This window comes from Miscanthus floridulus, chromosome 8 (assembly GCF_019320115.1).
Source record: "Miscanthus floridulus cultivar M001 chromosome 8, ASM1932011v1, whole genome shotgun sequence".
Lineage (NCBI taxonomy): Eukaryota > Viridiplantae > Streptophyta > Magnoliopsida > Poales > Poaceae > Miscanthus > Miscanthus floridulus.
In genome coordinates this window covers 6371480-6498731 of record NC_089587.1, presented here as the reverse complement: position 1 = coordinate 6498731, position 127252 = coordinate 6371480, and the positions used below count along the sequence as shown (strand labels likewise).

The following is a 127252-nucleotide window of genomic DNA, read 5'->3' as shown; positions in this document are numbered from 1 at the left end:
ATCAGGGCGTATGATGAACAAGGAGCTAAGGCATCCCTCGAGGATGCCATGGACTAGCTAGATGAAGCGTGTGATGTTGCCCTCCTCTGCTCGGCCAAGTACCAGCAAGCATTATACCAGTACCATAGCCGTCGAGTGTGGGGTCGGGCATTTAATGTCGGGGACCTTGTGCTCCACCTCATCTAGAGCAACAAGAACCACCACAAGCTCTCTCTGCCATGGGAGGGACTATACGTCATTGCGGAGGTGCTCTGACCAGGCACCTACAAGCTCAAGACCATCGACGGCGAAGTCTTCATCAATGCCTTGAACATCGAACAGCTACGTTGTTTTACCCTTAATATATGCATACTTTCTCTTATCTGTTTTGCTACCAACACCCGACCCCTGCAATGGTAGGGGGTCAGGCCTCACTCAGGGGCTGATATAAGCATATCTATCCGATAGACATTCTCTATGCCTGACCCTTTCTCATGTTAAGACCTAGAAGCAAGGGCTGCGGAAATAGATGCCGAGTAAAACTGGTCGGACTGTAAGAAACCTAAGCCCCAGCGGCTACAGTGTTTTTGCTCACCAACGTGATTAGTGTTTTTCCGCACCCCAAGCTTTCTAGCCTTAACTACGAAAAGAGTCAGTACGCGTCTAAGAGTATATCCACCTATCAAACATTCTCTATGTCCGACCCCCTCTCACGTTAAGACCTAGAAGCAAGGGTTATGGAAATGAACGCTGAGTAAAATTGGTCGGACTGCAAGAAACCTATGCCCTAGCGACTACAGCATTTTTGCTCACCAGCATAATCAGAGTTTGTTCACCCACACCCCAGGCTTTATAGCCTTAACGACAAAAAGGGTCAGAACGCATTAACCTTTTTATACAAAAAGGGGAGAAGGGATAAAAATTTGTTTGACCATAACAAAATTTAAGAGCTTGTTCACCTGTGACGAGTTCATCGCCTGGCTTATCTATCTAACTAATTTTTTGGGGAGGATGATCTCATCCTCTATCTCCATAGGAAAGTCCTATGCCAGCGGGTCACCTAGGTTAGCCAGATGGCTTGGGCTGTTGTCGAGAGATGGGCAAGGAGCAGTAGGATGCCCCATGCAAGTTATGCTGACCCCATCACGAACGACGGACTCGGATTCCACTCGAACATATCCGGTAAAAGCTCCCCGAACCTATCACTCTAGCCATCAAGGTAAGTCCTATGCCAGCGGGTCACCCAAGTCGATCGGATGGCTCAGGCCATGCTGAGAGACAGGTCACCCTTAATTTACGCATGTCTTCTCCGATTGGTTTCGCTATCGACTCGACGATCTCTAAGTGACGCTCGACCCAACAATAGCTAGGGGTCAGTACTCACTTAGGGGCTGATAAGAGTATGTCTATTCGGTAGACATTCTCCATGCCCAACCCTTTTTCATGTTAAAAAACTAGAGGCAAGGTTTGCGGAGACAAACGCTGAGTAAAACTGGTCGGACCACAAGAAACCTATGCCCCAGCGGCTATGGCATTTTTGCTCACCAGCATGATCAGAGTTAGTTCCCCACACTCCAAGCTTTAGCCTCCACCTTCCTAGGAAGGGTTTGGAGGGGCCTACCTATGGAATCTCCATCGAGGAGAGGCTACCATGTCACCCAAGTCAATCGGACGGCTTGGGCCGCTGCCAAGAGATGGGTAAGGAGCAGTGGGAGGCCCCATGTGGGTTATGCCAACTCTATCATGAACGACGGACCCAGATTCCACTCAGACATATCCAATAAGAGCTCCCCGAACCTATCACTCGAGCCATCAAGGTAACTTTACCAACCCCCGTTCTGCTTTTCCAGTGCATGATCATTCATTCATCCATTCACATGCATGCTTTCATACATTCATTCATACATTCATCCATACATTCATCCCATACATCCAAGCATTGCATACACAATTATTGCATCACAACGCTTCGCATCATGTCACGAAGTGGTAGTCGTCTCATTCGATATGAGCAGCAACCGACCGAGGTTTGAAGGCTGGCCCACGAAGGGCTCGAGGCCGCCTTGTGTCAAATAGAGCCAGGAGAGAAAACGCAGATGAGCCCCAACGACCTTTGCCTGACCCGCTTAGAAGCAGACAGGGTCATCTCAACCTTTTGATCCTAACCTCGAGCCATGCCCACAGAATCTCCATCAAGGGGAGGCCAACAGACCACCTGAGTCGGTCTCCAAAATGACTCGGGCATCTACCGAAAGGTGGGTTAAGGAACATTGGAATGCCACATGAGGGCTATGCCAGCCCCATCACGAACAATGGACCCAGATTCCACTCGGACATGCCCGTTAGTGAGCTCATCGAGCATGTCACTCAAGCCATCGAGGCAAGTGACGTTAGCTCAACCCCTCCGGTTGCAGAAACCATGGACGGGGTAATGATCGCAAAGACGAGGCAACCCTCGACCGGACCCTACTATGTGCGGGGGCTCGAGGAAAGTTGGACTCGCAAGGAGACCGAATGCACGGTCGTAGAACGATGGCTCAAATCCTAGGGAGGGGATACGTGCAAAAAACTAAGGATAACATTTCTAAAACAAAACACGCTTTCTCCTACTAGTTTCACTATTGTCTCTCTTGATCTTTAGTGAAACCTAACCCCGACAATGACAAGGGGTCAGGCCTCACTCGGGGGCTGATAAGGGTATATATATACCATTTCTGAAACAGTCGTCGTGCTCGACCCCTTCCTCATGTTAAAAACCTAGAGGCAAGGTTTACGAAAATGAACGACTGAGTAAGGCTGGTAGGACTGCAAGAAACCTACATCCTAGCGGATACAACACTCTTGCTTACCAACGTAATCAGAGTTTCTCGCTTACACCTCGAGCTCTACGGTCTTAACAACAGGAAGGGTCAGAACGCATTAACCCCTTTTTACACACAAAAAGGTAGAAAGAACAAATTTGTGCAAACAAAATAACAAGTTTGTTCAAATAAAGCACAAGGGTTGGAACTTGTCTACTTATTACAAGAACGACCGCCTGACCAATTTAACTAACTAGCCCCTCAGGGGGAGAACTATGCCTTCTATCCTATCTACTAGGTCCTATGAAAGGGGAGCCACCACCGTTTCTATCTCCTCCAGCTCATGGACTTCATAACCAGGTGCATAGCCGTGGCTCATCTTCTCCAGATCGATGATGTCCCCATAATGAGCATGAGCAATCGCAAAGGACTGATTGACCCTGGCATGAAGGGCATTCCTCTCGAGCTGGCGCACCCGGACAGTGATCTTGATGGCACGAGCCACAAGTGAGATGGTCCCCTCCAACCGCACCACCTTAAGGTCATCATAGACCACACCGAGGGTGACGCTTAGGATACCAAGCTCGTCACTCTCTGCCTAAAGTTTTCTCCTTTCCTCGGCGAGATCCACAGCCAGACCGATAGAAACGCTCTTGGCCTTTAGCTTATGGGTTGTCTCCCTTTCGAGCTTGGACTAGAGGGATCTGACTTTCTGCTGCGTGTCGTCGCGCTCTTGACAGGCCTAGTCACACTCTCGAAAAGCTTGGTCGTGCTCCTAGCGAGCCGTGCCATGTTTTGAGCGGAGCCTCTACGCAGTTTGGATCAGCTCATCCTGCTCCTTACATAGCCGAGCAACCACCATGACATCCAGGCTCACCCTTTTCTCTAGGGCCGCGAGCTTCTCCTCAGCCCCCAGCCTCAGATCCCTTTCTTTCTCAACCTTGCTCAGAAGGTCAAGGATCCACTGGCGGGTTTCAGCGTCCTTCTAGAGCAACTCATCTCGCTCCTTCCTGACCTGGCTGCTTCTTCATCATCCTTCTGCAACCTCACCGATAGGGCCTCGAACGCCTTCTCAACCTTATCAGCATCCTGATGGGCCTCGTCCACCCGCGACCGAAGATTGGTCACCTCCTCAGCAAGGGGAGCCAGCTCGACCACCATCTGCTAGGCGATGGTGAGCTGAGCTGTCACCTCCCCATGTAGTCATGCCTCCTTGATGAGGCAGTCCCAGGTTTCCTTCTATTGACAAAGTAACTAAGATTTCCCCCTGCTGTGAGCTATAAGGGACTGCAAGGAGACAATGGTTAGGATACAAAAAGTATATAGAGGAAGAAAAGGGCAAGAAGCAGGACCAAACCATACCTAGCCAAAGGGAATAACAACATCACACAATGCGCCCATGGCGTGGTCCAAGGCCTCGAGCACAGACGTGATCCCTACGTCGAGGCTCTCCCACTCTATGCTCTCTGTGGAGTCGTCAAGGGTAAAAAGCATCAATGATGGATCCTATGGATCTGTCCACTAGAGCAGGGGCTTGCCTCGCGTGGGTGAGCCGCTGCCCACCGATGTCAGGGTCAGGGACGACTCCCCGCTGGCCCCAAGTGCCATCGACCCCTCTCACCGTGATGTTCCCATCGGGGCCCCCCTTCAGTGATGGAAGGGGCCAGTGGTGCAGGCACAAACCTCTCTCCTAGCACCATGACTCCTGGGGACCCCTCGGCCACGTCCCCCTCCGTCTGACCCGCTCTAGGCGCCATCGGTTGGGCCACTGATGGCACGGGTCGCGCCAATGCCTCGAGCAATGTTACGGTCGTGCCTGGCTATGACCCATTTGTCACAGCCACCATCACCTCCACCTACATTGGTGGGGTCACAGCCGCCACGGTCGACACCACGAGCGCGGTCGGCAGCCCCGTCCACCCCAGCATCGGCAGCGGTATCACGGACATCACTAGCTGCTCCGCGACATCTAAAGGTGACCCTTGAATGCCCACGTCTGCCCGTCCCACCGAGGGCTCAGGTGCCACCATGGGCGGTGCCTGATCGGCCGGCGACGCGGTCACACTAGCGCTGCTCCTGCCTGAAATGGGGGCGACACCAGCCGATGGCCGCCGCCCTGATTAGAGGCCGATGCTCTTCTTTGGCGCCAGCGCTAAGGGATTCTACTACCTACCGATGTAGCAAAGGACAAAAAACAAAAGTCACGATGAAATCTGACTAAAACAAGAAAAAACAGAGGAATTGATAACACACCTCGGTGTCGTCGGGCGGTAGATGCATTTGGGGGATGAACCCCCCGACCGTTGCTCTGCCTCATCGAAACGAGGCTGCTTCGAGCCTGCCCCCTCCTCTTGGGCAGAGGGGCTCACCCTAGGTAGCTCCTAGGGCACATTGGCAGAATGCCCCGCTCCCCTTGGCTCTTGGGGCGTGACGACGGGGCCACCCGCCTCTGCTGGCACCTTAGGCGCGATGGCAGAGTCGCCCACCTCTATTGGTTCCTAGGATAGGCCGACGGTATGTCCTACCTCTGTCGGCTCCCTAGACGTACCCTCCCCTCCATGGGATGGGAAGGGTCCTGACGCCTGCAAGGACGAACCAATGCCTATCAGCGCATCCTTGTTCTCCAGGTTGTCCCACTCGATATCGTCGGCTACCATTTCTGCTTCCTCCATCACCTCATTGTCATCACCATCATCATCGTCATCATCATTGTTGGTGTCCTCCCCTCGTTCCCACGCCCACAACTTCTGCTGCTTCTTCCTCTTCTTGTCCTCCTTTGCCTTTCTCAGCCGCTCGGCCTCGGTGTGATTCACTGCCTAAAAGCATCTAGGCCCCTAGTTGGGTTCGGTGACTAATGACAATACGTGATTACTATGACTAACGTGTGTTTTACAAAGGCAATTAAGTTAGGTCATGGTAATGGAGATCGATTGGGCTATCATGGTGGTCATGCCCCTACGATGGAAATCATTTCAGTTTTCAAAGGATGGACGACAAGGTTAAGGATGGACTAGTTCTAAGTGTCGTTTGATGTTGAAGAGACACTTAGAGTAGTTTAGGACTTTGTTTTTCCTTTGGTCGTACTATTAAGGAGGGTATGGACGGGTAGCTTAACCTAGGTGAGTCTAGTGGGTTAGGTGTGGTGCACACTTACTAAACCTAGCACTAGGTAGCTCCTAAAAAGCCCTTAGATCCATTGGAGTAAACTTCATTCACGTACGTTCGAAAGTTGGAAGTGAATGGAGGGTCAAATACTAATCGGACGCTGGCTTCGGTGTGACCGGATGCTGGCGTAGAGTCTGGTTAGTTCATTTGATCAAGGTGAAGTCATCTAGAAGTGACCGGACGTTAAGAGGCGAAGTGACCGGACGCTAAGGGCCAGCGTCCGGTCGACTCCAGTAAGGTTCCAGAGAGGGAAAATCACAATCGGACATTGTCCAGCATCTGGTCACTATTTGATCAATGGAATTCAGGGTGAACTGACCGGCGCATCCGGTCAACATGACCGGAGCATCCGGTCACCCCGCAGAGGCACATAACGGTTTGTTTTTTAGCCCATGTTATAAATACTTCCTCCATTTGTGTGTGGGGGTACTTTTGCTCATTTCAACAGCTGAGAAACATCTTTGAGAGTGCCAAAAAGTGCAAGGTCCTAGTGAAGTGATTGAGATTTGAGAATCCTAAAGAGAACCCTCATTAGTGAGATCAAGAGTAGCAAAGTGTGCGTCTATCCTTCTCATTAGGCTTGTTGTGGTCAAGTGAGAGTTTGTGCTTGTTACTCTTGGTGATCGCCATCACCTAGATGGCTTGGTGGTGATTGGGAGCTTGGTGATCATCCGGCAGAGCTTGTGGATGACCCAACTCAGGTTGTGAGCGGTTGTGGGTGATTCACCGTGATGGAGTGTCAAAGAATCAACCCGTAGAGAGCACTTGATCCTTGCGTGGATCAAGGAGGAGCTACACCCTTGCGTGGGTGCTCCAACGAGGACTAGTGGGGAGTGGCGACTCTCCAATACCTCAGCAAAACATCGCCGCGTTCCTCCTTCTCTCTTTACTTTGAGCATTTACTTTGAGCAATTCAATACTTGTCTTTACATTCATAGAATTGCCATGCTAGAGTAGGATTAAAACTTAGGTTGCAAGACTCTTTATGCGGTAGAATATTAGAAACACTTTCTAGGCATAAGGGGTTAAATGGGCTAACCGTTGGATTTAATTATTGCAAAGAAATTTAGAATTAGCCCAATTCACCCCCCCTCTTGGGCATCTTGATCCTTTCAATTGGTATCAGAGCCTCATGCTCACATATTTAGGCTTAACCGCCTAGAGAAAGATATCTCATGGGGATGGACCTCCTCCTATCTTTGAGGGGGATGATTTTCCATATTGGAAAATTCGCATGGAGGCGTACTTAGAAGCTCTAGATGTTGGAATACTTAGAGCCGCCTCACAAGGCTTCCCAAAACCTTAGGATGCTACTAACCTACAAGGCGATGAGATGAATTATGAGAAATGGAATACAAAGGCTCGAAACACCATCTTTAGAGGCCTTTGCAAAGATGTGTTTAACTGGGTAAGGAACCACAAAGACGCCCATGCACTATGGTCGGACATTTGTGCGCTCTATGAGGGAACGAAGAGTGAGCGTGAGAAATGCTATCATCTTGTCATGAAAAAGCTTAACTCCTTTGAGATGCTTCCTAAAGAATGTGCTAATAAAATGTATTCACACTTGAATGTTCTTATAGAGGAAGTCAATGGGCTTGGACTCACTCAAATGCAACCATCTGATGTTGTAAGAAAGATCTTGAGTGTTCTCCCCATTGACAAATATGGGCATATTGTGATTGTGCTTCATCAAGGTGATCTTTCCACTGCTACACCGACACAAATCTTAGGAAAGATCAATGCTCATGAGATGTACATGCACATCACACCTCAAGATGGCTCATCCTCTATAAAGAAGAAAGAAAAGGACTTAGCATTCAAAGCTAGCCAAGAGAAGGGCAAAGCAAGACTTGAGTATGAGTGCTCAAGTGATGATGCAAGTCTTGCTCTCATGGTGAGAAAAACCACCAAGATGCTAAAGAAGCTCAACAAGAGTGGTATCAAGTTCGATGGCAAGAAGAAGAAGTTCTTCACTAGCTCTAGAAGGAAGCCAATCTCCAAGATGGATTGCTACAATTGTGGAGAACTTGGTCATCTAGCACACCAATGCACCAAGCCCAAGAAAGACAAGTTCAAGAATAAGTACAAGGGCAAGAAAGATGACTCAAGTAATGAAGAAGAAGATGAGAAGAAGAAAAACAAGCCATACAAGAAGAGAGATGGCAAGAAGAAAGACTTCCACAAGAAGAAGAAGAGTGAAAAGGCATACATCGTCGGTGATTGGCTCATGGACATTGAGTCATCTAGTGGCTCATCTGATGATGATAGTGACAACGAGAAGGTGGCCGCAATTGTTATTGACTCTTCATCATCTTCACCGCCACCACCACCATCATCCTCTACACACCTATGCCTTATGGCCAAGGGTGAATGCAAGGTATCAAATGATGATGATAGTAGTGGTGATGAACATGCTAGTAATGATGATAGCGATAGTGATGATGATGAATATGAATCATCTTCTTATGATGATCTTGCTAGATTGCTAAAACAATACACTAAGATCATTATAAAGACTAGAGCTAAGAATGAAAAGCTAGAAGCTAAGAATGATTCACTTTTAGCAAAATGTGATATGGCAGAAAAGGCTAGTATTAAGCTTAGAGAAGCAAATGATGCTATATCATCCAAACTCAAGGAGCTCAAATCTTCTAAGAAAGAGCTTAGAGATAAATATGATAAACTTGAGAGGATACACAATGAGCTCATCACTAGCCATAACAAGCTAAAAGAAGAATATACAACTCTAAAGATCAATCATGATAATCTTGTTATTGCTCAAGAATTCTTATCCAATGAGCCACATGATGCTACTAATGATGTTGTTAAGATTGATATAGCTACATCATGTGATGATTTGATCATTGAGAGCATTGAGCAAAGTTCTAGTAGCAAGGGCAAGCAAGTGGTTGAGGCCGATGATTATGATGAGTTTGTCAAGCTCAAGAATGACAATGAAAAACTCAAGAAAGATCTTGAAGAGATCAAAAGCCACAACACTAGTGTGCAAGAAACTCTTGATCATGATGGTGACTTGATCCTTGAGAATGAGAAGCTCAAAGAAGAGAACAAGAAGCTCAAGAAAGAGAAAAACAATGATGCTCTCAAGGAAGAAAACAAGAAGCTCAAATTAGAGAAAGAGCATCTCAAGATTGGATTGAGCAAGTTCACAAGAGGCAAGTATCTACAAAGTGAGCTACTTATGAACACTGTCATAAAGATGGATAGAAGTGGCATTGGGTATTTATCAAACTAAGAGAAGAAGGCTCAAACTCAACAACAACACAAGTCAAAGCCAAAGCCAAAGAGATGTTTTGAGTATGGACAAGAAGGTCACTTTGCCCATGAGTGCCAAACTCTACCACCACAACCCTTGCCCAAGCATGCTAGACCTTTTACCTTCAATGCTCACTACATACTTAGAAAGGATTCTAGTGGGAAAATGAAAGTCGTGTTCTTAGGACCTCCCAACAAGAATAGGCCTAAGAAAATTTGGGTTGCAAAGTCACTTGTTGAGAAGGTGAAGGGCCATCAACAAGTTTGGGTTCCTAAAGCTTGATCTCTTGTGTGTAGGTGAACTACAAGACCGGTGGAAGTCATTAGGTTATTGATAGTAGTTGCACACAACATATGACCGGTGATCCTCGTATGTTCACCTCACTAGATGAAGAAGTAGATGGATAAGAAAGAATCACATTTGGAGATAATTCAAAGGGCAAGGTTAAAGGATTGGGCAAAGTGGCAATATCAAATGATCATTCTATCTCAAATGTGCTATATGTTGCTTCATTGAGCTTCAACTTGCTATCCATTGGACAATTGTGTGATCTTGGCTTCCAATGCTTGTTGATCGAGAAGGAAGTTGTTGTATCTAAGAAGGATGATGATCAAGTTATATTCAAAGGATTTAGATACAACAACCTATATCTAATGGATTTCACCTCCGAAGATGTAAATTTGAAGACTTACCTATTCACCAAAATAACACTTGGGTGGCTATGGCATAGAAGACTTGCTCATGTTGGGATGAGCTCACTCAAGAAGCTAATGAAGAATGATTTGGTGAGAGGGTTGAAGGATGTGAAGTTTGAGAAGGACAAGCTTTGTAGTGCATGTCAAGCCGGCAAGCAAGTTGCAAATACTTATCCAACCAAAGCTTTCATGTCAACCACAAGAGTGCTAGAACTCCTTCACATGGATTTATTTGGACCAACAACATACAAGAGTTTGGGAGGAAATCTTTATTGTCTTGTGATTATTGATGACTATTCAAGATATGCATGGGTATTCTTCCTTCATGACAAATCCAAAGTTACATCTTGTTTCAAGAAGTTTGCCAAGAGAGCACAAAATGAAATTGAAGTGAAGCTCAAGAAGATTAGAAGTGTCAATGGGAAGGAATTTGACAACACAAACATAGAAGCCTATTGTGATGAAGTTGGGATCAAGCATGAGATCTCCGCAACATATACTCCTCAACAAAATGGTGTAGTTGAGAGAAAGAACCGGACATTGATCACTCTTGCAAGAACAATGCTAGATGAGTACAACACTCTCGAAGCTCTATGGGTAGAAGCTATCAACACCGCATGCTATGCATCCAACCGCCTATTCCTTCAAAAGTTCCTTGGCAAGACACCTTATGAGTTGCTCAATGGGAAGAAGCCGGACGTCTCTTTCTTTAGGGTGTTTGGTTGCAAATGCTACATCTACAAGAAGCGGCAACACCTAGGGAAGTTTCAAAGACGTTGTGATATTGGTTTTCTTATTGGTTACTCATCAAAGTCCAAAGCATATAGAGTATTTAATCATGCCACCGACTTGGTTGAAGAAACATATGATGTGGAATTTGATGAATCTAACGGCTCCCAAGGAGCACATGAGAATCTTGATGATGTAGGTGATGAACCATTGAGGGAGGCTATGAAGAACATTCCAGTTGGAGACGTCAAGCCTAAAGATGATGAAGATGATGTACAAGTGATTAATCCGCCTTCTTCATCAAGTGTGCCACAAGATTGTGATAAAGATGGGAGAGTAGAAAATGAAGATACGCATGTCTCCCATGATCAAATGGTGGTACAAGCACAAGATGTTGATGCTCCACAACCTCCTCCTCAAGTGGTCAATAGAAGAAATACACCTCTACTACAAGATCATCCACAAGATCTCATCATAGGGAGTCCATCAAAGGGTGTAATGACTCGCTCACAAAAACTTGCTTCATTTATTGCTCATCACTCTTTTGTCTCTTGCTATGAGCCTACCAAGGTAGAAGCTCTTCAAGATCTGGATTGGATAAATGTCATGCATGAAGAGTTGAATAACTTCACCCGCAATGAAGTTTGGACTCTTGAAGAGCGGCCAAAAGGTGCAAGAGTCATTGGAACAGAGTGGGTGTTCCGCAACAAGCAAGATGATCAAGGTGTAGTTGTGAGGAACAAGGCAAGACTAGTTGCAAAGGGGTTATCTCAAGTTGAAGGATTAGATTTTGGAGAGACCTTTGCACCGGTTATAAGACTAGAAGCCATTCGTATCCTCCTTGCATATGCATCACATCATGAAATGAAATTATATCAAATGGATGTGAAAAGTGCTTTTTTAAATGGCTTTATTAATGAACTAGTCTATGTTGATTAACCTCCTGGGTTTGAAGACCCTAGATATCCTAATCATGTTTATAGGTTGTCCAAGGCATTATATGGGCTTAAGCAAGCCCCAAGAGCTTGGTATGAGTGCCTTCGGGATTCCCTCATTGAGATGGGCTTCACCATCAGGAAGGTCGACACCACACTATTCACCAAGAAGCTTGATGGGCACATCTTCATTTGTTAAGTGTATGTTGATGATATCATCTTTGGATCATCAAATGAAGATTCTTGCAAAGAGTTTGGTGAATTGATGTCAAAGGAGTTCGAGATGTCAATAATTGGAGAGTTTATATTCTTTCTTGGTTTTCAAGTCAAGCAAATGAGAGAAGGGATTTTCATCTCTCAAGAGAAATATACAAATGATCTTCTCAAGAGATTCAAGATGGATGAATGTAAGCCAATCAAGACACCAATGCCAACTAATGGACATCTCGACCTAGATGAGGGAGGTAACATGGTTGATCAAACTATCTACCGCTCTATGATTGGTAGCTTGTTATATTTAACCGCATCTAGGCCTAACATCATGTTTAGTGTGTGTATGTGTGCTAGATTTCAAGCTAATCCTAAGGAAACTCATTTGATTATCGTTAAAAGAATCCTTAGGTATCTTAAGCACACACCAAGCATTGGCCTTTAGTACCCTAAAGGAGCTATATTTGAATTAGTTGGCTATTTCGATTCGGATTATGCCAGTTGCAAAGTTGATAGAAAAAGCACATCCGAAGGGTGCCATTTGCTTAGTAGATCACTTGTGTCTTGGTCCTCCAAGAAACAAAATAGTGTGGCCTTGTCCACCGCCGAAGCGGAATACATTGCCGCGGGTGCTTGTTGTGCACAAATACTTTACATGAAGCAAACTTTGCTAGACTATGGTGTAGTTCAAAAAAATACCTCTTTTGTGCGACAATGAAAGTGTCGTAAAACTTGCAAATTATCTGGTTCAACACTCTCGCACCAAGCACATAGATATCTGCCATCAATTTCTTAGAGATCATGTTGCTAAAAATGATATATCATTAGAAGGTGTAAGGACCAGGGATTAATTGGTGGATATCTTCACTAAACCGCTAGATGAGGTGACTTTTTGTTGATTGCGGAATGAGCTCAATGTTCTTGATTTTAGTAACTTCACTAAAAAATAAGCTTGTGTTGTCCCTTGCATTGCATTGTAATATACAACATGTTTAATTTTTGGTAATGCATATAGGGCTTGTCTAACATGGTTAAGATAACCACCGTAAAGTGTGTGAAGAAGCTTAACCTTGGATCAAACTTGACAAGCAACTAGATTTATCTTTAAGTATTGCATTGCATATGCATGAATGTTGCTTTGTCATTTATCTTCAATTGCCCTCTTGTTTCCTATTTTCTTAAAAAGAATTATAGCCTAAGGCAAAATATTTTGAAAATTTTGAGGGTTTGAGAGAGGTCACTCACATCAGTCCCAATTGGTGTTTATTTGGATCTTATTGGAGTTGGGACTTGATTGGGAACAGGCAGCATGAAGGACTTTGAAGATTTGCTGGAAAAAGGGTGACCGGATGCTGCACCAGACTCTGATGTCCAGCGTCCGGTCAGTTCATAGGAGGTGAACTACTACTGAGAAGGAGTGACCGGACACTGAAACAGTGATCTCCCAGCATCCGGTCAGATGGCGATCCAGTGTCCGGTCGATCGAAGACGATGAAGGCAGCTTGCACCGGACTCTGGCTGTGTCCGGTTAGTGTTCACCAGATGTGTCTGGTCGTGATTCTAGGGGATTTGAACACATCGGGGGACCCCATATAACCCCAATCGCCATGCGCGCTTTTGACCTAACCCACCGACTTCGTCGTGCCGCCATGCTTCCTTGCCCGCGCTGCACTGGCCAAACCACTGCCTCTAGTGCCACCATTGCGCTCAGCCACGCCCACGCCGCCGCTCCCTGTGCCGTGCATGCACTGTCGCTCACAGCTCCACGCTCGTGCCACCACTCCCACTCAGCCGCCTCACCGCCGTGCCCTGCCCGTGCACTAGCACCGTTGAGCTCTTGCCCTAGCCCACGCTCGTGCCTCTACTTCACGTGCCCGAGCCACATTGTAGTGCCCTGCATCCTCTATCACCGATCCACGCCACTGCAAACCCTAATCACCAGTTGCCGACCCGATGGTCCCCCGATCCGTTCCTCTTCTCGTTGTTTCGCCGGTTCGTTAGGTAGCAAGCCATCGGTTCTAATTTCGCATCCAATTGCTTGCTTTCCTAGGGTTTCTTATCTCTAGATGAATAATTAAAATTATTTGTATACCCTCTATTCTATTGTACAGCGAGTCAGTGTCGTTGTGGTCCTATTTGTAGTTGTCAATCAACTCAGGGCCAAGCTCGTGAGTATGGATCGAGGCCAAGCCTCGGAAGTGACAGTTGGCAGTTGATCTTCGTCAGCGATAGTTGTTCTTTTTAGATCCATTAGATGGTTCATGTCAAGAATGTTGGAGGAGGTCACGGTGATGAGGATCTAAGACACACGCCTCGCTTGCCTATAGATCCAAAAGGCAAGGCAACGAAGAAGCTTGCCACAAAGAAGCAAAAGTATCCAGATACAGATACAGCTAGAGTAGCCGCAGCAGCAGCAGAGCGTGCAGAGGCAGGAGGTGCTAGGAGTGGAGTCTAGATCGTAGATCAACTCTCTCCATCTACTAGAGCTGCACTAGAGCAGGTTGAGCATTATCATGGTGGTCCAGCTGGGACTGTCATGGTTGTGGGATGGCGAGTTGTCTTGGATGAGAGTTAGCCTTAGGGGGGTCACAGCAGGAGCCATAGCTAGCAGTGCAAACTCAGGAGGGAGAGCTAGCCATGGAGACAGAGCAGGCACCTCAACCATAGCTTCACCGCTCTGGTCATACCAGTGTGTCAGTCACTCTGAGGTCAGAGCCTAGCAGAGGGGTTCACGTTCACCGCCTAGACCACAGGGTCCGCCTCCAGTGACCCACTTGGATTTGAGAGCCGCCACGGCCAAACAGGTTTAGTAGCTCAGATTTGTAGATTTTGAGCAGTGGTTTCCACCGAGGCGGGATGAGCGTGCTTCAGAGGGTTTCTACATACCTCTGCAGGAAGATTTCTATAATGCATATATTAACAGTGGGGCTATATTCAGATCTCAGAGGGTGTGTAACATTGAGGCCATTGTAGCAGCAACTAGAGAGCACATTCGCCCCTACCTATCTTACATGCCAGGGCTGACAGACTTACTTAGATGGACAGGCTTATATGTTCCATCTTGGGTCCATCAGTTCTATGCTTCTCTCTGGATTGACCCGTAGCACAGATTTATACACTGCATTTAGTGGCAGAGATTATAGGCTAACGAGCACTAGGGTTAGAGAGATACTCATGCTTTAGGAGCAGCCTGTCCGGCTACATGAGGTTTGCTATGGACAGATAGCGCCCCCCAGACACCCTCATGGCGGTATGGTGCCCCCTACAGATCTAGTCCGCCATTGCTTCATAGAGCCATTCGGTGAGGGGTCTAGAAGGACACCCAGTGATCTCACTCCCACTGCTAGAGTGCTTGATGCCATTATGAGGAGGACACTGCTTCTGAGGATGGGGTATCGTGAGGGCTTGACTCACATACAGCTGTGGTTACTAAACTCTCTGATGCAGCAAATAGTGTTTGATATTTAGAATCTCCTTCTATCAGAGATGGAAGATACTATTGCAGAGGGGTTCAGGGGTCATAGGCAGCTACCGTATGCTCGCTGGATTACATTCTTGATCCATAGGGCAGTTACTGTGAGACCACCAGAGATACTGGCAGAGTATAGTGGTGCCACTATAGAGTTCCCTGCATACAACATGACTTAGATGATCAGACATAGTGCAGTGAGGACACCCAGCCAGCCGAGCCAACGTCTAGAGGTGCCAAAGACTGCACCTCAGTAGGATGAGACTATCAAGGGCATAGTAGCTATAGAGGAGGAGCAGCTTGATGCTTAGCAGGAGGGGATGGTCAAGAGTGACCCTAGTGATAGCTCAGATGAGGACTACCAGGACATTCCTCAGATACCTCCACGTCGACATGACCATGAGGCCGGTAGCTCTAGTTCAGCTCCACCTACACCATAGATAGACCCCGCTCTACTTGCCATACTTGAGCGGATGAGGCAGGATTAGGCTTGCCAGGCTCAGGAGACCACTGCCACTTTTTGCACAGTTTCAGACTCGGCAGGATAAGTTTTAGCGGTAGCAGCAGGCCATACAGCAGCAGCAGCAGGCCATGCATCAGTAGCAGCTCCTCATGCAGCAGCAGCTCCTTGGATTTATGCAGCATGTAGTGACAGCTATTGGGGTACCACCGCCACAGCCTTCACCCTAGCTTGGTCAGCCTGCCACCACTTTTATGACTCTAGCTTTATAGCCTAGTGGGCTTTAGAGTCAGGGACAACCACCAGCATAGTTTGCTTCACCTATAGAGCAGGTGTCCTAGTGGTTTGCTTCGCCAGTGTTAGCCCCGCAGTTCACACCTCTTTAGACAGGCTTCACACCGGCTCAGACTTCCTCGCTACTAGTGCCAGATACCTCAGTCTCTAGGAGTCTTGGAGCGACTTTTAGTGAGTTGACAGGGCAGCCTACTCTGCCATATTTGCATGTCTCAGGTCCTTCTATAGTTGCACCTATTACCAGGACTATAGAGATGCTCCCTTCCTCAGTGGCATCATCAGAGCCAGCTGCTCTAGTCATACCTACATAGTCTATAGCAGCTCTAGTTGTTGATCTGACCCAGACCGCTTCAGCATCGCTTCTAGCTATAGAGGGTCAGACTGCTCAGAGCTCTAGTTCAGATGATGATGGCACTCAGTTCTAGCTTGCTCCGCGTACCTCAGTGCCCAACTTGTCCGCTGTAGCCTCGCTGACCGACCCTTAGGTTTTGGTGTTTGACGCCAAAGGGGGAGAGGGATCGAGTATGTTAGTCTTAGGGGGAGTGACATATCTAGGGGGAGCTTAGTTTATCTATTAGATTATCTATTACATTTGGAGTTTTATGTGTGATACACTATTATGCATTCGTGTGTTTACTTTTATGCATCAAACTATATTTATGTGATAGTGATATCTATGCGACCGTGATATATGACATGTGTGCTCTCTACTTTGAATTATTTATATGTCATATCACTTGTGCTATGTTCATTTGCTTTGCTTCTGTGTTTTACTCCAATGCAAATGAGCTTTATTACTTGTACTCATGCTTATTTCATATCTTTTGAGTACATCATGTTGGCTTGGGTCACATAAGCTTGCCTAACTCTTTTATTCTTATTATCAAAAGCTTATACGAACCAAGCATGTTAAAAACCTCAACTCTTTCACATACTCGAGGTACTATTGTCATCAATCACCAAAAAGGGGGAGATTAAAAGCATCTAGGCATCTAGTTGGGTTTTGGTGATTAATGACAATACGTGATTACTATGATTAACGTGTGTTTTGTAGAGGCAATTAAGTTATGTCATGGTAATGGAGATCAATTGGGCTATCATGGTGGTCATGCCCCTACGATAGAAATTGTTTCGGTTTTCAAATGATGGACGACAAGGTTAAGGATGGACTAGTTCTAAGTGTCGTTTGGTGTTGAAGAGACACTTAGAGTAGTTTAGGACTTTGTTTTTTCTTTGGTCGTACTATTAAGGGGGGTATGGACGGGTAGCTTGACCTAGGTAAGTCTAGTGGGTTAGGTGTGGTGCACACTTGCTAAACCTAGCACTAGGTAGCTCCTAAAAAGCCCTTAGATCCATTGGAGCAAACTTCATTCATGTGCGTTCAAAAGTTAGAAGTGAATGGAGGGTCAAATATTGACCGAATGCTGGCTTCGATGTGACCGGATGCTGGCGCAGAGTCCGGTCAGTTCATTTGATCAAGGTGAAGTCATTTGGAAGTGACCGGACGCTGAGAGGTGAAGTGACCGGACGCTGAGGGTCAGCGTCCAGTTGACTCTAGTAAGGTTCCAAAGAGGGAAAATCACGACCGGACGTGTCCGGTCAGTGCTGACCGGACGCTGTCCAGCGTCCAGTCACTATTTGATCACTGGAATTCGGGGTGAACTGATCGGCGTGTCTGATCAACATGACCGGAGCGTCCGGTCACCCCATAGAGGCACATAACGGTTCGTTGTTTAGCCCATGTTATAAATACTTTCTCCATTCGTGTGTGGGGGGTACTTTTGCTCATTTCAACATCTGAGAAACACCTTTGAGAGTGCCAAGAAGAGCAAGGTCCTAGTGAGGTGATTGAGATTTGAGAATCCTAAAGAGAGCCCTCATTAGTGAGATCAAGAGTAGCAAAGTGTGCATCCATCCTTCTCATTAGGCTTGTTGTGGTCAAGTAAGAGTTCATGCTTGTTACTCTTGGTGATCGCCATTACCTAGACGGCTTGGTGGTGATTGGGAGCTTAGTGATCATCCGGCGGAGCTTGTGGATGACCCAACTCAAGTTGTGAGCGGTTGTAGGTGATTCACCGCGATGGAGTGTCAAAGAATCAACCCATAGAGAGCACTTGATCCTTGCGCGGATCAAGAGAGAGCTACACCCTTGCGCAGGTGCTCCAACAAGGACTAGTGGGGAGTGGCGACTCTCCGATACCTCGGCAAAACATCGCCGTATTCCTCTTTCTCTCTTTATTTTAAGCATTTACTTTGAGCAATTCAATACTTGTCTTTACATTCATAGAATTGCCATGCTAGAGTAGGATTGGAACTTAGGTTGCAAGACTCTTTGTGTGGTAGAACATTAGAAACACTTTCTAGGCACAAGGGGTTAATTGGGCTAACCATTGGATTTAATTATTGCAAAGAAATTTAGAATTAGCCCAATTCACCCCCCTCTTGGGCATCTTGATCCTTTCATTGTCCCCACAGCCAAATCCCTCGGCAGCGGAGCCAGGTGATCCATGAGGATGAGGTCCCTCGACTGGTCCCACCCCTCTCAAAGCTAGTCCCATGGGGCTGAGAAATCAATTGAAGAGAAGGCAGGAGAAAAAGAAACTTACGAAGATGACGTAGCCTGACTTCGGCCCCATCGGAGGATGCCCTGGCATCGGGTCGACAAAGTCGAGGGCGACACCCGTGTCGTCCCACAAAGGCTCCATCGCCTCCTTGAAGCGTTGCACAATCTTGAAGTTGGGGAGCGTTCCCTCGGCGAGCGTTGTTCTGTCAAACGACGTCTCAGGCTCCATCGCGTATAGCGGGAGCACGCGTGTCATCAACGGCGCCACCCTCCTCGCGTGGTAGGCCCCAATGACGCCCGACCCTTTCAGGTCATTCTCCTTTAGGATGTGAATGGCGGCGATGTGGTCTCAGATCTTCTTCTTGTCCTTCTCTAGGATGACCCACTTCCTCCACTGCTCCATGGCCTCTTCGATCAGGCACCCAGTGAACTCTGATAGAGGGGCGACGGCGTCATTCTTGAGGTAGAACCACTGCGAGTGCCACCCCTTGTTGGACGTCGAGAGCCGCATGGATGGGTACTCGCTGACCCAATTGTTCCAAAGTTGGATGCCAACGCACCCCATCGCCATGTGTAGCTCCTGCCTGCCGCCCTTCTCCCTCTTCCTCTGGAGGCTGATGGCGAAGAAATACCTCCACAAGTTGAAGTGGGGCTGATCACTAGGAATCCTTCACATAGCGCAACGAATGCCGCCATGTGTTGGATCCCATTGGGATTGAGATGTTGCAGCTCAATCTTGTAGAAGTGCAGCAGCCCCTAGAGGAATTTGTGGGCGGGGGTCGCAAGCCCACGCTCGTGGAAGTGGGCGAACGACACCACATTGCCATCAGGCGGCGACAGCGAACCCTCGTCACCGGGCAGCAACCATTCCTTGGTCGAGGTCCACGCACGGAGAAGACCGTGACGGACGAGGCCCTCCATGCGCTGGAAGGTGATGTCGGAATAGCACCATGGATCCATTGGAGGTGGGAGTGGATGGATGCGAGCTCAATAGCGGCGGAGATGCAGAGGCAGGAAACCTAAGCGTTGGCGTGGCTGCAGAGGGAAGGATGTAGGCGTGCGTATGAAACCCGGAGGGCTAACCCTTTGGTTTTATAGGGGCGACGGGTGTGACGAAACCAACTGCCTGCCTAGATCTCTGCGCCTACCATGACCTATCACCACATCTCATCATGGGGCATGCGCACGCAACCTATGGCCGTCCCCTCAAAAAATGCACCGGACATTTCGCCTCCCCAAATGGGCCATGACCCACCATAGGTAAGAGAGATACGGAGCTAAAAACGCTCCTACGGCCCGTCTAAGCCTAGGAGTTCGAAGGTTGTCCCACCGACGGGTTCGACAACTACTCTGGGCACTTTTAAAGTGAGGGGTGGAATGGGATGGGCCCGCTAGCGGCCAGTACCTAGGCGCACGAGCGTTGCGGGCGTCCCGGACGGATATGATCCATGGTTTTTCCTCGAAGAAAGGCAGAGAGCCCTCGGGACTAATCGAACGGACCTAAGAACTATATGGATTGACCGCTGAGAATCTAGAGTCGGTCACCAGTTGACCCAAGTCGGACCCCCATGAACAGGATGCCAGGGCCCCACTCAGACTAGCTCGTTAACAACTCATCGAGCACCATGGCTCGTCCATAGAGGAAAATCATGACATGGCTCAGCCCCTCCATTTTTATCAGAAAAAAAACGCTTGAGGGAAGACGAGCCAACCCTCGACCGGACCCCTGCTACGTGCGGGGGCTCGAGGAAAGTTGTACTCGCAAGGAGACTGAGCGCACGGTCGTAGAACGACAGACCCCCATAGGGGTCGAAATCAAGAAAGACCTTTTCCGACCCACCAAATCTCACGGCTATACCCCTAAGAGGCCCGATCACGACGAAAGGGAATCGCCGTCCCCAGGACACGCCGTGGGTGACAAGAAAAGACCAAGGCCCTCAGAGTCCTCCTGTTCGAAAAAGCCTCTGAAGGAGTATTCTACTCCTCCATAGGCTCGGGGGCTACTATCGGGGACCAATACTAGTGTACTCAAAGAGGAGGAGCTAATGGTCATCAACATTGATTCAACCGAGCAGTCAAGAGCGCGCCTACAGCTCCAACCGACCCCCAGGTGCGTGGGTTCTGCCTCGCCCAACCTTCGGGGGCGGGCTCCGCCTCGCTCGACCCCGATGCCACGATCTCCGCCTCACCTGACCTCTGGGGCGGGCTCCGCCTCACCCGACCCTAAGGCCACGGGGTCTGCCTCGCCCAACTCCGAGGCTGCGATCTCCGCCTAGCCCGACGCTTGGGTTTGTGCTCCGCCTCGCCAGACCCCTTGGGTGCAGGCTCTGTCACACCCGACAGGGACCCATACCGCCGCCAACCATTCTAGGTCTAAGTGTGTGGGCCTGGGTCAAAACTCTGACACCAAGGAAGAGACCGGCACGCCCCGATGTAACCCGCGGTCACGACGGGCCATACCTGAGGATTCACATCAAGAACAGCATCGGGCATACCGATGCTGTTCTGCCTAACCCTCGTACGAACAATGACAGGCGCGTCAGTTTACCATGACGTCCGCTAAGACGGAGTGGAGCGCCATGACCGGCGGATGACGTCTGCGCATGGCGCTAGTGACGGACAGGACCGCGACGTGGAGCAGTCCCTGTTGACATCTACAGGGTCGGCGGGACCCGCATGAAGGAGAAGAAGGACCTGACGATCCTAGAGGCCTTCCTCTCTCTCTCGTTCTTCTCCTTTTTCTCCGCTATAACCCGCACTTTCCCTTAGCCTATAAAAGGAAAAGCAAGGCGACCCGTGAAGGGGATCCCGAACCGATCGACCCATCAAGATCCGATACAGATCCGCACAATAGCACGACACGAACGCACAGCTAAGCAGTGATCGAGCTCTCAGCACCCACTCACTCCTTTCACCAGAGACTTGGGATCATTTTCCTCTCTCGCCCATTTGTAACCCCTACTACAAACTTTCGGTGCTAGTAATACGAGCAACAGCGACGAACTGGACGTAGGGACTTTCTGCCCGAACCAATATAAATCTCGTGTCCTCTAAGCACATCATCTGAGCCAGACGTACAATAATACAAATTTACTCGTCGGTGGTAACTCGAAACACCGACAATTAGCCCGAGCTAGAGCTAATTTGGGTTAAAAATTAGCTAGCTAACAATTAGCTATGTGCATCCAAATAGAACATTAATTTGTTGGCGGCATAGGTGTTAGAGATGCTCTTATGGTAGCTTAATCAATACAAATATACATTTTTAATCATTTAGTTTATAACTTTATATTGTGTACATGTCATAGTCCATGCTTACGCATGTTCATTCAACTGAGTTTAGAGTGATATTCTAGAACCATTATTTAATTTTTTTTGGGGGGGGGGGGGTAAAAGATAGTTTGTCCAATGATGAGATTGGAATAAAGAGAAGTTCTACCAAAAATAAATAAAACATTGTTCACAATCAGGGCATGCAACCATTCAGGGGGCTAAACTAGTCCATATAGGCTTAGTAAGCTGGTATGGCCCAGCTTCTGTGAGTTTTAGTTTAATGGGTGATGTACTAGAGAAAAAAAAAACTGAAAAATGTACGATTTGACTTTTGATTTCAACTTATTTTAGTCATAAGCGGCTTATAAGCGGTATCATACAGTTCTACGGCTCTCAAGCGAAGGCTCCAACAAAACAAGCCCAAAGTGCAGATGTAGATCTGGCTCTTTGAGCAGAGGGTGTAGTGAATTTGAGCACTTTCTGATGTGAATTTGAGGCTGTAGTGAATTTATCTTTCTCCTTTGTGCACATATAAACCTGCCTAAGTGCCTCTGTATATAACTTGTCGATCAGCCAGGAATGATAGAATTTATGAAGTGAAGTGTTGTCCAAGACATGGATTGATCTTTGATTTGCAATCGGGTTGGGCTACCTTTGCTATTCTGCAAGGTATCTCAACTGTCTCTTGCTTCAACCCATAATAACTTGTCAGCTTTTGCCAGCCAGAACATGCATGTCGCTCAAAACACTCGTGTTAATGACGACACAAGCAGAAGGAACATAAAATATGTATAATTAACGCCCAACTTTACATTTTGTACCCATGAGATAGATCCATTATTTATGCTGCTGTGCACCATAAAAATGCTTCATCAAACAATAAATAAATCCCTTGGCTATTGATGAGTGAGTGGGTGATGATCAGTCATCCATGCATGCATGTTATTTTCAAGCGCATTAAGAGATCATATACATATACATAAACAAGTCAAGGCGCCTTGCTTTGCTCCTTCTGCTGCTCCGCCGCGCGCTTACTGGTCTTCTTCTCCTCCTCGTTCGCCTCCTCGTCTTCCTTGGCGGCAGCGCTCTTGTTGCCCATCTGCCACGCGGTGGCGCCGACGATGCCGAGCAGCGTCACGAACGGCACGAACACGACGTTGGGGACCAGGTCCAGCCTCACGCTCTTCACGTAGGGGATGTGCCCGCTGGCCCTCTTGCCCACGACGGCCGCCACCGGCACCGCCAGCCCGGCCGCGATGAAGAAGCTGTCGTTCACCTTCGCTTGCCTCACGTTCTTCCTCATGAACTCGAGGAACAGTTTCTTCCTCTCTTCCTCGTTCTTCTCCGGCTTCCACACGTCGTCAAAAAATTTCTGCGTTGCAACGCATGCATGCCATGTGCGTTGAGATGCTAGTCTAGCTACTATATGCATTCCATGCTGGACGTTTACACATGGGACTACTACTCTGTATATATATACATAATATTCCCCACAGAAACGTATGGACTTTGGATTGATTATTACCTGAATCTCCGTAGTTGATGGAGTGTCGAAATCCTGACCGGGCATTACCGTGTTGAAATACCTGCAGGGAGCGAGGAAGTCTTTTAATTTTGTGATGAAGTGCTAGGGCAGGAGTGGAAAACCACAGAACAGCAAGGACACCCACTTGCAGAACTCGACGTAAGCAATATGGAAATCTTTAAACTCCTTAGTGTCCTTGTTTGCGAAATGCCGTTCATAAACTTGCTTGGTAGTTGCCGCGCTCAGCCCTGGGACTCCTGAGAACGAGAGCACAAACTGTCAATTCTCCTTCTAAAATGAAACATAGTCCCCAACTTCTTTAGGTAGATCCCTCGGGCATATTGCATCATACCACAAACAAATAAAGGAATGATTGAGGGAAAATTACCGAATTTGTTCAAGACACTGAAGTTAAGACCCATCTTTGGTCCAACAGCAGGGTGATTGATCAGGGCGTGCGTGCGTGTGCTCACAAGAAGCAAGGGTACCTGAGACTGAGTGCTTATATAGTCCCACAGAACAAAAGGAGTGCAAGCTTGGAATGCATTCCTTTCCTTGTTATCATACCAAGGTTGTTTCTGCTCCCTCCAATTCGATTCCTGTCCTGGAAGTGAAGTTAGGGTTGGCCTGCTTCTGAAGCTGTAGGTATCATTTCGGGGAAGGTTGCCAGCCTGGCCTTTTCTGGGTTTCCTGCAAGCAACAGTGAGAACGTTATCCACAAATTTTTCCAGCATAGTAAAAATATGGTCCAACTGAGTGTCTCTCCTCAGCGCAAGGAAGGTGAATAGCTGATTTCTGGAAAATTGCAAGGTTCCCAAATAGAACTGGACTCATTTAACAGTGATCTAAAGTTCTAAACCTCACTTTAGAGTCATAATTGACATGCTTTGGCACATGCATATGCTTTCTTGCTTGCGCAAGACGAATTGAATAACCATGCTTTATCTGCCAAAAGAGAGATTCCTGGTGCTGCTTCTTTCTTGTCTCTTGGGTATCAATATTTTCAGATCCATGGAACACGAGTTGCTAAGTATAGCATTAGTAGCCGGACAGTGCATCCACATAAATTCAGTTCTGATATATGCCAGAGTTATGGTTGTCTCTCTTCCATTGCCAAAATTTTAACTATATCGATTGTTAGAAAAAGAATAACCCTTCCAGGAACACCTGATGGTAGAGCAAGAGAGAGCTTGCAAAGGTCATCGGTTCAAGTTGACACTGCTTAAAATCAAAGATACTCAATTCCATATGTGTCTGCTCATTTCTTTCTCAAAAGAATAGTAATTCATTTTAATCATTCAGGCTGGGTGGCCGACTTTTGGTACTAGTATCGTCTAGGTGATTCAGTACAATTTTAATGCATCTAAAAGAAAAGGTTTTGGTTACTGTAGCAATCACCAGTTTTTCAGTTTTGATGTGGTGGGACTAATCTATGGAATGTAAGAGCCATGGACGGACCTACCGTTGTGCCCGGGTATTCCCGGGCATACCCTGCTTTTTTGGAAAAAATTTTAATAGGTATCTGAGGTATATACATGTATAAAATAATCAAGGTGTTAAAATTACGTTTCTTTGCCATTTTATGGCTGCAATTCGCGTCCAACTTGAAACCAGCCCACAGGCCATGCCAATCCGAACGGCCCATGGCCCATCTAGCCTTCCAACACACCTCCCTACTCCCCCCAATCCATCAGACGGTCAGACCACCGCCAGCAGGCATCGCTTCGAGTCTTCGACCTAGGCTTCTTCCGATTTCGCCGCCGCTGCTCGCCACGCCACTGCGCTCGCCGCGTCGCCGCCAGGCGCCAGGCCGCCCGCCACCCCGCCCACGCCTCCCCTGTCGCCCGCGCGGACGCTCGTGTCGCCGGCGCGCCCCACGTGGCGTCGCGGCCAGGCCAAGCCGCGCCCCATTCCCCGCGCGGCCACGCCGCCCCAGTGCCCCACCCGATTGGCCGATTGGAGTTCTTTGCTTCAACTCAGAGCAGAGGTGATTAGAAATCAAATCCCTCCCTTTGTAATTTTGCAAGTCAAAGATCATGACATCATCGGTTGCTATCAAGCAATGAGGGATCGAAGAGTTAAAATTTAATTGTAATTTTCTTCCGATATTTTGTAATCTCAATTTGTTATGAAACAAATTTAGTTTGAACTATATGTATCTTTTATCTAAGCTCATCTGAATGTTTTGTATTGTTCATCCAAATATTTTCTTGCCATGGGCATACCCTGCTCTCAATTTCTGGGTCCGCCACTGGTAAGAGCCACTTCAAAGATAAAAATTGCAGGTAGGAGCACACAGATTAGGAACAAACATGTTCCAGTATGAGCACACATAGCAGCAACCATGCTAACCTTAGATTCACTTTATTACAAATATAAAACTATCAGACCAGGGCATCATGTTCCAGTCAGAAAAAAATCACGGCAATGTGTCAAAAATCAAAATGCATAGCATTATGTCTATTTGTCACAGCGCAATGATGATATCTTATTTACACGAAACAATGCAGTTGGCAACTTGTTATGATTGTAAGTGCATTGTTGCACAGTGAGTCAGTGATACATCTCAATTTACCTCAGACATGAAGAAAATGTGGCAACTGTTGATCTCACTTACAATTCCTCCATGGCTATCTTAATTTCGACTGCAAAGAAAGATTGTGCTTCCAATTTTTGTCCCAGAAAAGGTTGGTTTCTATGGATGTGGCAGGTTATCCAAACATGAAATAGCCTCCCACAACTCCAATCATAATGGTTGGATCATGTTAGGATTGATCTCCCACCAGTTAGGCCCAACGGCCTAACTGGGCCTTGTCCTCGCGCCCTGATCGGGGGCGCCCAACCCTACATGGTTGGTGGGCCCCCGTCGCACAGCACTATAAAGGAAAGGTGGGGGCCGGGGCTCAGGTAACGAGGTTCACCGCGCCGCCAGTCACCCCACCGACATCCTAACCCTAGACCCGATCGAAAGTAGGGGCGCTGCCAGCGACGGGAAGCACCACCGACGCCGGCAACGCCACCCGACGCACACGCCACCGCCGAGGACGCCACAGCGCCGACTCCCTCTCCACCGACCGTCGCTGCCGGCGCGCAGATGGCGTCCGTCAACGAAACCCCGGCCGGAGCTTCAACAACTACGGCATTCGATGGTTTGCGACCTATCACCCCTCTCTCTCTCTCTCTGTGAAATCCGAATACTCTATTCCTATGCAATACATCCCAATCTGATGAATATGCCTAAGAACTCTAACCTAACAATGGTACCGGAGCCACGGTTCGACAAGAAATCAGATCGGCTAAGTGAAACCGACCGATCTGATGCGGATCGGGAAAGAAAGTAGAAAACCGAACCCTAAGACCTAACCCTAATTCCCAAAATCAAAACTGAACAAGGGATTGAAGAAGGGGAAAAGGGAGGGTCAGATTCCGAGAACCCTAGACGCAAATCCGAAAGAGAGAAAAAGGGGAAGAAGAAAGAAGAAGGGTCGAACCCTAACCTTAATCCCATTTTTTTCCATTCGGATGAACGAAAAGAAAGAAATAAAAGGCAAACAAAACGAATCGGCAAGAACAAACCCTAACCCGAATCGGCAAGAACAAACCCTAAACCTAACCCTAGTTTTTTCCCCATTCGGATAAACCCGAAAAGAACAACTCAAAGAAAGAAAGGGGAAAGAAGGGGTAGGGTTAGGGTGCGTCGGATGAACCGCCATCGGCGCGGGAGAAGAAGAGCCGAACCGGCTCATCGCCGGCGCGGGAGAAGAAGCGCCGATTCGGCTCGCTGCTCGCTGGGCTCGGCCAAGGGGCGCCGCGGCCAGGCCGCTCGACGGCGGCGTGCTCACCCGGGGGGGGAGCACGCGCGCCGGCGAGGGGGCCGACGACGGCGCCAAGGCTCGCCATGGCTGCCCGCTCCGCTCGTCGTCGCTCGGTTGCGGCTGCGCTGCGCTGAAGGAGAAGAGAGAGAGAGCAGTGAGGCGAAGAGAGAGAGAGACCGAATTAAATGGCTAGGGTTTTTTTCTAGGGCGCCGGCCGCGGCGAGCCTTTTGATCCGCGCGAAACGGCCGCTCGGCCGTCGGATCAGATTGAACGCCCGAGATGCGCTGGGCCAAGTCGAGGCCCAGGCGGGCGCGACGCACTTGCCGGCCCAGGCCCAGGTTGCGGCCTGGGTATGGCCTAGGCACGTGGGACAGCGCGTGCGCGCGGGCGTTGGGCCGTGTTGGGCCGCTGCAGCGCACACTGCTGGCCAGGCCGCGCTGTTGGGCGAGCTGGGCCGCGCTGGGCTGAAAATGAAAGATAGTACGATCAGGCCGAGGTGGAGAGTACTATGGGCGACATACCCCATATGGCCAAATTCCTGGACCATTCGTAAGGTTCCTACAGAAAAATGGCATAGTTGCTCAGTACTCCACACCGGGGGAGCCTCAGCAGAATGGAGTGGCTGAACGACGTAACCGTACCTTAATGGATATGGTAAGAAGCATGATGAGTTACTCCACATTACCGATTAGTTTATGGATGGAGGCACTGAAAACCGCCATTCACATACTTAATCGAGTACCAAGTAAATCGGTGCCTAAAACACCGTATGAATTATGGACAGGAAGGGAACCCTCACTTAACCATTTGCGTGTGTGGGGCTGTCCAGCTGAGGCAAAAGTGTTTAACCCAAACATAGGAAAGTTAGACTCCAAGACAGTCAGCTGCCATTTTATTGGCTATCCAGAAAGATCGAAAGGATATCGCTTCTATTGTCCTGACAGACATACGAAGATTGTAGAAACAAGACACACTATGTTCTTGGAGGATAACATGATCAGGGGGAGCATGGTAGCACGAGAAATCAGCCTACAGGAGAAGCGGGTACATGTACCCACTCCGATGGTTGAAGAACCATTCTTCACGCTACCTGTTGCTATTGCACAGACAGTGCAGGACACTGTAGTGCCAACACCTGTTGCAAGTTCTCCCATGGCGACAATGAATGAACATGAGGAACCTGTCCTTGAGGAACCTATCCTTGAGGAAACTATAGAACCAAATGTTGCACATGAGGAAGAACAACAATAGCCCAATGTGGAACAAGTGCCGGAGGCACCTAGAAGGTCTCAAAGAATAAGACGATCAGCTATTACTGATGACTATGAAGTTTATGAAACAGAAGAATGTCAGATGGGGGATGATCCCACCTCATTTGAAGAAGCCATGAGAAGCGACCACTCATCAAAGTGGCTTAAGGCCATGGAAGATGAATTAAAATCAATGAGTACCAATAAAGTTTGAGACTTAGAAAATATTCCTAAAGGAGCCAAAACAGTAGGCTATAAATGGGTCTACAAAACGAAATATGACTCCCAAGGGAATATAGAAAGATTTAAAGCGCGACTCGTGGCGAAAGGCTTCATGCAAAGAGAAGGGATTGATTACAATGAGACGTTTTCTCCAGTCTCATGTAAAGATTCCTTCAGAATTATAATGGCACTTGTAGCCCACTATGATTTAGAGTTACATCAAATGGATGTAAACACGGCTTTCCTGAATGGGGATTTGGAAGAAAATGTTTATATGGCATAACCGAAAGGTTTTGTCGTAAAAGGAAAGGAAAATATGGGATGCCGCCTGAAGAAATCAATCTACGGATTGAAGCAAGCTTCAAGACAGTGGTATTTGAAGTTTGATAGAACGATAAAAGGTTTTGGGTTTGAAGAAAATATTGAGGACAATTGCGTTTATGCAAAGTTCAGGAATGGAAAGTACATATTCCTAATTTTGTATGTGGATGATATCTTGCTTGCTAGCAGTGATATCAATCTACTAATGGAAACGAAGAAATTCTTGTCCTCAAACTTTGATATGAAAGATCTCGGTGAGGCCTCGTTCGTTTTGGGAATAGAGATTCACCAAGACAGGAGAAAAGGAATTCTAGGATTATCGCAAAAGGCATACATAGAAAAGGTCCTGAAGAAATTTAGTATGCATGCGTGCAGTCCTTCACCTGCTCCTATAGTCAAGGGCGATAGATTTGGGGAACATCAGTGTCCCAAGAACCAATATGAAATTGACCGAATGAAAGCGGTACCGTATGCTTCAGCTGTTGGAAGTTTACAATATGCTTAAGTGTGTACACGCCCTGACTTAGCTTTTGTTACCGGGTTACTTGGCAGACATCAAAAGAATCCAGGAATTGAACATTGGAAATTAGTGAAGAAAGTCCTACGTTATTTGCAGGGTACGAAAGGCCTCATGCTTACGTATAGAAGATCTGATTCCCTGCAGATAGAGGGGTATTCAGATTCTGATTATGCGGGAGATGAAAGAAAATCCACGTCGGGATATGTATTTACTCTCACAGGAGGGGCTATATCGTGGAAAAGCTCCAAACAAACCGTGACTACATCCTCGACAATGTATGCCGAGTTTGTAGCATGCTATGAGGCAACGGGGCAGGTGAATTGGCTGAAGAAATTCATACCTGGATTGAAAGTGATTGATGATATAAATGAACCACTGAGATTGTATTGTGATAACAATCCAGCGGTACAGTACGCTCACAACAATAGGTCAAGTGGTGCTGCCAAACACATTGACATAAAGTACTATGTTGTGAAAGATAAAGTTCGGGATCATATAATAAATCTTGAGCATATAAGCACAGAGAAAATGCTCGCGGATCCGCTCACAAAGGGCTTACCACCCAACGTGTTCAGAGAACACGTAGCCGGCATAGGTTTAAGGGAAAGCCTATGATACCCGAACATATGAAGGGCCCAAAGAAAGTTTACATTTCAAAACGGAGAAGTGTATTGTGGCCGTTAGTCTAACGGCACTAATTGTTGTGACGATGGGACAGTTCTATGCACTAATCTGTAATGAAATAGGATGGAAGCAAGAAAAATATGAATTGAAAATTTTGAGTATGAAATTAAAGAACGAAGAATAGATGAGAGATCAAGGGGGAGAATGTTAGGATTGATCTCCCACCAGTTAGGCCCAACGGCCTAACTGGGCCTTGTCCTCGCGCCCTGATCGGGGGCGCCCAACCCTATATGGTTAGTGGGCCCCCGTCGCACAGCGCTATAAAGGAAAGGTGGGGGCCGGGGCTCGGGTAACGAGGTTCACCACGCCGCCAGTCACCCCACCGACATCCTAACCCTAGACCCGATTGAAAGTAGGGGCGCTGCCAGCGACGGAAAGCACCACCGACGCCGGCAACGCCACCCGACGCACACGCCGCCGCCGAGGACGCCACAACGCCGACTCCCTCTCCACCGACCGTCGCTGCCGGCGCGCAGATGGCGTCCGTCAACGAAACCCCGGCCGGAGCTTCAACAACTACGGCATTCGATGGTTTGCGACCTATCACCCCTCTCTCTCTCTCTCTGTGAAATCCGAATACTCTATTCCTATGCAATACATCCCGATCTGATGAATATGCCTAAGAACTCTAACCTAACAGATCATACATCAACATGAAGCATTTTCAAGTTCTTTCATGAACCAAGCTCAACCCAAGTACATCCAACATCCTTTTCCAACCCTTTCTCCATCATCACCTCACGCAGCTGGCCCATATCGTCCCACAAGCAAGCCCTTGCATACAAATTTGACAGCTCAATGTAAATCCCAACATTGGTAGGGTCCAATTCGATTGCCTTCTGAGCTGCCATTCTCCCGACCTCAACATTTAAACACGCCTGGCAAGCACTGAGCAGTGCCCCCCATGTTGACACGCTGATTGCACGATCACAGCCATCCTTGGTGGCAATTTCCCACGCCTTGGTCACTTCCCCTGCCTGGCACAGCATGTTGACCACACAACCGTAGTGCCCTGGTGTGGGCACCAACCCATAATCTGTGTGCATGGATTCAAAGTAGTTGAGCCCCTTGACCACCTCCCCAGCGTGCTGGCAGGCTGAGAGCACAGCTAACATGGCCAATTCATCCGGATAGACACCAGAAGCCACCATCAGGTCATACATCTGGATAACCTCCTTGCACTGTCCATGCCGTGCATAGGCAGTCAACATGGCCGTCCACAGCACAACGTCACCTCTGCCACCACTCTCCTGCTGTGCAAGGCCAAACACAAGCTCCGCTTGGCTGATAAGCCCGCACTTGGCATACATGTCCACAAACGCGCTGACCAAGAACACGTCCACCTCTATACCTCCCAACCTCCTGATCGCAAGCCCGTGAGCCTCGACGCCAAGATCAGCGTTTGCCACCTCACCGCATGCCCGCACAACAGCCGTCATCGTGTACCCGTCGACAGGCAGCCGTAGCTCTGAGAACCTCCTCGCGAACCCCAGCACGGGCGCCCACTTGGCCGCGCCCACGTAAGCAGAGAGAACGGCGTTCCCGAAGACGCCGTTCTTGGCGGGACTTTCGTCGAACAGCCTCCGGGCGTCCAGGTACCGGCCGGACCCGCCGTAGGACGCGGCGAGCGCGCATGACACGAAGACGCTGCCGAACCAGCCGGACTTGGCCGCGAGCGCGTGGAGCGTCTCCGCGGCGGTGGGCGTGGAGCGGAGCGCGGAGCAGAGGGCGTACGAGTCGAGGGGCACGCGGCCGGAGGCGTGGGCGAGCGCGAGGGCCGGGAGCGCGAGCGCGCGGAGGCGCGTGTCAGGGGAGGACGCGGCGGCCGCGAGCAGGGAGTTGAAGGAGATGCGGGGAGGCAGGCGGCAGGCGGCAGAGGAGGAGGCCCTGAGGAGCGCCGCGTGGACGACGGCGGCGGGGTTTCGCGCCAACCGCGGCGGCGGCGGCGGCGTCGGCATCCAGCCTGCCAAGGAGAAGCCCGCGCGCGCTTTTTCGAACTGCCAGTCTGCTATACTATAGTGCTATCCTAGTACTCCAGCACATTTGCTAATGGCAGCAACCAGCAATGAAATTGCAAATGAAATCTGTCATAACTTTTTATGCTGAAACTGTGTTGTGATCTGTTTGAAAACGCATAAATTCACCAGGATTTTGTACGAATTCTCAGGAAAAGTGGAAATACAACTGCGGATGCATTACTGGATTTTGTTCTAACCTGCCAAAAAAAAAAGAATTTGGCAACAATTTGGAACACAGGAATCTTGAAAAGCTTCCGTGTTCCTAAAAAAATGTGTCGTAAGTTTGTCACGAACCAACAGTTACTGTACAGATCATACTAATTTATAAATAGGATTTCATTTAACAGTTTGAAATCACACCATTTCAGATTATGTTGCAAGTTTGTCACAAACCAGCATATCCTCACTGCTTCAGCCAACTTTATTGCGACCAACAGTATAATAAAATCATACGTATTTAGTAATACTGTACAGTGTACAGGAAAAGAAGAAGGCGAGTCTTGTTTACCATTTTGACCTCCACCTCTCATACTTTTCCGTAAAAAAACACTAAATATTTACTTGAAACTTACTCATTGCTGCACACATAACCTGGATGCTAAAATCAGAAACATCACATGGCACGCTAAAGAAACCAAAAAAGAACACATGACTGGTATCTTCCTAAATTTGCTCCTCCCTAATGTAATGGCTGAGCCGCAATTCACAGAGCTTGAGGATTTGGAACCCCCCTTGGGCTGGGAACGTTGCTCATGCTTGCAGTTCGTAGGAGCTTGCGGAATTCGGACAGGCTTATCTTCCCATCTTTATCGATGTCGGCCTCCTCCAGCAGCGGCTCAATAGATCCCTTTAAGCCAGTGTGCTGCATCTTGAAAGAAAATCTCAATGAGAATACTGCCGATTCGGGTTTCCATGGTGCAATTCTCAATATTTGTATAGGTGGTTTTCTCGGTAGAAACCCTAACATGTTTTTATCTTTGTCAAATCTAAATGCTGAAGAGGCAAAAAAAAAAAAATCTAAATGCTGAAATTGTCACAGAAGTAAGATGGTATAGGAATGATATGTGTCCATCCCTGGTGCGTGCAGATCGATTGATAAATTATTACAGCGCTTCCATTGATAAATTACTTTTTTGTTGATTAAAATATTACAGTGCTCCATTGTTAAATTACTTCATTCGCTGAAAACAGAAAATTAGCAAGTGGAACTAAACCAAACGCGCAATACGCAACTACAGCATCTCATGATAGTCAGGCCAGCTAGTTATTCATAGGAGCAGTGATGATAAGGACTGTTGCATTCATTGATGAAGCAACATGAAAACAAAATACGAATAGAAAATTACCATTCTAAGTTCCTCCGGTGTGATATATCCGTCACCATCCAGATCAAATTTACTGAAAGCAGCTTGGCAGCGTATACCCCATCTTTCAGAGTCAAGCTCCGCCATCTGGTGTATATGGAGAGTTGCTGCAACGAACTCTTTGAAGTCCACAAGCCCATCGGTGTTGCTGTCAATCTACCACAAAATAAGATCACAGTTTTAGTTATATCCTCAAAACAAGGCCAGCTATTTGCTTGGAAACAAAGGGGGTAACAAAAAAAATGGATCCAGCCCAAACTTACTGCTTGAATAATCTCGAGCACACGGGGACCCTTCAATCTCCAGGGAAGATCCTTTGCAAGGGCCTATTGAAACATGCACAGATAATCAGCACCTCAAAGTAATTCAGGATCTAAGGCATTTTCATCAACAAATACTAACAAAACCTACATGGCGCATTTCCTCGATACTAATTGATCCACTTTTATCAATATCAATTGCATCAAACTGATCCTTCAAATCTGCTAGCTCTTCCTCATTAAGTGTACTCGCCAAAGCCTGACCATGCCACAAAGAAATATTGTAAGGAAAAATAAATGTAGTGTTAAAATTATTTTTTGTAATCACTATAATTACCCGAAGTGCGAATTGCTTAAAACGGCTGTACTTGACAAACTGACGCATGTTTGATAACACAGATATGTCAACAGGGATATCGGATGCTTCTCCTCCTTCTCTTACCCACGGATGTGCTGAACATATCAAGAACAATCAGGATCAGTAAACATGGTAGTCATTCACAATACAAACATAGGGGTGGTGGGCAGCAAACCTCCAATGACTTAATAGTTCATCATAAGGACATATGAGAACTAGCAAACCTCAGTGGTATATGCTTATTTCATGTGACTTCTCAAATCAGATTTAATGTTCTAAAATGGTGCAGGATAGAAAATCATCGGTCTTTTCATATTCACATTGTTATAACTGATTGAAACTTGAAAGGCATACTGCAAGATGTATATGTGTTCTCAGTTCTCGCATAGAAAAGGAGGTGAATCTGAGCATCATGCCTTGGCTAGTAAATTAATAATAAGTATACCAAAACTTACAGAGAGCTTGAGCAGCTGTTAGCCTTGCCCTTGGGTTCTTCACTAGTAACCTTTTAACAAAATCTTTAGCACCTGAACTGATGCTTGACCAAGGCCTCTTACGAAAATCAGGTTTGTTCCTTAGAACCTATTTATGAGAAGTGAAAAGATGTAGAATATCACATATACCATCGCATCATGTCCTTGCTGATTAAAATGCATAAAGATATTTAAATAGCAAGAAAAAGGTGAAGGTAATAATGAAAATGGAAACCATATTGCTTAGCAGCTTTTACAGGTAGAGTATTAGAGTTTAAGACAGTAAAAAAAGAGACCGCAACATATTTTGGCTGAGACAATGATCTCAAAGGCAAATATCCTATAAAGTTGAATCAGATGTCCAAAACTAAGACAGATAGCCATATCTGAAGCTCATTCAAGCATTCAAATTAGCTATGCCAATGGCAATGCCTTGGTTTCTTGAGGCCATAGGTACCACAAGTCATCTTCAGACTTCAAGTTAACTAGAAGTGCAAGTCAGTTTTACTACTTATTATAACCATCTTAAGGTGCATCTTAATGAAGTTTGTGTAACACTGAACATTACAAATCTGAAAGATGGTGGGTATTATTAAACTGAACACCAGAATAAAGTGGGTTTCTGGTAGCTAGTACAGAAACCACTGAAGGATAACCTGGCCAAATAGGTTTACAGTGTTCAAAATAGTAAAATTATATTGCTGAGTGCTGACACTGACAAATAGTTTGACACTGAAATAGTTAACAAGGTAACACTGCTATATGATGTAGAAACAAATTGTAGAAAACCGTATCAGAACACTGAAAACGCTGGTCCCTGGTACGACACTCACAGTCTAACCAAGCATATTTTACATGTAAGCACATGTTATGCAAAAGCCATCCACTTACCTCCTTGAATATACCGTCTTCAGTTTTATCCCAAAAAGGCCGCCTCCCACAGAGCAAAATGTAGGTTATAACTCCTATGCTCCAAACATCTGACTCAGGACCAGACCGTCGTTTTAGTACTTCTGGTGCGACATAGTAAGCACTTCCAACAATGTCATGGAACTTCTTCCCTAAAGCATGCATTAGACAACAAAATAGTCAGCTAAACTGCAGCCCTATCAGGTTCCAGACAGATTCATATGGCCCCAAGTAGCTACCTGGCTTAATGAAATCTGACAAACCAAAATCTGTTGCCTTCAGTGGTGAGTCCTCCTTATTTGATTTGAAAAGGAAGTTCTGGGAAGGAAAATAGGTACAGTCTTACATGACCTGAGGAAGTAGTGAAATATCACCAAATGCTTACTGTGTGAAAAGAGATTGAAAGTATTTGATTTCTACCTCAGGCTTCATATCTCGGTGAACTAACCCACGCAGATGACACTCAGCAGCTACTTTGAGCATTTGGCGGACTACCACTGCAGCATCTTTCTCACTATAACGGCTATTCTTTCTGTCCAAACGAACACAACATTAAGTAAAGGACCTTGAAGGAGCAACTAGAAATCAAATAAAGCACACAAACAAAATAAAACAATCTGATTTTACAGCACAACTCTATGTTTGAATAGGAGTACTTGGAAAGCAGCTATTGAAGTGCCTGAACTGTGACTTGGGGCTCTTGGTGGGTTTCAACTCTAGCCTACCCCAACTTGCTTGGGACTGAAAGGCTATGTTGTTGTTGTTGTTGTTGTTGTTGATTTTACAGCACAAAAATCTAGAAATTCAATGACAAAGACTGAGGTACAGGAAACAAAGAGATGGAGATCTTGTCTACTTACTTCGCCAAAATCCGGTCCAATAGTTCACCACCCTCACATAGCCTGCAAAAACAGAAGGTAAGACTTAAGATTTGGTTCTGGCATATATGAACATCTACCTGAAATCACATGATCATGTCTGACATTCTTAGCTACATTTTGGAACCAGGAAGATCCTAGGTCCTGACTAATGGTGAGTGGTGACCAATGTTTTCAGGTCGTCTAGTCGAACCTAGTCGCTATAGGACCGACCAGGCGACTAATCGTGATTAGTCGTCGACTAGGCCGATTAGTCGAGCCTAGTCGACCCTGGTCGTCCATATAATCGTCCTATGCATCAGGACATATACATACTATATATATACCTATATGTACTATATAGTGTACACAATATAGCAAGCATCAAGACTACATTAGTGTTAGCAGCATTACTAGCAGAGCCAGAGAGGATGCAGCCATGTAGGTCAGGAGAGCAGATGGGGAGGGAAAATGGACATACAGTCGTCAGAGCAGCTCATCACCAACGAGCAGAGGGCCGGCACCTTCAGGCCTTCAAATCAGAGGAATGCAGCTCTAACTCTGAGCCCCTGACCCCTGAGAGAACATGAAGCATCCAAATCAGAGGAGTAGAGATGAGAGGGCAGAGGAGCAGGGGATGAGGGAAGGACCTGAACGGTAGGGAGGCAGCTGCGGCGGGAATAGATCAGCAGAGGGCCGGCCACCTGCTGGAGCAGAGGGCGGCGGGAGGAGATGGCAGGCGGCGGAAGCAGACACCTGAGCAGAGGGCTGAGCGACCAGGCACCTGCAGGAACAGAGGGCGGGCGGGCGCAGAGCCGCAGATGGCCAGCCACCGCGGAGCAGAGGGCGAGCGGACTGGCGCAGATGGCCGCCGGCGGGAGCAGGATGCAGAGGGCTGGGCGGCTGGCCACTGCGGGAGCAGAGGGCTGGGCGGCTGGCCACCGCGGGAGCAGAGGGCGGGCGGAACCGCCGGAGCAGAGGGCCGCCGGCAGGAGCAGGCTGTAGGGGCGCCGGCCACCGGCGGAGCAGAGGGCGGGCGCGACTCGCGAGTCGCGAGCACAGGGCCGGCGGCGGCTGTTAATTTCCCGTGAAATTTTTGTCGCTACCAGCCAAAACCCCTTATCCCTCCCACGCTCGCGCGCGCCCGTGACCCGCGCGCCCGTGACCCCGCGCGCGCGCTCACGCAACTGCGTTTTCGCGCTCTGGCGCGCTCGCCCAGTGGCCCGCGCGCGGCAGCAAAAAAAAAACAGCCAAAACTAGTCGTCCCACCCCTAATCGGACGACTAATCGCGATTAGGCGACGATTAGTCGGACGACCAGGCCCCTAATCGAGCTAATCGGGTCGAGGTCCCTAATCGAGCACCCAGGACCGATTAGGACGATTAATCGCGATTAATCGCGATTAATCGGACGACTTGAAATCATTGGTGGTGACTGTGGAAGATGATGTTATATTATCTAAGAAGTGCATCAAGTTGACAAACATAGAACAATGCAAGGAACAGTCCCATATATCCATATGTTATGAAAAATGAATCAAGAATGCATCTGGTATAGCTATAGAATGATTTATATTTAGGAGGAAACAAGATAAATACTATTGGCGTTAAAACTTTAGAAGAAAAAAAGTCATAGCAAAATTGATATGCTCTATTAGCAGTAGGTATGGGCCTACTTACTCCATCACAATATATACGTATGAATCATCCTCAAATGCGTTGTAGAAGTGAACAATATTCTGATGTCCTTTAAGTGCTTTAAGAATCTTCACTTCTCTTTTCACATCCTCCACAGCAACAGGACGGGTCATCTGTTATATAAAATTATAATCTTAATTGCCATAAATCACATGTTCTAACTTCTAAAGATGATGTGGAGTAGAAAATATGTGAAGGCAATAAGGCATAACAGTACATGGCAATCATCTAATGCTTCAACTGCCTATTTGGACGAATAAAGCTGGAATGACAAAACACCTGGGCGGGTGAAAGCTCTAGTTTGGTTTTGGTGAATTGATGAAACCCTAAGTGCTAACCTAGTTTATCAAAGTGATTATGAGATAGGTATCACATTCCAAGTGGTGAAACAAATGAAGATCATGACATGATGATGGTGATGCCATGGTGATGATCAAGTGCTTGGACTTGAAAAGAAGAAAAAGAAAAATGAAAGGCTCAAGGCAAAGGTATAAGTGGTAGGAGCCATTTCATTTCGGTGATCAAGACACTTAGCGAGTGTGATCACATTTAGGTTCGATAGCCGTACTATTAAGAGGGGTAAAACTTGTATCGAAATACGGTTATCAAAGTACCACTAGATGCTCTAACTCATTGCATATGCATTTAGGATCTAGTGGAGTGCTAACACCCTTGAAAACATTTGTGAAAATATGCTAACACATGTGCACAAGGTGATACACTTGGTGGTTGGCACATTTGAGTAAGGGTAAAGAAGATAGAGTTGAAAATGAGTTAGTCGCGCTGGTCACAGAGTGACCGGACGCGTCCGGTGTGGCTACCGGACGTGTCCGGTATTTTATCCAGATTTCGGGTAGTCTGACTGGAGTGACCGGACGCGTCCGGTGTGTCTACCGGACGCGTCCGATATGTGAACCCGAAGTGAGCGACTAAGTGAAAGTGACCGGACTCTGGCTCAGTGGAGTGACCGGACGCTGACAAGTTACTGTTTAGCATCCGGTCAAAGTGATATAGCCCGATACAGGTTTTTGCAGATAGCGACCGGACGCATCCGGTCGCCACACCAGACGCGTCTGGTGTGAACCAGCAAGTGTCGGTGTTCAGAGTAATAGTTGATCGGACGCTGGGAGCGCCCGGTCCGGTGTGACCAGACGCGTCCGGTCGGCCCAGAGCGGCTCTGGGAGCTCTCTGGACTCGACCGGACGCTGCGTCTCCTGCGTCCGGTCGGGCCAGGGCGGCTCTGGGAGCTCTCTGGACTCGACCAGACGCTGCGTCTCCCGCGTCCGGTCGTTTCTAACAGCGCGTCCGGTCGCAGTTGAACATGGGACTCGTGGCAGCAACGGCTACTTCGTTTGAATGGGACACGTGGCGGTCATGCAGTGACCGGACGCAGCGACCGGACGCGACGCAGCGACCGGACGCGTCCGGTCGACACACCAAACGCATCCGGTATACACGACCGGTGCGTCCGGTGCACACGACCTGCGCGTCCGGTCGACACGCAATCAGCCCAATAATTGAACCAACGGCTCTATTGTTTGGGGTGTCTATAAGTACCGTTTGGCCGGCTCTAGCTCACTCTCTTAGCCATTTGCATTGACATAGCAACCTTGTGAGCTTAGCCAAAGCCCTTCCACTCATCTCCATAATTAATTCATCATCTTTGTGAGATTGGGAGTGAATCTAAGTGCATTGCTTGAGTGTTTGCATCTAGAGGCACTTGGTGTTCGTGTTTCGCTGCGGGAGTCGCTTGTTACTCTTGGTGGTTGCCGCCACCTAGACGGCTTGGAGCAGCGAGAATCGTCGAGCGGAGGTTGGTGATTGTCTCCGGCTCCGATCGTGGTGATTGTGAGGGGTTCTTGACCTTTCCCCGACAGAGAGTCAAAAGGTACTCTAGTAAATTGCTCGTGGCTTGTGTGATTCTCATCTTGTGTTGGTTGTACGGCACCCTATTAAGGGTTTGGCGTGTGATGCTAATTAGCTCGTGAACCTCCAAGTGAGTGAATCGCCACAACGAGGACTAGTTTGCCGACAAGCAAGTGAACCTCGGTAAAAATTATTGTGTCATCATTTGATTCCGAGGTGATTGGTCTTCATTGGTATTCATTCTTGTGATCGATTGGTTCATTCATCGACACGGCGGTATAACTATCTTGCCCTCTATCTTTACATTACCGCAAACTAGTTATCAAACTCTTTAGTGTAGTTAGTTGTGAGAGCTTGTTAGTTTGGTTAGTGTGGCTCTTTAGTTAACCTTTGAGAGCACACTAACTTAGTGTAGTGACATAGCCATTGTGTGGATAGAGACTATAGAAATTAGAATTGTGGTAGGCGGCTTGCATTTTTAGTAGGCTAGCGCAACACTCGCTTCGCCTTATATTTGTCTAACCGGTTTGTTAAGTGTTGTTGTAGAAATTTTTAAATAGGCTATTCACCCCCCTCTAGCCATTAGGACCTTTCCGCGGGGTTATGATTTGTCGAATCACACATGTTTATACTCTGTTTTGATTCCTTACCTTACCATCTCATTGTATTCTGATGTAAATTAATCCAAACTGATTATAATCACTAATTATGCAAATTCATTGATGGCACATTGGTTACTTTTGGCATATTCCACAAATACTAATGACCATTTGGTGACGATATTATTGACAGACGTGTGCAACTTGAGGTCATGATCTCCAGGAGGCATACTAGATTAACCTATCAATGCAAGCCTTGAGGTATATAAGGCTATGTTATAAATAATGATCAAAAGAGGGATCCTACTTATCTGTCTCAAAAGTTGAAAACTTAAGTCCTATAAACATAAATAGTCAACAATATCACCAGAGTCTATATTCCTATCAGCACTGATGCTCAGACTCCTTCCCTTACCAATAGCAGGGCCTAATTTCCAGACTCGCATTTAGTGCCTTTTTGACAAGGACGTCACCTATTCAGCTTTCTAGTAACACATTCTGTCACAGACACATGAACGATATTTCCAATGACGCTAACACTAATTTTCCAAAAGATACTATCAAAGGTTCCACAAAATTTGACATTTTATTCCAGAGGTTCAAATTTCCAAAAGACAAAGTAACTTTGACAGTTCAACAGAAAGTCCAAAATATTTGATGAAATCAAAACCGTGTTGATTAGTATATATTTGTTTCAAGGTCAAATTAATAATACCTAGGAAAATGCTGTCCACCTATAGTATGGAAGACATGGAAGTGTTGTCCACTGCAAGTGGGCAATGGTTAGCTTTCCTGACTTTTTCTTCGACAGGAACCTTCCAAGTCGCAACCATGCAAGGAGACAATCTTAATGATCCTAAATAAATAAATAACCTATTTGGACGCGTCTGTAAACATTGAAATTGAAATTGTCTCCTCGCACTCCCCCCCTTGGAAAAAAAAAACAAAGGTTCAAGAAATGAAGCAAAGACAAGTAGACAACAGAAGCAATTACACAAAAACCACAGCTCCATATGAATTGTGTGCTGCATAAATCAACCTTAGTTCCAAATAAGAAACATTAAGGAGTATCGCAGTAAACCCAGCACCGTCTTATCAAAATTAGTAGGACAACTGAACAAAGCGTTTCCATGAATATCCAGAGGAAAAACACCTTTCCCGTTCTACAAATGAGTGATTTTGCCATTTCCATGAATGAGGTGGCGTACTGAGCTGGAGAGCAACACCTCGTTCCGAAAATAACAAAGCTGTAGTGCCAAACTAAGAGGCCACCGAGATGCCCGAATGTCAAAACCACCTCAAATCCCGCAACTCAGAACCACCAGCAACCAACGGCAAAAGCTTGGAACAAATGAAGCGGTAAAACAGCTGGAAATGAGAGCAATTACCTACTCGTTGAACTAGACGCCTGCCAAAGCTACCGGAAACATCTGGCACCAATCGCATCCCAACTGAAAGAACCTAAACCTCAGAAAGCAACAAAAGAAAAATCCCTAATTTCCTCGGATAAATTGCACGAAATCCCTCTCGAAATGCACCCAGCGCAAGGAGGCACAGAGCACAGTGGTTCGATGGACCAAAGGCACGCTCGGAATCGCCACCTCTAGACTGCTACTCCTAGGAGAGACAGAGACAGCGCGGCGACTTGGGGGCGGCAGCGGCAGGCGGCAGCTCACCTTGGCCTTGTCGATGCGCTTGACGGCGACGCGGTCCCCGGAGCCACGGTCGGTGGCGGCAAAGGTGTAGCCGAACTGTCCGTGGCCGAGCAGGCGGCCGACCTCGTAGCGCGCCTCGAAGTCCCTCTCGTAGCCGAACTCCACCCGCACGGGGGCCGCCGCCGGCGCGGCCGCGCCTTCCGGCGAGGTTCCGGCGGCGCGGCGCCTCCTCTTGCCGTCATCCTCCTTGGACGGGCGGCGCTCGTCGGCGGCGCCGGCGGGGGCAGCGGAGGCGGAGGAGAAGCAGGCGCCCATGGGTGGCCGGGGTCCGGGGCCCGGGGATGAGGGGAGCTGAGCATATGGATGTGCTCGTGGGGGGGGGCGCGAGGGGAGGAAGTATATAGGCGGCAGGCTGGGACGCCGTGTTGGTTGGTTGGCGCGGTGGGGCGAGCGCGGAGGGGAGGAAGGTGGAGAGGAAGGTGAGGGGGAGGAGACGAGAGGAGGTAAGGGAGGGGAAGAGAAGCCACACGCAGTCGACGACAGACGAGACGATGCCGCTGGTCAAGCGGTCAAACTGCCAATTCAAACACCTCTCGGCTCTCACCAGTCACTCCTTCACACCTCTCTCTGATCTTGTTTATTTACATTTGCTACCTTTATTATGTATGATATACATATGTGTACCTTTTTATATACACTTAATTAAATTTTATATGGATTGACTTAGTATTAGTCTAGAATTATAACCATTTTGGGATAGAGGGGCATCTATAATTTCTCTTCTAGCTTGGTGTCTATGATAATGATATTTAGGCTAGTTTGAAGAGAGTATTTTGAGATCGTAGAAGGTACCATAATTTTAGGGGAAAATGTAGTTGATTTCCGAAAGACACAATAACTCCAAAACCATGACGAGTGCGCGCTCTGCGGCCAAGAGCAGGAAACGGTGGCGCATCTTCTGCTTGGATGTGCTCTTGCTCGACAGCTGTGGTTCATGCTGCTGGAACCCATTGGCCTGGTCTCCTTGGTACCCGAACGGCCTGTCGACCTAGGTGATTGGTGGCTGCAACAAAGGGTGTTGTTGCACCACGATGCGCGACTAGCTTTTGACAGCCTGTTGCTCCTCATCTCCTGGACGCTGTGGAAGGAAAGAAACGAGCGTACGTTCAATGGAGTAGCTTCGCGTGTGGAGATCATCTACAAGGCAGCGTTTGATGAAGCTGAGGAATGGACTCAGGCGGGGTTCACCTGGTTAGCGGCTCTTTGCCCTCTCTTGTCGCGACAACACTTTGTTATGTAATCGCACTTTGTAAGCCTGGTAGTTTAGGGCTTCCCCTGGTGGTTGTGTGCTGGCCCCTCGCCCGCGCACGCGTTCCAGGTTTGTTCGTGTGTTTGAACTTCCAAATCTTCCTCTTAATGAAATACGGGCAAATTATCCGATCGAGAAAAAAATAAACCTTGTAATTTCGAAAACCATGGCATAGTAATGCAAAAAAACCGTTGTCATTTGGAAGTTCTGATAGAAACATTGCTCTAGAACTCTTCTTTGCTAATTTTATAAGTGGTGGTTTTGTGCGTTGTTGAGTTATACATCTATAGTTTCTTAATAGCGAGATTTCTCACCACTGCGACAACCAAACATGGCCTTAAGAACCAAGTTAGTTGCATTCGTTGGCGTAAGTTTGTTACGGGCTAATTTTTTAATAGAAAAAAGGATTGATATTGCCTTTAACATCACATGCAACCATGTAACGTAACAAACTATATGACTGGTTGTTCAAAAGGATTATACACTGCATATCTCCTCTCAAAACATCCCATCAATTGCAAAAAAAAATATCTTTGATACAAGTATATAAAAATGTTCGGGTCGAAGTCCGAATAATTACTCATTTTGGTGCTCTGTTTAGCCTATGACTTTCTTTGGTGGGACCAATCCTGATGGCTCCTTAGGGCCTCCCGAATGCAACACGTAGACGTGCTGCCCCGACTTCCACCTGTGCATCTGGTTCCATGTCACAAAAATAGTGGTCTCGCGATGGTCTGTGCATGGTGACACATACACGAATACTACTCCATAATCTGTCTGCATGACAGCGCTATGTTGGTCAACTCTAGCTCCACTGCCACCTCCTTTTAGTTAGCTACACACAAGATGCACGTGATGACTGCCGGCTTAGCTAACCAAATTAATAGCCTGATTTATTTCGTCATGTTATTGTCATCGATCTTATAATTAGTCATCAGTCACTGACTCACTGTAGCTTGTGACTCCCGGCCGGTCCCGGGCCTCCTTCCTTGCACCTGGATTATATTCCTCCTTGGAAGCAGTCTTGGTCAAGACCACGTCCCTGTGATAACATTTGTACCTTTTTTCAAACTTTCCACACATGCAGAATGTCGTTGTCCTATCATGGTTACCCTCAGGCCTCAGCTTCATGAATTGTCACCAAGGCTTTGAATTACAATATTGCCCGTCTTATTTATACCTCCAACTCTAATACTTTCTCCATTCACAGATAAGTAGTATGTGTAATGTGTTAAGATTGTATAAAGTCTACTATTTTGAACTTTGACTATTATTTTTTAGTATATAGTACTCTCTTTTATTTTTAAATTGTAAGTCGTCATGATTTTTTAGGTCGGTACTTAACTTTTACTTTGCATCTAGGTACGTAACAAAAGTTATATATCTAGAAAAGTTAGAACGACTTACAATTTGTAATAGAAAGAGTATATCTTTAAAATGTAGCACATTTATAGTACTTTTATGAAAGTATCTTTCAAGATAAATCTACTTGAGAGGCTATCTTGTGCTCCCACACATTTAGGTGAGTGAATGAGATATGCATCTGAAAAAAAATCCAACAAAGACATGGATGAATAGAGCATCAATCATTTATGTTCATACGAACATTGAGCTTCGACAAAAATGTGTACAAGGAGAAACAAAAAAGAGAAATTAGAATGTCAATTGGTGCTGGTGCAACTATTCACGTGTGATCCGCAACCTGCATCAATTAACATGTTGAGTTGTCTTTTCTTTTTTCTCCTTGCAAAAACTTTTTGTTTAAGCTCAAATTCTGCACTAACATAGTTGATCGCATGATCTATCCATTTTTACTAGACTCTTTATCCAGAACTCTTTATGCACTTTTTAGAAGTTTTTTTTTTGTTCATGAGAGGGAGCACTGGATATTCTCTACTCATGTCACTTCCAAACATTCAACTTTGATACCTAAGGAATATTTTATCATCAGAGTTTTTGGAATGACTAGTTAATTAAGACAAGCCCCAATAAAAACATCACACATGTTTATCACTGGAATCTTGAGAGAGTAACAGGATGCCACCTTAGCCATATTTCTTCCTCTTTTTACAATTCAAGAAAACAGCGAATTGTTTATTTATTTATTTATTTGGAAACCCAACACAGTGTCTCAAAAAGGGGGTCTCGTCCTACTCCAGAGCAGTGGGGCACTGGGAAGTAGGCACGTAGCTGCTATGGGGCCCGGCGGAAGGGTGTTGCCCGTGATGCCCAAAAGTGAGCTCTCTTAAGACCGTGAAAAGTATATTTTTTTTCATGACCGGGTCAGGTCAACAAACAATCAATTATGTATAAGTATGCCTTGCTTGCTTTCTTCTTGATGGTCCCCTTTCCATGCTTCCCACTGGCGTCCTCCCTGGAAAGTATCCTCACAGCATTATCATATACACACACGATCCTGTTCGCTTGGCTAATAAGCCATGACTGAAAGTACTGTTAGCTGCTTTGTTAGGAGAGAAAAATATTGTTCGTTGGTTGAAAAAGTATAGCTTATAAGCCAAACAAACATGACGCATATTCTTCCAGCCTAATAGCCTCGTGGTTAGTACTAATGCACCATCTCAGTGGTTATATTAGTAGTAGTTCAATGGTGTGTTCTAGCACAACCATTAGGCTAAATATAATAGCCATAATTAATTATTCTATGTTGCCGTCAGAGAGTTCAACCCTTTTTCGGCGGCTAAGCCAGAATTCAACTTACTGCCAGAATTTTATGGATTGACATTGACAAAACTATATTAACCTGTCATATGACAAAAGTTAATAGATATAGCGCTTGTTTCATTATTTTCTAAAACATTCCTTTTATTTATGTAGGACGTATTTTAGAATGAAATTCTTCAAAAATAAACCTTTGTTTGACCATTAATTTCTACTAGAATATATTGTCAATTGTTAAGTAATATCATATTAAAAGAAGTTTGAAAATACAAATCTACTAGTGAAACTTTAAGATATACATTAATTTTATCAATTGTTTGCCAAAATTTACAAAGTTTGATCTTTTAAACCACAGAAATTAAATTTATGTTGAGTATCCCAAAATAATAAATAAACATATCTGAAAATCATGCAAGACGTATTTTTGACTGAAGGTGTATGTAGGGTTCCTGTCTTCCTAAGTTATACTACATCTGTGGCCCACACTCCTGTACTATACAGGCAGCCCCACCTTTATCAAGTCTTTCTTTTTCTTATCAGAACAGGGACCCACCTGTACACATTATGTTGGTGATAGATTTCCCATTAATTCATTTTTGCTTGGATATATATTATGACGGTACAATTATTGTGGTATTATTGATGCCGACCAATGGCAAATTAAAAATTAGGTATATATATCGACAATGTCTGTTTTTCTTCAGATATATACACATCCATGAAGTTAGAAATGATGATATCTGAGTTTACCAAATGCATGACACCTGTAGCATTACCTTACGACCGGCTCATAAATCAGCCACGCTAAAAGTACAAATCATTAAGTTACATGCTATAGTTAAGGTGCTGCATTTTAACTACTTTCTTAGAAAAAGTTAAGGCGCTGCAGTTTTATCTACTTCTTCCTGCAGTCGAAAGATCTTTATTTTTTATTTTGTTTTCTTAGATCAACCCGAAGACACTCTTAATATCCTTCCTAATAATCTATAGGAATAGAGATTTTGGTAAAAAAAAAACCTCCAACAACCTCTTTATTAAGTGGATCTCTAAATATACATATTATCTATTCCGAATTTCTCGCTAGCCAAAGATGGAGAATGAGAATGGCTCTCTAGAGTGCTCACAAGATGTAGAAAAGCTGTCGGATAATACAATGATGTAGAAAGCGGTTTCTAATCAAATGCCTTTGCAAATGATAATTTGGAGAGTAAATTTTAGAAAGACTCTTGGTGATGTTCTGCCTTGTCTCATTCTTCTATTAAAATGTATTTGCGTAATAATAAATTTGATAGAGTATGGAATTATTTTGCTCTTGACATACATACATATTGTTTTTATCTTTTTACGCTAGATATTTATTAGCATCTGTTTACAGTCATTTTTTCCTTTTAAAAGAGGGACCAAATAATGAAATAAACTGAAGAAACACCAAATATGGACAGCTGGAGGGACGATAGTAGGTTTATTTAGGCGCACGGGCAGAGAGGTAATAAGTACAGTAAGTAATTTTTAAGACGACTGGAAATTGGTTAGGCTGAACTTGATTAAATCGTGTGCCCGGCCTGTGACATAAAAAGCTGGACACGCTAGCAGCAAAAATTAAATAAAATCTGAAAAGTGGCGAGAGCTATATAATTTGGCGTAATATATAGTATGAGATATAGCTAGACTAGATAGGTAGCGAGAGTGCGTGTACATAGATAGGTCAGCATGCATTTCAGCAATATATAATCAGCCTGTTCGGCTGGGGCTGAAACGATCGTATACGATCGTGGATTATTACTGCTGATTGGTTTGGTGTGAGAGAAAAATATTGTTCTGACTACAAATTTATGATCATTTACGACCAAACGAACAGGCTGAATAAACGTCATGTACGTGTGTACACGTGTATGTACATAGATAGGTCAAACTACCGCGTGTGTGTACACATACTCTCTCTCTCTCGCCGTGCTAGCTAGCAGTAGTTTGAATTCAACGACGACGACGTCTTGCTCGATCGATCCAGCTCTCTGTTGGTCGATCGGGCGGCTGTGGTTCATTTGACCAGTGCATGCATGCAGATCAGCAGACCATGCAGCGTCCGTACCTGGCTGCGACGAAGCTTCTCGTCATCACCGTCGACGTCACGTCGCCGATAATCTCGAGCTTGCCTGTCGCCGTCGCCGTCGCCGTCTGCATCATCTCAGCTCACATGAGCTCCTTGATCGATTCGTCATTACTACGACGACTAGCTGCTAGCTAGCCAGCAGACGGCGACTCGAGTCCAACACCGCGTCGAGAAATCGAGGCACACGCACGCGGCCGCCGTCCGGCCGTCCGACGACGACGACGCGCGACGCTGGCCCGCGCGGCCCGGGTCTCCGGCCGGGTCGGAGACTGAGAGACAGAGGTGCCACGACGACAAAGAAACTACTTATCCCTGATGACCATTATTGCTGATTGCATGGATTACAAATACAACATGTGTGTGCCTCGTCAACACAGCGGCGGCTAACTTTGAGCTTGTTTAGGAAGGGACGACGACTCGATACGTGCGGTGGAGACTTGAGAGAGATGATTTTTGGGCCCACCAGTCATTTACATGTTGATGGCATATACAAAAATATATATTAGAATTATCGATCGCGCCGTAGGAATTATATTATATAACTAGATAAATGTCCGAGCTTGTTGCACGGGTACAAAACAACATCTAAAACAACCTCACTACGGGCTGTGTGGCAACCAAAATCGAGTTCCATGGATAGTGCAGAGACCGGTGTGTATTAGGATTTGGATTTAGTAACTAATACTCATGGATTGGCCATTGCGTAGGCCACAAGAACGAAGCTTACAAAACAAGGGTGAATGAACTCAATTTTCCTTCCATTAGTATTTAGGAGAATGTACCTCTGCATGATATATCCTATTAGATATTAGACTTGTATATTGAGATTCATGCTCATCTCCACCTACTGCCCCTCCCCTTCCCTTCGCTCCCTTGCCCCAAGCACTGCTACCAGTACTAGTACTAGCATCGCTTCAGGTCTCCGCCGAGCGCAGACACCGCAGTAGCAGCACGAACTGGCGATCTCCGCCGCGTCCAACCTCCTCCTCCGGTGATCGCCGGACGGGCGGGGTTGGAACCAGCGGAGCGAAGCCCACCTCCTTCCGCTGCTGCAGATTCTCGATGGATATGGATGGGGTTCTGCAAGCCGCGGATGCCAAGGACTGGGTTTACAAGGGGGAAGGCGCCGCGAATCTCATCCTCAGCTACACCGGCTCGTCCCCTTCCATGGTATGCGCCGAGTAGGTTCTTACTTCTTAGTGTGACCGCATCGATCACTTGGCTTGCTGTGGGTTTAGGGGCTCCATGTGATTCACGAGTGGGCCATTCCAGCCCCAGATCTAGTACCCTGTCTAGCAAGTGATGAAACATGGATCAGCTACTCCGCCGCGGGACAGCTGGCCGCCGCGCCCCTGCCCGCTGAGGCGGCCGCCGCCGGATCTCGGCTCCCCCCCTGCAGATCCACTGCTTGCCATGGAGCCTGGGTCCTCTTCACGGTGCTCTTGGGCAGATGAGGTGGAAGAAGAGGGGCCCGCCGCCGCGGCCGGCCTCAACCCCAACGCGACGCCCTTCTTTGGCAGCATCGCGTGGACCGATCCCAACTTCCCCGGCATCAACCCCAACGCTGTGCCCTTCTCCCCTGCCTCTGGGAGCTACGGCGCGAGGTTCTCCTTCACCGACTTTGAGGCCTCTGACGGATCTGAGCCGGACTCGCCGCCGTCGGCGGGCAAGGGAAAGGAGCCCGCGCCGGCCGGGGGGCGCCGCCGTCGCCCGCGCCACCGACGCCGGCGTCGATTCGCTGGCGAGTTCATGGCCGCCGCCCGCCGCGCCCACCCCCCAATGGAAGGTCCCCCGCGTGACCTCTCGGGGCCAACGTGGCATGGATGACGCCCGCTGCCGAACTCGCTCAACGGCCGCCCACCCGCCGCGCGCCTCCGGGGCTCCGGACGCTGATGGCTACTTCCAGGTCTAGAGCCGCCGACGATGGCGCCGGCGCACACCACCACGCCAACCGAGACTGGTGCCAACCCACCTCAACGGCAAATGCTTCAACTGCGGAAGCAGGCATCACCTCAGAGCAGCCTGCTCTTCGCCCACCAGGTGCCTCAATTGCGGCAGCGAATGCCACCGGCAGCATGACTGCCCCTTCCCTCCAATGACGGGCACCAAATCATCCGGAAGACGCTCCACGGAAGAGGCTGTGACTCCCAAATGCCGCAACTGTGGCAGCGCGTGCCATGGGTTGCGGGACTATCCGTCCCCCCCTTGGGTGCCTGGAAGCGACGCCGGTCCTCCGACGGTGCTCCCCGCCGTGGCACGGCGAGGCGCCGGCCGACTAGGCAAGAACGGCCGGCGGGCTCCGACGACACGATCTCCACCCGGTCGGTTTCCACCGACAGGTCAACATCGGTCCCCCACTGCTGCGCTCCGCCGACTCCGGACACTTCAGTGCCAGAGCCGCCCCTGCCCAGGAACCCATCACTGATGACAGTATTCCAGGACAATCAGCAAGTGATGGAAGACGCCACTCCGACCTCGTCGTCGTGCCTCGCTCCACGGAGCTGGAGGCCGCAGAGCGTGACCTCGGCCTGGCTCTGGTCACCATCATTGCCGGCACCAGGCCGCAAGTGTCCCCTACGATGATGCGCGGCTATCTTGCAACTTACCTCGGAATCGTTGACGCCACGGTGCGGATTCATGAACCGGAGGACTTCATCGTCAGATTCTCACGTCTCCAGGATTTGGAGGCGGTGCTGTACACCAGGGTGCCCAACCCCCCCTTCCGCCTCATCTGGCACCGGTGGAGGCGGACCTCGCTCGCGTCCGCCAGCTCCTTCCGCTACAGAGTTCTGGTGGGCATGACGCACATTCCCCTTCACGCTCGCTCTGCCGCGGTGGCACAGACAATCCTGGGCTGGGGGTGCGCCCAGATTGTGCCCGCACCACCGGAGGTGGCCCCAGTGGACGACGACCACGAGTTCTTTGTTGCTGCCTGGTGCCTACACCCGCGGCTTATCTCAGACAAGGAGTCCATCTTCATCCCGGAGCCTGGGGCTCGCGTCCCTGGTGATGCGCTCGACCTCCGCGCGGACGAGTTCGTCCTCCATAGCTTTCCGGGGCAACGCTATCGGGTACGCCTTCGCATCGTCGAATCCCAAGACTGGAACACGCCGCCAGCCTCTTCGGAGGGGGGGCTCGCTGGCGGCGACCCGGACGACGATGACTCGGATGACAGCAACTTCAACCGACGGCACCCCGGCATGGACCGAGGCGGTGACTATACGCGCGGACCTCGTTTACGCAGGTTCGTCGACGCCAATGATGATGCTCCACGTCTTGGTGGGCGACGCGAGACCACCTTCATGCCGCGACAGTGCATCACCGTCGGCTCCGTCAGATGTCCGCTTGTCTCCTTTGAACGGGTTGTGGTCGGACCCCGCTCGCTGGTCCGACCCCCCTCACCACAGACGCAACCGTCCCTATCCGCAGCACACACTGCCGGTTACTCGGCCGACCAGGAGCCCGTGCCACTCCTGCTGGACCACGCAGAGCACTCTCGGACACCGGCGGCCAATATCTCCTCCAACCCGTTGCTTCAGGACTTCTGTGATGACGCCCATCTCCTCGGCGGTGGCCCTACGGTTGAGCCGCAACACGGCTTCCTGGGCTCCCTTTTGGGCTCAGACCTGTCTCTTCTCGAGGCCCCACGGTCGGTGCAGCTGGTGACGCTAGCTGAGACGACCCCTTCCTCACCGCCAGCGGACCTCTGCTTGCTCCCGGACAGGAGCCCCTCTGTATTTCGACCACCTACTTCACCCTCAGTCGTTGATGAAATCTTCGAATTGTAGCTTCAGCAGAACTGGGTTTGCACAGGTGCTGCTTACTCTCCTACGAGAGCACTGGCTGCGGACATGCTCAACGATGCCCTGCATGCCCAGACTCCCTAGCTAGCGGTATGCTCCTCACCTGGGAACCACTAGGGCGATGACACCACCGCCCCGTCGACGCCTATGGCCGATGTGCCTGCTGTGCAGCCTGCCACGGTATGCGCCTCACCTGGGAACCACCAGGGTGGTGACACCTCCGCCCCGCTGACGCCTGTGGCAGATGTGCCTGTTGTGCAGCCTACCGCACGCACTGCAACCTCGGTTGTCTCCTTCATCGACTCGCTGAAGCTGCCACTGGAGGAGCCCCTGGTCTGCACCCCACCGCGTGCCCGGACAGCCAAGAACGTCGACGATGACTGGATTCCGCGTCGCAGTGACCGATTGGCTGCCAAGTCGGCCTTCCGTGACCCGCAGCCAGAGAAGCAGGCGCGCCACGTCCTGCTCAACAAATGGGACGGGCGTCCGGACAACACGGCGACGGGAACGCCGGACGACTCGATTGCATCCCAATTCCACGAAGCTTTCGATGGGCCCTTCTCTACCTCAAAAAGGGCGGCCATGCGCGAGATCTTCCCCATGCGCGGCGCACGCTGGGCGAGGACCGTGGCGAGGCTAGAGCTATAGCGCGGTTGGCCGAGCACCGCGGTATACGTCGCAACAGCGTTCTACCATGTGTACGAACCACCTGTTAGTCTGGAATGCACGCGGCCTGAACAACCGCGCGCGCCGCAACGTAGTGCGTGACGTCGCCGAGCAACAGCGAGCTTCCATCGTTTGTCTTCAGGAAACCAAAGTCGCCAACTTGTCTGCCTCCATGAACGCTGATCTTACTGGAGCCGGTTTTGATTTTGCTTGTTTGCCTGCGATCGGTGTGGCCGGAGGGGCAGTAACCTCCTGGCGTCGAGACCTCTGGAGTGTCTCCAGCTCCTGCGTTCGCCACTTCTCCGTCACTGTGAAGCTGTCACCTGCTGATGGCCACGCTGAACCTTGGTGGCTCACTAATGTTTATGGGCCAGCCACGAGAGCTGGGAAGCCGGATTTCTTCCAGGAGCTACGTGATATCCATGCAAGCTGCCCCGACGCCTGGCTTGTTTGTGGAGACTTCAACGTCATCTACTTGGCATCTGACAAAAATAGTGGAAGGCTACACCGGGGACTCATGCGCCGCTTCCGGAGCCTTATTGACGACTTGCAGCTTGAGGAGCTCACCCTCTCGGGCCGCCTGTTCACTTGGTCTAACGGCCGGGATCAACCGGTGCTTGTTTCTTGGGAGGTTTGGAAGAAACGCAATAGAAGGACCTTCGACTCCTCCTGCAAGACGCCGACCGACCTCGTATCTCTTATCCGTCACGAAGCCAACGACTGGATAGCGGCCAGCCTCCGGAGCTTCGCGCCGCTCTTCACGCCTGCTGCCTAGCATGCTTCCCCTAGCTCTCTGTCGCACAATTAGTCTAGCCAGCACTACGACCTTGCTGCTCCACCGTTCGAGCCGGTGATCTTTGTATGTGTTCTACCCGTCGCGCCTATGGCAACTCGCCAACCGGGCCTTCGGGTTGTGTACCTTGATTCCCACTTCCCTTAATGAAGCACGTGCTAAGCATGCTTTCCAAAAAAGATTCATGCTCATGCACATCATTCTTCCCGACTCGTCGTGATCCTATTTTGGGCCACCATAGCTCGTGGCCTCACACGCACGCACGCAGCTTTCTCTCTCTGCATGCATGCATGAATAATCTTTTATTTAGCGATACTCCCCCCTCAATTTCCCCCCTTTCCGCTCGCATTCTTCTGTCCGATCCGCGGGCGGAATAATCCCGTGCAATAATCGCAGTCGTCGTCGTCTGCGCCGGCCGGCCATGATCCACCTTCCACGCCGTCAACCTCGTCGGCCGTGGTGTCGTTAATTAGTTGCAGTTGTCGTTGTTGTTCAGGTAGCGTTAATTACTCCGTCGGCCAGATCTGCCGCCATTGCCGCGCGCGTTGTCCTCGAGCTGGTCGATCAGATCGGAGCCGGAGGAGGAGAGGAGGGAGCTAGAAGGAAGGGGAGAAATTGAAGCTAGCATGGGGCGAGGAGCGCGCGACGACGGAGCCCAATGCTCTCCCTGAAGCTGAGAGCCATCCTGTTCCCCTTCCAGATGGAGCCCCGGCGCGAGGAGCTGCTGCATGAGCTAGGGGTCCGTCCGTCCATTCGTCCGTCGTCGTCTCCGTTCGTTCGACCTCCTCCTGTCCTCTCATGGATGCACGCACGAACGCATGCAGGACATGTGGGATGAGATCGGGGAAGCGGAGGAGGACAGGCGGGGGACGCTGCAGGCGCTGGAGGAGGATTGCCTCAACGTGTACCGCACCAAGGTGGATCAGGTCCGGCAGCACCGAGCGCAGCTCAAGCGGGAGATCGCCGACTCCGTCGCCGAGGTCGCCGCCATCTGCGCCACCATCGGCGAGCCGCCCTCCACCGTGCACACGGCCTGCTCCTCGCTCCAGGTACGCGCGCACAGTCCGGCCGATGGGCAATGGTGATGTCGGTCGTGACGGAGGATTGGGACCAGGGCACAGGGAGCCTGAAGGAGGAGCTGGGCTTTATCGTGCCGGAGCTGGCGGAGATGCGGCGGCGGAGGGAGGAGAGGCGGCGCCAGTTCGCGGATGTCACCCAGCGGGTCAACAGGATCCAGGAGGAGATGAACCTTCAGCTAGGCGGCGGCCAGGGCCAACCGAAGGCTCATGCCGCCGCCCTCGTCGACGGCTCCGACCTGACGACGACCAAGCTCGACGAGCTCAGAGCCTACCTGCACCACCTGCAGCAGGAAAAGGTCAGATCACCCTAATTAAAGAAACTGATCGGTCCTGATCGACTCCTGACGGGTGCATTGCATGCATGCTTAGCGTTTGTTCTTGCTTTGGATCGAGATCTTGACACATGTACACGCAGGAAAGTCGCACCAAGAAGGTGGCGGAGCTCCTGGCTCTGCTGCACTCGTCATCCTTGGTTCTCGGCATGGATCCCAGAGAGACAAACAATGTCGTCAATGGAGGCGGCGTGCAGGTGCAGGCCGGCGACATCAGCGACGGCGCCATCGCGGGGCTGGCTGCGGGCATCGAGAGGCTGAGAGAGATCAAACGGAGTCGGATGGAGAAGGTACGGTAGCCCTCGCCGCCAATGAATGGAGATTCGTGAGCCTTCTCCAACTGAATGAAACAACCTGTTTCCTTTGGCAATGCAATGGCATGCATGGCAGCTGCAAGACCTGCTGGGCAGCATGCTGGAGCTGTGGAACTTGATGGACACGCCGGCGGAGGAGCAGCGGCGGTTCCAGGGCGTGGCCTGCAACATCGCCGCGTCGGAGGACGAGATCACGGAGCCCGGCGCCCTCTCCATGGCCTTCATACGCAACGTGGAGGCGGAGGTGGTGAGGCTGGAGACCCTCAAGGAGTGCCGGATGAAAGACCTGGTCGTGAAGAAGCACGAAGAGCTCATGGAGATCCGCCGCCGCGCGCGCCTCCCGGAGGACGACGACGCTGCCGTCATGGTGCTGGACGCCATCGACAGCGGTATCTGTCAATTGTCAACACGCCTGAACTTTTGTTCTTGCTTGAGAAATGCATGCGTGTATAATACGACTGACTGCGATCGACTACTGCAGACGCCGAACGGGCTGTGATCCTGGAGCGGCTGGAGGTGCAGATCTCGGAGGCCAAGGACCTGGAGTTCAGCCGGAAGGACGTGCTGGAGAAGATGGACAGGTGGCAGGCCGCGCTGGAGGAGGAGTCGTGGCTCGAGGAGTACAGCAGAGTGCGTCTCGGTCGTCGTCAGACTCTCTGTGAACAATTCCCCGTCTGATCATCTCCATCTCCAGGACTCACTGAGCTTTTCCTTGCTTTCGTTCTTGCAGAACGAGAACAGATACAACGTCGGCAAAGGGACGCATCTCGTTCTCAAACGCGCCGAGAAAGCCCGCTCCTTGGTCAGCAAAATGCCGGGTAACATAGCCTTTGTTCTGCTTCAGCCATGGCGTTTCTGAATCTGAACATACATAATAATCCTTCTGATAAGGAATTGACGTGTGAGGTGCAGCAATGGCGGAAGCTCTGATGGCGAAGGTGGTTGCGTGGGAGAAGGAGAGAGGCGCCAAGTTCGAGTACGACGGTGTACGCCTGCCTTGCAAAAACCTCCATCACCTACGGGCCATGGCGACGGCCGCACTGCACTGCACTGCACCTCAATGCAATTAATTAACAACGTTGATGCGCGCATGCAGGAGGTGCTGCTGGACATGCTGGAGGACTACGGCAACACGAGGAAGGAGAAGGAGCAGGAGCGGAAGCGGCAGCGGGACCAGCGGCGGCTGCTGCAGCAGGTGCAGGGCGCGGCAGCGGCCGGCGTGGCGCTGCCGGACCGGGACGTGTCGTCGCCGGTGGCCCGACCGCCGCCCAAGAACATCAAGAACGTCACCAGGACGCTGTCCATGGGGGGAAACGCCGGCGGCGGCGGAGGTGGCAGCGCCAGGAAGGTGGCGCCGGCGTCGTCCAGGCCCGGCACGCCCAGCTTCCTCAAGTCGCCCATGTCGGCGCGCCGCGGCGGGAGCGACGAGGGGCAGATGATGTCGTCGGACTCCTTCGAGTGATTTAGTTGTAGTCAAAGCTGGAATGGCCATGGATATCGATCTGCATTCTGCCACGCCCGAAATCTGAAGGCAACGCCCACAATCTGTTTGAAATCTGAATGAATCCTCCGTTGAATTGAAACCGTTTGCTGTAAAAGTTCTCTGATTTTTCGGGGGCTGAGAGTTGATACCGTTGGTCAAAATCCAATGTGCGTCACCTGCATGCAGAGCTAATGCTTTATAGAATGAAAAAAATTGGAAGGTATACAGATTTCATTTTTAAAATGAACAGAACCAAATTTGAAACACAAGTTCGGTAATAATAAAAAAAAATAAAAATGTCATTCAAGCAGGCACCAAAAGACAACCAGCTGTTACAAAATTTTAAGAAAGCACGGGCCTAGTTCAGGCCCAAAACAGTTAAGCCCAAGTACACAAGATTGGACCAGGCCCACGTAAAGTCCAGGAGACCAGGCCTCACCCACAGGCCACAGCTTCTCGAGCACGAGCATTCGAGGCGCTCCTCAACCGCGGCAACTGCCACCGCCAGCGCCGCCGCCCCAGCACCCCCGCCGGCGCCTCGGAGCATTGGATTGGCTGGGCGCGCGACCCGCGCCGCGGGCCCGCGAGCACCAACGACCCTCTCTCCGGCCATGACCTCCGCTCACTCCAAGCTCTACTCCGGTGAGCCACGCGCCACTCTCACATCCCCCTTACTCCACGACGACCTGGTTCTAACACACAAGCGCGCTCATCCTATCTGGCGCAACCCGCCGGCGCGTACAGATGACGTCAGCCTCGTCGTGGTGGTCGTCGACACGAACCCCTTCTTCTGGGCCGCGGCCGCCGCCGCGCTCCCCTTTGCCGACTTCTTCGCGCACATATGCAACCCTAACCCTCCCTTTGCCTGCCACCTTGCTCGATATTCAATGATAATTTTGTGGATTAGATGACTCGTTGCTAGCTGTGCCCTGATCCGTTGATTGGGCTTTGGCTTTCCCCCTTGGACTCGATGTATGTAATATCCGTGTCTGTGCAGCTGATTCACTTCGTCAACTCGATTCTGCTGCTGAACCACCTCAACCGTGTGGTCGTCATTGCTGCGGGAGTCAGCTCATGTGCCTACATCCTGGATTCCAGCGATGTTAGCCCCTCCGGCGGCGTGGGCATCTCGGACACCTTCGACAGGGCAAGCCGCAAGGCTGAGGAGTTCATTGCACAAGACGCCCGTGCCACTGCAGGCAACGGTTCCGTTGCTTCTGCCAATGCCGCGTCGCTGCTCTCTGGGGCGCTGTCCCTCGCTTTGTGCTGTATCCAATCGTTTGAATTCCTTGCTTCTTGTGCATTTGCCCTATCTTATTTTGTGCTTTTGTTGCTTAACATGGAGGGTATTTAGATATACAGAGGATTTTCCGGTCTGGGACTCGGCATCCGCAACCTCGGGTGAGTGGCTACATGCTGTCATGTAGGATTGTGAGTAACGTTTGGTTTTCATCATTTGTGATAAAAAATAATGATTTGATTCGCCCATAAATTGTTGTAGTCAGTATTCTTATTATAATGCCACGGCAGTTGATACTAACATGAGATACAGATTTTGTGCCTGCAGGGCTCTCCAGATGGACCTGAACAGTATGCGTACACCTTCATCAATGCAATTTCTAAATTTTTTCAGGACCTAGTTTTCACTTGATCAAATGAACTTGCAGATATGTGGCAGTGATGAATTCAATATTTTCTGCTCAACGTTCCATGGTATTGCATCAGTTGCTTAATCCATTTTAGTCCCATTGAGATTTATTGACCCTTCAATTTCACCGGCCAGTCGCTATGTTGTTACTTATTACTTACTATCCAAGTGTGGCACATGTAGTGGATTGAGAAGTAGCAAGACATTTAAATGTGCCTATATAGATATGCATCCATAATTGTTCCAAAGCTTTTAATTACTAGGGTGGCATAATGACCGTAACATTTTACAAATCTCTTAGGTACCAATTGATTCTTGTATTGTGGGAACCCAAGATTCTGCTTTCTTGCAGCAGGTAATGCTGTTTAGTACGCTCTTGAATTCTACTGATCAAATTCATCCACATGTTATACTGTCACAACATCCTCTTGCTGACTAGTTACTGGTGTTTCATCACATAGGCTTCGTACATAACAGGAGGAGTTTATTTTAAGCCCCAAGAACTAAATGGTCTGTTTCAATACCTTGCCGTAAGTTATCCGGCCTCCCGCTGCTGATATTAATATATCTTCTCATATAGTCCTATTTCCTTTGGGGGCCTCTTGAGAATGTATTTATATACTGGTCGTTATGATCCTTTTGACAGAATAATCCTTTTATGGTTGTATTGTGCTCTATAGTTTCACATAATAGCGAAAACGGATTAGCCTAGGAACATCGAGCACACTATGCTGAATCTACTACCCTCTAAAAGGGTGATGACATTACTACCATTTTTGTTATCATACCAGTTGAAAATTTCTTTGCATTCATTTTTCCTCATGTAGTTGGTTTGCTATTATAGTTAGTAAATTAGGGAAGTCTTTTGTGCTTTCCTTAACTGTGAATTACTGAATTGGCATTAAGAGCAATAAAAGTTTATTGGTCACTTCTGTATGCTTTGTGTTCAGATCTTTGTTTGTTTTTTGTTGTTTCACATTAGGTGTTGCGAACATTTATCTAATGATACCTTCCTCACAAAATTTTGGATTTTACTTATAATATATCTAAGTAAGAGATTAGCCATGTCTGATGGACAGAACTGGGATCTACTTGTGCAGATGTCTTCACTTTAGTCTGGCAATACCTGTCTACTAGAGAATTTGTTATTTGTATATCATATTATTTGATATCCTCTTCCTTTGTTTGTGTGAATAATTTTGTGTGGGTTTATTTCTCTTGTAGTTGCTTAAGCTCATTGACACATTTCAACAATAACGCAGGCTGTATTTGCAACTGATTTACACTCTAGAGCATTTCTGCGCCTTCCAAAAACTCTTGGAGTGGACTTTCGTGCTTCGTATGTGCTTCTAAATTTCCTTTATTAAGCATCAGTACTAGACCTATCCTCCTTTTGTGAAAATTTACAATCAGGGCAAAAGCTGGTCCACATTAGCAAATCTGGTTCCGTTTTATTTCTTTCCAAAAAAGCTTCAACAACAACAACAACAACAACAACAAAGCCTTAAGTCCCAAACAAGTTGGGGTAGGCTAGAGTTGAAACCCAGCAGAAGCAATCAAAGTTCAGGCACGCTTTCGGGTTTCATCTCCATTAGAATGGCTAGATTTAACGTTGGCTCACCACGCCTATCACAACCCTCCTCCTTTACCAGGGCTTGGGACCTGCTATGTTGAGACAACATAGGCGGAGTTCTTTCCAAAAAAAGATTGCATTCATCTAATATTGGTGACACCTCAATGCACTCAATATTTTTTTACTGATTTTGCAGGTGTTTCTGCCATAAGAAGACTATCGACATGGGATATGTTTGTTCAGTTTGTTTGTCAATATTCTGCAAGAATCAGAAGAAGTGTTCAACCTGCGGGTAAGTTTTATTTTCAATTGTGTTCCTCTGATGAGACCCTTTTTTGGGTACCTTTTGATGATAACAAATTTATGTTCTGTTCTTGTTTCTAGACGCAAGTCCACAGTTTTATGAATTAGAAATTATTGGTTTCTTTGCTACAACCACCTTATTACCTTCTCTCCATTCAATTCTTTGTTCCTGTAATTTCTTTTTAGCCAGCATCAAATTTGGTCATGCAAGAAGCAATCAGTTACTCTTAATTTTGCGTTCCTTCCTGAATAGTTTTACTTTGACATGCACTTCCATTTTTCGCTCTAATTTCAACCAACCTTATGCAAAATTGAAATCATCTCAAGGTTTAGTTGGCTTTGCAGTTTATATAAGCCTACCACAAAAGTATGTCTTTTTTTTAGCAGTACCACAAAAGTATGTCTTGCCAAGCAGTTTGTACATCTAATTTAGTTTTCGGTAGCTGTTAGCATTTGTCTTTATACTAGTGATTTATCTTGCTGCTTGCAAAATGATTGTATAAAGATACTTGCTAAGTTATTGTTTTCCTCTGGTACCATAAATCTGGACATTGAATTTAATTTGTTTGCTCTGGCTGCAGGTCAGAATTCAGTCGTGTCATGCCTGATTTGAATTCCATGCCAGATCAAAGCAAGTAGTCAGAAAAGTTAACCACCAACAGACATGCTTCTCTCTCTCTGTCTCACAGGTTTGTTTCAGATTAATCTTTGCTTTGTTTCAGACTAATCTTTGAGGAGCACCTCGACATGCGTACATGACATTTCTTTGATCGATATGTAAATGAATTCCATGTCTGATAGTCAGAATATCTGTGAATTGCCCAGGACGGACCATGCACCAGTTTACCCATGTATATCCGAAGGGATGGTGATTTAACCGAAGGCGATAAGCAGTGTAGATTAGGCTGTGACAATTTTTGTTAAGGAAACGAGTTTAAGGCAAACACTATTGCTTTTGAACATTAGTTCTTGTGGCGAGTAGAAATTGCAAACCTGGTGACAGTGATCTTCTGTTATGATTTGTTGTCAAAAAATGAGAACATGCCACTGAATGAAAATATCATGGCATAGTTGCCCTTACTGCTTGGATGAGAAATGCTCTGAGATGGCAAACCATATAAACCATTAAAACTGCACGTAATTATCTCTAGCACAGAAAGTGAGTCCATACTATTTTACAAGATGACGTATATTATTGACGTTTGTCAAAATGTTCCTCCAAGCCTCACTAGACGGGGAAACAAAAAAGGCCGACGAAAGAGACAAAAACGCATCACAAGAACCATTCTGCATTTGTATCCCAAAGCTGAACCTGAACTAATTCTTTGGCCCCCCGGTGGAATCATCTTCCCAGGTTGCCTGCCATTGCTTGTCATAGAACGTAGTCTCGTCGATAAGCTTCTTCAGTGATTCAATGTCCTCATTCTTCCTGATTAGCAGTACACCAGCGACGGCAACAAATAGCAGCGTTTTGCAGAAGAAGTTGCCCATTTGGTCGACAAGGCCCACGCCCGTCAAGCTATCCACAAAGTATGCCATGAAGAAGCCAACCATGGCAGCGCGACCTGCATTGGACGAGAAGAATCGGTTCTGAATGCACAATCCCTGGACATAAACGGCCTGTTCGCTGGTTGGTTTCTGGGCTGATAAGCCCGGCTGGTGCTGGTTTGTTGTGAGAGGAAAACACTGTTGGCTGACTGATAAACCCTGGCTGAAACCAACAAGCGAACAGGCTAAAAATGTCATTTGCACCCGGGGTTTGATTTGAAATAGAACACATCATATTCAACTGTTTTTTCAAAGCAATTTATCATATTCAGCAGTTTAATAAATGACAAAAGAGAAGGGCTTGGTGATAACCATTTAGCTTCTCGGCTTCAGGAAGGTGGAATCGCTTCATCCATGCCCACCATGGAATAATTGAAGTGTCGAAGACGACGGCCTCATCTGTGCTAGTCGCCTCTGGATAATCTTCAAGCCATTTCCTCCTCCTGGCCTCTGGAATCAAACAAAGATGACTGGCATCAGTTAGCTGTGGCAGTTCCCTAGGAGCTACAATGTCCGGGAAGATGCGGTAAAAATCGTAAGCTAGCCATGCTTGCTTGCCCCACTCATTGTATGTAGCAAGCCAACAAATGTCTGAGTTTACACAAGCATGTCCTGCATATGCATGATTCTTTTCCTTGTCAGTTCACGTGAGCTACAGCAGAATCGCAGGGACACAACTTATGAAAAGCAAGCCTCCCTAGTTCAGAAAATGTGTGGTAAATGAATTCAAGACCAGCTGAGACTCAGTGGGACTGATGCATCTTCCTCCCCTCGCTTCCCCAGTCCTAACCAACTAACATCGTCTTCAACCATCAGCTGCTGCTAAGTCGCTATTCTACAACTATAAGGAAAATCCAGATTCCAACTCTCAAATCTTTCAACTCTACAACCACAAGAAAAAACAGAAGTTCAGACAGAGACTGCAGCCACGCCTTGTTCAATCAGCAAGCATGCCTTGTTCAATCAGCAAGCATGCCATTTGTCTGAGCACACCGGGTTGCGAAAGGATGTAAGATTTGCACATTACGTTCACAGGGACGGCAAAGCCATACCGCTGGACACCATAGCTCAAACATCAACTTTCCTTGTCCTGATGCTAAACATTCAGCAAATTAAAGACACTAGAGCACACTTGTGATGATTACTCATGAAGCACAGAACGAACTCGCCACAACCTACAGGTTAGAATCGCAATGGCAGACAGGCAGCAATTCCCGCTCCAGCATGTGAATCCAATCCAGGGTTCCACATCAAGTTGTACCATATCTTCGCACACTCTCCGTGACTTCGGTGCTTGCTTAGCAACCTTTTCGCTCGCCCACACTAGCAATCTAGCACGACAGCAGAGAGAGACTAAGACTAGAAAGGAGGAGTCAGAGCCCTCACCGGCGTCGATGACGGCGTCCCAGTCGACGCCGCCGCCCTTGTCGAACTTGGTGAGGTCCCAGGTGCCGTTGACCCACCTGGACGTCGCGGAAGGCCGGGACCGGCGGGGGCTCGGTTTTCGCGGCGGGCGCCTCGGCCTTGACGGCGGCCCCGTTGGAGGCCGCGGAGGGGGCCGGCTCCGCCTCGTCCCGCTGCTCGACCTCGACGGGCGGCGCCTCCCCGGCGGCGGTGGCGCAGACGAGGCGGCCGGCGCGGAGGTGCGGGAAGGGGATGAGGTGGAGCTGGATGCCCGCCCGCAGGGGCTTGTTGAGGGTGGCGGGGCGCGGGGAGAAGGTGGAGGTCGCCATGGCCATGGCGAAGAGCGAAGCGAAGGGGAGGGGAGGTTGGCAGTGGCAGTGTGGGGGAGGGGAGACGGAGAGCAGTGGAGAGGAAAAGGATAGAGAGGAGAGGATAGTGTGCGGCCAGGGCCAGGCCTGGCCGCCAGTTGGGCTTGGGCCATGGCCCTGTCGAGCTCTCTTTTCTGGTGACGTGGCATGGCCGCGCTGACGTGTCCGCGCCTGTGGATGGGGTGCCGTCCTGGCTGCGCTGCCATTGGTTTGCCGCCGGGTACAACGTTGAAAAATCTGTGGTTGTGGATGCCGAGAGGGAGGGCTTGGAGTATCCGATCAAATAGAGACGGACGCTGAGAGCTCAACGGAAAATCCATAGAGCTGCATGACAGTCTTGTGAAGTACCAGCATAGTCCATAGGAGACGCCATAATTTTGTTGTTGATATGACGAATACATTGTTCCTAGTCTTAAAATGATATACTCGTCAACTTTCCCTTCAGATGGTCCAACACCTCAACAAATAACCTCTCCATAACTAGTGGGGGATAGAGACCACCCCAGCATAGAACGAAAGTAAGTCCAAAGAAAGGAAGCAACTGGGGCATTGGAACATAATCTGATTAGTTGCCTCACCTTGCCCACAAGTTTTACGCAGAACAGAAGCAGACCAATTCCTCCTTTTCAGTAGTACACCACACTCGTGGTAGACCATCCATAGAAAGATCTGATCTGAACCTTAAAAGTCGAAGTATCTGTGAAGGGACTTAGTGGTATATTTGCCTGAGACTGAGACCTCCAATTCCCAAGCCACCTCATTCCAACGGCTCTTGGGCAAGGAAGCAGCAACAACCCCGACGACGTCGACCTACTTGTCTCCATCCTCTTCATCTTTCACTTCACAGAAATTTTGCTCCTCAGCTCCCATACTGCATAGAACTGAGACGACATCTGCTGGAATTTATCACAGAAAGACAATAGAATAAATTGATAATCAGCTGTCGTCGGAGTTAAAACTCATCAAGAGCTTACGCCTGGCACTGACGCCCTCGGGCTGCCTTTGCTTGCTTGGCAGATACAAAAGCAATAAACAACCATAAAAGACAGGACACATGGTTTCTGTCCATGGCAGGAAGAACCAAGGAACATATGCATACAAGCATCATATCACGAGGAAATCATGATCCGTATCAAAGCTAAAGTAGATTACAGGGATAAGCTCAATTAGTAAACCAATGGTCTCCCTGCCTAGGCATTAAATATCATCAAATGAAATCTGTCCACAAGGACACGAAGAAAACGTGATGAGCATTTAGCAACAACAACAGTTACCAACATCTACTCCAACCTGTAAATTTAGTTTCCACCAGCTGAGTACTGCATCCGGAGTCCGATCGAATGTCTGACCTACCAAAATATACATCTAGAGAACATGTGTGCATGGATACAGCAACAGAACTATGAGTGCCTACATAATCATCGTATGTCCTCTAGGTAGCTCTAGCTTGGAGGGATGTGAAAATTATCTACCTGGAATGCTCAGCAGTGCTGTCTTTTCATAGCTTTATCTGAATCCTGTCTTAGTAGCACTGCATCAGGACCGCATGAGAACAACAAAAACAACCATCAGGTCTAAGAAATAGTAGATCACCACATGCAATTTTTACATTTCCTGGCAATACGAAGATGCTAAAAGGCCATGAATGTAAGCAGGAAATGAGGCAGTGAGCTGCAAACCTGGTGCTTGTTGCAATCAGTAAATATCGTGATGCTTTTCTCATCAAATTCTTGTTGCCTGCATTATGAAATTGAAAATTTTCAGGTTTTAGTGGAACTTCTGTCGTAGCAACATCAAAGAAACGCAAGTCTTCAATGGAATCCATCCATGACTCTATAATGCCAAGTCCAATCTAGATATGAAGAAAGCTGGCATAACCTTAGACCAAGAAGCTCCAATTTCACATTTAACCAAAGACTGAATTTTCCTTGCTCTACTCTTCGAACTCATTGATTACTACACAAAATCATTGTTTTCAGTATCAGATCTCAGCAAATAAACAGAGGGGAAAAACTGCACACAACATCAACTTAAAACTACATTGGCTGAGCAACACAAAAAATGCAAGGAGATTTACCAAAGATTATTTGGCATGCAAAAACGAGATCAGAGTAAAAGCAAAGCAAGATATTTGGCAGAGGGCATGCGGATGGTAAAACCAATCAACCCAGACGTACGCTAATAACCACTCCAACAGATGGTTCTGAGCTTCAGCATGCATCCAGACGCAACGACATGCCTGATCCACCAAAATCTCCACCAGTTTAGTAGCATTTGGCATTCTGGCCAACTGGGAGACACCGTTCCTCCTGCTTGCAACGCAGTGCGCACAGCTTCATTCGGTTTCTTTAGCTGCAGGCCAACTGGGTAGAATCTCCAATCGTGAGCGTTTCACCACACCACTACAATCTTCACCAGGGAAAAAATGGGAGGCCGCAGCCAGTAGGATGGAACTGTCCTTATGCTCCACTTCATCAGTATGAGGTACAATTTTGCTGCTCCCAGCGATTTGAGCAGACCAATTTTGACCAAAAAAGATCCAAGATGTGATTAATTGCTTAGAAAGCTCCTTAGCAGTGAGCCCAAACAAGTTAATCAAAACAAAATTCCAAAAATGAAACAATAACTTTCAAGAAAACCCTCCAGAAATGATTTGGAAAAGAAATTAATCTACCACTTCATAACATATATGGTTCAAAGGGAAATAAAAGGTACAGCATGTGACATTCAGACATAGTCGTAGCATAAAAAAGAAGAATAACAAGCTGATTTTTCCTCTCAGAAACACACATGCTTCATCGGCAGGCTACGCACTGATCCGAACAAGACTTTCTGTATACAGATGAACGTCGAAGACGAAGATATTCTTCCATGTCCGTGCCCTACGACCCTGGTATTTCATGCGATCTAGCTGGCACACAGCTGGTCAGCTTTGCGGTAGACATGTCGTAGAGGCAAACTTTGCAATGTGTATACAGCAACATTCGGTCAGCCAGGAAGAAAAGCCAATGGACGGTACACACAGGTGAGGTGGACAGTGTAACGCTGATCCCAGGTCTGACCCTGCCCCCCATCTTCTTGTATGGGCAAGATCCACATGGTGACGGTGTCCTTACAGATACATGCCGACATGCAGAGCTCCCCGTGCAGCACATCCAATTTTAAGCCATGGGGGAGCACAGGACCCACAGCATCCGGCAGCCTGGTGATACCAAATGTCTCATCAGCCAGGCTGAGCCGGAGAAGACCCCAGTGGACGTTGCTGGTCACGGTGCTTATAGGCGAGGCGCCAGAACAAGAATCCATTGACTGCTGTAACGGTATTCTAGTTTTCAGCAGGGTACGGAAGATCATCCTTGATCTCCCTCCAAGCACTGCCGCCGCCATTGCTGTTGCCTGAGACCGTAAACACTTCCATCCCCATGTCTGCCCCCAAGCCTGTGTCATGATCTATCGACCCGTAGAAGGCCCAGACAACCTTGTGCTTGCCTGTGCGCGGATCAAGGCCCAGGCCAGCACAGCTGCAGCAGTCCCAGATACTGCTGTGGTGCCGGTTACTATCTCTATCTGGCAGTGTAATGGTTTCCCTCGTGGCTGGGTTGAAAAGGTAGAGCCTGGTGTCTGTGGGGACGAGCACCAGGCCATCGCATTGCACAAAGCAGTGAGTGGATCTGAATTCACTGCCAAAGTCCTTGTCGTGCATCAGAGTAGCCATGGAAGCACCTTGCTGCCACTGGTAGAAGCGGATGTGGTTGGAGAACGTAGTTGGCCAGGGCTCCGCTAGGTCTGGGACGAAATGGTGGCCTACAGTGTGCGGGGTGATGAGGAGGCATGGATCCTGCTCACATCAGGATGCCGAGCGCTGGAGGTGTGCGCGGAAAAAGAAGGCGTCGGTGATGATGGCTCGGCAGCCCTTGCGACGAGGACACGACCTCTATACATATGATCATGTTTGGAGAATTATATGGAGACCAAGGAGATCAGCGAGGGTGTCCTAAGTAAGAAGGAGGTCCGAGGCTAATTCGGTTCGAGTCCCCGAGGTGGAGGCCAAAAGCAACTCAAGTTCGAATCTGTCTCGGGTTTTAGGACTAGTCTGTCTTAAACTGGTCACCTAGGACGTATCCGGACTCCGTTTTCGACGATCCACATATGGATGGAAAGCTAATTGGATAAGGAAACCAACCCAATTGGTTTCACATCAAAAGGTCTTCAGAATCAACGGGAATCGTTGAAACAAGTCAGCATCCAGAATCTGTCACGGTGCTGCGACACCGTCTTTTGGTCCGTTGGACCGTGTATCGTGTTTGGGCCCATTAGGGGCCGCGTCCAGGGGGGTGACGCCCAAGACTCTATAAATACCAGCCGTCGCTCTCCTTATGGTTTGGGTTTTGTTTAGTTCTTAATTTCCTCGTGAAACAGACGTCGTTTTGCTGCAACTGTCGCCGCCAAGGCCGCTTGCTGTGAACCAGAGCCCCAGTTCTTGATCTTGTTCGCCTGTGGCGATTAGTCATTTCGAATAAAGACTAGAACTCCTTATTTTCATAAGCCTCATATTTATTTGTAATTTCAGATTGCGTTTATCTCGTTCTTGCTTGTGTTCTCGATTCGCTTGCAGGAAAGCCTTCTCGACGAGGTCAATCGCGTTCGCGTGGTTGATAACCAACGGAGCAGTGGTGTAACGGTTGTGGGGGTCCGAATCAGTCTTGGTTCGAAGCCTAGATCGTGAACGTCGAGTCTCCATCAATCGACGCTATCATACCTTTCGGAAGATCGGGCCTAATCTACATCACCTTGCAGACCGACTTGCACCGCGGGATGGATGACATGGAGCCGAACTAGAATATCCAGAACAATCTCGTCGGACAGCTCTGGGATAGGTTCTGCTGGTGGTGTGTCTGTGTTCATACTCCTCTTCCTCTTCCGGCACGTCTCCTTCCTCTTCTGGTTCATAGCGTCTATGCAGAGCAAACAAAGAAAGATTGAAGATTAGTGACGAGTCAGCATACGTGCGTACAGATCGATATATCTCAGATCAGACGTGACAATGTTCCATTTCGATTCGAATGTATCGGTCTCGGAGCAGACAAGATAAATAGGAGTATGTAGTTTTAAATAAAAACAGTTTTTCCTTCGATTCCTTCAACATAATAGCTGAGATTAAACTACCAAAGAGTAACAACATAATAAAAGTAATATTCTACTCCATGCCTTGTCACTAATCTTTTACTTTTATTACTTTTAACAGCCATCCTCCGTTATACTCTGATGCACCTTAAAGTATATAGTCCTATTTATCTTCTACTAACATGTTGAGGCAATATTCTTCTAATACTGTTGATTAAACTACCAAAGAGTAATAATAACACAATAAAGCAATATGTTGAAGTCATATTCGAGCTATCCTCATCAGTCGCCACAATGAAACTAATCTTTTACTTCAACATAACAGCTGATATCAAACTACCAAAGAGTACCTGATTAACAGGTGATTCGGAGCATACGCCATTGTTAAGGGGATGCCCTTCCTCCAGAGTGATGCCGCGGACGAGAGCGCGCTACACCGAGCGGAGCAAGAGCAGCCATCGAGGTGTCCCCCTCCCCAGCGTGCACCTCCGTGGTGGACAGGTCCACCAGATCCGGCGAACTCCGGCCGGCCCCGGTAAGGGGATGCGACGCGTCCCCACCGACGGCTGCCGGCTCACCGAGGGGCGGTGCGCTCTAACTTTTGGTCACCGCCTCCGTGCGCTCATGCGGTCGCCGGGCCTCCCTGTGCCTGGGCCCTGGAGCGGCCAGCTGCACGTAGATCTATGCGGTGTTAGCAACAACTCTCCGGCGGGGCAGGGGTGGACCGGTCACCGGTGGGGTGGGGGAATGGAAGGAAGACGACTCTCGTTCTCGTATGGGGCGGAGCTGGGGGATGGGGAGGCGGAGGGGGGAAGGAAGACGAGAGGAATCCCCTCGCCGGCGTGTGTGTGTGTTTTTATATATTGCTACTCACTAGACCCAGCTAAATCGCTGGTCACCACATTCTCAATCTCTCAGTTTTTAAAGTTTTCAACAAATTTGGTTCCTACTGGTAAATGAAAACAGATCTGTTTAGAAAAATTTGATAATCATGCATTTCAGTTTTCCAGTTCTGATTAAACTAACCAACTTTTTTTTTCCAGCAGAGACTAAAACAACAAAAGCAATAAATAATTCTAAAGCAAATTTTAGCAACACTACATCTATTTTAAATTATAATAATTGATAAGAAAACAAAAGCATTATAGTAACACACATATATATATCACTTCAAATATGAGACATCACACATAGACCAAACATAGATATAAAATGCAAGTAAATGCATTTCAGTTCTTTCAGTTAACTGAGAGTAGGAATCAAACTTTCTTCAGTTATCTATCTAATCAAACATGTAATCAATCTTTTCAATTCTGGTTCTTTGGTTCTTCGGCTTCAGTTAATTATGCCTACCTTGATAGCGGGCTTGGCCGGCGCGCCAGGTAGTGGGCTCAGCGATGGGCTTTTGCTTTGTTTATGTTTTTTAATCTATTTTCACACACAATCATTATATATATAACTACCTTTGAAAACACCAATTAATAGTGACCTTGGCCTAGAGGTGGATGCCCCTCCCGTTTATGGAAACCAGTTTCAGCCGACTTTGAAAAATCTTTTTCGTGGTAGTGGCACTCACAAGTCACAATCTTTTTTTGGAACATAGGTAACGATAATATCAAGTAGCTCATGTCTTGGCTAAGCAAGTCTCAGATGATGTCAGGATGAGTGAGTGGCTAATAGCCCTAGCCTGTATCTCTCATCTGTTGACTAAAGATTGTAATTCGGGTGCCATACAATCAATGAAAGCTCTTGTCGCAAAAAGAAAACATAGGTAACGATGAATCTATACCAGCAATGTGCACATCCTGACATGAGTGCAACTTACATAACTACATAAGCGATTGCTGGTATAAACCAAAGTAAATTATATTGGCCATAAGGGAGCTGCCTATATATTGCGAAATTGCCGCCGCATGATATTTGCAATGTTCAGCTACAGCGTTAACATTCCAATAGTGAACTCCTCCTCTCGCATAAGGATAGCTGGTGTGCTAAAACCAGACTATACAGTGATCTGAACCAGACTTTCACCGTGCCCGACCCTGGTACGCTGGTGCGGAGTAGGAAGGATTTCCAGAACAATCTCGTCGGCCAGCTCGGGGGTTGGTTCTGCTGCTGGGGGTCTGTGTGTTTGTGCTCATCCTCCTCTTCCTCTTCTGCTGGCACGTTTTCTTTGCTGATGGTTCATAGCGTCCATGCAGCGAACAAGGAAAGATTGAAGATTAGTGACGAGTCGGCATGCGTGCGTACAGATCGATATATACAGACATGCTGATGTTCCATTTCGAGCGTGCGTACAGATCGATATATACAGACATGATGATGTTCCATTTCGAATCGAACACGAACGCCGTATCAGTCTCGGAGCAGAGAAAATAAAAAGGAGAAAACAAAACAGTTTTTTTCTTCGGTCCCTTCAACATAATAAAGCTCCACCAGATGTTTTTTTTTTGAAAAATATCCAGCAGATGGTTCAGAGTTCCGCATCCGGACGCAACGCTAGCCCGACCTACCAAAATCTCCACCAGTTTAGTGATCTGGCGAACGGATAGTAGTAGTACCTACATACTCTCGGTATCCTGTCATCATCATCCTCTTCGTAGCATGCTAGAAGACATCACTACTAATGTAAGAAGAATGCACTGCACCGCGTGGTAATTCAGAACGAAACTCTGTCTGTACTCATAGTCTCGGTGTGAGCAAAAAGGGCGTGGCATGCGGCGCGGCCTGGGGTCATGGGCACGAGTTGGAGCGCTTGAGGAAGGGAGCCTGGGAGTGGCTGTCGTCCTCCAGCGCCACGATCCGCAGGTGGGAGGGGTCGTCCAGGAGCATCTTGGCCACCAGGTAGCCGGCCACCGACCATGTCTGGAACTTGCGCGCCTGCTTCCCCACGTACCGCCCTGCCTTGCCGTCGTAGTACTCGGGGAAGTCATCCTTTGCCAGCCGCTGCTCCATCAGCTCCACGGCTCTCCGCGCCAGGTGCGGGCGCCCCAGCTTCACGCTCACCGCCACCAGCAGCCACAGCAGCACTGCACGAGCAACACATATTTGCACCAGGGATCAAACAGATTAGATAAACAATGCCACTGGCCACATAACTAAAATGGATGCTGATGCAGAGCGAACGATGCACAGATATAACAATTCAATTTGTCAAGTAGAATGACCATTGATAAATATATTCGCTTCTGATTTACAACACAGCCTTCAGTCACATTTGCATTTGCGCCCAAAGATGAAATTTCAATAAAGAAACTAAGGTCATTTTGTTAAAATGGAGTTCAGATCATCAGCAGCCAGAGCAAAAGGGCTCATGCCATTAAAAGGGATGCTAATGCAGGGTGAAGATTGTATGGATATCAATTCACCAAACAAAAAGACTGTTTGCAAACCCAGATTGCTTTGTTCCAACTGAGGACAGCTTTCAGTATTCATATATATTATCTTCTCTAACAGAAGTTGCATGGTCAGTAGATTATGCAAGTGCAGCATCGCTAAACCCAAATACCGACAAACGATGTTCATAGTGTTATCAATTTTTCAAACCCAAAAGATGAGGTTCAGATCAGCAAATAACCAATCTCATTTGTTTACTCAATTTGAAAATGTAACTGCTCACTTCCTAAACCATAAAATGCAAAAGAAAAAGAACACATAATTGGCAAGAATGTTTAACAACATAATGCAGTGCTAAATATCAAGTTTCTCAAGCGCTCTCACCTGGCCACGAGCCTCCGTTATGGTAGCTCCATCTGGTGTTCTTCGGGTCGCATCCAGTGACTATCTGCCACTCCTGATTTTCCATTGCAGGGTAACAGATCTTGAGTGGCATCTCACCAATGAGTTCTTGCCAGCGCTCCTCCACAAGATCCAGTATTGCTTCAGCCTGCTCTCCGGTCGCCAATGATGACAGTATCGCAATGAAGTTGCCCAAGCAAAACCAGCGGAAATCCATCCTTGCAGGACTAACATTGCCAATGAAGTATCCACCCCGGCTAGGCATGAAGTCAAATATCCAATCAGGTATTGATTCGGGTATCACATTGAATTTGTTCAAAGCTGTCTGTGAGTACTCTTCAGTCTTGTAGCGGTATATGTCATTCAGTCTTTGGAAGTCTAACCAGTAGTAACTGTGCAAATGGTAGCTCAAAGCTTGTATTCGTTTTGTGATGTGGTTCACAAAGTCAGCATCAGAGTCTTGTTTCAACAAGCTTAGGGCACATCTCATAGCCATGAAAAAGAGAGCCTGGATTTCAATTGGGTAGCCATATATGCCCTGCACAGATTTCAGTCCATAAACAAGGTGCAAGATAAACATGCACAAACGTTCAAGACAAGCATTTACATAACTTGCTGTTCCTAAATTTTATAGGTTTTCCACGAGATGAATATGTAGTCTACAGGAAGCACAACCACTGGGAGTTCACAATACCTTCAATAAGAACAAAGAACACGATCAAACTAAAAAAGCTAACACTTGCATAGAGAAGCTTAAGAAGTTTGACAACATGTTCGCTAACAGCAAAGCAAACTATGCTATTATTCACAAATCACAACTACATACTTCCTTGTATGTTTCCAAAACCCATACACTACCTCGTACCGTTATTAATGTCCACAATCCTCTTATGTTCCAAGTATTTGGTCCTGATTTTAATAGCTATAACAGCATCCTATAAATGGTTCCTCCTATAGAACCCAGAGGGAAAAATATCCAAAGTATCGATATATTTTCATATGAGCTTGAGCACTTTTAGTTATGAATGAGACGGGACTCACAAGGATGCAATTGAACGATAAGATTGTAGTAAGACATAAGAGGTACATGAGATACAATGTCAAAAATAATAAGAGAACAGAGGTAGCTAAATTGAGGTGGGCAGCCTACCATTCTTCGGTCTATCATGGAGCACCCATCAGCACAAAGCAAGGCTGGAGAAGTATCACATCCCTCTGAGAGACACAACCTGAGAATAAGGTGCATGGCCCTTTGGCAGTTAGGACTTTCAGCCAGAGAATTGTCCCCTGTCCATTTGGTGTAAGCACGAAGGAGAATAATCCACCATAGGCCAGAATCTACAGGAGCAACCCTCCCAATGGCAGTTTCACCAAAATCAGCCAGTAAGCTTTCTGTCTTCTGGGTAAGGTTGCGATGATGCACCTTAAAGCTTGCAGGCATCACACCCTGACCAAGCTTGAAAAGGTCAACCATCTTCTCCCTTGACTGAAGGCGTGCAGTTTCTACCAGAAAATTCTTCACTATCAAGTGTTCTCCCTTCATAAGAAAAGCCAATGCGCTAGGAATGAAATCCCTCATGAAAACCTGTCCCAATGTACGAAAAACAACATAAATCATTGCTGATCATTTTGCATGCCTAGGCACAATGAGATGTATAATTCATGCATGAGATAGCTATGATGTATTTTTGCAGAAGCTGATAATGTACACATGAATACTCACCATCAGGATTAGGACTACCATTTACGATAATGATAGATGCAAAACAAACAGTAATAGAAGGGTGTATAGAATAATACGAAAATAGCATGAAATCTTTAAAATTGACAGCACTGCCAACTCTTTAACTGGAAACAGAAAAGGTCAGTACTTCACCTGGTCGTAGTTGAGTGCTGCCCCCTGAGACTTGTCTATTGCGGCAACAGTCCCAATTGGCTGGCCTCTGAAGTAAACTATTGACCTTTTGAGGGCTTCCCAAGCAGCATCTGCAATCGCATGCCTGTGTGATGCATTAGTATCTGTAGGTGTTTCTTCATGGAGCGAACACTGTGATCCTCCTCCTAGGCTTTTCTCAATGGTCTGGAGCAGACGACGAGGTTGCAGACCATTAAGTTCTATGTCAGATAAGGTCACAACACAAGATCTGTGCCTCTCAATGTGGTGCGTCCTTGTCCTTTTCTCAGGTTTTGGCGGCGAATCATGGTTCTCATCATCTGTCAGTTCTGTGATCTTACTCTCTGGGAGCTTTAACTGGGGAGGAGGTTGAGTACATTGTACCATCTTTGCTAGTTTTTGAATGATAGCTCTGGTCAATAGAATGACAAATAAAAAGAATAAGCATATGCATAACTTGTTTCAAATTTTCAAAATCAGGGCATTATACAAAACTGCATTAAGTTCTCATGTCCCGAAGCATATAAAAGAACTGTCTGTTAGTTGCATAATTGCATCGCTAGCTCTTGACACTCGAAATGAATACAGGTACATTGTGAACATTTTCCTCATCATGAATATTTATATTGAAAAAAAAGAAAGTGCAACAGGTGCAGAAGGTTTAGGCAAAGAAAATAGGGACAAGTAATTTTTTTTTGTCTATTTTAACTAAGCCACCACTGGCTTTCCTTTTTACTGAACTACAAGTAAATTAAACTACAATGGGGCAGCACCTGGCCACCTATGCCTGAAAGAAAGGAAGTTCATGCAAAAAGAACTATGTATTGCAAACAACCTGTCTATATTCTAGCAATATGATATGTAAAATACTTCTCTCACATCAAACATTTAAGTCAATGCAATTTATTGTTTCCTTAAGGTTGCCGAAGCTGATACAACATGCTACTGCAGCACTCTTAGTTCTTGATCATACTCTCAGATTTCAATGGCAAGTGGAGACTACTAACTACAGATTATTCCTATTCCATAAATAATGACCAATTACTGAAGACAGTATACAACTTCTGGGCCCAAAACTATTACACCAATCTAGTGAATCTAGCACTTTAGAAAGCAAGCCACAGATAACAAGGCATTTCAGCTTCCTGTATAATAAAATACCCCAGTACACATGCATTTAGCTACAAATTTCTAATGTAAGGGGCCACTTCCCAGTTCCCACGCATCGCCACCCAATTGAAACCCCACAAAATTTCCAAACCTGATAAGATCGGATGCACCAAAAGTTCACAAGTGAAAAAACATAAATGCTGTGAGGTCAGGCTGTAGTGTAGGTGACGCACAGTCGCACACCCAAGATTATGTTAAAAAGGATGTACAAGTACAAGCAAAAAGAATGAGAATGGTAAACTTATATTCATATTCGGGTTTTGAAGGCAGAATCACAACCATGATTAGGTTTTAGGCATCGCAGCCACAGCGCCCGACTCAATACTTCTAGATTCTAGGAACCGTGATGTTTAGCGGAATAGGAAGCAACAATATATAACCAATCACATGCAATGGCGCACACACACCATGTTAACACTTAACAGTCAACACTAAGTTTTAATAAATCCGCTGCACATTAATCCCATTTATTTATACTTGGAATTTGCTTTTAAGTAAATAAATAACCTTATGCTGCATAATCTGTACGAGATCAAAGTACCACTAATCCAAAAAAAGGAAGTTGCAGTTAGCTTGAAAACATGGGGGGACAAGCAGGCATATTCTTAAAGGTTATATTGACGTATCAAAACTCAGTGACATAAGACTAGTAAGGAAATCCGAGAGCACTGAAACATACTTCCTCTGACCCACTAATAATATGTACAACTCCAAATCTGGAAAGTACGGAAATCACATAAAGTACTATGATGCAGATACTAGACCATAAGAATGAACGATCCTCCATCAAAGACACCAGAATTCAGACCACGAGCATAACCAAAGCACATAAGCAAAGGTCTGGCTGCAAAATCCATGAACTAGCAGATAGCAAGCTGTTCAGTGAATGGGATGCAAAGGTGGTAGCCACCTAATTGTCCCCAATTGGCACATAAACTAGATTCGACAGTACACATAGAAGCACACACATGACACATGCATCAATCATCAGAAAAACAGGATCCTACAAAAACTAAGTCATGGTTTGGGACTCAAGAAAAGCAACGATCAAAAGGGCATTTCCGCTTGCACTGGAACCAAACACCACACCGCTCATGGTTTGGGTTACAAATTAACTTCTGACGCACGGAAGCACCATCCACGCGTGGCCACCACCCAATGGAAAAACCCCACCAAAACCCCAATGAGATCGGACGAAGCCCAAATTTCAGAGGCGCAAACCCCTCCGCGCGGCCCCGATCACCGGATAGAAGAACGAGGGAACCCGCATTCCCCAGCGATCCGCTTCCCTCCCACGGGGGCCCGGCGGGACGGCTTGGAGTTTGGGGGTTTCCTCGTTAGCGCGCGGGGAAATTAAAGCATCGCAGAGACCATTTCGCGGACGCAGGACGAGAGAGAGAGGAGAGGGGGGAGGGTGGGAGGGGCGGGGGCTTACCTCCGGCGAGCGGCGGCGGCGGGGCGCGCGAGGTGGGTTTTGCGGCTTGCGCTGCCCCCCGTGAGCCCGTCGCCTTTGCCCCCTGCTCCAAGTGAACTCCAAGTCGCGGGGGCGACGATGGACAGGACAACTGGACAGGTGTTGGAGGCGTCTCAAGTAGTACTCAAGGTTTTTTTTTTTTAGAATCAGTAGTAGTACTCAAGTGGCTCTTCAGTCCTGAGTCGCCAGGTGCCAGCCTACTGAAGAGGCCCAGCAACACGGCCTTCTCAAAAAAAAAAGGTTACTCACCAAAGTGTACATGTGAATTACTACTCCTTCCGTAAATTTTCTTTTTTGCATTGCAATTCTAGAGTTAGGGCTGATCAAACTTTCTTCGGTTTAACTAAGTTATAGAAAATAATATCAAATTATTTTGAAACTAATCTAATGATTCTTCATGAATGTTTGTACTTTTTTCGTTTAGATTTTGTCAAACTTAAAATCCTTTCCTTGGCCCCTTGGAAGTGAAAATTGTATATTTTTTTAACGGAGAGAGTAAACTTTTTTTAGAACAGTTTGATTTAGAACATAACTGAAATGATTTAAAATTTGAAACAATGAAGGTACTCGTAGCTCACGTGCTTTCGAACAAAGTAATTTAAAAGTTATTAGCGTTCAAATAAATCTTGTTCTAGGCGACAAGTATTTTTGACCGGATGAAGTAATATCTTTGTTCTCTCTCAGCACCCACCACACTGTACTCAACTTTAACGTCGACGAAGCTGATTGGAGAAACTTCTAGTCATTACAGATATATTTTTTAGATAATGGATAGAAATGTAGGAGATCAGAGACCATGGACAAACAACAACAGTCCCACAAATATTGTACCTTGGATTGTTTTAACATCAGTACCATATTGGTGGAGATCGCAAGTAAGGCGGCAGGCAGCCTCATAATCAAGGGATTCAGATCGATGTTTTTTTTTTACGGAATCAGATCGATACTATTGTTTGGGACTGAAAGGCTATGTTGTTGTTGTTGTAATCAGATCGATGTTGTTGCTCATAGGAGCTATGGAGAGAAAGAAATGCACGTATTTTTAGCACAAAACACCTCACGCCTCATTAGTTGATTGAAAAGATCAAAGAGGGAGCTAAACTTTGGTGTGCAGCAGGGACCAAGGGCCTGTTTATTTAAGCTTTTTTTGTGACTTCGGTTGGTGAGAAGCTAGAAGCTTAAACAAATGGCAATGTATTAGGTGCAAACCTATCAACCTGTGTAAACTTAGAAACTATCAATCAGGACCACTAGATGTTGATCCAATGGATGTGGTGAGATGTGAGATTTTTTTGCGCTTAAGCCCCCTCACTACATCCATTGGATCCGCATCTAGTGGTCCTAATTGATAGTTTCCAAGTTTACACAGTTGGTTGGTTGGTTTGTACCTGAAAAATGAACTATAGCTTAAAAGCATGCCGAGAAGCTAAAACTACATTACAAAAGCAAATAGCAAAAAGCTAACATCTAGAAGGCGAAAGCTAACGGGTCTTTAGGGCGTTTTCAGTGTTTGTTCTTTGTCTCAAGTTTACCAAATTGTTTTTTTTTTGTACTCTCTCAATTCTAAATTATAAGTTATTTTAGCTTTTTTAGATACATTGCTTTTACAATGCATCTAGACATAATATATATCTAGTGTATAGCAAAAACTTTAAATCTAAAAAAGCCAAAACATCGTATAATTTAAAACAGAGGAAGTATATACGCCTCTTGAAGAGACATCATTTTTTTATCATGCCAGCGATTTTGAAAAAAAATAATATAGGAGTGGCTCCATATCTTCAACTATAAATTGACTAAACTGATTGAGAAAAACTTTAATAGCTAGAGATAAAGAATCAACTATAAATTGACTAAACCGATTGAGAAACACTTTAATAGTAGAGATAAAGAATAAAGAAATAAGGAGGAATAGAATCTACCGTCACCGCATTTATGCAACAGTGATATATCAAAGATTAGTTACATTTCGGTATCATGTGATTTGACAAAGATGAATTTAACAATAACTTAAACTCTTTTCATTTAAGATGATATCTATATTTAAAGTCGTCGATTTGACATATTGAAGATTTGTAGATTATGTCACTAATTCACTATTGACCGATTTATATGTGATGCCCTGTCCTCGGACATAATTTACTATTAACACCCTACCACAGTGTATGCCTAAAAGTCACCGTTCCAAACTTGTATTGTAATAGGTCCGTAGACAATTTAGGACATGTTTGGACGACTTTGAGCTAATACTAGTTAGATTGAAAATTAGCTAGAGCTAGCTAGCTAGTTGACTAAAAATCAATTGAAGGCTTGGCTAAAAAATTAGTTCATCTATTAGCCATCCTGTTTGGATGAATATGGCTAATTTTAGCTACTCCCTCCATTCCAAATTATAAGACATTCCAATAATCTTGGAGAGTTAAAGAACCTCAAGTTTGACCAAAATCATAAAGAAAATTATGAAGATTTATGACATCAAATAAGTATACTATAAAAATATAATTAATGAGGAATCTAATGATACTTAGTTGACATCATAAATGTTATTATCATACTTCATATAAATTTGGTCAAACTTGATATGCTTTAACTCTCCAAGATCCTTAGAATGACTTATAATTTGGGATAGAGAGGGTAATTTTTAGCTAGCTAACAATTAGCTCTTATATCAAACAGTTCCTTAGTCTAGCGAGTCACAGGACAAATAAGGAGTGAAAAGTACAAAAACACACTATGCAAACATTAAAAAGGTGAAATAGTGCATGCAGTGAACGGAGTAGCAGCAATATGGCTCCGTTCACTGGTCTAAAACTTGGCTGAAACTGGCTGAAAACACTGTTCCGGCTGAATTGTTGTGAGATAAAAACACTATTTCGGCTGAAAAAAGAAGCCGAACAAACCGAATATGGGGTAAGCCGAACAGGGACGTATATGTGGCGAATAGAAATACAAATACAGTCACATAGTTAAGGGAGTACCGTGAATAATAATAAAATCATGTCGCTTAGAGTAAGACTTGGTCAAACCTTAAATAAAAGCTACTAACATCCATAACTTTAAAATTAAATGTATTTTAGTTTGAGAACATGTAATATATATGTAGAATTATTTTTCAAAAGTATTTGCAAAATCTAATAAATTTAAAAGAATTTTTTAAAATACATCGTCTAAGAAATTACCAGTCAAATGCTCAAATGTGGGAATGGGAACTATACAAGTGCTTTTGAGTGAGGTGCTCTAGCTTCACTTTATAAAGGATACATTAAAAAGGTTTATATAGGATGTGTCGGTGTTTCGTAAACCAACGAGTGAATTTATGAGTGTCGCGCTGCTCTAGGAATACGATGGTAGCACTCAAGACACAAGGAAATTATATAGGTTCAAGCCGGAGCCCTATGTCCAGTCTCAGAGAGAGTAACGAGCTCGTGTTCCTCGGTTCAAGTGCTCTGAGGTCTTATAATGGGGTAAGGAGGAATCGGTAGGACGAAAGTCCGAACAGAGTCTCGGAGATTTCGTCCCCTTGAAGGGAGGCCTAGCCGCCCTTATATAGAGTTCGGGGGCCAGATTACAGTAGAGAGATGGGTTCTCCTGATCCGAGTGGTCGAGAGCCCGAGGGAGAGATAAGCGAGTAAACTTGGCCAGCAATCCATCTTGTCTTCTCCTGGCGTCATAGTACGTTCGGGCATGGTCGTCTTCGTGGTCGTCGTGATCTTGATCCCCACGTCATGGCATGGTATGGCGTGATGCTACAATGCCGGTCATGGCGGCACTATTGGCACGGTGGTGGTTCACCAACTATCCTGTGTGGTATGGTCATGTCGTGGCCTCCATCATTGTTCTCTGTTCTCCTGGTGGCGTTGTGGCGACAGTGAGGAAGCAGGTAGCCGCTCTCGGGTTGTGGCGCTACGAGCCTCGACCCTAGGTCACCGAGTAAAGGATCCCGGTGGCCTAGTTAATCTTGTGAGGACAAGGCCGGGGTCATGTGACCCATCCCATAATGGGTGGGGCCGTACGCCCGTCTTGTCGGGTTGAACGCAGGGATGGTGTCTGCCCCGAGATTCCGCGTCCCGAGAGATGGCCACCCTCTCCGTCCTGGCGAAGTGAGCAGAGCGTGCCTGCCCCTGTCAGAGCAGGCGTACTCGATGGCGTCCTTTTCCATGGGCCGAGATGGGGGAGAGGTCGAGCATGACTGCGAAGCGTGCAACGGAAGGAGATGGAAGAGGCCATGATGGACCGCGTGTCTTGGCCCGGGACCTGTGTGGTTTAAGTGGGCCACAGTTGCTAGGCTTCAACTAGCTGGGCCGCCCGAGTGGCTTACCGTTCGGTGCCTTGAGATACAATGGTATCTTGACCCTAACATGATGACACCACTGGTCAAGTTTAGAGACCCACGTGTCAAAGTTTAGGGGTTGAAGGTGAATTTTACTCTATTTTCTTCTACCACGTTATCATATCTGCGGACATCATAATGCCAACTAACCTTTGACATGCATGTCACTGCTGTAAATGTTGTGAAGGTAAATTTGATATCCTTTGTGCACATCGGCCCTGGTTCGTACGTCAGTTTGAGTTTGAAGTGCTATTTTTCTGAATCCAGTACTACTCCAGTGTATCTCAAGTCCTGAACTAATTTCAAGTCCCTTTGAATTTTTTTTTAACAATACTCCTGCTACGTACTAGTACTAGACTACTAGTAGTACACAGACCCGGTGGACATTTTTCGAGAGACCAACAAGCCAAAGAGCAAAGAGCTAGGTGAGGTACGGTATGAGAAGTGTCATGAATCATATGGTGCATATATGTACGTACGTACATACATCGATCCGTCGTGCACTAGTGCTCCTGCATGCAGCAGCTTTTGCACACTCGCAGCACAAAAGTCACGGCCGGGCTTACACACACGCCGACATGCATGCATGCTACATGCACGAGAGTAGCTAGAACACGAAACGCACGAACGCGCTGATTGAACAGACAGCGCGAATTTGTTTTTAGCACGCACGCACGCACGCATGTACAAAGGCTCAAAACAAATGAAAGAATCGTGTCGACGTGTGCCCTCCCGTACGTCTCGACGACCGTCCGTCCGAAGTCGTCATTGGGCGGTCGTCATGATTTGTACCACCGCTCCCCGATGATGATGACTATGGGCGACGACGACGGAGCCGGCGGCGACAGCGGCACCCTGCTTCTCCTTGGTCACTGCCTCGTCGTCGTCGTCGTCGTCGGAGACGGGGGACGGCATCAGCAGCGGCAGCGGCACGGCGGGGTCGGCCAAGACGATGTGGCACTCGAGCGCGGCGCAGTAGCGGGCGAAGGTGTCGGGGGCGACGTTGAGGCGGAAGCGGAGCGCGAAGAGGAGGTGCAGCTCCAGCGCGTTCATCTCCGACAACTCCACGCCGCCCACCCGCGCGAAGTAGGCGTTGTTGTAGTGCCTGCGTGAGATCATGCAAAATGAGTAAGCAACAAGACGTACAGATGCATATATGATTGATGAAGGCAGGACAGGAACGAACATGATCGTCGGTTTGGTTTCTGCATTTCTTTTCATTGAAATTTCCCCTCTCTCTCTCTGGTAGGTGAGGATGGGGATCCGGACGAAGGACAGCGAGCGAGAGCAACGACGACATCACAGCTAGCCTGGCGAGCGAGCGAGCTGGACGTCCCAACTGACGACACCGCGCACACACGCCACAGACACACCTACCGCTACCGGCTGGCCTGTTGTTTAGGGTGCGTTTAGATCCAAAATTTTTTGGATTTTGGCTCACTGTAGCATTTCGTTTGTATTTGGTAATTAGTGTCTAATTATGGACTAATTAGGTTCAAAAGTTTCGTCTCACGATTTCTTGACCAACTGTGTAATTAGTTTTTTTTTCGTCTACATTTAGTACTCCATGCATATACCGTAAGATTTGATGTGACGGTTACTATGCAAAATTTTTTGGGAACTAAACGGGGCCTTAGTTATGGCAGGTCAGGATGCACAAATGGCTGTGCTGCTACCTGCTCACCAGCCGGAGCCAGGAGGTAGATAGGAATGATCAATAGGATATAGGGACATTTATTTAATTTAATATATATACATACGTTTTGCATGCATGTGAGTACTTGGCCGGGTAGCCGGGCCATTATATAACTGGGGCTGGAGTACATGCATACCAGTATATAGTATGTCCCAGATAAATACAGTTGGAATTGGAATTTTCTACTCTCTTTAGCTGCTGGAGCAGCGTATATATCATCACGGCAACAAATGAAAACCTAACGAGGCCTTGTTTAGATTGCTTCAAAGTTCTAAGTTTTTTCACTCTCTCTCCGTCATATCAATTTTTGAACGCATGTATGGAGCATTAAATGTAGGTAAAAAAAATAACTAAGAGCAAGGCTAATAATATAGCCGGCTTGCTGGCTGTAAGGTTCTTTGCAGCCTTCTCTCAGCCCACTCATACAGTAGTTAGCTCTTTACGGTTAATATATGGTCCACTTGTCTCTCTCACAGACTTTTTTGGTTCTTGTGCCCAAGCCGGCTGTAAGCTTACAGCCCGCTTCTCCTCTCTCTCCTCCCCTCTCCTCCACCTCAGCATTTAGCCGGCTTACAGCCTGCTATTATACTTGCTCTAATTGCAAAGTTTGGTTGTAAATCACGAGACGAATCTTTTAAGCCTAGTTAATCTATGATCGGATAAAGTTTGTCAAATACAAACGAAACATGCTGCAGTGTCCAGATTGCAAAAATTTGCAATCTAAACGAGGCCCGAATTGGTTGACAGGTCATCAGGTAGCAGGTACCGAGCTAGTGGAAACTGGAAAGGCAGTGGTGATGCGTCCGCGGCTCCATGAGATCATGACTCGGCGACTCGCATTCTTCTTCTTCTTCTTTTTGGGCGGGCGGGAAATGTTTATCCAAGGTACTAGGCCGGACCGTGTGACACTAATCGTCGGCAGGGCAGTGCTACCGCTAGTCCGCTACTACGGTTATTAGTCAACTCTGGCATAGCTGTATAGCTGGATGTAGTTATTCCGTGGCCAATTGGCCGTGGCGTGGCGCCTGCTCCTCAATCAATTTCACAGCCGGGCTCGGGGAAATGCAAGCTGATTACTACCTACTGGTATTAACAGCCAGCTACCGATCCAAGATGAGCAGGGCGCAATGGAGACGAACGTACACATGATTGATCCTTGACCAAAGGCCACGGCAGTGCAGTGTAGATAGCAAAATACTCGACTCACCTGTCGTCCATGAACTTGGCGGCGACCAGGACGGAGGTGATGAGGAGGCGGTGCACGGTGTACGAGTCGATGCCGACCGACACCGGCGCCTCCTCGTCGGCACCCCGGCCCCGCGCGAGGCGGTCGAGGTAGACGTAGGCGACGACGAAGCAGGCGGGGCTGCACCCGGCGTACTGGTATATCCGCTCCACGTACCGCCGCACGGGGATCCCCGGCAGCGCGCGGCCCCGGAACGCCGCCGACGCGGCGGCAGCGCCCTCGCCCTCGGCGTCGCCGCGCTCCGCTGCGCGCTCCAGCAGCCCCGCCAGAACGGCCACCACACGGGGCGCGCGCGCCTTGCTGCTCCGCGGCGACGGCGGCTCCATGGCGCGCGGGGCTAGGGGGGAGCTGAGGGAGTGGTGCTGGTGGGTGGTGGGTGGTGGTGGTCGCGGCCAGGCGAAGGGACGAGCGAGGGCCGGGGAGTAGAAGAGGGAGGCTGGCTAGCTGCCTGGTGGTGTGGTGCGCTGGCACTGGCAGAGCGACAGCCGACAGCCGACCGACCGGCCGCGACGTTTGCTCGCGGACAAGGATGGTTTCTTGTTGGGTTTCAGCTTCCGTATCGCGGAGGCGTAAAGTGAAGGATGACGCCTTTGGTTTGGTGACGAGGAGGAGGCGAGAACCGCCGGACCGAACCGAAGCAACCGACGAGGAGTTGAGGTAGAAGCTCCTGCTAGCTGCTGCTGATGATGATCGTTTTGATTGTTGGTATGGCGCGATCCCATCGGCATCGGCATCGGCATCGATATGTATGGTGTCCCGTGTCCGCAAGGCTGCAAACGTGATGTTCTCTCTCTCGAGTCGCGCGTGCTTCAACAGGAAAGCAAAGCCGAAAGCCCGAAACCGAAAGAGACCCGAACGCGAGCGCCTGCTGCGGTTAAACAAAGCAGAGCCAGGCGCCGACATATATAGGATAGGAGTATTGCTAGCTGCAGCCTACAGGCTTTGGCCTGTGTCGGTCCGACGTCCAACTCCATCTACTAGGCATCTACTGCCGCATTGACCATTGATAAAAAGAAAGGGATGTCTTCCTTGGCTTCCTGTCCTGCGGCGGATTTGGAGGATTACTGTACACACGTTTTTCAACAACAGCCAGCCTAGACTGGACATCCGGGAGAGACAACCACTGTCCTATCGTCGCCCTGTTATAATTCAACAACGAACCGTATTTTTCTCTCGCCGTAAATCTACTTTCAGCCAAGCGAACAGGACTCGCATCGCTGCCATTCGGCCAACATCGATGCGCGTGCGATGTGATGAGGCAGCCACCACCACCCCGCCCGTGCACCCTACTACTCCCCCTCTCCCTATACCACCGGTCGACGGCACGGCAGCGCGTCGGTCTCACTCATCCCCCCGCCGCCGGTCCGCTCCCACTGCCCATATCCGCTCGTTACGCCGGCGGGCGGCGGCAACACCGCAGCACTCTGGTGCGCTCGTGACAGGCGACGCGTTCCAGCTACCAGAAACGCGTGACAACCACACAGGATTGGACCGTGCAACGGCAACATCTTAACTGCATTCCATCCATCTACAGAGTTTTCAGGCCAGCAAACACCGGCATGCAGATCCAATTTGTTGCAGCGCTCGTATCGTATACAGTATGCAACCAAACCGTACCAGATTCATTCACAGGACGACTAATAACAAACTAAGAGATGAAGAAAACAAAGAAACACTCTCAGTTCTTTCGGTTCCACCACAAGAACCCAGTTACTCCTCCCTATATATATGTGGGAGCTTCCATTCATATTGTAGTACTATACTCGTACGTAGCATCAGGCAGCCCGTGCCTTCAGTGTTCCAGGTGAGAAAAGACACCGCTCACGACCTCTTCTTCCTCTTCTTGTCCTCCGACTTGTCAGACGCGTTCTTGAGCTGCATGCACAGTTCAGTTCAGTCAGTCAATCAGACATCACCACCAGCAGAGAGAGATCATGCATGAACAAACTCCACCAATCCGACAAGAGCTCTCACCATGATGACGAGGATGCGGACAAGGACAGCCACGAAGTCGGTGAAGAGGGTGAGGGCGTGCTTGATGTAGTCCATGTCGCCGTGGTGCGCCCTCTCGATGATCTCCTGCGTGTCGTACACCATGTACCCCAGGAAGATGAGCAGACCAAAGTAAACCTGCAGGCCGGATCAAAGCTGATTAAGGAATATGCTCGATCAAATTAAAGAGCGGATAGTGGCAGGCACGTCTGATCGATGACGATCTCTCACCTCAAACATGAAGCTGCTAGTGGAGTGGCCAAAGATGGAGGCGGCGAACTGCAGCCAGAGCAGGATGGAGAGCCCAGAAGAGAGCAGCCCTCCCAGGTAGAGGTACTCCCTGCGCTTGGCCACCACGGCGGCGCAAGAGAAGCACGCGAACGCAATGGCAGTCCCCACAAACGCTGTCACCAGGATGCTGAGGAAAAACAACATACAAGCAACAGGGTAGCTTCAGTCGGTGCACCAAAAGATAAAACATTTGCTGAGCCTGAGCAGCAACAGCAGTTCAACCACAAATCTCTGCCTCTATAATAGCACTCTGATGAACTAGTATGAATATAGTTCTGAATTCAGCATAAAAAAGCATCAGTTGATCATGCATGCCTAGGTTAACCACAAATTTCTCTCTTGATGGCACTGTGAACCCAGTAGAGTATACTTAGTCCGGAATTCAGCATAAACAAACATCAATTCATCATGCCAAAATATAAAAAGAAACAAGATAAAGAACTTTGACACCATCAAATGAAAGTAACAGTGCCCAGACATTTCAGGCTACCCAAGGCTAGCAATAGTAGTATGTTCATCCATCCAAGGAGAGGATGCACAAGCTAAATGTTCAGGACTGATGATTATCTTCAGAAAATTGCTCAATGCTTAAATTCATTTCTTATGTCAACCCATGCCAAGATCCTATCAAGCAATTAGGAAGCAACCTTTTCTTTTTCCAAATACAAAGTGCTACAACATGCATGTGGAGCACCTTTTGACAAAAGGGGTAAAGCATGAATAGGCAAAGCAAAACAAAGGGCAAAATCAATTCTATAACTAGGTGCCGAAATTTTGCACCTATAAGGGGCATGCAAACTTTTTACTGGCTTTAGCTCCAAAATTGGGATAAAGAAGTATAACTAGTGACAGCATCATGCATGTATGTGCCGCATGTCTGTTTGAGATGAATTGCCTAGCTATAACATCATGCATGATGATTCACTGAAAGTGACAGTTCTCAGAAAGCAACTTAAAATTCTTATGAGAAGATCGCACTGTAATTTTACAGTACATGCAAAAAAAAATCTCCTTCTCTGACCTCGAAATCCCAGTCACTACCGAAAAACTGCGGCAAGAATAGAAGCAGACAGCGACTGGCAGGAGAGACAAGTAGGCAATACACACATCCCATAGAAGCAGCACGTAAGTCGCTGTCAATGCCCGAAGATTATCGACATGTTCGTTTCGCTTATAAGCCGTACTTTTTCAGCCGACGAACAATATTTTTCTCTCACAACAAATCAGCCAACGATAATTTCAGCCATATCTTATCAGCCAAACAAACAGGGCAAAGTCATCATCATCTAAGCATTTATTTACTACAACTTGTCCGCTCATGCATGATCAAACTCGTAGTGTTTAGTTTTGATTAATCAGTAGCGCACAGCGCAGGTAATTTCCGAGAGACAAGTGCGAGGTAAGTTCGTTGTTACCTTGGGTCAAATTCCACGGCGAGCTTGATGAGGGGTCCAACCGAAGCCCCTTCCAGGAGGGCAGCCGCCATCAGCAGCCCATACCTCTTCCTCTGCACATGCACAAGCACGGACGAACAGGGCAACACATTGAGAAAGAGAAAAGTCAGCACAGACGCAATTGACATTTTCGGTTTGTCAAATTTCTCGCTCGCGAGCCTGCACAGCTTGCGAGATGCCGAGCAAGGTCAACTGACGAAGGAGGGACGAACAAACCTCCTCGTAGACGGGCACCGAGAAGAGCCAGGCGATGCTGCCGACGCAGCCGAGCGTGGTCAGCATCCCGCCGATGTTCCAGACGACGTGCAGGTAAGCGCCCACCGCCGACGAGGCCAGCGCCACGCATAGGGTGAGGTAAACCTGCAGGCAACCAAACCAAACCAAAACCGACAACCACAGTCAGATTTGAATTGAATTAAATAAATTATAATTACTGGATGGAGCAACTAACTAATAACCGCCGTCAGAACGACGTGTGACATATCACACGGTTGCAAGATCGCACCAAGCATAATAAGGTGCATAAATAAACAAGTAACCGAAATGCAACGCATGGAATCGACTTGCTGAAAAGTTTATATCGATCAATCACATATTATTATTATTCGAATCGAATCATGTTCTTGTGTGACGAATCAATCAATCGGTGGCATTGGCAGTTCTCAACGCAAGGAATACAGCACGCGCGAATCAGAAATTCCTAGGCAAAAGCAACACGCAAACCGCAGGTTGTGATGATGATATAATAATAAACAGACGAAATTCCATTGCGTAAGGAAATCCCCACGAAACCACCAACTGATAAAAAAAATACTAAAGGCTAATTGCGTGAATCGCCTTCACATTCCGCGGGTAGAACAACAGAATCCGCTGTTTTCACTGAACAATTTGAACCCGACCAAAAAAGGACAATTCGAACAGAGGTGCAATCCAAACCACCGGGCGCACAAATCTAAACCAGCCCACAGAGGACGCAAGCCTGGATGGAACACGATGGCAAATTGGCACGTACGAAGGCGAACGACCGAGGCCAACCGGGAAAAAAATAGCCCCCCAAAAATTGTGAAAACAGCCATCGAAACTGTGAGATTATAACACCACCTCACCTCACCTGTACGCTTGTCTTTTCGTCCGTATTTTTTCAGCGAAGAATAAAGGACCGGTGTTTTTCTCTCAAAGCTAATCAGCCAACGATCCTTTCCAGCTTATCTTTTCAGCAAAACGAACAGGATCCGTTGCCACATTCCACCCCCAAATCCCCAAAACAAAGCCAAATAAACCGGCTATGCAGAGAAACACCGGCGTAGTAGGGCCGGGACGACGAGCGAGAAACGCAAGCACGACGAGAAGAAGAACGGGAGGGTGGCGGTACGTACGAGCTTGAGGTGGGTCTGGACGGCGGGGGTGATCTGGCGGAAGTTCTTGAGCGAGTCGTAGCCCCAGCCGCTGCCGCCGTACGCCGTCGCGCCGTACGGCCCCGAGGAGGAGGAGGATGTCGAGTAGAAGGCGTCCATCGCTTCCGGCTCCGGCGGGTGTCGTCCCTCTGGTAGACGCGAAACGGATCGGGGGGATTGGTCTGCCTCGCACCACACGCAAAGAGCCTGTCGGCTTTTGATATGCTTTGGCGGTGCTGGTTCGGATGGATGGATTTGGAATTCGGAATGGAGTCGTCTCGTGGTGGGTCGGAACCAGGTTGTTCTCGTCTCGTGGGTTTGATCTGAGAGAATGCAAGGGGCCGAGAGGCGGTTTATATATGGGGGGCGGCGGGCGGCGGTGGGATTCGCGAGGAAGGAAGCGGACACGCACTGGGCTGGTAGTTTTCGCGAAGGGACACCCCCCGCAAAGCCTCCTCTCGCGACTGCTCCAGAAGTTTCCTCATGTCACGAGTACCGGTTCTAGTTCTACCAATGCGCTGCGCACGCTGCCCCGCACGCTGTTTTGTTTTCGTTCACGTCCGGATCTTCTGATGCGCGTTTGCCATGCATGCCAAACACATTTTGCCCAGCTCATGTTTATTCCCTTTGTCGCAGAAATAATATGTATAATGTAATTTTACAACAATTGTTTAATACGAATATTAATACTACTTACTCCCTCTATATATTGGTAATTCAAGTCGTTTTGGACAGCAACACGGTCTCCAAACCATGAAATTTGACTCCTTATTTTTATAAAAGATATTTATTGGAAATGATGTCTGTATATTTTTATGAAATTACTCTTGAAGACAAATTTATTCATATGGTTTTCATATTTCCAAACTCAACAACTTAAAAGTTATTTCATGATTTATATTTCCAATGTTTGACCCAAGACTTGTCTAAAACGACTTGAATTACCCGTATGGAGGGAGTATCATACTAAATAAATATTATTATATATAATAAATTTTCTAATATATTTATCCTGAGTCTTAAATGTTAATATTGTTTTTTTTTCATAAATTCAGACAATTTAACTGAGTTAGCCTGATCATGATAAAATTTAAAATCGTGTCTTTTCTGAAACGGGGGTACTAGTAGAGTCGTACGTCATCAATCATTCCCATACTGCCCTCGGTATGAAGCTTTCGGTGATTCGTACGTGTACCATCTTCGTTGGTCTGTTTGAGCATTCCACTTTCGCGTGACTACAGTTTTTGTCGAAGAGGTGCAAATATCGCAGCGATCCAAGGTCGAGATAACGATTTGTATTATGAGTAAATTTCTAATTAGTCATAAATAAATTTTACAAACAACATATTCCATCGTCGTCGGCCAATGTACAATCCGTGCACAAATGTAAACACTCCCATCGTCGCATTTAGATTCTGTTCATGAATCCAAGCATTTCTGCTTCCGTGATCCAACACTTTGTGTCCACCGTCATTTCATTAGTTCTTTTTATTTTGTTTATTTACGGCATGGCTTAACTCACAGCATGTTCGTTTGACTATGGCTTGTCGTAAATGATCATAAATTTTTAGCCAAAACGGTATTTTTCTCTCACACAAATCAACCAACAATATTTCTTTACGAACCAGCTAGCAACGATACGATCCAGTGTCACTGGAACCGGATACTTTACCTCACGATATGGCCATGTCAGCTGCCCGTTGCAGGCTTTGGCATTAAGAAAGAGAGAGGCCAAGCGCGCGCGGGAACGCCACGTGGCCGGCAGCGCGCGCCCGCGTCTCGGCGAGCGGCCATCGATGACGCAAACTGCCGTGGACGGACCAATTCCGCGTCTCCACGTGGTGGGCACGATCCCGGACCCGTGAAGAAGCTTCGGGCCCGGTCGCGCAGGCGCCCGAGTGCGCTCATCCAGTACGTACTGCTGGCAGGCGGGCCCCGGGAACCTTCGGGAGTGGCGCTTGCTTGCTTTGCTGCCGCCCCGCGCTTCCAGAATCTGGTCCCGCTGGCCTGTGGGCCCGGCTGTGCAGAATTGCAGATGCGCTTTTCGGTCAGGGTCCACGACGGTCGTCATGCCTGTCCGGTTCGATTTTCTCCGTATTCGGGCGGCCCAACGTGATTTTCTTCTGAAATGAGGAAAGGGAAGGCCACGACGTGTACGTATTTGAAAAATTCCGCCGGTGGCTACTGCGCGTACTACTACTACTAATACGAATCGTATTGCGTATATATACGCGTGTAAATTTGTCAAATCTAGTCATCTAGACTTCTTCTTCAAGCATAATTCAGGGAAACTTATGCGCTCCTGCCTAGGGATCTTTTCTTACTCCTCATCTCAAGATTCAAACAGAAGATGAAAATTCAGAGCGACAGATTGATTAGTGGGAAGAGGGAATAATCTTCAAACCCCTAAGTTATCATGTTTGTTGGCTGAGCTTATAATATATTTAATCTGCTTGCAGCGGACCTTATAGCATGGCTAATAATATAATCCACTGTTAGCTACATATACATTTATTTATTTCTCAATTATCAACATGTTCATATAATAGTTGGCTACTAGAACATACTTCATCATTAATACATAAACCCACTTTCTCCTCATAAAGTTTTTGAGCTCGCGCATCAGCTGGCTGTAAAAATTACAGCTCACTTCTCTTCTCTCCCAGGCCCGGCCCTGGATGCGGGCAAGCGGGGCGGCCGCCCTGGCCCCCCAACTAGGTAGGGCCCCACCCCAAGTATGCAAATACCATGTATATTAGTATTTGGATTTGGCCCAGTACCTGACTGAACATTGCTGGCCTGCAGTCCTGGCGTCCACGAGAAGGATGAACTGCTGACAGAAAGAAAGAACTAGCGTCCGTGAGAAGCCACACGCAGACTCCTCCAGGGCGGGCGGACGCGACACGCGCGGCGGCGGCGGCGACCGGCAACGTGAGACGCGAGGGCGCGGCTGTTGCGCCTGCGCGACGGCGCGAGGCGAGACCGCGACTCCGTGAGACGCTGGACTCGACGCCACGCGACGCTGCCGACGCGCTGCGATCTCCGCGACACCGCCCAACCCAGACGAGCGACGACGAATCGCGGTGAGCCACACTGAGCCAGCAACGCGAGTAGATGTCTAGATGAGTTACTTTTTTTAGCTAATTGTTTCTCTAAATCTTAACAGCATCATGTCATCAAGAAAGTATGCTTCTGGCAGTGAGAAAAGGAAAAAGAAAGCACAAATAGATGAGTTCATACAATCACAGAGGGGTTCTATGCATAAGTTTTTGAAGAATAATCCAAACACTTCAAGAGATCCAAACGAGTTGGCGATAGTTGTCTGGAAGGAACCAACACAGATTATTCCAGAAGATGAAGGTCCTCCTGATGACAATGTTGGCATTAACATGGCAGAAAACAATGTGAGTAATGATGAGCACATATTTAATTCAAATACTACAGAAAATAGTAGTCTTGATGAGGAACCGGTGTGTCACATGGATATTTATGATCCAAGAAATTAGGATAATCTTGATAACAAAGCAAGGGATATATTAGTTGAAAAGGGGCCTATAAGAGAAGATAATATTGTATTCCCTTTCGACGATAATTTAAGGCATTTTGCATATTCTCATTATCATAGAAAAATGAGTAATGGAGAGCTACGTGACAGGAAATGGCTAGTTTATTCCAAACACTTGGATAAAGTATTTTGCTTTTGCTGTAAGCTTTTTAATTCTAAAAAGTGCAAGAGTTCATTGGGGAATGGTGGGTATAGAGACTGGAAACATATCAATGAGAGGCTGAAGGAACATGAAATTACTGTTGAGCATATTACCAATATGAACTCATGGAATGAATTGAGAACTAGATTAGGCAAACAAGAGACAATTGATAAAGAGTTACAGCAGCAAATCTCCAAGGAGAAAGAGCGCATGAGGCAAGTACTAATGAGAATAGTTGCCATTGTAAAATTCCTTGGTAGACGTAATTTGGCTTTTAGAGGATCTAACGAGCAGCTTTATAATGGCCAAAATGGCAATTTCTTAGCTTGTGTTGAGATGGTCGCAGAGTTTGATTTGGTAATGCAAGACCATCTTAGACGTATTCAAATAATGATCTTCATTATCATTATCTTAGCCACAAAATTCAGAATGAATTGATTTCTCTTATGGCTTCTGACATTACAAATTCTATCATCAAGATTGTTAAATAGGCCAAATATTTCTCAGTTATTCTTGATTGCACCTCAGATGTTAGTCATCAAGAACAAATGACTTTGTTGGTTCGATGTGTTAACATGAGTGGAGGTAAAATTAAAATAGAGGAGTATTTTCTTGGTTTTCTGAGGGTAGATGACACATCTGGTTCTGGGCTCTTCAATGTTTTGGTTGATTCCATTAAGTCCTTTGGTCTTAACATCGATGACATTAGGGGGACAAGGTTATGATAATGGTTCTAATATGAAAGGAAAACACAAGGGAGTTCAAAGTCGATTGCGTGATATAAATCCAAGAGCCTTGTATATGCCATGTGCTTGCCACAGTCTTAATCTTACTCTTTGTGATATGGCTAAGTCTTGTAGCAAAGCTGACTCCTTTTTTGGAATTGTGCAACGGATATATGTCTTATTTGCTGGTTCTACTAAAAGATGGAAATTTTTGCTTGATCATATTGATGGTTTAACTGTGAAATCTTTGTGCAACACACGTTGGGAGAGTCGTATTAAAAGTGTTGCAGCAATTATATATCAAGCTCCTCAGCTAAGGGCAGCTTTACTTGCATTGAGTGAAGATAGAGATGTAGAACCAAAGGATAGAAGTGATGCAAAGAATTTATTTGAAGTACTTGGCAGCTTTGAATTTATATTTGGCATGATGTTTTATTTGCTGTCAATAAAGTAAGCAAAAAGTTGCAGTCACCGTCTATGTGCATTGAGTCTACCATGAAGCAGATACAAGGCATAATGGATTACTTTAAAACCTATAGAAATGATGGGTATGCTTCTAGTAAGGTCAATGCAACGGAAATTGCATCTGAAATGGGTGTTGAGCCATCGTTCCCAGTAAAGCGACGTGCTCTTAGAAAGAAGCATTTTGATGAATATAATAGTGCGGAAGCACTCTTGGAAGGTGAGAAGAAATTTAAAGTTAGTTACTTCGCGGTTATAATTGATATGGCAGTCTATTCATTGGAGACTAGATTTCAAGAATTGGAATCATTCAGAGAATTATTTGGATTTTTAATGAGTTCAGCAAACTTGAAGGCATTGGATGGTCCTGAGCTAAAGTTGTGTTGCACAACACTAGCAGCAGTTTCTCTCTAAATGGTTCATCTGACATTGATTTAAATGATCTAATTTCTGAGTTGAGTGTTCTACAATTCACTTTGCCAGATACACCAATGACAGCTATGGAGATTTTTTGAGTTTGTTACAAAGGCTGATTGTTATCCTAATGCTTCCATTGCTTATCGGATCTTGTTTACTATGCCTGTGACTATGGCATCATCTGAAAGAAGCTTCTCAAAACTAAAATTGTTGAAGAACTATTTGAGATCTATAATGTCTCAAGAGAGGTTAAATGGTTTGGCAACATTATGCATTGAGAAGCGATTGTTGGATGAGATCGATATTGATACCATCATCAATGACTTCGCATCGAGGAATGTTAGAAGGATTTTTAAGGTAATTTAATATAGGAATTTTTAAGGTAATTTAATATTTATGAATTGTTTCATATGAATATTGCTATTGCATCCGCAGTTAAGTGTTTATATATATGTATTTACATTTAGTACTATCAATGTCATGTATGTATAAAGGCCCTGGATTGTGGTTTCGCCCTGGGCCTCAAAAAAATCAGGGCCGGCCCTGTTCTCTCCCCTTCATTTCAACGTAAAAGCTTACTTATTATAGCTCTAATTATATTTGCTCTTAGAGTAGCACAAAGCTTCCTAGGTAAATATCTCGGACCACCTCTCCACAATAGGAAACTTAAAAGGATTCATGTTCAGTCGTTGATCGATGCTACCAGAGGAAAGGCAAACCCCTCTCATCGTTTGGCAGAGAGACCTTGGTTAAAGTTGTCCTCACCTCCCAACCAATTTATCATTTGACATTATTCCCTTTGGAAAAATGGCTTCCTCATAGAATTGCCGCTTTCGAAGGATCTTCCTCTGGAAGGTAGAGAACCCGGAAGATGCTTCGGAGGATTTTGCCCTAGCAAAATGGATAATTATCGGCCTGTTCGGCAGCCTGTATTCGGCTTATAAGCATTGACTTATCAGCCAACGAACATTATTTTCTCTCACACCAAACCAGTCAGCAGTACTTTCAGCCATGGCTTATAAGCCAATCCAGCCAAAACGAACAGGCTGTATGACTATATAGATCAAAAGAAAAGGCACACTATGCCAGAAATCCTAATAGCGGACGGCCCTAAATTTCATCAGACATATGGAACTCTCCCATCTGATGTGATGATGTGTTTCATCATAGACTGGTAATAACTGGTCCATGATGTCACATTTCATCACATACTCCAACACTTGTACGGTCGTTTCACCCGTCTGTGATGATACAACGAATACCCGACTCTATCTAATGTAGTCTAATAAAAGACATGGATTTATAGCAAAGAAGTTTGACTACTTGAGAAATGAGATGTGCAGTTATTTTAGGACAGAAGGAGCACACGTGTATTTGATCTTTAAATTTAATCTATATATGCCTAGTATCTAATATTAAAGGACCAAAACAAACAAGGCCAATATCTATAAGATCATATTTCCTGTGTTACCCAAATATATTTTATGATGAATACAATAACACCAACTCCAATCTATATAATTATTTAGTCATTAGTCAAAGTCGAAAATATTCAACTTTAAGAGGAAGTTTAATTTGCTGAGAAGGTAGCAGGTAACCAAAGTCAGGAACCTTGGGATCACAAGCGAGGCCTAGCTTATGTTGAAATTTGGCTTATGCTAATGCTGATATGATGCTGAAATGTTGTAGGGGAAAAACACTGTTTCATGACTGAAAAGTAGTGCTGAATAAGCTCAAACGAACAGGGCGAAACTATCAGCTTTTTTCTTACAGGTACTCCGTACAAATAAGATGCATGGAAATTGACTTATAAACCGTACTTTTTCAACCAACAAACAATATTTTTCTCTTACAACAAATCAGCCAATGATACTTTCAGCCATGCCTTATCAGCCAAACAAACTGGACAAATACCCCCTATGCTGCTTTGTCTGAGCTGCAGTAGAAACTGTCGCGAACCTGCTGCGAACCTCTCGAAGAAGGCGCGAAAGTTTTCCAAAATTATGCGCAGGAAAGCTGCATGCAACAACAAAAACACGACGTCGACTTGGGCCTGGTTTAGATTGTAAATTTTTGCAATTTGGATACTGTAGCATATTTCGTTTGTATTTGACAAACTTTGTCCGATTATGGATTAACTAGGCTCAAAAGATTCGTCTCGTGATTTACAATCAAACTATGCAATTAGTTATTTTTTTTACCTACATTTAATGCTCCATACATGTGTCCAAAAATTAATATGATGAAGAGAAAGTAAAAAAACTTGGAACTTTGAGGCAATCTAAACGACCTTGGGCTCAAATCCGGAGTCGAGTTGAAAATTTCCATGCGATCGACAAGAGAGAGCGGTGTGTGTACGGTGCCTGCAGGCCACTTATTCCGGAGCAAGTAGCTGATTTCGGTCATCTTGTTTGTTGTCTCAGAGGGAACTGCATACGAGTACTCGTACGTACGTACGCATATACTAGTAGCAGCAAGTACTTTTAGGTGTTGTTCTCGTTTTTTATGAGTCAAATACTTTTAACTTTAACTAAATTATACAAGAAAAAATAAATATTTATAATACATTATTAATATCATTAAATAGATCATCGAATTTATTTTTATAATAAACTTATTTGGAGATACAAAGAATGCTAATATTATCTATAAGTCTAGTCAAACTTAAAAAAGTTTGACCAACATAAATATCATAACGACACTTATTTTAGAACGGATGGAGTAAAGTATATGCATGCAATTAGTCCCAAAAGATAGAGAGGATGTAGATTCTTCACAGCTTCAAAGCTCTCTCTCTATATAGGCTCTGTTCGCTTGAACTTATCAGCCGTACCATTTCAGTGAAATAACAGTGTTTTTCTCTCACAACAAATTAGCATCAGCATCAGCATCAACCGTTTTTCCAGCCAGCCGAACAGGACCATAGTCTCTTTTCTTCTCCAAACGTCGACGTCGTACGAGAGGCGTTGCCTACCTGCATGTATAGTTAGGCATGCATTATTGAGCGACAACATTATCGCCGCACGCTCTTAGACCCCGTTTGGCACGGTATTTGCATCGGCTCCTAAAGTTGTTTGGAGCCGTTTTGTTCAAATGGAGTAAATCAAGGAGCCCATAAATCATGCTCTCACAAAAGATACGTGGAGGATGTGAGGAGCCAAAAATAATGGCTTCACTCGGCATCACCTCGTCCTAGTGGGCCCTACACAAGGTCTATGTATGAGAGCATGTTTTAAGAAGCTCTACATATAGAGTTATTTTGTCAAACGGTTTACCAGAAAAGCTCTAGCTTTACCGATGGAGTTGTTCATAAAGCTGAGGAAAAAACGGCTTCACCGATGAAGTGGAGCCATATCAAATGAGACCTTACAAAATGCTCTAATAAGCAGTGGCGGAGCCAAAGGGTATGCTGCGAGACTGGCCAGCATAGTAGTAAGTACATATGTACATATACGTAATATATACAATGAATACATATGTATTTGTAAAAAGAAAAGAAAAACTTACCCAGATCACGCTCACGCCAACACGAGACACGGGAGGCCCCCGTGACGCGGCCCACACGGCAAGTCCAGATGGCTACGTACACCACGACGTTCCCAGTTTTTTCTAATCTATAATCCAAAAAATCTCGATGGGAGTCGGAGGGAGAGAACACACGGAAGCTCTTTGGTTTATTCTGCTCTTCTCATTTGTGTGCTAGACAAGTTTCACGCGTACAGCCTACGGTGGAGTGGCATTTAATCCCACCTAGTGCTCTTCGTGACTTGATCGAGCAAGAATGTAACCATGCTATATGTCATTAATAGAAGCTCCTGATTCTAAAAAAAATAAGGGTATAGACAATAGTGTTGATTTCTCAAAGAGGCACAAAATATATGATATGGTTTATGAGCTTCTCAAATTGGTATTGTTTCTATCCATGGCAACGACAAGTGTTGAAAGAGGTATTTTTCCGCAATAGTTTTTTGGATGATTGTCTAGTCACTTTCACCAAGCGAGATATTTTCTTTGAAGTTAATAAAGATAATATAATCAAGACATTCATGTCCATTCGAAAGCGTCGAATAAAACAGTCAGAAAAATAACGTTGTAGGTCACTGGTACTTTTATGGCTATATTTAAATCGTCAGTATGTCTTTTGAACTATTTATATTATAATTCGTTGATGGTTTCAACTTAATTCTTGAATTTAAACCTTATCACGTTACTTAGTACATGTATACTGAATCACATTGTAAAATTTTATAATCGTTACCAAATTACAAAAATAAATTTACCGAATTATATATAATTTTTTTTGTGGCATACCCTAAAGTAAAATCCTAGATCCACCACTGCTAATAAGTATATTTCCCACCGAACTTTTTTTTTTCCTTTTTCATGCCCTCGTGCATGGCTGGCAATGGAAAATTCTACGGTTCTTTCCAGTTTCCATATTACGCGCTTCTTTTGTGCAGCATGACCATAATTAATACGTAATGGAGAATAGACCATTGTGCCCTGCTTGTGCACGACGATGTGCACTGAGCTAGTAGAGTCTGCACGTGAGCAGAAAATGTATGTAAGAACCTTTTTCTCATGTGTGGACTAGAGTGTATACATGAGCCCATGTTTAGTTCCAACCCAAAATCCTAAAAAGTGCTACAGTAGCCATCATATCGAATGTTTGCGACCTGTGTATGGAGCATTAAATATAGACGAAAAAAACTAATTGCACAGTTTATTGGAAAATTGTGAGACGAACGTTTTGAGCCTAATTAGTCTATGTTTGAACACTAATTGCCAAATAAAAACGAAAAATGCTACAGTAGCCCAAAATTACAACTTACTGAAACTAAACACGCACTGAGTAGATAAGTTTAAACTTAAAAGTCAGCTAGATAGGCATCTGATGAATATGTGTACGTCTGCCTCGAAGTGGCAAGGAATTCCTGTGGTGGGCACGGCGGGCCGGGGCACGCCTTGACCATTCATGTGGCTACGTACTTGCTTCCATCTTCGTCTCCGGCTAGTCCAGCAAGCTTTCCAGCTGAAACCAACTGGAGCATATATAAGGGAGTCACTGTATTTGATATGACTAACATTTTTTTAACAACTTTTGAGTGACAATCTAAACTTGGTAGATTTGCCACACAAATTAAACTTGGTAGATTTGCCTGCCTAGCTAGCAAGAGGCGCCAAGCCACGAACGCCCGTGCTGGAGAGACTGAAGAAAACGGGGCAAATAACAAGTCGCCGGGCGTCGCGTCGCGTCGTCGATGGGTACAAAAATACTGTATAATAATGCAGGGCGACTGGACGAGTGAGCTGCGATGGATCGACCGGATTTTCCGTCCACGCAATTTAGTCCCAAGTTCGTCTCTATAATATTTCCTTCTACTTTTTGTCGCTCTAATTTTTCCACTAGCTACCTCACCATCATCACTATAATGCGGGCGTGTTTGGATGGTGGCTTGGACGACGAGCCACGCCAGCTGCGGCCAGGCAGCAATCTGGACCCAGGCGACGAAATTGATCGCCTGATCAATTTGCTGCAGTTTTGCTAGGATAGGGTTCTAAGCAGACACGCCCTGCATGCAAGGGAACCGCAGAAAGGAGCGAGGAGATTCAACATCTCCCTATTTAGAACGAATTGGAAGTCAAAGAAGCGCATGTGGTGCAGTGGCTCTTTTATTAAACAGGATGCAGCGAATCTGAGGAGGGGAGTGAACTTATCTACTCTGCGAGTCAAAGGGATGAAGAGCCATGACTTCCACATATGGATTGAGCGGCTTCTTCCGGCGATGGTTCGTGGCTATGTCCCTGAGCTTGTCTGGCTAGTGCTGGCAGAGTTGAGCTATTTCTTCCGCTAGCTTTGTGTCAAGGAGTTGTCTCGAAAAGTGGTTGAGGACTTAGAAAGAATGGCGCCGGTGCTTCTCTGTAAGTTGGAGAAGATATTTCCACCCGGCTTCTTTGTTCCGATGCAGCATTTGATCTTGCACCTCCCGTATGAGGCACGAATGGGGAGGGCGTGCAGGGCCGTTGGTGCTATCCAATCGAGAGATGTCTAAAGGTTGTTCGAAGTAAATGTAAGAATAAAGGCAAAATTGAGTCTTCCGTTGCAGAGGCTTACATTCTAGAGGTGTCAAACTTCACAACAAGTTACTATAGTGACAACCTTCCCAGCGTGCATAATCCACCCTCTCGCTACAATGCTGGCGAAAATGAATCGAACCTCAGCCTTTTCCGAGGGCAGCTCGGAAGTGCAAGTGATTGAAAACCCAAGACATTGAGACATGAAGAGTGGCGCACTATCATGCACTATGTGTTGACCAACCTTCCCGAAGTGGAGCCGTACATGCAGTAAGTTCACAACGAACTTGTTAAATATGCTGTCACTATTCGATATCCAACTCTCTTGTTTCTCATTGTTATAGGGAATTTCTTGATCACTACTGGCATCTATCAAGGGAACCTACCCTGCAGGAATGTGATACCCTTCTTAAACAGGGTGCGGGAAATGGAATGCCCGATTTCATTTCTTGGTTCGCACAGAAGGTATTGTCCAACTTTGCTCGTACTTAGTTTGACATTACAAGTTGCTCGTACTTAGTTTAACGATATATCCTGCTTGAGCTTGCAGGGCCAAACCGATGAGTCTATGGATCCCGAGTTAGCACAGGTGTCTAGTGGCTTTCTGTATAGGGTCATGTCATTTGCCGCTTATGACGTGAATGGATATCGCTTTCACACGACAGCACATGAGTAAAGTCAGCCCAATCGAAGAAACACAAATACTGGAGTTCTTACGCCCGGCACTGATGGGGCCGATTATTATGGGAGAATCGAAGAAATCTACGAAGTCAAATTTCGTGATTCCAAACCCCTTAAGCCTGTCATATTCAAATGTCATTGGTTTGATCCTGCAGTAATGAGACGGACCCCTAATCTTGGGCTGGTCGAAATTCGTTAGGATTCCGTCTATCCAGGGGAAGATGTCTATGTTGTTGCTCAACAGGCGACGCAAGTTTATTATCTGCCATACGCGTTCCCAAACGACGACCGTCTTAAGGGTTGGTATATTGTGTAGAAGACATCGCCACATGGTAGACTACCTCTCCCAAATGATCAAGATTACAACTTAGACCCAAACACATATGACGGGGAGTTCTATCAAGAGGAGGGGCTAGAAGGGAGTTTTGAGATAGACTTAACCGGTGCGATCGAAATGGAAGTAGATAATGAAAGGGTTGATGAAGAGGACGATGGAGATGAGGTGGAAAATGTGCAAGACTTAGAATTACTTGAGCGAGTGCGTATAGGCAATGCCGATGATGACAACATTGGTCCTTCGGATAGTGTTGATTATTTCGACATGTGTGATAGTGATGATGAGAGTTATGATCCGGCTGATCCCGATCATGATGCCTATTTCTAATACAAGTAATACTATCATTTTCTAATTATGTTTCGTTTATTTTGCATTTCTTTTTCAGGTTGTCCTGTTTATATGTGCTTATTGGTTTACTCTTTTTAATTGTAGGTGATTGACAAAAGATGGTGGGCGGTATGAGGTCCGTCGGGTCGTTTTACCAGAGCTCGGCGTCCACTCCAGCTGAGGAGGCTCCTGCAGCTGAGGAGCCGCCGCGGAGGCGTAGGGGTCGGCCGAGAGGCCAGGGTCGGCAGGCGTGTGCAGCGACTCGGCCGCCGTTGCCTGTACCTCCCTCGCCTCAGGAGGAGGCGGAGGAGGAGCAGCATGAGCACGACGAGCACGACGAGCAGGAGGAGGGCGAGCACGAGGAGGAGGAGGGCGAGCACGAGGAGCACGAGGCAGAGGAGGAGCCCTCGGCGGGGGGTTCCTCTTCCTCTGCTTTGAAGATCTAGTTGCAAGGCCCTTCACGCCTCCCGGAACAGCCTATACCTTTCACGAAACGGCCGATGATTCGCCCCAATGGGCCAAGGTAAGTATCTTAAGATGTTATCGCTACTTCATTTGATATGTTTAACATGGCAAAATACAAACTAATATTTTTTCGTTAATCACTTGGACAGGGGATGGAAGGTTGTGGCTGCAGGTGATCACAAACGCCTTCCCGGTGGAATCCTGGGTCTTCTGTGTAGGGAACACTTCCCCGCCCTGGTGGACTGGGCAAGAGGGGTGGAGCCGGCCTACACATTCGAGCACTACACGTCTGCCCCCGATGCACGAGATCAGGAAGGCAGGAAATTCGACAACAAGGCGCAGCGGGTTGTAAAAGAGCTGTGGGTAAGCCTTCCCCGCACTATCTTGCTCAATACATCGCATTCCTATCACATCCTTGAAATAATGACTACATACATAATGTTTATATGTAGGATTTCTATAGATGTGATGAGGGATACGAGGAGAGGGCCGAGAGGCACGCTCACAAAGCCTACTACAAGCTCGTGAAGGACATGCACTACGAGGCGCGTGTCCTGGCTGTACAGCAATACAAAGCTGTCTTCGAGGAAGTGAAGATCGACAAATACCTTGCAAGAACCTTGACGCTGACCAAAGAGCAATACATGCTGGTAAATACTGTTTCTTCCTGAGATTAAGTACACTTACTGTGATCTTCTTATATGACAAATGCTTGTTGACGTGTAGGTGCCTCCAAATTGGGTGGCCGGTAAAGGCGAGTGCTGGAGGAGGATGGTGGACAAGTGGTGCTCCCCGGAGTGGTCGGAGACACACGTCGCTTGCCGGGAGCGGCGTTTGATGATGACAGGTGCACCACACCATCAGGGGAACCTTACCCTTGCCGAGTACGCGGAGAGATGGGTACGTGACTTCATTTATGTATTCTAACGCTTGCTTTTGCATAGTTTCTAATGATCTTACTATTTGTTTCACAGTCGGCGTCACATGGTGGCGCACCTTGATCCTAGATGAAGCATGGGCTATGGCCCACAAGGGCAAGGCGACGTCCGCCGTCGACTTCAACCCGGAGGACCCCCCCTCAGCGTACAGCAATCCCTCCATCCATAGACGTCTCACCGAGTACACAACGGCGGACAAGGCGGTCCATGGGCCGGAGTACGATCCGAGCACCCAGGATTTCGAAGGAGACCTTGTCATGAGGGTGGGAGGAGGCAAGAAGCATGGCAGGTACTGGCTTGGCGACAGCGTCGTCGACACGGCCACTACTCCCACTCTCCCAGATCCAAGCAAGCGACACGGGCCAGAGGCCGCCCATACGCCCACGACCGACCAGTACACAGCACGCCATGCAGACTTTGCAGGTTATTACTCTTTTATTCGTCGTTCATTGTTTCTTACATACCTTTGATTTCCATTGTAACATTGGGATGAAATTTTGTAGGCCGAGCTAGAAGAAGAGAGGAGGCAGAGAATAGCGTTGGAGGCGAAGATTGACGCTGATCGGCAGAGGCAGGAGCAGATGTTTCAGTGGATGTAAAATCTCGGCGCGAAGATGGGTGAACCTCTGCCACAAGCGCTATTCCTTTCTCCTCGTCCTCCTGAAGACACTCCTGTGAGTACATCTATCCCCATGTCGACTCACACACACACACTCACACACACACACACCAGCACACACACTCACTCGCACACACACACACACCAGCACACACTCACACTCACACTCACACACACACACCAGCACACACACTCACTCACACACGCACACACACCAGCACACACACACACACTCACACACACACACCAGCACACACACACACTCACACACACACAGTTGTATTTGTTGTATTGCCTTTTGAATTGCAATGCTACTAGCTATATATGTCTCAACAATTCCTTTTGCAGCTATCAAGTAATCTTATCTATTCTTTGTGCAGGGTCAATCGGCAGCATCAAACGATGTACCTCATGACCCACCGCAGCAGTCGCCGTGGTCTAATTGGTGATTTGCTTCTTTTCATGTGTTGAACTTATTCCTTGTGTTGCACTTATGCTTGTAATGCACTTGTGGTGGATACTTTAAACTCGAACCTTATGTTGGTATTGTGGTATGACATTTGTATACCATTGTGGATTATTGTGATGTATGTGATATGTGGTGTGTGGAGATGATATATATATGTGATATATGTGCTGTGTAATATATCTGTGCTGTGAAACATATCTGTGCTGTGATATATATATATATATATATATATATATATATATATATATATATATATATATATATATATATATATATATATATATATATATATATATATATATATATATATATATATATATATATGTGTGTGTGTGTGCTGTGAAATGTAATGCAAAAACAAAAAAAAATAGATTTCTGATATATATATATATGTGCTGTGATATATATATATATATATATATATATATGACCAAGACACTCGGCAAATATGAAATATTTATCGAGTGTAGGTATTATCACACTCGGCGAAAAGCTATTTTTTTAAAAAACCAAATACTATTTCAAAAATGTTTACCGAGTGTCTGCCTGCGCGGCACTCGGCATATTATTATCATTTACCGAGAGCAGCACTCGGCGACAAGGAATTCTAAAAACAAAAAATATTTAAAAATAAATTAGTTGCCGAGTGCCTTGCCGTTTGACACTCGGCGAAGTCGCTGTTAACGGCGGGTCTGGCGTTATGACCGTTTCTTTTCGCCGAGAGCCAAAACTGCACACGGCAAAAACTTTGCCGAGTGCCCGATAAATGACACTCGGCAAAGTTGGCTTTGCCGGAACTGTTTATGGCGAGTGCTATTCGCCGAGTGTTACACTCGGCGAACAATTTGCCGAGTGTTTTCTATCTTTTGCCGAGTGTTTCGGGCACTCGGCAAACTCAAGGAGTCCGGTAGTGTACCATCTAGCTAGTTTCCTAGCTCCACCTATGGGACTCACAAGTGACAATTTATGGTTTGTTTTTTCTATAGCCAAATATGACAAAATTGCATATTATCCAAACAACACACACACACACAAAATTCAGACACTGAGATATATATAGGAGAAGTGCATATATAATCGAGGAGAATTCAAAACCTGGTAGATGATCAGCCACACAAATTAAACTTGGTAGATTTGCCTGCCTAGCTAGCAAGAGGCGCCAAGCCACGAACGCCCGTGCTGGAGAGACTGAAGAAAACGGGGCAAATAACAAGTCGCCGGGCGTCGCGTCGCGTCGTCGATGGGTACAAAAATACTGTATAATAATGCAGGGCGACTGGACGAGTGAGCTGCGATGGATCGACCGGATTTTCCGTCCACGCAATTTAGTCCCAAGTTAGTCTCTGTAATATTTCCTTCTACTTTTTGTCACTCTAATTTTTCCACTAGCTACCTCACCATCATCACTATAATGCGGGCGTGTTTGGACGGTGGCTTGGACGACGAGCCAAGCTAGCCAGCTGCGGCCAGGCAGCAATCTGGACCCAGGCGCCTGATCAATTTGCTGCAGTTTTGCTAGGATAGGGTTCTAAGCAGACACGCCCTGCATGCATGGGAACCGCAGAAAGGAGCGAGGAGATTCAACATCTCCCTATTTAGAACGAGCTGGAAGTCAAAGAAGCGCCTGTGGTGCAGTGGCTCTTTTATTAAACAGGTTTCACAAATCGACTCTAGGCCGTAAAAAATTACGCTAGTTATATATTTATTTAGACAAAATTTCAAACATAAAACTAGTGTTGTTTCGAGACAGAGTCATAGAGAGAGTATTCTTGAGGCCGTATCTGCACCGAATCGAGGACAGGATCTTAATTATGAGAAGGGTACAGTACCTATCTACTCTTTTTTTTTTCCTTGATGAATGACCAGAAGCATTTGTTTGCGCGTCTATTATTGATAAGAGGAATAGATCAGTTTTAGAAGCATATGGACAGACCGCCAAATGGGACAACAAAAAGGAAAGTTAAAAATGACTACTCGATCGCTATGTGTCCGCCGGGCACCGCAATGCTTGACATGCAGGAATTTTTCAGTAACTTGCGTGTGCGCTGCAGTATAGCTCTCCGTAGATGCTGCGAGCGGAGACTACTGCGCCATGCATCTCTCTATCCTGAAAGGCCTGTTCGCTTAAACTTATTAGCCGGTTTATCAGCTAAAATCTATAGTATTTTTCTCTCACAACAAAACAATTTCAGCGGGTTTATCAGCCGGCTTTCTAGGAATTGCACATCAACACCTCACAGGTTCCTCCTGTACGTCTCTTCTGCGTGCTAGCTTTACCTCTGGTCTAACTCCAGAGGATATATATATATATATATATATATATATATATATATATATATATATATATATATATATATATATATATATATATATATATATATATATATATATATATATATTCTTCAATGATCAATTCATCCAGCGATGCTAGCTAGCTCTAGCAGCTTAACAGCCTATTTGGTTGGCTGGTTCATATCGTTGCTGGTTCGTGAAGAAGTATTGTTGGTTGGTTTGTGTGAGAGAAAAATATTGTTCCGACTAAAAATTTACGATCATTTACGACAAGTCACAGCCAAACGATCAGGCCATAAATTTCTCCTCTTTTTCCACAAGCTGATGGAGCTAGCTCCTCGATCGATGACCATGTGTCCGTAGCTAGCTAGCTGCAGCAAGCTCTCTCTAGCTACCCTCGAACGGAAGTTACATGCATAGTCTAGCCGTTGTTGAGCGATCGAGAAAAAATCGTTGCATATATATATATATATATATATATATATATATATATATATATATATATATATATAGTCGTCGATGCAGCAGCCACCAGCTGTGTCAGCGTTATTGAGAACTCCCTCGATATATATCCTAAAAAATGTTATTATGACTTTTCAAGAACTCAATAAATCTTAATATAAGCTTGGCCAAATATATATTTTATGATTCATAACAAGTGACATTAGATGAAATCATAGAATATATATTTTATAATAAATTTGTTTCACGATATAAATATTGACAATATTTTTCTATAAATTTAGTTAAATTTAAATTTTTTTGACTTAGTATAAATATAGGATGATATTGTTCTTGGTTGGCTGGAGGTAGTACATTCTGACTGAATTTTCTGCCCTAGCTGCAAGGAACTTCTTGGACCATCGATCATCGGTCGATATATTTTAGCTGCTCCCTTCGTCCAACAATAAAAGTTGTCATGAGATGCATGCAGGTTAAACTTTCTCAACTTTGACTACGTTTATAAAAAATATGTGCAACATTTATATCTTTAAATAAGTTTATTATAAAAGTATATTCAACGCTCTATCTAAGGATACTAATTATGTATTACAAATATTAATATTTTTTATTATATATTTGGTCAAAGTTAAAAGTCTTTGACTTCTCGGGAAGTGAGAATGACATCTATTTTGGGATAGGAGGGAGTAGGAGTCTACAAGCCATTGTTAGAGCATCTCCTAGAGTTCCCTAAACATTCTCCTAATCCTTGTTTTTTAGAAAGGTGGAGAAAAAACCATCTCCAACAACTTCTAATATTTACTCCTAATTTTTTAGGACTTGAGAAATTCCTTCCCCTTCCGCGTAACTTTACGCGGACGAACCCACGCGCGGAGACGCCGTGCACCTCCCTGGCGCCGGCGCGCTCGTCGCGCCGCATCTTGTCGTGCTAGTCCTCCACGTATTTGCTGCTGCTTCCCCTGCTTCTTCTCGAGGAAACGGAGCCAGAAGACGTCGCGGGGCACCGGTGGTGGCCTGCCGGCCTGGAGGAACTCGCCGTCGCAGCGGAGCACGCTCGGCACCTGGTTCGCCACCGCCGCCGCCCGCGCCTCGTTCTCGCCCAACTGCCACGGCTGGCGCGGCGAGACGGGCTTGTTCCCGTCCCACCACGGCCGCTGTGCCTGCATGTCCTTGTTCCCGACGCCACTCACAACGCGACCGTGCATAACGGGCGGCTGCAGCAGCGTCGCCATCGCATGGAGCTTCTAGGAGAAGCCGAGGATGACAGCGACAGGTGACTGGAAAAGGAGCGGCGGCGGTGGTGGACGCGCTGGACTGGGTGAGTGGTGATGATGGCGCGCACGACGGGAAGAGCGAAACAGGCCCACATGTCGGCTTTCTTTTTCCTGCTTCGACGACATGGTGGCCAGCAGCAGCAGCGCTAGCTGCTACCTAGGGCTCTCTACCGGCACCGGGATTGGACAAGAGCGCGCGCGGCCACACAATGTGTAGCAGCTCGCTAGCTATATATGCTTGCTATGCTAGGTAGCCAATGAAGTGCTAGTGCTCGGGCCAGCAAGCATCACCATATTCTACCGTACGGCAGTGTTGTCGGTGTGTGATCTCCAAAAGACATGGCTAGCTGTTGCTGTACATGATGCTAGCGGTTGCTTGCTTGCCTGGTTGTCGACTGCTGGGCTAGGGCAACACGACGGATGCAGGCGGTAGCGGCGTGGATACGCGTGGCGACGAAGAGGTTCGCGTGGAAAAAAAGACTAGAGAAAACAAAAAGTCAAATGAGACCGTCATTTGATTTTTAGAAGTTAAATATTAGGAACTATTGAAGATGAACTTTTTTTTTCTTCTAAAATTTTTTAGGAGTTAGCAAACATAGACCTTTTAGAAGTAATATTTAGGGAACTCTTGGAGATGCTCTTAATATCTGATCGATGATGGTGATGGTAGAGCAATGTTAGTGTTTTTCTACGAGTTGCATTGATCGCTGGGGCGTCGACTTTTGTAGTTAATACCAATGCAATGCAACCTCGTACCAAGGTCACACGCAGTCAGCGTTCAGAGTTTTTTTCTTTTTTTTTAAATGAACCAACAGGAGAGCTGCTTGTTATATTAAAAAGGTGAAAGCCAAAGACGGCCACAGTAACACTGTACAAGACGCTTTAGCCTATCACACCCCAAAGTAAAATAAACCCAGAGAAGGATCAAGAAAAAGGTAGAAGAGTTGTCAGATGTTTTGCTCCAGCCGCTTTCCAAGGCCTCGCTTCATCTCTAATCTTGTTTAGTACTTATTGATTTGTTGCGCCGTTATGCTAAAAAATTCTTGCATTTCTTTCCTTCCACACTTCCCAGCACACTAAGATGATCAGAGAGCGCAAACCTTTTTTGTCCGCACAGTGAACACGGACCATGTTACTCCACCATTTGAGGGCACTTTCGCCATGGACCCAGATGATAGGTAGTAGACTAGGTACACCAACTCACATTGCAATGCCTTCCCACAACCGTATTGTGAAACGACAATCTTGGAAAAGATGCAAGCTGGACTCTAGCAACCGACAACACAAGGGGCAATTTCCAGAGTTTGGCCAATTACGGGCAGCCAAGCGATCCGACGTCCAAACTCTGTTTTGTAAAATTAACCAACCGAAGAATTTGCACTATGGCGGTGCCCAAGTCTTCCAAATAAGGGAGCAAAAATTTGTCTTGCAGGAGCCTAGAAATTGAGCCTTGTAAGCCGAGCTTGATGAGTATTTCCCATCTTTGGTTAGCTTCCAGGTGATTCCGTCCCTTGAGTTTGGTTGCAGCTGCAGCTACGCAACTGCACGCCACAACTGCGTATATTCAGTGAAGACTTGGGCGGTGAAACCTAGGTGTTGAAGGTTGATATCACGGATCCAGTTGTTGTTGTCTAAGGCACCTTTCAATGATCTATTCTTCTTTCTAGATAACTTGTAGACGCTGGGTGCAAAATCACAAGGGCGAAGACCCTGAAACCATGCACTGTGCCAAAAGGAAATATTGTCGCCGTCTCCCACAATAATTGAAGTTGCCGCTGCAAATAATAGCTTGTCATTATTTGTGCATGGGTTATCCGGCCCAATTTGCAATTGTTGTTCTTCGTCCTATTCTTTCCACAACCATCGAAGACGCAGGGCCCTAGCAAATTTCCCCAAGTGCAGAATTCCAAGCCCTCCAGAGTCTTTGGGTCTGGTGGAACATGACCAGTTCACTTTGCATTTGCCCCAAGTTAATGCTTCTGACCCAGCCCAAAGGAATTGTAGCAATCAATTTCCTTTAGTGTTGCTTTTGATGCCCGCAAGGAGGTGAGGAAGTACACAGTCTGTGAGGTGGGGACGGATTTAACGAGGGTCATGCATCCAGCATGGTTGATGTGCCACCCATTCTAGAAGGTGAGCTTATTCACTGCCTTGTCGATGAGAGGTTGGAAATCAACCCGCTTGAGCCTTCTAGGTGAAAGGGGCAAACCTAAATATTTGATTGGAAAATGACCTCTTTTTGCTGGAAGATCTGAAAGGACATCCTCAAGATCAATGGCCTCGCAGCGAATCGGGACAACGGTTGACTTCTGGAAATTGGTTTGGAGGCCTGATACTTCACCAAAATTATTTAAATGTTGGCCAAAGTGGTGACATCTTCCTTAACCGGGTTGACAACGATCACCGTGTCATCAGCATACATTGAAGTACGAATGGTGGTTGTCCTACCGCGCAACCTTGTTAACATTTGAAGTTCAGTAGCTAGCTCAATTAGCTTCTGAGGAGGGTCGATGGCAAGCACGAAGAGAAGGGAGAGAGCGTATCTCCTTGCCGTAGACCTCTACCATGTTTAATTGGCGCGTTCGGTACTTTGTTGAGTAGAACCCGTGACGAGGAAGTTGAGAGCAAAGCAGCGATCCAATCTCTCCACCTAGAAGGAAAACCAAGTTTCTGCATGAGGTTGAGTAGATACTCCCAGGCATCGAGTCTAAGGCTTTTGTGATGTCTAATTTTTTAAAAAGGGCTAGAGTGTTGTTTCTATGGAAACATCATGTTGCATTGCGGACGACCATGAAGTTGTCAAGGATGCTTCTTCTCTTAACGAAGGCACTTTGGTACGGAGAGACCATCTTGTTCATATGTGGTGTAAGTCGCAACGCTAATACTTTAGTGATTATTTTGGCAAAGGAATGAATGAGACTGATAGGCCGAAAATCACTAATGGAGTCTGCACCATCTTTCTTGGGTAGCAGGACGATGTTTGCAGAGTTCAATAGGGTCAGGTTGGTAGTTCTTAGCAAATGGAAGGCATTTGCAGCATTTAGAACATCTGCTTTGACTATGTCCCAGCATTTCTTAAAAAAGGCACCGGTGAACCCATCAGGCCTAGGCGCCTTATCTGAGGGCATTTGTTTGTATAGCGCCTTTGAGTTCTTCTTCTGTGAAAGACACGTCCAGTTCACTCAGATCATGTGTTTGTAACTAGAGGCTTTCCTAGTTAATGTCGCTTTGTCGTTGTGGAGGTCGGCCCATTACTTCTGTGAAATGATCCTGGACGACCGGCGCCTTCTCATCATGTGCAATCACCCAGCCGTGAAATAGATCTATGGCTAGAAGCTTATGTGTAATTTTTCTTATTTTCTTTGTCACATTTTTTTTGTTTCTTGAGACCTTGTATTGGGAGTTTTCTACTTTTCTTCTTTTTAATAAAGCACAGTAGGGGTCCTACCCCTCCTGTTTTTTATCAAAAAAACACAAGGTTCAAACAAACAAACAACATAGAGCAATAGCACAAACAACTACTCACTCCGTCTACAGTATATAGAAACATTAAAAATTCGAAAATGATAGGACGCAGGCGTCTGTCCATCCGGACGCCACGCGCCCACTCCGGCTCGCTTCCCCCGACACGCGTCCCATCCCACGCTGCTCGCTCCTTGCACCAGCCCGTCACGCGCCCACCTGTGCCTCTCGCTCCTCGCTTCGGCGAGCGCCCCTGCTCCCTCTGGTGCGCGCCTATGACCCATATCTCTCTCGTTCTTCGTTTCTCTACCTTGCATCCGGCATGGTTGGGGAGAGCTGAGCTCCGAGTTGCTGCGCCACTATGCACCTCGCGCCTCACTAGCTACCGCCAGGGTCTGGCCGCTCGTCGCTATCGCTGATGGCTGGCTAGGCCAACCTAGCAGCCGCCGCACAGGCAGGCAGGCGCGATCGTCGCGTATGGCCAGGCGGCCAGGAGAGGGGCCCTTTGCCAGGTCGCGCTACCATCCTTGACCGCCGACTGGACAGAACTAGCCATTCTCTCGCTTTGCTCTATGTCGTATGTGAAAGCATCTAGGCCTCTAGTTGGGTTTCGGTGATTAATGACAATACAAGATTACTATGACTAACGTGTGTTTTGCAGAGGCAATTAAGTTAGGTCATGGTAATAGAGATCGATTGGGCAATCAAAGTTGTCATGCCCCTACGATGGAAATCGTTTCGGTTTTCAAAGGATGGACGACAAGGTTAAGGATGACTAGTTCTAAGTGTCGATTGGAGTTGGAGTGACACTTAGAGTAGTTTAGGACTTTGTTTTTCCTTTGGCCATACTATTAAGGGGGGTATGGACGGGTAGCTTAACCTAGTTGAGTCTAGTGAGTTAGGTGTGGTGCACACTTGTTAAAACTAGCTCTAGGTAGCTCCTATGAATGCCTAAGATCCCTTGGAGCAAACTTCATTCACATATGATCGAGAGTTGAGAGTGAATGGAGGGTCAAATGCTGACCGGACGCTGGCCGCAGGGTCCGGTCAGTTCATTTGATCAGCAGTCTGCGTTCGGTGCGACCGGACGCTGAAGAGGTCAAGTGACCGGACGCTGAAAGGCAGCGTCCGGTCGACTCCAGTAAGGTTCCAGAGAAGGGAATCTGCGACCGAATGCGTCCGGTCAATACTGACCAGACCCTGAGGGTTCAGCGTCCGGTCGAGTCCAGTAAGGTTCCAGTAAGGGTTTTATGCGACCGGACGCGTTCGGTTAGTGCGGACCGGACCCTGCCAGCGTTCGGTCAACTTATTTTTACTGGTTCGCGGGTTGAACTGACCGGAGCGTCCGGTCAATACGACCGGAGCGTCCGGTCACCCCGCAGAAGCTCATAACGGTTCGTTTTTCAGGCCTTATAAATAGAAGCTCCACTCATGTGTGGAGTCACTTTTGCTCATTCCAATAGCTGAGAAACGCGTTTGTGAGTGCCAAGAAGAGTAAGGTCCTAGTGAGGTGATTGAGATTTGAGAATCCAAGAGAGTAGCCTCATTAGTGAATCAAGAGTAGCCAAGTGTGCATCCATCTTCTCATTAGGCTTCACGTGGTCAAGTGAGAGTTTGTGCTTGTTACTCTTGGTGATCGCCATCACCTAGACGGCTTGGTGGTGATTGGGAGCTTGGTGATCACCCGGCGGAGCTTGTGGGTGACCCAACTCAAGTTGTGAGCGGCTTTGGGTGATTCGCCACGACGGAGTGTCGAAGAATCAACCCGTAGAGAGCACTTGATTCTTGCGCGGATCAAGGGGGAGCTACACCCTTGCACGGGTGCTCCAACGAGGACTAGTGGGGAGTGGCGACTCTCCGATACCTCGGCAAAACATCGCCGCGTTCCTCTCTCTCTTTACTTTGAGCATTTACTTTGAGTATTTACTTTGAGCAATTCAACACTTGTCTTTACATTCATAGAATTGTCATGCTAGAGTAAGTTTGGGACATAGGTTGCAAGTCCTTTGTGCGTTAGTTTGATAGAAACACTTTTCTAGGCACAAGGGGTTAATTGGGCTATCCGTAGGATTTGATTATTGCAAGAAAATTTAGAATTAGCCCAATTCACCCCCCCCTCTTGGGCATCTTGATCCTTTCAATTGGTATCAGAGCCTCGTGCTCACGTTTTTAAGCTTAACCGCTTAGAGCAAGATGTCTCACGGGGATGGACCTCCTCCTATCTTTGAGGGAGATGACTTTCCATATTGGAAAATCCGCATGGAAGCGTACTTAGAAGCTCTAGACGTTGGTATTCTTAGAGCTGCCTCACAAGGCTTCCCAAAACCTCAAAATACTACTAACCTACAAGGCGATGAGGTTAATTATGAAAAATGGAATGCAAAGGCTCGCATCACCATCTTTAGAGGCCTTTGCAAAGATGTGTTCAATCGTGTAAGGAACCACAAAGACGCCCATGCACTATGGTCGGACGTTTGTGCGCTCCATGAGGGAACCAAGAGTGAGCGTGAGGAACGCTATCACCTTGTGATTAAAAAGCTAAATTCATTTGAAATGCTTCCCAAAGAAAGTGCTAATGAGATGTATTCTCGTTTAAATGTTCTTGTAGAGCAGTCAATGGGCTTGAACTTACTCAAATGTCACCATCCAACGTTGTGAGAAAGATCTTGAGTGTCCTCCCCATTGACAAATATGGGCACATTGTGACCGTGCTACATCAAGGTGATCTTTCCGCCGCTACACCGACACAAATCTTGGGAAAGATCAATGCTCATGAGATGTACATGCACATCACGCCACAAGATGGCTTATCCTCTACAAAGAAGAAAGAGAAGGACTTAGCATTCAAAGCTAGCCAAGATAAGAGCAAAGCAAGACTTGAGTATGAGAGCTCAAGTGATGAAGATGATGAAGAAAGTCTTGCTCTCATGGTGAAAAAGACCGCTAAGATGCTAAAGAAGCTAAACAAGAGTGGCATCAAGTTTGACGGCAAGAAGAAGAAGTTCTTCACTAGCTCAAGAAGAAAGCCAATCTCCGAGATGGATTGCTACAATTATGGCGAACTTGGCCATCTAGCTCATCAATGCACAAAGCCCAAGAAAGACAAGTTCAAGAACAAGAACAAGGGCAAGAAAGATGACTCAAGCAATGAAGATGAAGATGAGAAGAAAAAGAACAAGCCATACAAGAAGAGAGATGGTAAGAAGAGGGACTTCCACAAGAAGAAGAAGAGTGGAAAGGCCTACATTGTCGGTGATTGGCTCACGGACATTGATTCATCAAGTGGATCATCCGATGAAGATAGTGACAATGAAAAGGTGGCCACCATTGCTATTGATCTTGCATCTTCACCGCCACCATCGCCATCATCCTCTACACACCTATGCCTTATGGCCAAGGGTGAACGCAAGGTAACTAAGAGTGATGATAGTAGTGATGATGAGCATGCTAGTGATAATGATAGCGATAGCGATGATGATGATTCACCTACATATGATGATCTTATCAAAATACTAACAAAATACACTAAGATCATTAGAAAGAGTAGAGCTACTAATGAAAAGCTTGATGCTAAAAATGATTCACTCTTAGCTAAGTGTGATACATTGGAAAAGGCTAATGATGAGCTTAGAGAAACTAATGATGCTATATCATCCAAACTCAAGGAGCTCAAATCTTCCAAGAAAGAGCTTAAAGATAAACATGATAAACTTGAGTGGGTGCACAATGAACTCATCACTAGCCACAACAAGTTAAAAGATGAATACACTACTCTTAAGATTAATCATGATACTCTTGTTATTGCTCAAGAATTTTTACCAAATGAGCCACATGATGCTACTAACCATGTTGTCAAGATTGATATAGCTACTTCATGTGATGATTTAATTGATGAGAGCATTGAGCATGGATCTAGTAGCAAAGGCAAGCAAGTGATTGAGTGCAATGACTATGATGAGTATGTCAAGCTCAAGAGTGATAATGAGAAGCTCATGAAAGATCTTGAAGAGATGAAAAGCCAAAACATCATTATGCTAGAAACTCTTGATCATGACAAAGAGTTGATCCTTGAGAATGAAAAACTCAAAGAAGAAAACAAGAAGCTTAAGGAAGAAAAGAAAGATGATGCTCTAAAAGAAGAAAATAAGAAGCTCAAGTTGGAGAAAGAGCATCTCAAGATTGGATTGAGCAAGTTTGCTAGAGGCAAGCATCTCCAAAGTGAGCTACTCATGAACACCATCATGAAGATGGATAGAAGTGGCATTGGATATGTGGCAAGTGTAGAGAAGAAGAAGGCTCAAGCTCAACAACAACAATCAAAGCCAAAGCCAAAGCCAAAGAGATGTTTTGAGTATGGAAAAGAAGGCCACTTTGCTCATGAGTGTCAAACTCCACCACCACAACCCTTGCCCAAGCATGCTAGACCATTTGCTTTCAATGCTCACTACATGCTTAGAAAAGATTCTAGTGGAAAGATGAAAGTCATGTTCTTAGGACCCCCCACAAGAGTAGGCCTAAGAAGATTTGGGTGGCTAAGTCACTTGTTGAGAAGGTGAAGGGTCCTCAACAAGTTTGGATTCCTAAAGTTTGAATCTCATGTATGTAGGTGAACTACAAGACCGGTGGAAATCATTGGGTTATTGATAGTGGTTGCACTCAACATATGACCGGTGATCCTCGTATGTTCACCTCACTAGATGAAGAGGTAGATGGACAAGAGAAAATAACATTTGGAGATAATTCAAAGGGCAAGGTTAAAGGATTGGGCAAAGTGACAATATCAAATGATCATTCCATCTCCAATGTGCTATATGTTGCTTCATTGAGTTTCAACTTGCTATCCGTTGGGCAATTGTGTGATCTTGGCTTCCAATGCTTGTTCACTGAGAAAGAGGTTGTTGTATTCAAGGTAGATGGCAATCAAGTGATATTCAATGGATTTAGATACTACAACTTATATCTAGTGGACTTCACCTCCGAAGATGCAAATTTGAAGACTTGCCTATTCACCAAAATAATACTTGGGTGGCTATGGCATAGAAGACTTGCTCATGTTGGGATGAGCTCACTCAAGAAGCTTATGAAGAATGATTTGGTGAGAGGGTTGAAGGATGTGAAGTTTGAGAAGGACAAGCTTTGTAGTGCATGTCAAGCCGGCAAGCAAGTTGCAAACACTCATCCAACCAAAGCTTTCATGTCAACCACAAGAGTGCTAGAACTCCTACACATGGATTTATTTGGACCAACAACATACAAGAGTTTGGGAGGGAATCTCTATTGTCTTGTGATTGTGGATAACTATTCAAGGTATACATGGGTGTTCTTCCTTCATGACAAATCTAAAGTTGCATCTTGCTTCAAAAAGTTTGCCAAGAGAGCTCAAAATGAATTTGAAGTAAAGCTCAAAAAGATTAGAAGTAACAATGGGAAAGAATTTGACAACACAAACATTGAAGCCTATTGTGATGAAGTTGGGATCAAGCATGAAGTCTCCGCAACTTATACTCCTCAATAAAATGGTGTAGTTGAGAGGAAGAACCAGACTTTGATCACTCTTGCAAGGACAATGCTAGATGAGTACAACACCCCCAAAGCTCTATGGGCAGAAGCAATCAACACCGCATGCTATGCATCCAACCGCCTATTCCTTCAAAAGTTCCTTGGCAAGATACCTTATGAGTTGCTAAATAGGAAGAAGCTGGACGTCTCCTTCTTTAGGGTGTTTGGTTGCAAATGCTACATCTACAAGAAGCGGCAACACCTAGGGAAGTTCCAAAGATATTGTGATATTGGCTTTCTTGTTGGTTACTCATCAAAGTCCAAAGCATATATAGTATTTAATCATGCCATCGGCTTGGTTGAAGAAACATATGATATGGAATTTGATGAATCTAATGGCTCCCAAGGAGCACATGAGAATCTTGATGATGTAGGTGATGAACCATTAAGGGAGGTTATGAAGAATATTCCGGTGGGAGACATCAAGCCAAAAGATGATGAAGATGATGTACAAATCATTGATCAACCTTCTTCATCAAGTGTATCACAAGATGGTGAAAAAGATGGGAGAGTAGAAAATAAAGATACTCATATCTCCCATGAGCAAATGGTGGTACAAGCACAAGACGCTGATGCTCCACAACCTCCTTGCCAAGTGGTCAATAGAAGAAATACACCTCTCCTACAAGATCATCCACAAGATCTCATCATAGGGAGTCCATCAAATGGTGTAATGACTCGATCTAAAAAACTTACTTCATTTATTGATCATCACTCTTTTGTCTCTTGCTATGAGCCTACCAAGGTAGAAGAAGCTCTTAAAGATCTGGATTGGATCAATGCCATGCATGAAGAGTTGAACAACTTCACTCAAAATGAAGTTTGGACTCTTGAAGAGCGACCAAAAGGTGCAAGAGTCATTGGAACAAAGTGGGTGTTCCGCAACAAGCAAGATGATCAAGGTGTTGTTGTGAGGAACAAGGCAAGACTAGTTGCAAAGGGGTTCTCTCAAGTTGAAGGTTTGGATTTTGGAGAGACCTTTGCACCGGTTGCAAGATTAGAAGCCATCCGTATCCTTCTTGCATATGCATCACATCATGAAATAAAACTATATCAAATGGATGTGAAAAGTGCTTTTTTAAATGGCTTTATTAATGAACTAGTCTATGTTGATCAACCTCCCGGGTTTGAAGACCCTAGATATCCTAATCATGTTTATAGGTTGTTCAAGGCACTATATGGGCTTAAGCAAGCCCCAAAAGCTTGGTATAAGCGCCTTCGGGACTTTCTCATTGAGAAGGGCTTCACCATAGAGAAGGTCGACACCACATTATTCACCAAGAAGCTTGATGGGCATATCTTCATTTGTCAAGTATATGTTGATGATATCATCTTTGGATCATCAAATGAAGACTCATGTAAAGAGTTTGGTGATTTGATGTCGAAGGAGTTCGAGATGTCCATGATTGGTGAGCTTATATTCTTTCTTGGTTTTCAAGTCAAGCAAATCAAAAAAGGCATCTTTATCTCTCAAGAGAAATACACAAAAGATCTTCTCAAGAGATTCAAGATGGATGAATGTAAGCCAATCAAGACACCAATGCCTACCAATGGATATCTCGACCTAGATGAGGGAGGTAACCCGGTCGATCAAACTCTCTACCGTTCTATGATTGGTAGCTTGTTATATTTAACCGCATCTAGGCCCGACATCATGTTTAGTGTGTGTATGTGTGCTAGATTTCAAGCTAGTCCTAAGGAAACATATTTAATTGCCATAAAAAGAATCCTTAGGTATCTTAAGCACACACCAAGCATTGGCCTTTGGTATCCCAAAGGAGCTATATTTGAATTAATTGGCTATTCCGATTCGGATTACGCCGGATGCAAAGTTGATAGAAAAAGCACATCCGGAGGGTGCCATTTGCTTGGTAGATCACTTGTGTCTTGGTCTTTCAAGAAATAAAATAGTGTGGCTTTGTCCACCGCCGAAGCGGAATACATTACCGTGGGTGCTTGTTGTGCACAAATTTTATACATGAAACAAACTTTGCTAGACTATGGTGTAGTTCTAGAAAAAGTACCTCTCTTGTGCGATAATGAAAGTGCGGTAAAACTTATAAATAATCTAGTTCAACACTCTCGCACCAAGCACATAGATATCCGCCATCACTTTCTAAGAGATCATGTTGCTAAAAATGATATATCACTAGAAGGTGTAAGAACCGAAGATCAATTAACGGATATCTTCACTAAACCGCTAGATGAGGCTACATTTTGTAGATTGCGGAATGAGCTCAATATGCTTGATTTTAGTAACTTCACTAAAAATTGAGCTTGTGTTGTCCCTTGCATTCATTGTAATATACAACATGTTTAATGTTTGGCAATGCATATATGGCTTGTCTAACATGGTTAAGATAACCGCCGAAAAGCGTGTGAAGAAGCTTAACCTTGGATCAAACTTGACAAGCAACTAGATTTACTTACAAGTATTGCATATGCATGAATGTTGTTTTGTCGTTTTGTTCCATTTGCCCTCTTATTGCCTATTTTCTTAAAAAGAATTATAGCCTAAGGCAAAATATTTTGAAAAATATGTGGGTTTGAGAGAGGTCACTCACATCAGTCCCAATTGGTGTTTATTTGGATCTTATTCAAGTTAGGACTTAATTGAGAATAGGCAGCGCGAAGGGACTTTGAAGATTTGCTAGAAAAGGTGCACCGGACGCTGCACCGAACGCTGCTGTCTAGCGTCCAGTCCGTTCACAGGAGGTGAACTGCCGGTGAAGGAGTGACCGGACGCTGCATTTGTGCGTCCGGTCAGGAAGGGATCCAGCGTCCGGTCAATTGAAGAAGGAACAGGCTGTACTAACCGGACCCTGCCTGCGTCCGGTCATGGACCACCGGACGCGTCCGATCCCGATTCTAGAGGAATTGGACCTCTTTGGAATCGATCGGACGCTGGGTGGTAGCGTCCGGTCGCTACCACCGAAGCGTCCGGTCAGTAGATTTCGCGCGACATTGGGACTCTTTCTCCATTTCCTTATCTGTTGCGTTTAGGGGACCTATTTATTCAATCGACCGTACCCCTCCTGGCCTATTCCGCCTCCAGCTCATCCCGTGCCCTAACCGCCGACGCCTCCGTAGCTGAGCCCGGAGCCGAGCACCTTGTGCCAACCACGCATGCCACCGCGCCTCCCCTACCTACGCTTGCCCCTGCCTTGCTCGCCACCATGCCGCCGCTGAGGAGCCCGCTGCCGAGCCTCGCCGCGCGCCCAAGCCAATCGCGCGCCTCTCACGAGTCAGCGACGCCGGAGTCAAGCCCATGGGTCCGACGCCTCCAGTCATCCTGCTGCTCAAGCAAGAGCCATTCAAGCCCTAACCCTACCTCCTCGATTGGTAAGGCCCTTTTCTGCCAATTCATCAGATTACCCATCGTTTGCGCAGCTACCCTAACTTCGTCGTTGTCACTGATCCACGGCTAATTCTTCGCAGAGCTTCGAAAACCCTAACCCTAGTCGGTTCCAAGGTTCCCCGCACGACGTCTTTTCTTTTTCTTGGATCGTCGGTTCGTCAGGTAGCTTGCCCATCGTCTCAATTTCGCACCTACATTGCTTGCTTCCTAGGTCTTTCGCATCTATTAGATATATTGTATTTATTCGTATATCTATCTATTCTATCGTGCTGCGAGTCGGTGCCGTTGAGGTTCTTGTGGCAGTTGGCAGTCAACTCAGAGCCAAGATCGTGAGTAAGAATCGAGGCCAAGCCTCGGGAGTGTTAGTTTGACAGTTGATCTTCACCAGCGGTAGTTCATCCTCTTGTCAGATCAGATGGCTCGCACCAAGAACGTTGGTGGTGGCCCAGGTGATGATGACCAGAGGCCCCCGTCTCACAAGCCTGTAGGACCGAAAGGCAAAGCAACAAAGCAAGTGACATCCAAGAAGCGCAAGTACCCCAACGTAGAGACAGCAAGAGTAGCAGCTGTTGCAGAGGCCGTAGAGCATGCCGAGAGAGGCGGTGCCCACAGTGGAGTTGTCATAGCAGATCAGCTGGCACCAGGCGCATAGGACAGACCGAGGGAGATTGAGTGACTTCATGGTAGTCCACCTGGGACTATCATGATGGCAAGTCGTCATCTTGCTATTGAGGAGCCTCAGCGTCAGGGGGAGTCTCAGCTGGAGCCACAGCAGCAGCCCCCACCAGCAGAGTCTCAGCCAGCTCAGGACACTCAGGAGGGCCAGCAGGCCAAGGAGACCGAGCCAGCACCCTAGCTACGCCGCTCTGGTCATACCAGTGCTACAGTTCCACCGAGGCCAGCTACACAGCACAGGGGTTCATGCCCACCGCCCAGACCATAGGGTCCGCCTCCAGTGGTACACCTCGACTTGAGGGCCGCCACAGCCAGACAGGTTCACCAGCTGAGGTTTGTTGAGTTCAATGTGTGGTTCCCTCTAAGGAGGGATGAGAGAGCAGCCGAGGGGTTTTACACGCCGCTCTAGGAGGACTTCTACAACGCATATCTGAATAGTGGGGCAGTGTTCATATCTTAAAGAGTCTGTAGTTTAGAGTCTATTATGGCAGCAGCCGGAGAGCACATCCGCCCCTACTTGTCATATTTGTTAGGGCTCACAGATCTGATTGGCCAGACAGGAGTATATGTACCATCTTTGGTTCGGCAGTTTTATGTTTCACTCTACGTTGATCCGCATCACAACTTCATTCACTTTGCATTCAACGGCAGAGATTATAGGGTGATGAGTTTCAGGGCCCGGGAGATACTGAGGCTACAGGATCAGCCTATCAAGTTCCATGAGGTATGCTATGGACAGCAGGAGCCTCCTAGGCATCCTCATGGAGGGATGGTGCCCCCTACAGATCTAGTGCGACATTGCTTCAAGGAGCCCTTTGGTGAGGGGTCGAGTAGGAACCCCAGTGACCTGACTCCTACAGCGTGAGTGCTAGAGGCCATTATCAGGAGCACACTGCTTCCCAGGTTGGGATACAGGGAGGGTCTAACTCACTTACAACTCTGGCTCCTCAATGCCCTGATGCAGCAGACCGTGTTCGACATATGGGACCTCCTTCTATCAGAGATGGAGGATACTATTGCTGAGGGCTTCAAGGGTCGCCGACAGCTTCCTTATGCACATTGGGTCACATTCTTGATGCTACAGTGTGTGTGCACGTCAGGACCCCTGAGTTGGTTGTAGAGTATAGGGCTGCCACCACAGAGTTTCCCGCATATAACATGGCATAGAGGATCAGGCACAGCACTCCATAGGCACCAGCTCGTCCTAGTCATCGTCCAGATATTCCAGAGTCAGCAGCTCAGTAGGACGAGATCATTAGAGGCATTGCCGTCACTAAGGAGGAGCAGCTTGAGGCACAGCAGGAGATGACCGAGTCCAGTGATAGCTCGGATGATGACTATCTGCCGATTTCTCAGATGCCTCCACGCAGACATGATGCAGAGGCCGGTAGTTCCAGCTCAGCTCCACCAGCACCACAGACGGACCCCGCATTGATTGCCATTCTTGAGCGGATGCAGCAGGATCAGGCACGACAGGCACAGGAGACCACTGCCAACTTTGCACAGTTCTAGGCTCGTTAGGATGAGTTCCAGAGGCAGTAGCAGCTTCTCCAGCAGTAGCAGCAGCAGATGCATTAGCAGCAGTTACTCATGCAGCAACAGCTTATGGGATTTATGCAGCATGTAGTGACAGCACTTGGGGCCCCACTGCCACAGCCTTTGCCCTAGCTTGCTCAGCCTGCCTCCACCACGATGACTCCAGCTGTACAGCCCAGCGGGCTTCAGAGTCAGGGACAGCCTCCAGCTCAGTTTGCTTCCCCCACAGTTCAGGTGTCCTAGTGGTTGTCCTCACCGGTGGTTGCCCTGTAGTTCACTCCATATCACACGGGCTTCTCACCAGAGCAGTCACCCTCGCTTTTTGTGCCTGACATGTCAGTCTCTAGGAGTCTTGGAGCATCTTTCAACGAGCTGACCGACATGCCTACACCGCCTCATATGCATACCGCCGGTCCTTCTACAGCAGCCCTAGTTGTAGTGACTACTCAGAGGCTCCCCTCGTCTGTCGCCTTGTCAGATCCTACGACATATGTACTAGCAGCTTCATAGGTAGCACTAGCCTCAGCTCAGACCCAGACCGCTTCAGCGACACTTCCTGCTACAGAGGGTCAGTCTGTTCAGAGTTTAGGGTCAGATGATGATGGTGCCCAGTTCCAGCTTGCTCCAAGTACTTCAGCGCCCGACTCATCCGCTGCAGCCCCGCCGACCGACCCTTAGGTTTTGGTGTTTGACGCCAAAGGGGGAGAGGGTTCGAGTATGTAGACTCAGGGGGAGTGAGATTTAGGGGGAGCTAGTTATCTAGTATTAGCTTATTATATACATTTGGAGTTTTATCTGTGTGATACACTATTACTATTATGCATTCGTGTGTTACTCTCATGCATACTATTATATCTATATGATAGTGCTATCTACGTGATTGTGATATATGACATGTGTGCTCTCTACTTTACATTATTTATATGTCATATCACTTGTGTTATGCTCATTTGTCTTTGCTTCCGTGTTTATACTTCGATGCAAATGAGCTTTGTTACTTGTACTCATGCTTAATTGATATCCTTTAAGTACATCGTGTTGGCTTGGATCATATAAACTTGACTAACACTTTTGTTCTTATTGACAAAAGCTTATATGAACCAAGCCCGTCAAAAACCTCACTCTTTCACATACTCGAGGTGGTATTGTCATCAATCACCAAAAAGGAGGAGATTGAAAGCATCTAGGCCCCTAGTTGGGTTTCAGTGATTAATGACAATACAAGATTACTATGACTAACGTGTGTTTTGTAGAGGCAATTAAGTTAGGTCATGGTAATGGAGATCGATTGGGCAATCAAAGTTGTCATGCCCCTACGATGGAAATTGTTTTGATTTTCAAAGGATGGACGACAAGGTTAAGGATGACTAGTTCTAAGTGTCGATTGGAGTTGGAGTGACACTTAGAGTAGTTTAGGACTTTGTTTTTCTTTGGCTATACTATTAAGGGGGGTATGGACGGGTAGCTTGACCTAGTTGAGTCTAGTGAGTTAGGTGTGGTGCACACTTGTTAAAACTAGCTCTAGGTAGCTCCTATAAATGCCTAAGATCCCTTGGAGCAAACTTCATTCACATATGATCGAGAGTTGGGAGTGAATGGAGGGTCAAATGTTGACCGGACGCTGGCCCCGGTGCGACCGGACGCTGGCCGCAGGGTCCGGTCAGTTCATTTGATCAGCAGTCTGTGTTCGGTGCGACTGGACGCTGAAGAGGTCAAGTGATCGGACGCTGAAAGGCAGCGTCCGATCGACTCCAGTAAGGTTCCAGAGAAGGGAATTTGTGACCGGACGCGTCCGGTCAGTACTGACCAGACCCTAAGGGTTCAGCGTCCGGTCGAGTCCAGTAAGGTTCCAGTAAGGGTTTTATGCGACCAGACACGTCCGGTCAGTGCTGACCGGACCCTGCCAGCGTCTGGTCAACTTATTTTTACTGGTTCGTGGGTTGAACTGACCAGAGCGTCCGGTCAATACGACCGGAGCGTCCGGTCACCCCGTAGAAGCTCATAACTATTCATTTTTCAGGCTGCCTTATAAATAGAAGCTCCACTCGTGTGTGGAGTCACTTTTTGCTCATTTCAACAGCTGAGAAACACGTTTGTGAGTGCCAAGAAGAGCAAGGTCCTAGTGAGGTGATTGAGATTTGAGAATCTTAGAGAGTAGCCTCATTAGTGAATCAAGAGTAGCCAAGTATGCATCCATCTTCTCATTAGGCTTCGCGTGGTCAAGTGAGAGTTCGTGCTTGTTACTCTTAGTGATCGCCATCACCTAGACGGCTTGGTGGTGATTGGGAGCTTGGTGATCACCCGGTGGAGCTTGTGGGTGACCCAACTCAAGTTGTGAGCGGCTTTGGATGATTCGCCGCGACGAAGTGTCGAAGAATCAACCCGTAGAGAGCACTTGATTCTTGCGCGGATTAAGGGGGAGCTACACCCTTGCACGGGTGCTCCAACGAGGACTAGTGGGGAGTGGCGACTCTCCGATACCTCAGCAAAACATCGCCGCGTTCCTCTCTCTCTTTGCTTTGAGCATTTACTTTGAGTATTTACTTTGAGCAATTCAATACTTGTCTTTACATTCATAGAATTGCCATGCTAGAGTAAGTTTGGGACATAGGTTGCAAGTCCTTTGTGCGTTAGTTTGATAGAAACACTTTTCTAGGCACAAGGGGTTAATTGGGCTATCCGTAGGATTTGATTATTGCGAGAAAATTTAGAATTAGCCCAATTCACCCCCCCTCTTGGGCATCTTGATCCTTTCAGTATGGAAGAAGAAGGGTGAAAAATGCATGTTGCAAGCGTATGTTTCAAGTGTTTTAGAGGTATGTTGTAAGTGTTTTATATGGATGTTGCAAAAGTAGATCGGGATGTTGCAATGGCTATACATGTATGTTGTAATGACTATACATGTTTGTTGCAAACGTCTGTTCCGAATGTTTCATCTGTTTTTTCAGATGTATATTGCGAGTGTGTATATTTGAATGTTGTATATGTTGCAAGTATATTTTTTCAAATGTTTCATCTGTTTCAGGCGTATCTTGCAAGTGTTTTATCTAGATATTGTACATGTTGTAGTGACTATACACATATGTTACAAGCGTAGGTTCCAAATATTTCACTTGTTTCATAAGTATGTTGTAGCAAGTGGCTTTACACATATCTGGCGGTCTCCACGTGCATGCGTAGCAGCAGACGAGTAGGCACGCACAGGTGTAGCAGCATGCGTAGCAGTAGCAAGCAGGCAAGCGCGCGCAGGTGTAGTAGCTTGCGTAGCAGCAGCAGGCAGGCAGCATGCATAGTAGCAGCAGGCGGGCGCAGGCAGGTGCAACAGCATGCGAGGCAGGCGTGCGCGTTCGTACGGGGGCTAGTGTCCGGACGTCTCGGCGCTAGCTACACCCAACTTAAAAATTATACTAAAATACAAGGGATTTAGAGGGCGGGATAACATTTGCATTAAATAAGCATGCAAATTTGGAAAGTACATTATTGTTATCACCTGCCATTTATCAAGCAATCCCTTTTTAATCACGTAGATGAACATCTTTATTATTAGAAAATAAAGTGAATGTACATGCATGCATTTTTTTGTATTATGTACTTCAAGTTAGTTTTCTTTAAAAAAAATAAGTCATATAAGTGCATAATTTAAAATTGTATGTGTGTGTGTAATGTATGGTTATTTAATTTTCCATAATAGTTCATTTTGGTGACTAATTAAGATGTAGATTTGTATGGATATTTTGTTTGTTTTATATGGGAAAGGTGGGTGATTTAGATGCTTTACTTCTGTCATAATAACATCGATAGTTTAGGTGCAAATTTTGTGTTTTTATTTCAAATCTTAATCTTATTTGATTGTGGCAGAGGTGAAAAATTTAGATGCAAATTTAGCCGGTTGCTTTATGATGTTTTTCATAATGCTAAAAGTGGGTAATTTCTCAATAAACAAAATAGAT

At 46.5% G+C, this 127252-nt stretch overlaps 7 protein-coding genes and 3 pseudogenes across 23 annotated transcripts; 3 read left to right on the top strand and 7 right to left on the bottom strand.

Moving 5' to 3' along the window:
* Nucleotides 1–22428: 22428 nt before the first annotated feature.
* LOC136475584 (putative pentatricopeptide repeat-containing protein At1g56570) lies at nt 22429–32370 on the bottom strand. Of its 8 annotated transcripts, XM_066473099.1 has the most exons (6): nt 25954–26495; nt 24243–24545; nt 23767–24068; nt 23524–23635; nt 23379–23439; nt 22429–23225 (listed from the first exon to the last, which is right to left on the bottom strand). In XM_066473099.1, the coding sequence occupies exons 2-6, from the start codon at nt 24314–24316 to the stop codon at nt 22842–22844; spliced, it is 933 nt and encodes a 310-aa protein (XP_066329196.1). In that variant the 5' UTR covers nt 24317–24545; nt 25954–26495; the 3' UTR covers nt 22429–22841. The 8 variants fall into 8 exon arrangements, with proteins under 8 accessions (XP_066329196.1, XP_066329195.1, XP_066329193.1 ...); XM_066473098.1 differs by having other exon boundaries at nt 22437–23439; nt 23767–24059; nt 25954–26493; XM_066473096.1 differs by having other exon boundaries at nt 22439–23439; nt 25954–26492.
* Nucleotides 32371–32607: 237 nt separating this feature from the next.
* LOC136475583 (calcium-dependent protein kinase 4-like) lies at nt 32608–42685 on the bottom strand. 6 transcript variants are annotated; one of them, XM_066473085.1, is made up of 13 exons: nt 42269–42685; nt 41985–42053; nt 38110–38240; nt 36434–36475; nt 35994–36105; nt 35813–35891; nt 35556–35725; nt 34647–34773; nt 34171–34286; nt 33985–34092; nt 33837–33899; nt 33556–33729; nt 32608–33077 (listed from the first exon to the last, which is right to left on the bottom strand). In XM_066473085.1, exons 1-13 carry the CDS (start codon nt 42560–42562, stop codon nt 32913–32915), a joined length of 1650 nt encoding a protein of 549 aa, XP_066329182.1. In that variant the 5' UTR covers nt 42563–42685; the 3' UTR covers nt 32608–32912. The 6 variants fall into 6 exon arrangements, with proteins under 6 accessions (XP_066329182.1, XP_066329183.1, XP_066329186.1 ...); XM_066473086.1 differs by having other exon boundaries at nt 32608–33071; nt 42269–42680; XM_066473089.1 differs by having other exon boundaries at nt 41985–42043; nt 42269–42374.
* Nucleotides 42686–53935: 11250 nt separating this feature from the next.
* LOC136470992 (65-kDa microtubule-associated protein 3-like) lies at nt 53936–56915 on the top strand. Of its 3 annotated transcripts, none has more exons than XM_066468721.1 (9): nt 53936–54346; nt 54432–54656; nt 54729–54982; nt 55102–55308; nt 55409–55721; nt 55814–55962; nt 56063–56150; nt 56245–56308; nt 56429–56915. In XM_066468721.1, exons 2-9 carry the CDS (start codon nt 54442–54444, stop codon nt 56792–56794), a joined length of 1656 nt encoding a protein of 551 aa, XP_066324818.1. In that variant the 5' UTR covers nt 53936–54346; nt 54432–54441; the 3' UTR covers nt 56795–56915. The 3 variants fall into 3 exon arrangements, with proteins under 3 accessions (XP_066324818.1, XP_066324817.1, XP_066324816.1); XM_066468720.1 differs by having other exon boundaries at nt 54722–54982; XM_066468719.1 differs by having other exon boundaries at nt 54722–54982; nt 56245–56318.
* Nucleotides 56916–57238: 323 nt separating this feature from the next.
* LOC136475581 (general transcription and DNA repair factor IIH subunit TFB4-like) lies at nt 57239–61607 on the top strand. 3 transcript variants are annotated; one of them, XM_066473082.1, is made up of 12 exons: nt 57240–57457; nt 57560–57654; nt 57813–58083; nt 58170–58216; nt 58368–58405; nt 58483–58528; nt 58765–58818; nt 58925–58993; nt 59726–59802; nt 60233–60328; nt 60921–61028; nt 61145–61607. In XM_066473082.1, exons 1-11 carry the CDS (start codon nt 57427–57429, stop codon nt 60976–60978), a joined length of 882 nt encoding a protein of 293 aa, XP_066329179.1. In that variant the 5' UTR covers nt 57240–57426; the 3' UTR covers nt 60979–61028; nt 61145–61607. The 3 variants fall into 3 exon arrangements, with proteins under 3 accessions (XP_066329180.1, XP_066329179.1, XP_066329178.1); XM_066473081.1 differs by having other exon boundaries at nt 57241–57457; nt 61165–61607; XM_066473083.1 differs by lacking the exon at nt 59726–59802 and having other exon boundaries at nt 57239–57457; nt 58925–58973; nt 61165–61607.
* On the bottom strand, nt 61441–63738 carry LOC136475582 (light-harvesting complex-like protein 3 isotype 1, chloroplastic; annotated as a pseudogene).
* Nucleotides 63739–64127: 389 nt separating this feature from the next.
* LOC136468491 (uncharacterized) lies at nt 64128–69203 on the bottom strand (annotated as a pseudogene).
* Nucleotides 69204–71153: 1950 nt separating this feature from the next.
* LOC136475578 (probable alkaline/neutral invertase F) lies at nt 71154–77122 on the bottom strand. The gene is made up of 5 exons (XM_066473078.1): nt 77021–77122; nt 74398–74827; nt 73672–74106; nt 72504–73059; nt 71154–71812 (listed from the first exon to the last, which is right to left on the bottom strand). The coding sequence occupies exons 2-5, from the start codon at nt 74800–74802 to the stop codon at nt 71517–71519; spliced, it is 1692 nt and encodes a 563-aa protein (XP_066329175.1). The 5' UTR covers nt 74803–74827; nt 77021–77122; the 3' UTR covers nt 71154–71516.
* Nucleotides 77123–81834: 4712 nt separating this feature from the next.
* Nucleotides 81835–84771, bottom strand: LOC136475580 (cyclin-P4-1-like). Its single transcript, XM_066473080.1, has 2 exons — nt 84293–84771; nt 81835–82494 (listed from the first exon to the last, which is right to left on the bottom strand). The coding sequence occupies exons 1-2, from the start codon at nt 84655–84657 to the stop codon at nt 82155–82157; spliced, it is 705 nt and encodes a 234-aa protein (XP_066329177.1). The 5' UTR covers nt 84658–84771; the 3' UTR covers nt 81835–82154.
* A 1152-nt stretch (nt 84772–85923) lies between these two features.
* LOC136475579 (bax inhibitor 1) lies at nt 85924–89796 on the bottom strand. The gene is made up of 6 exons (XM_066473079.1): nt 89445–89796; nt 88285–88428; nt 88030–88121; nt 86555–86741; nt 86306–86461; nt 85924–86206 (listed from the first exon to the last, which is right to left on the bottom strand). The coding sequence occupies exons 1-6, from the start codon at nt 89580–89582 to the stop codon at nt 86153–86155; spliced, it is 771 nt and encodes a 256-aa protein (XP_066329176.1). The 5' UTR covers nt 89583–89796; the 3' UTR covers nt 85924–86152.
* A 2836-nt stretch (nt 89797–92632) lies between these two features.
* LOC136468490 (uncharacterized) lies at nt 92633–94770 on the top strand (annotated as a pseudogene).
* Nucleotides 94771–127252: the final 32482 nt, after the last annotated feature.

Excerpts from the sequence above, each read along its gene's own strand:
- LOC136475584 (XM_066473095.1), bottom strand. The coding sequence starts at position 32,149 with ATGCCGACGCCGCCGCCGCCGCCGCGGTTGGCGCGAAACCCCGCCGCC.
- LOC136475583 (XM_066473085.1), bottom strand. The coding sequence starts at position 42,562 with ATGGGCGCCTGCTTCTCCTCCGCCTCCGCTGCCCCCGCCGGCGCCGCC. Across the intron at positions 38,241-41,984 it reads GCAGGCGTCTAGTTCAACGA|ATGACCCGTCCTGTTGCTGT; the intron begins GTAGGTAATTGC and ends TTTATATAACAG. Across the intron at positions 33,730-33,836 it reads TGCTCGAGATTATTCAAGCA|ATTGACAGCAACACCGATGG; the intron begins GTAAGTTTGGGC and ends ATTTTGTGGTAG.
- LOC136470992 (XM_066468719.1), top strand. The coding sequence starts at position 54,266 with ATGCTCTCCCTGAAGCTGAGAGCCATCCTGTTCCCCTTCCAGATGGAG. Across the intron at positions 55,309-55,408 it reads AACGGAGTCGGATGGAGAAG|CTGCAAGACCTGCTGGGCAG; the intron begins GTACGGTAGCCC and ends CATGCATGGCAG. Across the intron at positions 56,319-56,428 it reads CCAAGTTCGAGTACGACGGT|GAGGTGCTGCTGGACATGCT; the intron begins GTACGCCTGCCT and ends GCGCGCATGCAG.
- LOC136475581 (XM_066473082.1), top strand. The coding sequence starts at position 57,427 with ATGACCTCCGCTCACTCCAAGCTCTACTCCG. Across the intron at positions 58,529-58,764 it reads TTTCTGCTCAACGTTCCATG|GTACCAATTGATTCTTGTAT; the intron begins GTATTGCATCAG and ends CAAATCTCTTAG. Across the intron at positions 60,329-60,920 it reads AAGAAGTGTTCAACCTGCGG|GTCAGAATTCAGTCGTGTCA; the intron begins GTAAGTTTTATT and ends CTCTGGCTGCAG.
- LOC136475578 (XM_066473078.1), bottom strand. The coding sequence starts at position 74,802 with ATGGTACAATGTACTCAACCTCCTCCCCAGTTAAAGCTCCCAGAGAGT. Across the intron at positions 74,107-74,397 it reads CAGCACTCAACTACGACCAG|GTTTTCATGAGGGATTTCAT; the intron begins GTGAAGTACTGA and ends ACATTGGGACAG. Across the intron at positions 73,060-73,671 it reads CCATGATAGACCGAAGAATG|GGCATATATGGCTACCCAAT; the intron begins GTAGGCTGCCCA and ends AAATCTGTGCAG.
- LOC136475580 (XM_066473080.1), bottom strand. The coding sequence starts at position 84,657 with ATGGAGCCGCCGTCGCCGCGGAGCAGCAAGGCGCGCGCGCCCCGTGTG. Across the intron at positions 82,495-84,292 it reads GCCAAGTTCATGGACGACAG|GCACTACAACAACGCCTACT; the intron begins GTGAGTCGAGTA and ends GATCTCACGCAG.
- LOC136475579 (XM_066473079.1), bottom strand. The coding sequence starts at position 89,582 with ATGGACGCCTTCTACTCGACATCCTCCTCCTCCTCGGGGCCGTACGGC. Across the intron at positions 88,122-88,284 it reads CGGTGCCCGTCTACGAGGAG|AGGAAGAGGTATGGGCTGCT; the intron begins GTTTGTTCGTCC and ends GTGCATGTGCAG. Across the intron at positions 86,207-86,305 it reads TCCGCATCCTCGTCATCATG|CTCAAGAACGCGTCTGACAA; the intron begins GTGAGAGCTCTT and ends CTGTGCATGCAG.